General features: G+C 41.1%; 12 protein-coding genes and 1 long non-coding RNA gene across 26 annotated transcripts; 9 read left to right on the top strand and 4 right to left on the bottom strand.

Moving 5' to 3' along the window:
• The first annotated feature begins 10,865 nt into the window (after positions 1-10,865).
• gpr61 (G protein-coupled receptor 61) lies at positions 10,866-15,642 on the top strand. 3 transcript variants are annotated; one of them, XM_086141189.1, is made up of 3 exons: positions 10,866-11,269; positions 11,443-11,485; positions 13,308-15,642. In XM_086141189.1, the coding sequence occupies exon 3, from the start codon at positions 13,449-13,451 to the stop codon at positions 14,865-14,867; it is 1,419 nt and encodes a 472-aa protein (XP_085997315.1). In that variant the 5' UTR covers positions 10,866-11,269; positions 11,443-11,485; positions 13,308-13,448; the 3' UTR covers positions 14,868-15,642. The 3 variants fall into 3 exon arrangements, with proteins under 3 accessions (XP_085997315.1, XP_085997312.1, XP_085997313.1); XM_086141186.1 differs by having other exon boundaries at positions 10,866-11,485; XM_086141187.1 differs by having other exon boundaries at positions 10,866-11,485; positions 13,221-15,642.
• Positions 15,643-22,453: 6,811 nt separating this feature from the next.
• On the top strand, positions 22,454-34,550 carry gnai3 (guanine nucleotide binding protein (G protein), alpha inhibiting activity polypeptide 3). The gene is made up of 9 exons (XM_086141191.1): positions 22,454-22,725; positions 27,053-27,095; positions 27,576-27,717; positions 27,802-27,959; positions 28,572-28,700; positions 30,364-30,493; positions 30,577-30,730; positions 31,385-31,584; positions 33,553-34,550. Exons 1-8 carry the CDS (start codon positions 22,608-22,610, stop codon positions 31,573-31,575), a joined length of 1,065 nt encoding a protein of 354 aa, XP_085997317.1. The 5' UTR covers positions 22,454-22,607; the 3' UTR covers positions 31,576-31,584; positions 33,553-34,550.
• Positions 34,551-34,624: 74 nt separating this feature from the next.
• gnat2 (guanine nucleotide binding protein (G protein), alpha transducing activity polypeptide 2) lies at positions 34,625-40,512 on the bottom strand. The gene is made up of 9 exons (XM_086141190.1): positions 40,174-40,512; positions 37,601-37,643; positions 37,102-37,243; positions 36,844-37,001; positions 36,612-36,740; positions 36,390-36,519; positions 36,157-36,310; positions 35,715-35,928; positions 34,625-35,488 (listed from the first exon to the last, which is right to left on the bottom strand). The coding sequence occupies exons 1-8, from the start codon at positions 40,277-40,279 to the stop codon at positions 35,738-35,740; spliced, it is 1,053 nt and encodes a 350-aa protein (XP_085997316.1). The 5' UTR covers positions 40,280-40,512; the 3' UTR covers positions 34,625-35,488; positions 35,715-35,737.
• A 5,237-nt stretch (positions 40,513-45,749) lies between these two features.
• ampd2b (adenosine monophosphate deaminase 2b) lies at positions 45,750-63,694 on the top strand. 7 transcript variants are annotated; one of them, XM_086141878.1, is made up of 20 exons: positions 50,803-50,926; positions 51,083-51,225; positions 51,382-51,538; positions 54,552-54,676; positions 54,760-54,890; positions 54,976-55,044; positions 55,141-55,243; positions 55,351-55,576; positions 55,885-56,026; positions 56,152-56,241; positions 56,413-56,542; positions 56,629-56,823; positions 56,950-57,081; positions 57,166-57,329; positions 58,150-58,276; positions 58,367-58,530; positions 59,285-59,405; positions 59,604-59,777; positions 61,880-61,990; positions 62,097-63,694. In XM_086141878.1, exons 4-20 carry the CDS (start codon positions 54,647-54,649, stop codon positions 62,310-62,312), a joined length of 2,325 nt encoding a protein of 774 aa, XP_085998004.1. In that variant the 5' UTR covers positions 50,803-50,926; positions 51,083-51,225; positions 51,382-51,538; positions 54,552-54,646; the 3' UTR covers positions 62,313-63,694. The 7 variants fall into 7 exon arrangements, with proteins under 7 accessions (XP_085998001.1, XP_085998000.1, XP_085998005.1 ...); XM_086141879.1 differs by lacking the exons at positions 50,803-50,926; positions 51,382-51,538 and adding an exon at positions 50,747-50,761 and having other exon boundaries at positions 51,088-51,225; XM_086141876.1 differs by lacking the exon at positions 51,382-51,538.
• Positions 63,695-65,035: 1,341 nt separating this feature from the next.
• Positions 65,036-70,342, top strand: LOC147214236 (glutathione S-transferase Mu 4-like). The gene is made up of 8 exons (XM_086141671.1): positions 65,036-65,194; positions 66,907-66,982; positions 67,071-67,135; positions 67,253-67,334; positions 68,330-68,427; positions 68,513-68,608; positions 68,726-68,836; positions 69,640-70,342. The coding sequence occupies exons 1-8, from the start codon at positions 65,159-65,161 to the stop codon at positions 69,733-69,735; spliced, it is 660 nt and encodes a 219-aa protein (XP_085997797.1). The 5' UTR covers positions 65,036-65,158; the 3' UTR covers positions 69,736-70,342.
• A 149-nt stretch (positions 70,343-70,491) lies between these two features.
• On the bottom strand, positions 70,492-77,452 carry eps8l3b (EPS8 signaling adaptor L3b). Its single transcript, XM_086141670.1, has 20 exons — positions 77,303-77,452; positions 76,553-76,663; positions 76,259-76,374; positions 76,117-76,181; positions 75,872-76,030; positions 74,987-75,136; positions 74,781-74,866; positions 74,594-74,700; positions 74,383-74,504; positions 74,148-74,283; positions 73,989-74,068; positions 73,810-73,884; positions 73,577-73,722; positions 72,099-72,291; positions 71,922-71,944; positions 71,718-71,811; positions 71,230-71,373; positions 71,052-71,134; positions 70,823-70,955; positions 70,492-70,742 (listed from the first exon to the last, which is right to left on the bottom strand). Exons 2-20 carry the CDS (start codon positions 76,588-76,590, stop codon positions 70,701-70,703), a joined length of 1,992 nt encoding a protein of 663 aa, XP_085997796.1. The 5' UTR covers positions 76,591-76,663; positions 77,303-77,452; the 3' UTR covers positions 70,492-70,700.
• A 289-nt stretch (positions 77,453-77,741) lies between these two features.
• atp5pb (ATP synthase peripheral stalk-membrane subunit b) lies at positions 77,742-81,222 on the bottom strand. The gene is made up of 7 exons (XM_086141386.1): positions 81,096-81,222; positions 80,311-80,347; positions 80,044-80,189; positions 79,403-79,566; positions 79,126-79,251; positions 78,408-78,587; positions 77,742-77,986 (listed from the first exon to the last, which is right to left on the bottom strand). Exons 1-7 carry the CDS (start codon positions 81,121-81,123, stop codon positions 77,909-77,911), a joined length of 759 nt encoding a protein of 252 aa, XP_085997512.1. The 5' UTR covers positions 81,124-81,222; the 3' UTR covers positions 77,742-77,908.
• A 996-nt stretch (positions 81,223-82,218) lies between these two features.
• Positions 82,219-87,658, top strand: traf3ip3 (TRAF3 interacting protein 3). Of its 4 annotated transcripts, none has more exons than XM_086141937.1 (14): positions 82,219-82,375; positions 83,278-83,686; positions 83,764-83,896; positions 83,988-84,033; positions 84,125-84,152; positions 84,250-84,279; positions 84,683-84,778; positions 85,424-85,495; positions 85,685-85,822; positions 85,925-86,062; positions 86,139-86,313; positions 86,409-86,545; positions 86,758-86,874; positions 87,171-87,658. In XM_086141937.1, the coding sequence occupies exons 1-14, from the start codon at positions 82,368-82,370 to the stop codon at positions 87,369-87,371; spliced, it is 1,728 nt and encodes a 575-aa protein (XP_085998063.1). In that variant the 5' UTR covers positions 82,219-82,367; the 3' UTR covers positions 87,372-87,658. The 4 variants fall into 4 exon arrangements, with proteins under 4 accessions (XP_085998063.1, XP_085998065.1, XP_085998062.1 ...); XM_086141939.1 differs by having other exon boundaries at positions 85,682-85,822; positions 86,139-86,274; XM_086141936.1 differs by having other exon boundaries at positions 85,682-85,822.
• A 269-nt stretch (positions 87,659-87,927) lies between these two features.
• On the top strand, positions 87,928-91,498 carry dnase1l1l (deoxyribonuclease I-like 1-like). 2 transcript variants are annotated; one of them, XM_086141941.1, is made up of 10 exons: positions 87,928-88,026; positions 88,974-89,068; positions 89,164-89,324; positions 89,421-89,509; positions 89,591-89,677; positions 89,767-89,888; positions 90,398-90,510; positions 90,633-90,790; positions 90,971-91,067; positions 91,150-91,498. In XM_086141941.1, the coding sequence occupies exons 3-10, from the start codon at positions 89,181-89,183 to the stop codon at positions 91,228-91,230; spliced, it is 891 nt and encodes a 296-aa protein (XP_085998067.1). In that variant the 5' UTR covers positions 87,928-88,026; positions 88,974-89,068; positions 89,164-89,180; the 3' UTR covers positions 91,231-91,498. The 2 variants fall into 2 exon arrangements, with proteins under 2 accessions (XP_085998067.1, XP_085998066.1); XM_086141940.1 differs by lacking the exon at positions 87,928-88,026 and having other exon boundaries at positions 88,223-89,068.
• A 103-nt stretch (positions 91,499-91,601) lies between these two features.
• LOC147214231 (uncharacterized) lies at positions 91,602-94,891 on the top strand. Of its 2 annotated transcripts, none has more exons than XM_086141934.1 (6): positions 91,602-91,873; positions 91,955-93,655; positions 93,747-93,813; positions 93,900-93,969; positions 94,041-94,160; positions 94,238-94,891. In XM_086141934.1, the coding sequence occupies exons 1-6, from the start codon at positions 91,852-91,854 to the stop codon at positions 94,358-94,360; spliced, it is 2,103 nt and encodes a 700-aa protein (XP_085998060.1). In that variant the 5' UTR covers positions 91,602-91,851; the 3' UTR covers positions 94,361-94,891. The 2 variants fall into 2 exon arrangements, with proteins under 2 accessions (XP_085998060.1, XP_085998061.1); XM_086141935.1 differs by having other exon boundaries at positions 91,605-91,873; positions 91,991-93,655.
• A 232-nt stretch (positions 94,892-95,123) lies between these two features.
• Positions 95,124-103,309, top strand: LOC147214229 (uncharacterized). The gene is made up of 6 exons (XM_086141703.1): positions 95,124-95,308; positions 95,466-95,564; positions 101,393-101,424; positions 101,723-101,748; positions 101,849-101,899; positions 102,321-103,309. Exons 1-6 carry the CDS (start codon positions 95,227-95,229, stop codon positions 102,532-102,534), a joined length of 504 nt encoding a protein of 167 aa, XP_085997829.1. The 5' UTR covers positions 95,124-95,226; the 3' UTR covers positions 102,535-103,309.
• On the top strand, positions 95,571-101,386 carry LOC147214230 (uncharacterized). The gene is made up of 3 exons (XR_015104371.1): positions 95,571-96,570; positions 97,311-97,347; positions 99,743-101,386. It is a non-coding gene; the product is annotated as an uncharacterized LOC147214230 (long non-coding RNA).
• On the bottom strand, positions 102,532-109,396 carry LOC147214228 (uncharacterized). The gene is made up of 8 exons (XM_086141702.1): positions 109,001-109,396; positions 108,502-108,531; positions 108,099-108,404; positions 107,031-107,339; positions 104,988-105,302; positions 104,325-104,474; positions 104,115-104,185; positions 102,532-103,943 (listed from the first exon to the last, which is right to left on the bottom strand). The coding sequence occupies exons 1-7, from the start codon at positions 109,029-109,031 to the stop codon at positions 104,142-104,144; spliced, it is 1,185 nt and encodes a 394-aa protein (XP_085997828.1). The 5' UTR covers positions 109,032-109,396; the 3' UTR covers positions 102,532-103,943; positions 104,115-104,141.
• Positions 109,397-113,673: the final 4,277 nt, after the last annotated feature.

Here is a 113,673-nt window from a genome sequence, read left to right as displayed (position 1 = left end):
GAACGCGTGTGCCGTTGGATAGAAATGACAGCTGCATTTTCAGCTCACGGAGCCCTCAGTCCAGAGTACTTTATGTTTCCTTTCCGTTTCCACTCACATCCCCCAGCTCTGGAGCCAGTGTGTCACAGAGGTGTGACGGGCGAAGCAACACCGTTCTACAAAGAGGTCGCTCATCAGCAGAAAGAACTTCCCGTCTCTTGCGAACGATCTGCACAACCCACCGTTCCCTGTTATCTCCGCTGAGAGTCCATCACGCAAGAGTGGACGGCTTAAAAAACCCTGACCTTTGGGGCTTGTTTACCGAGCAGGCAGCTTTTTTAAAAACTAATTTTCCAGTTCTCAGTGGCTCGGTCTGCGACCATAAGTGGCACATTGAGCCTCGGTGAAGAGAACCTCTCTATGACTCTCCAGTCGAACGGCAATGATTGTCCTCCAGAGGGAGGCAAAAAAAAATGCATTTAGGAGTGGAGGAGTGGAATGGGACTGAGTTGAATGCAACGAATGCAGTTCCTGCTGAGGGTTATGGTGTCATCATGTTGTTCACCTTGAGAGCAAGTGTTAAGTGTATTCAATATATGTTGTGCAGATGTGACGGATTTGGATTTTTTTTTTTGCAAAATGAAGAAAAAGCCTCTCAAAAACCCCAAAGGTTTTAGTCATAAGCCTGAAACAGTAAATCTGCTTCACCTTCACATGATCACCATGTTGTTTGTAAAAAAAAAAAAAAAGTAAAAAAAGCAAGTGACTGGATCCCTTGAGGGCTGACATTTGCCAAAGCGAAGATTGTGCAGAGCGGTGAAAAAAAAAAGAAGAAGATAACAGCAGCTGTGCTGAAAGAGGAGCTCACTGATTGGAGGTGAAGGGGGAGGCTGCCGAAGTGGAAAGATGGGAACAGAAAGTACGTTTTTCTTTTCCGAGACATCATGGCACTGCATGGAAGAACCGTGGGCCTTGATTTATTCAACTTTACAGCATGAATAATACAGTAAAATGAGGAGGTAAAAAAAACAGCTGACGGCAATCACTTCTGTTTTCTATTCGATGCATGCTTATCTGTGTCGATGTGCACTTGCTGCTTAGTCAACATTAAATGTCCTCAGATGCATCTGCATGCTTCCCTTCAGAAGACTAACCCATAAATGAGATATAAGACAAGATAAGATAAGATATGATAAGATAAGATAAGATAAGATAAGATAAGATAAGATAAGATAAGATAAGATAAGATAAGATATACTCTATTTATCCTACGACGGGGAAATTCTGTTGTTACAGCAGTATCACAAGGTAGAAAATTATGCAAATAATTGTACAAATAACTGGTATGGATACATAAAAATAATGACTCTCTAGAAAACATACAATAGAATATAAATATATAAAAATATAAAAAGAAATAAAAGACATGCCTTGTGCAGGGAACAGCATCAACACAGACGCATTCAAAGAAATGATTGTGTATTTGCCGTATGGTACAGATGGAATGAAAGACCCGCAGAAGTGTTTCTTCTTGCAACATGGATGCAGCAGTCTGTTGCTCAGGGAGCTGCTTAAAGCCCCCACAGCGTCATGCAGAGGGTGAGAGGGATTGTCCACGATGGACGCCAGCTTGGCTAACATCCTCCTCGCACCACCTGTAATGAGTCCAGAGGGCAGTCCAAGAAGGAGCCGGTCCACCCGAGCAATTTATTCAGTCTTTTCCGGCCCCTTTTGAAGCTTACTTGTCATGCACATAGAAATCACTTTATCCCCCCTGTTGATTCTCTAATATTTTTGTGGAACATATGTTCACTATAACTGAAAGTATTAAATTGAAGCTATAATTACAAATGCATAAGAATAATTGTACTTACATGAGGTCTAAAGTACCAAGCAGCAATTTCTACATGTTTGGCTCAGGCCGTCACTGAGTGACTGAGCGTCATCAGACTCTGAGAGAACTGTGCAGATCTTTGACAAGACATCAAAAAAGCTTCCCTGGACTGAATATCAAATTGTCAAATCAAATTTAATCTTCAAAAATGGCCTTTCCTCCTATCATGCTCCTTCTTATTTTCTAACATCTGACACGCATTATCATGATTTTCAGCAGGCGTCTATTTGTGTATGCACATAGCAGAGAATGACGTGTACCGAAAAATAATGTCACAGCCTCGGCCAGGCAATAAATAACCCAAATAAAAACCAAAAATCAGGCAGATCGAATTAAGTAGGGCTGTTGTGAAACCCTATTTCTGATTTATTTTTCGGTCATGCTGCCTTTTACTGACGAAATCACCTGATATGGTCCTACAGAAGGAATTCAGGAGAGGTCACGCAGTCCAGCATCCCAGCTGGCGCCCCTTCACCCACATCTCTCGTGCATTGTTTGTCTCGTCTTGTCGTCTTGTTGACCCTGCTCAATCACAAGTGTGATTACTTGGTAGTGGCAGACAAATTACACCACATTTAACCGGTCACCTGTGCAAAACCCACAGTCACAAGGTAGGACTTTGCTGCATATGTAAAAAAACAATGTGTGATACATATCTGTGTTTTCTTTGTAGCCACTTGATTTATGCTTGGAGAGAAAAACTTTGTAAGGGGGTAGACACATTGATGGAAGTAGGTAAACCTCAGTATTTTGTATTTATATTTTCAGAATAAGGCTACCCTAAACAGTTATTACATTACATTACATTACATTACATTGCATTTGGCAGACGCTTTTATCCAAAGCGACTTACAATAGAGGACATAGGGACTGCAAATACACTTGCAAATACACGATGCACAGTCCCACATGTCTGATGCTAAAATTTCTCTTTCAAATCATATCAGATTAGACATTTCAGTTTGTTTTCTTCCTCTAAATTTAGTTTTATACACTTTAATTGCTTTTCCAAATACCTTGTTGGGGACTCTAGCGAGACAGAGATACACTGAAAGCCCCATATCACATACACTGACAGACAGCATAGCTAAACTCAAATTCCTAGTTTTATCCTTTAATCCTCATTTAAAACCCCTCTGGATTCACTCTGCCCCCCCAAAAGATCTACTGTAAATAACAAGACAGATTATGAAACCTGTTTCTGCAGAGGAATGAAAAAGAATGAATATTGATCTTTTCAAATGAATCATCTGTAGCTTTACATAACAACATCAGCATATTATTATATTTTGTGTTTGCCATAACTGACAAGCTATAAGAAGTGACTTTGACATTTTGCATTATGTATGAATTTCCCCTAATCTAGATATGCTGAGGGACATTCATGCTGTGGAGGAGTGAGTATTACTGTGACTATAACGAACGAATTGAAGGGATTTTTGGACATTTCTTCTTCTCTTGCGTGCGACTCTGCTGCCTTACATGCTGTGGATCTTTTTCCGAGAATCTGGCTTGAACGCAGTTTATTTAATCGAATTCCACGCTATTTCCGCTGCATGTTGCACAACTACAGTATGTACACACGAATTTCCATGATTTAATGTTTCACTAGCACACTGTACTAAAAACATGTTACTGTAAGTGTCGGCGGTAATCGCACCCGAACGTCACCCCTCCCGGAGGTCATGACACGGCATTTGTGTTGTTTTTCGAGTTTCCGACTGGCTTTCCCTCGGCTCAACTTAATTTTCTCACCCCTGTGAATGGTGACAGCTGGCTTGCATTATTAACTGTGCAGCATCTGTCTGGATTTCACAACATCGCCCCATCCTCCTCCTCCTCTTCCTCTTCCCCTCTATCGCCTGTGGGATGCAGCTCTGGCTGACTCTAATGAGGACAGAGAATATGTGCAAGATTGCAGGGTAGGGAGAAGACTTGGACGAGTGCTGAGAGCAAAGCAGCTTCTGTGTAGACGCCATTATATTTCCATCTTACTTGGGCCTGATATTGTAAGGGCTGGCTCATGTTTGACAGAACGCCAGCGGCACTTTGTGTCTAGAGCGAATGACTGCATTCAATTTGATGTGACCGAGTGAAAAGCTCACAAATTGTACTAAATGCATGCTGAGTAGTTTTGTCAGTATTACACTTTTTTGGGGAGGTTTTTCGAGGTGCTCATGAATATCCATGCCGTGACTCTCCCTGTTACCTAATGTTCATTCAAATGATTTCTCAGTGGGACAACAGGCAGTGTAACACCGAAAGCACCGTTATCACAAATGTAATATGCGGCAGTGGCACTTCTGTAGTGTAATAATATAGCGCGTGGCCACAAGAGAAGAAGAAATATGTTTAAACAGAAGGCTTAAACAAAGACTTTTGGCTCCACTATGGCATCCTCAGTACTTATGATTTGTCTGATTGTTGAGAGCATTTTTCGAAGTCGACAGCATCTGAGTGATAAAACATCGAAGTCCAAGTTTACTCGAAATTCAAGGTAATTTTTTTCTTTTTTATTTTCAGGGATTTAACAGCTAGAGCTTTTTGTTCTAAACCCATGCCAGAATCTAGGAAATTGGCGCTGAGGAGGGAAGGGCTTGATGCCTTAGTGATGCGTCCCAGTTCACCGAGGCACATTTTTACCCATCATGCAACTCACCGCCTGGCCCCATCACTGGGATCAACATGAAAAAAAAAAGTTGTGTTGACAGAGAAGTCCTATTTCCTCCCTTACTGTCAAAGAAGTCTTTCTGTCACTTTGTCAGGAGATGTTAACAAAATATCAGAAAGTGCTTTGCCTGGACCAAAACCTAAAATGTCCGACAGGAGCTGATTACGTAGGTTTGTACATGTATTTTGGACCATGTGATAAATCACCCCTCAGTATCCTGGCCTCATTGTGTGTGTTTGTGTGTGTGCGTGTGTGTGTGTGTGCGTGTGTGCGTGTGTGTGTGTGTGTGTGTGTGTATCAAAGGTCAGGCCCTGCAGCACTGCAAAGCAGCAAGCATCCGCAGGTCGTTTGCTACTCAACCAAGGACGCGTCCACACTGCATCACAGGCCTGCTGAATATTCAACACCTATGAAGAGATACAGACTCCTAAATTTTCCAGGGAGGTTTCAGTCCTTGTGCACATTAACACGTGTGTTTTCATAACTCATTCGCTACAATCTTAGTTTTAAAGGAATTAAAATAAATTAAAACCTGCATTCATCAAACCTATCTTTGGGCTCAAGGTGAAGGTTATTCTATTTTAACAGCAGGTGATTGAGCGACAGGGATATATGAAGAGCATGCAGTAGCAAGGATAAGAAATAATACCAGCAGCGATGACAGATTCTGGCAAAAGGCAATATTTAAAAAAAAAATCTACACGCTGATATTTTTGCTCGGTGTTGCGTTTTCAGACAGACAGCAGCGTGGAGTGTTGGCACTTAGAAGTGACTCAGTGGATGACGGCGCCAACATGGAGTCAACGGGGACGCTTAATCGTGTCTATTTTAGCTCCAAATGACTCTGGGGATCCAGTTACCATCCCTGGTCAGTGAAGTTTGTCGCTGCCATGTGGACAAAATTCAAATTTAAAAATCAGTCCCCCTTTGTTCAAAAGCCTGGGCTTTTTGCACAAAAAAGATGGCAAAGATTCTTTGTTCCTCTTAAAATAAAAACATTATTCCAGGCATGAGCTGATTGATAAATATATAAGAATAAGAATAAGAATAAGAATAAGAATAAGAATAAGAATAAGAATAAGAATAAGAATAAGAATAAGAATAAGAATAAGAATAAGAATAAGAATAAGAATAAGAATAAGAATAAGAATAAGAATAAGAATAAGAATAAGAATAAGAATAAGAATAAGAACAACTTTATTAATTGCGAAGGAAATTGTTGTGCCAGAGTTTCAAGTAAAGCATAACAATAATAAATAATAGTAGGAAATTGTATAAACAGTATAAAAAAATAAAATAAAAACAAGGGTGGGGGGAATAAGAAATACAAATAAAACTATAAAGTGTCTAAGTAACAAGTCAAGGCTATAAAATGTCTTAAGGTCTTATGTACAAAGATTTTGAGATTCCCTGTGGAATACATGTAGTGAAATATATGATGAAAGAAAATTAACAGTTTTGAGTTTTAACTAGGGGACCAGTAAAAATATGTTGTGTGATACACACAGGATTGTTAAACTGAAAAATATATAGAATAGAATACAATAGAACAGAATGCACTTTTAATTGTCCCACAATTGGTAAAAATTACAATCAGCACAGCAGAAAATGGACAGTGCAATAGAGGAAGTGAGGTTGATAAATATGCAAGATAAAAACAGCATATAAAGTATGAGAAATAATCAAAAAATAAAAACAATAAAATAATTCAAAAAATAAAACCTAAAATATAAAAATGTATACACTCTTGTGCAAAAAAAATGAAATCTAGCAATATAGAACAGCTGCTTATGGCAGCAACATGAGTAAAGGTATTGATGAGTAGATGCATGAATGAATGAATGCATGAAATGAAGTCTTCTGAGAGCAGAGCTGGGTGTCAAACGCTGCTTGATGGAAGGACCTGTGAAATCCCTCCTTCTCGATACAATAAATTCCATGATTTAATTGCTTTTGCAAGCCGCTTTGGTTAAAAGTGTCTGCCAAATGACTGTAATGTAAAAAAAAAATGTGATGCAATACACACTTGTCCCTTATTAAATACATGGGGGTTTAAAGATGACGCTGAGGAGCATTTTGCACTCCGGAAAGTGTGGCAATCCCCTCCCCAGCTGCCCACATCCAGCAACACCTCCTCAGGTGTGAACAACCAAGCCGGTCAACAGTTGCAGTTTATATCAGTACAACTGGAAACTATTTTCTAAAGAATGTAAACATTGAAAAATTTAACAATAGTTTGTCTGTTTAAATATTTTTCTGGGTAGGATTAATGACGTTGTAACCACTTGTTGTTGCTCAGTGAGCACAGTTGTGGTGAGAACTGAACCAAAACACACACGCAGACTTTCGTTTAGGCTGGAGACATCTTGTGTCCAAAAGGTGCACTTTTGCAGATGAGGAACTTTAATACATCCACAGATTGACTTTGAATTTATTTGACCTTTTTATTTTGTATATTCACTTATCTATGTCGGGCACCTTGTCTCCCATTCATATATGTATAATTAGATTTCAATGGTTAGACTTTTGATTTTGTGTTTTATTTTGGTGTGTATGCCTCCTCGCCATGTTATCTGCTTGGGTTAACAAGTGTTATTTTGAATAGAGCCTCTCTCTTACATGGATTATGATAATTGTGACACCGCTGTGTTATTTTATTGACTTCCTGTGTTGTGTTATTTCCCTCCATTTCATATAAGCGATCACCCGCATCTTGAATGTTGATCAGACCTCGTCCACCTCATTTTCTTTTATCACCTCCTCAACCAGCCCAGGAAAGTATAAAAAAAAAAAAAAAAAGTTGCATCGTGATCAGCAAGATTGTTGAAAAATATGAAGATGATCAATGATTTTTGGAGGCCTACTCCTCTTAGGGTGAAATACTCTTATTTTATGCTTCTGGATCACATGGCAACCCACTCTGGCTTAGATAAAAATGTTCACCTCAAAACATCAGAGTAGGGTGAAATACTCAAGATGCATGAAAAGACAGTATCTGTTTTAATTTATTTCTTTTTTGAGGGGGGCATTGAGTCTAGTATTATCTTGTATCTAATAATTTGATACCCATCCAAGAAATGCAGCTTTGACAAATATGAATAAACAAGTCAGTACTCTGTGATCTAACGCTCAAGGATTGTTCGGAACAAGTCAGCCCCGAGGCAAACACGATCTCTTGGAGCTACTATAGTGTCCCTGCATGAGTGCACAAACCTCAGCTGCATCCTTTGTCAACCGGCTGAACTCGAATGCTTGGGTAAAGGACCAAAAAATATGAATTTTTTACATAAGTACCGAATATATTAGTCTATAATGGTCTTGAAAACCAGAGGGGTCTGATTTTCCCAGACACTCGGTTATCGGGTCCCAGACATTTTGCCTGCAGTGTAAGGGGGAGGTGAAAATGTAAATATGAAATGAACATTAAGGGCTGTCACGCTGCCTCATCTGTACACCCATGTAGATAGCAGAAGCTTAGTACGAATCATGTCGATTTCTATGGGCTGATGTGTGTTGTAAGAAGGACATTATTTTATTAACTTGCGTGTTACTTGTCAAATGTAAGAGCGCCACCTACTGACGTGATCCAAGACCACAGTGGAAAACAATCAGATATGTAGTCCTAAATAAAATATATCAGTCTACCTGTGTTTGGTTATATAAGGAAAAGCACAAAGTGTAAAAAAAAAAAAACAGTCTCACATGGTTTTAAGACACACTTTCAATATTTGTGTGGGTGTATGAGTGTGTGTGTGTGTGTGTGTGTGTGTGTGAGCATGCACACACATGTATGTGCGTGCAATAATTCTGATACACTTGTGTCATTTACCTCGGGTGAATAGGAATGGTGGGGGCAGGATGGTTGGCTGAAGGCGGGGGTTGTTGTCGGAGGTGGTGCAGGGTGTATGCAAGACGGCTGAAATCAGGGTTTCCATGGAAACCATTGTATTTTCCCTCTCCTGTGATTGGTGCTGCTGGCATGTGCAAGTATCTGCTATTTTTGTCATTATTCAACACCTCAGACACGAGTGCAGTCACAGGACAACCACACACACACACACACGCACATACACGCACTGATCATACATATAAACACTCAACAAAACATTGCTATCTCGGTAGGAGCATCTTTGAGATACATTTTCAACCCAAAAATTCATCTCAGATCTCCTAATGTGAATCTAACATACCTTCAACCATAGCCTAAACCCTTTTTGAGCAAAAGTTTTGACTCTAAGCGGCCTCTTAAGGGCACAGTGGCTTAGCATTTTAAACAAACGGCATTTAGAACTTCACAAATTAAATGGGTAGATTAAAAATAGAATAGGAAAATGCAGTTAAAAGAGACCACACAAGTGCTCCTCGATGTCATGCCACATGATGTTGCACATAGTGAAAAGTGTGTATTATCCATATAATACCAGTAAACGCTTCCATCCTCCACACTTCAATGTGAGGCCTATTTTTCTTTTCCAGTCTAGCGGAGACTAGCAGCTAACGCTAGAAATGATATTAAGGTCCAGTCGACACATCGGAATGCGTACAAGCCTTGTGTGGTATTCACCTTAAATTGTGCTCTTCCTCAAAATGTGACTTTCTAAACACGCGTTCACATGCACACACACACATAGGCATACACACACATACACACACACATGTGCATACATGCACACAATTTTGCTCCGCTATCCTTATTAGGACATTGCACGGAAAGCCATTCATTAGGGACATCCAAAAGTAAACATAGCCTCAACTCCTACCTTACAGCTAAACTTAAATCAAGACCTTGGAAATGACATTTTTTCCAAATAAGGACTTGCAGATGTCCCACGAGGACCACTCACCTAGCATGGTAAGTGTTTATACGAGACACGGTCCCCGAGAAGTAACAAAAATGACGCTCCTTTTTACATCTCTGACCGTTGTTTGTTTCCATCTTTTAACATGATTTAATCCTAAAAGACGTTTTGAACAGAAAGCTTCTATCTGACAGTGTCGTCTGCCTGCAGATCACATGGTGAACAGCATCAGCAGAGACAGAACACCCAAGTAATCCAACTGTAAACCGCCGCAAGTTGCAAACAACCAATAACATGCATGACAAAGCAGGCTTATGCGAGATAACCTCTCTACAGTAAGACAATAATTGGATCGATAAATGATCATGTGTTCAATTTACCGATTGATTTTTCAGTAAAAAGCAACGACTCATGAAGTAATCGGGGTTCGTGGAGCTCGATTGTTGAGGAGCTGATGAATGAATCCCTCAGGAAATAAATCGTACAATCGCACGAAAAGAAAGACGCCACATGCTGGAGTGTGTGACAGTCCATTCCACTGAATCCTAAGGGAGGGACGCATCAATTCAAATGAGAAGGTCCAAAAATAAATAACAAAGGGGCCACACATTACAAAACCCAACATCGTATAATGAAACAAATTGACTCAACAGTCACATCAATGATTGTAAAGTTTATTTTTTGCAAATCATTTTACAATAATTATCTCCTACGTAACTGGTGCAAAATGCAAAATGTTGTGAAATAGTATATGATATAACTTTTGAACCATTTATTTGCTACAGCTTCGAAATGCTTAATATTCAAAGTGGTTGCTAAGTTTAAATGTTATAATAAAAAATTTTTCAATCTAAATATTCTTCCAATTCTTCCAATGTTACTGTTTCCCCTCCAGTGTTCTGAGTTGTAATGGTGTCTTTTGTTCTTAGCCTCGCATGACTGGAAGGACAAACTGATCTCAGTCCGAGCAAACCATTAGCTGAATATTTGAAAAGGATTCACAAATACGGTTATTGATCGTCCGAAAGTTGACAATGTATCGGAACCTTCACCTCACACACAAAGAAATGCTTTTGAGCAGGAATTATTTTACTTAGTAACATGTATGTGTATGTTGTGTGGGCCGGGCTTTTGTAAGTGTTAATCTCAGCTCATTAACATTAACCACTGGGATTCTTTTCCTTTGCAAATCAATAATCCAGCCTCGTGAGACGGCTTTTGTCGGATTGTGCATCGAGGGAGATCTTGCGAGCTCATTTAAGGAGGCAGAGAATTAGAGAAATTCTGATCCCGAGGGTAAAGGTGAATTCCTCTCCTAATTGTTGGCCACTTCTGTCAGGTCGGACCTGAGGTAACCTTGTGGCAGGACCGGTGAAGAGAAGACACCGGGCGGGTTAAAAGAGGAGTCACTGTTGTGCGAGGAGCCCCGGAGTGGTGGCACTAAGACCCAGTGGAGAGCAGTGAGGCTGGGAGCTGCCTGCCTACCCGCCGCCTGCTTGTCTGCTCTGCAGTTGCCCTGGGCGCGTGCTGAAGCTGGAGATGTGTGCATGAAACTGTGTAAGGTGGAAGTGCGTGTGCGCACACGTGTGAGTGTGTGTGTGTGTGTGTGTGTGTGTGTGTGTGTGTGTGTGTGTGTGGGTGTGTGTGTGCGCGTGCGTGCATGTGTGTGTGTGTGTGTGTGTGTGTGTCACAGGCTGGAAGACAAGACCCTTTCCCTTGTCTTTTTAGGTCCATCCTTCCCTTCTGCCTCTCCCACCTGGAGCAAAGCCTAAACTGTGGCGGGGCAGAGAGGAAGAAGATTTGCATGTGTGTGTGTGTGTGTGTGTGTGCATGTTTGTGTGTGATGGGATGGGAAGGGGAGGAGGTGGTCAGCTTGAGAACTAGGAAGGTTGGGTGGGATTGTGATGACGAGATGAAAGAGGCCAGGTGAGGAGGAGACACAGGAGCATCCCTCTTCTTTTCCCTTACTCTCCTTTTCTGTATGACGTGGCGCGTGCGTGTGTGTGTTTGTGAGTGTGTGTGTGTAAGTGTGTGTGTGGCATGTGTTTTTGCTATATGTGTGGGAGAGAGAGCGAAACGGGTCTGCTTTGCTTCAGCAGACTGTGAACCTGCACAGGACTGAGCTGCCATCTCCATACTGAGGTAAGTGACAGATTTATCACCACATCTCCTGCTCTCTAAACATAAATGTTTGGAAAGCTGTGCTTTTTGATGGCGAGGCTCAAGTTAGGATGCGAGAAAAGGTGAGACGGCAGTATGATATAGAGCTCAGTCTTATTTTAAGAAATTATATTACACATCACAGTATATGTACATGAAAAGGCGGTCATCTGGAAAGTGGTGGGTCATTTACCTTGTTTCAAATCTGAATGTCGGTCGTTGTTAACACTTTTTTTTTCCAAGCAGTCCATTTTAAGCAGAACAACAGGCCAGTTTTTCTTTCCAGTAAATACCATCTTGTGCATATTATGGGATTATATTGTTCCCAGTTGGCAGCCCGAAAGATTCAGGTGCAATCATATTAGCTGAAAGAATTTTCACATCTTCCGTGTGACCTTTGGATTTATCTTACTGTTTACATTTTTTCTTTTTTTTTTTTTTTTTTTTACAAAATTCACAATATTAAAAGGTATTTGCCAAAATTACGTTTAAACATGAAATGACAGAACGGCCACTTGATGCGATGAAAATGCGTTTGCTTTGCAACACCGACCAGGGGCAATTTTGTTGTGCGTGTGTTGCAAACAACATGCAAAATAACCAAACAAACAAGCGAACAATGAGCGCTGATAAGGAGAAAGATCTCAGCGACGCTGTCGTACAGTGTGCTACCTAAATTATAGCTGAAACTTTTTTTTTTTTTCACGGGTCACTCGATCGGGCTGAAGGTGATTGTAACCCTTTGACCTATTCAAAGCCACCGACGCGATCTCGCGCCTCCCTGCGTGGGCAGGAAGAAAACCAGAACGGACGCCTTGTGGGGATCAAGCCTGTCATGAAATGGAAAAGTTGCACATATGCTGGCAGCATATGGAAATGTACCAAAGACTTAGTGCTCGTTCCACAACTTTTACAGTGCAAGGGGTTGCGTCCAGGTGAGGTTATGACAGTAAACACAGCGCTGGGCCTCTTAATTGCTCCGCCGCTCACACAAACACCCGTGCTCTCTGTCGAGAGATGCTCGGCGTAGATATAGTTTTCATCATTTTAAGTAGATCTCACTCAGCGGTTAATAAAAATGCTAAAAAATACTCTGTTTACAATGCTGCGCAAATAAAACAATGAGGTTTGTAAGTGGAATTTGTTCTTTTCTAGAGCATTGGGCTACACAGCTCATTTCCTTATCAAGTTGCCTTCGCAGTCTTGAGGGGAGCATATGGTCCATTTTAGCTCCCCGCGGTACCGGCTGCCCTGAAAACACACATCTGAGGATGCAGATGTCAGATATGGGCTTATTTCTGAAGCGAAGCAAAACCGCCATAGGTGCAATGACCATTTTTAGCCCGCGCTAAAACGATGCAGAAATAATGCTAGAAATAATGTTGCGCTTTGGAATAATGCTGCATTGAAAGGAAATCTCATGATAGGTTTTTTAAGTGGGGAGAGAAAGTTTATCTGTCATTTTTCGCTGTCTTATACCAAAAGGGCTTTTCTGGTTTGAGGGAAAAAAAAAACAAACAGATTTCATTGGTGAGGTTTCATATTCCACGATGTCAATTTACGAAGAAATCTGACTCTTGTGAAATTCAATTCAGAACACTTATATCTGTACAATGAGCATCATAAGCATTTTATGGAGCTCGAATGAAGGCTTTCCTGTGTTCTTGTACATTGTTACCCTGTCTAACCTTTAAACTATAATATTTCTTTCTTTCAGATTTTTCCAAATTAATGTTATACTGGAGGGTCACTGAGATAAAGGTTACATCTTCAGGAGACTGATCCCTTGTTTTGTTGAGTGCAGAGCTCCGGGGTGAAATCTAATGTTCCCGCCGCCATGAAAGAGACCACCACCTGAGCTTCTCGGAGACACCCTATGACAGGGGAGGATGGGTGATGGGCCCGTGAAATTCAACGGACTCCCTCCTCCTCGTCCCATCCTCTCATGGAGCACACCGTCACGCCGAGCCCCTCCTGGAACACTCCCGTCTCTGGACTTTCGTCACTTCCGGTCTCGTCGCACCCGAATGCTTCCGACGTGAGCCCGACCGTCACCGGCAGCCACCACGGGCTGGACCTGAGCCGATCTTTAGCGCTGTGTGCGATGCTCATCATGGACATTCTGGCAGTAGTGGGTAACTTGGCCGTTATGATTGTCATAACCAAAACGCCGCAGCTTCGCAAATTTGCCTTCGTGTTTCACTTGTGTCTGGTGGACCTGCTGGCGGCCCTGGTGCTGATGCCCCTGGGGATGCTGTCAGACAGATTCCTGGTGGACGAGGCCCTGTGTCGGAGCTACCTCTGCTTGAGCGTGTGTTTAGTGAGCGCTGCCATACTCACCATATGTGCCATCAATATCGAGCGCTACTACTACATCATCCATCCCATGCGTCACGAGGTGAAGATGACAGTTGGGGTTGTGGTGATGGTGCTGGTGGGAGTCTGGGTTAAAGCCGTCGTCATGTCACTGCTGCCTCTTCTGGGGTGGCTGCTTCAAGGCAACCAGGGCCCGGAGACTCCCGTAGACATGATTCCCGGTCAAAGACTCTGTTCCCTACACTGGACAGGAGGCAGGACCACACGCCTGCTTTTCATGGTCTTCTTCACGTTCATCTATTTCCTGTGTCCCATGATGATCATTCTCGTAGTCTACTGCAACATGTTCAAGGTGGCCAGAGTAGCGGCCATGCAGCACGGTCCCCACCCCACGTGGATGGACACCCCTAGGCAACGCTCCGAGTCCGTCAGCAGTCACTCCACCATGGCGGCCAGCCTCGGCGAGACCGGCGCCCGCAACACACCTCAGAGGACCTTCAGCGGCGGGAAGGCCGCCGTGGTCTTGGTGGCAGTGGGAGGCCAGTTCTTCTGCTGTTGGCTTCCGTACTTCTCCTTCCACCTCTACTCTGCCGTGGTGTCTACCTCTCCTGCCTCATTGGCCCAGGTGGAGGACGTGGTCACGTGGATTGGATATTTCTGCTTCACCTCCAACCCTTTCTTCTACGGCTGCCTGAACCGTCAGATCCGCGAGGAGCTGGGTCGCCACCTGGCTTGCTTATTCAAGCTGGCCGGCCCAGGTGAAGGAGAGCAGCTGCCCAGCCGCGAGGCCTCGATCGAGGAGAACTTTTTGCAGTTCCTGCAGGGCACCGGATGCAATCTGGAGCCCTGCAACTCTCACAGCCGTGTGGGCGCAGAAGAGCCAGAAACTGAATGCCTTCAGGAATCAGCTGTTCAGCAGAACACGCCAGCTGACTTCCACATCCCAGGGCAAATTCTTGAGGAAACCTCAGAGTTCATACAGCGGCAACAGCTGAACAATGAGCTGCATGTCTCAGAAAACTGCTGCAAAACAGTCCCAGAGCTGTAGCTGCCTTTAATGAACTGCCTCTCGATTCATCTAATAATCTAATATGCTTAGTTCTATTTACATTTTATAAAAAAAAAAAAAAGAAGTCAAATTAATACATTTCCGGTTCACTCTACAAGCGTGCTTTAAAAAAAAAAAAACAACTACATGGAATATATTGTGTGCATATTCTCATTCAAATCCCTTACATTCATGCTGCTTCAGCATTACTACTTATGAGAGCCATGCGGTGACAGACTGTTTTCAGACCGATGTTGGCAGATGGACACTAAACCTTCGGTGTCACTCGCACTTCAGCGAAGCGACATTAATCACAACAACGTGACAAAACTATCGGAGAAAGACATGTTTCTAGTGTCTGATCATTTTGCAATCCGTCAAAGTTCTGGACAGAGGGAGTGAAATTCGAGCGAAATATTTTGATATGTATTCCTTCAACCTTGTGCAAAACAAACTGTACTGTCTTTTCAGTCTACCTACGAACATAAATTCAGTATTTTTTTGTCAACAGGGTAATTGTGCGCAAGTTTTTTTAACTGAACAGAGCCCTATGAGAAAGCGGGACGTTTGAAGCAACACGGCAACACTGAAACACTGAGAGTTGTTGTACGAGTTTAACACCGCTGAAGTGATATTTTGTAGATGAGATAAACACTATAAAAGGAGATAAAAGCAAAGGTCGTCAGTATTTGGCTGTTTACTTGGTCAAGGATCTGTGTATTTATTACACACACACACACACACACACACACACACACAAACACAGTGACACACACCTCCTCATACATCTACGAAATTAATTGAAATGTTGTTTCCCTCGGCAGAAAGAGTCATAATTCAGAGCTGTTAAAAAGAAAACAAACAAACAAAAAAAAACAGACCTTCTCTTTGAAACATTCATTGTGTTGAATGGATCATTTCACAGCTGGCAATGCTGGCGGTATTTATAATAAACAGGCTGACACACCAGTGTATTTTTAACATATTTCCAGGAACATTATTATCATGTTTATCTGTTCTATCTGTCTTGTGATTATCACCTCCTCGCCGAAATCATCTCACATTGGCCGACTCGTGATTTCACCCCTTTCCACTCAAAGACAAACATTGTGATTGGTATAATAGTATGATGGCGACGGTGTTGTGAATTTTATAATGGGACGAAATAATGCTCCACGCAGATAGGTTTGGACATCGCGACCGGTGCCATTTCCCTTGTGGTATCTGCGCTGTTGACAAGTAAACACAGGCACGGTGCGAGCGCGCTCGTGTTTGTGCTATAAACAACCAGGCTTGTTGTGGCTACACAGCACACAGGTGTGACAATGCTTACACATGGCAAGCTTTGCCTTTGGCCTCTTTTATCAACAAATGGGAGAGACTGGTGATACCCCTTCTGATCTCAGGTGGAAAACAGTTTGCACAAGTCACACGGTGACAAATGTTCCAAAGAAAAAAAAAAAAAAATTGCTGGCACAAATTTCTTACTAAACAGGTTTTTGCTTCTTTTTTATACTTGCTCTTCCTCGCTGCCTTCATCTATTTTGGACTGGACTGCTGGCATGATCACAAGACACTAAACACAAGGCAAACAGGGGATGGTTCACAATTTGCTGGAAGTCAGAACAAAAAAGGTCCCTTTGTCGGAGAGGCATAATGTTCTTAATTGTCTTGTTCCTGACTCTTTCATCTCGTCTTGATTTAAAATGGTTGTTTTGCATGAAAGAGGCCCAGATTACTGACTCAGTACAAAATCACCGCCACAGTCCCTTACAGTTTGCATGTATAACTAGCAATAGCACTAAAAAAAAAAAAAAAAAAAAAAAAAAAAGGCCATACAAATTTACGTGAAAAAATACTGCCTTTATTTCTTACACCAGCACAATTTGACATCTTCCTCATTGGGAAGAATTGATCATCTCCCCTTGCCTTAAAATTCTGTGACATTTCACAAAGTTTGGGGTCAATACAAAGACCTCTATTTTGAGAGCACATCAAACCACCATTCAGTCAGCTGGATTTCTGTTACCGTGGCAGCAAAATTGACCTGAACAATCTGATTAAATGCTTTAAGCTCAATTTCCTCCACCATCTGTTTATTGCATGGAAGAAGAAATAAGCTGTTCTGAATGTGAATGTCATTTATGTTCATGGACTTTATTTGCTGCAGGTTTGTTCACTGTAAATCCCCAATATTCTCCTTTTTTTTCTCTCTCTGTATCCCTTTTGGTCTGAAAATACTGTTCAGGTTCTTCTTTATTAGACTTGATTCCCTGTGTATCCGTTCCCCGTCCGTTGAAACGATTAAAAACTCAGCGAGAAGATAAACTCAAATGTTGTGTTTGCTGTCGCTACATACATCATTACCTATTCATCAAGTCACATTGACCTGCCAATCATTTCCCGCTATCTGCTTGTTCTTGTTTGTGTGTGACCGTAAGCGCATGTGTATGTGTGTGTGTGAGTGTGAGAGTGTGTATACACGTCACAGGTGAAATGAAGCACTAAAAACAGGATCAAAGAGGAGTGGCATTTGAAGAAAGCAGGCTGCATCGGCTTATAGATGGTGTGTGTATGTGTGTGTGTGTGTGTGTATGTTAGAGAGAGACACAAAACATATAGTTTTTTCAAATATTAAAGCCAAGACAGCAATCAAGCTGTCATATATTGTTGAAGTAATCATTAAACTAGAACATTACAGTTGATTCAGCTTTAAACGCGACACAAATCAGTACCAATCGCCATTCCATAATCCATCTTACATTCTAAATATATACATCACAATCACGGTCGAAGGGTATTTTAAGTTTTAAAGGCTAGATTCAGTGTTTTTCAACAAAACATCCTCGCGGAGGGTTCCTCCGTTTTTTTGAGTCTCCGAATTTCCTTACCCTCTCCTGTGCTGCTCCCCATCGGACGCAATGACTCACAGCTTTCATGTGGAGCCGCGGCGAGCACCTCCTGCGGCGCAGAGAGGCAGTTCAAACAGCCTGACCTTTGTGATAGGCCTAAAGGAACACGGTGCTCAAGGACCGTTCATGTTACTCTCTAAAAAGGGCCGGCGAAATAATTCGTTTGATGCGGTTGTTTTTTTCTTTTTTTTGTTTTGTTTGTTTTCGGTTACTTTTTATAAACCAAGAGTAGTGATGAAAACTTCAGGCTCCCACATAAGCTACATTTGGCACCGAAAATGAGAAGACTTTCGTCTTTTTTTCCTGTTAGCATGGAGGCGGAGGGAAAAAAAAAAAAAGGATAAATAGATTAGGAGATGAACTCAATCACATGAATTTCTCACTTACTTCGAAAACCTGACAAGGCTGTTGCCTTGGTAACCTGTGCTTGGTAACATTGCTGAGAGGTTTGGCTGATGGGAGGAGCTGTTTGGGTAAAAGAAGCAAAGTTAAAGATGGTAATCTTGCATGGAGTTTCCAGAGTTTAAGAATCAGAATCTTTAATATAAGCTCTTTCGTCACATCCTAATTACCAATATGAAGTTCCTCTCTCGACTTGGAGAAAAAAAAGTCCTGTATGAATAAATGATATGAGGGTAATTGCAGACGTTTGACAACATTTGAGTTCATTACGTTTGATCATATTTTTGTACAAGGCCTAACAGAAACAACTACTAATGTTGTTTACAAGATTGTTGAATTTTCAGTTGGACCGGAGATAGAACCTTTGACGCTGAGAATTTCCCTCAAATTTTGAAATGGAATAAATAAGCAAACAAAAAACAAATGAATAGATACATATATAAATAACTAAATCTAATTCTGCACAATGTGTCAGGTACACGCTGTTACCTGATGGTATCATTACCTGAATGCAGTCTTACAGGCTGATGACTGAAGTTTGTTTATAGTACGGTCTTGCAGGTGCGTTCTATTAAAATGAATTCAAAGGGCCACTAATGTGGAATAAATGTTAATATTGTGTTGTATAAAGATGAAATTGAATTAGAATTCCCTGTGAGTCCCGAATCGTGGCTACATGTGACTTGGATTTTGCCTTATTCTCTCATAGCAGCTCTGAGTCACTAACTTACAGGTGGTAATCTTTATTGAAATGTTGTTTTGGGTGGAAATCTTTAAAAATAAGTATATAGAAATAAAAAAAAAAGTGACTGCCATTTAATTCATACTGTCAGATACAAGTAAAGAGTTCTGTGTGTTTTTTCTTCTGAGACATATATATGAACTGAAAAAGTTCATTCTAAGAAAATAGGTATTAGTGTATTATTCATTTTATCATGATGAAAGATGCACTTTGAACAAAACAACGTTCAGTGTCTTCGTGGCTGCAGGACAGTATCCCTATTTTACATGCTATCTTTTTTTCTCTCGCGGTACCGACGTCAGAATCTGCGACATGAAAAAACTGAGAACGTCTACAAGGAAAAGCTGTTTCTCAGTGTACTTGTTCTGTCACAAAGCTCTGTCTGGTATATAAGAAGGTTGTGTTTTTACCAGCCATAATAGTCAGTTTGTCGTTGTCCACTGTCAGCAAATTCAAGTTTGCCTCTTTAGCTGCAAATGACTAAGACACCTGGAAATTGATTATACTGTCATTAATAGTTAAGACTAATCTCTGGCGGTGGTTAGACCTGGAGATTCTGTGATTTGGTCTCTTGTGTCTCAGGGGTGATGTGTTCCATGTAGCCAAAGTCTGAAAAGCACTCTGTCACCATCTATGCAAATCTACAGACAGAGGTGCCATGTGATCAACTACGTGTTACGTAAAACAATTTAAATCATTCCCATGACGTGTGTTTGAAAATGACTTCAATCACTGATGTGGCCTCATCAGATTGAGATGAGGACTGTGTGTCTTTTTGTGCAACAAAGCTTGCAGACGCCATCACTGCTTTTTAGACGCTGTGTCTGAATACATTTTAATGCATCTCTTGGAGCTGTTTCCCGACAAAACCTCAACTTCTCCCTTTGATTTGCATGAGGCGAAAAGACAGATTGAAATGTAATCGTAATAGTTGTTGTTCACATGTCCTCGGCCAGGAGCCGAAGTGTTCGGAGGCAGAGACTCTGCGAGGTCAGCCGGTGAAAATGAAGGAAAGCGGCATGACGGTAATGGGGTTTCTGCTGCGGTTTGCCTGTTCTCTAACAGGGAGTCTACTACTTTACCACACATATTGAAAATCAAACCTGTTGATCGGCTTAATTTAGCCACGTTTCAGGTTCACTTCTAGGGAGGAAAATGAGCTGCCCTACACGAGGGACTGCCGGCGTTTTGTCTGAGCGGGAAGATGATTTAAAAGGACGCGTTGTGTTCTCGTGTTGCTCGGCAGGCACCTTGTGATGCAGCTAAGTGAACGTGACCTTCACTGGTGAGGAGATGTAGTTATGGCACCATCTGCCAATATTGTGGGGATAGCAGCAGCCCATCCATGTTGAAATTTAATAGATAAACTTAGTTATATAGTTCTTTTTTGCAATTTAACAGCAGATGAAAAACATGGGAGAAATAGCTGCATATGTCTAACATCACTGTGACTCCCTCCTCAGGCTGATGGACTTTTCAATGACGGGTCAGAAGCCTTCAATGTCAATGTCCCAAAGAATAAGAATAATGTACAGTTTTTGTGTCTGTGATTGAGATTTATTGACTTAGAATGATAATTTTTCAAGGTGGGTTTGTGCTGCTTTTAACCTGTCACTCTGGAAAGTTTTTGCATTTATAAGAAATATGGTTCATCATCAGCCATGAAATTTTCATTAACCAGCTGAATTTGCAACTAAATTTAACCTGGACATAATAACCAGTTATAAGTCGTATCCCCCTCCAAGCGCTTTGTCCGGGTTGTTAACCCCCCCCCCCAAAAAAAACCCTCTTTAAAGCTATGTGTAAACATCCCACGCTTCCTTGACCTCCCATCCATGAGCCTGCGATCACAAGAGAACAGTGAAGGCATCCTATTTTCAATTCAATGAGACACATGTTTTAAGATGTGGTAATTTGATAAGACGTTATCAATGCGTCACCCGCTGAGCGACTTAAATATGTTCTGGAACACTTATATTATCCTTGCTTACTAATTATTGCTCATTTAACTGACACGTTATGAATAAGGGACAGGGATATGTTATAGCGGTCATACTGTCAAGGGAAATTATGGCAGTCATGCTATGCATCACAAACTTTTTAGTCACCTTACAACTTATGGAATTATATTTATTTAAAAAAAACAATAATGATTATCAGCATTATGTTGTCTGGAAAAATACTGGCTTATTGGAAATATATATTGCACCCACATTATCTGGAAAACTCAAAGGAATGGATAACACGTGTAATCTCTCAGTGGTGGTTTTACAAGTGTTGTTACCTGCTCATTGATAACAGCACAGCACACTGACAGCATTTTTAAAGAATGAATTCAATTATTAACGTGCAATATTCCCCCACCCACTTGGATCAATGAGGGGTCGTGACATCTAAACCAGTGGTTGTCAGGCTTCTATTACACCACCAGTATTACTGCTCTGCACTATCTCTGCAAGCTATTGAAGCGTGGGCACATGTGCGCACACAAGTGTACTAAAAGCCTTGCTGAATTTTAAAATGTATATTTTTACATCTTAATTCATTTTATATCACCCGTCCCACTGTGACCCTGAACGCAGGATAAGCGCTATCGGCAGTGAACGAAGGAATGAATGTGTGTATTTTTGAATACATGTATTTTTGAATTTTAGGTCACCTCTTGCATTAAGTTTCTTGTAGTTTTTCAATAAATTAATTTCAAAATAAACTAAAATATGATATTTTCAAATATTTAAATGTAATCATTTTGGGCTCGCCAGATCTGTGTCTTGATCAACCCCGAGTATTTCGTTGATCTGAAGCATAGAAGAATAAACAATTCCCCTCTTGGAATAGTATATTGAAAAAGGAGAGACAAGAAAGCCATATGAAATTGCTTAAGTCTTAAAGTATGATCATGAAAATAAATTAATTCTGCTTCAATGCAAGTAAAATAATCCATTTCAAATTCATCTTTACGCCCTCTCTTTGGCAAATAATTTTTCGCATTGTCTTGTACACGAAATAAATCCAAAATAAATAGTAGTTTCTGATCCAAAACAGAAGTGCGCTGAAAAATGGGAGAAAATAGAAAAACCGGTAGAAAAAATGAGCTCAGGGGAAAGGAATCAATCGAATAGGTTAAAGCTGCAATTGCGTTATTATACCGCTAGAGGGCGCCACCGCACACAAAACTACCGGAAGCTCAAAGCCCGTGGAGAGCGGTATTACACCTTTTTTTTAACTCTTAAACTCATCACATGGCGGCCTACGGAAGTGCTTTGAAATGTTTTTTCTTTTTTATTGTTCTCTTCCATCGACTGAAATCATAATGTCCGTCCGTCAAAAGTCGAGAAGAAAGAAGCGCAGCTGGATCAGCTGTCCGGCGGCAGCATGCCTCTCGGGAGAGGATGTGTTTTTTTTTTTTTTAATCACATTTTTTTAAAACTTTCATTTTAGATTTTTTTCAGAAAGTGTTTGAAAAGCCAAACTCCAGCCACGTATTTCAATCGAGTGTCCACTGGATTACTCTCCATTGTGAGTTTAGCATCAGGCCTTAGCGGGATAGGCGAACAACCCCGCCCCGGTGCCCCCTCCTCCTCCTCCCCCGCCTCCGGCGCTCTCTCCCCGGCCGGCGTCCGGGTAAGTGCGCCTCCGGAGCGGCGGAAACGTGCGGCGTTCCGGGAGCGTCGGAAATCAGAGATGGGCTGCACGATCAGCGCCGAGGACAAAGCCGCGGTGGAGAGGAGTAAGATGATTGACAGGAACCTGCGGGAGGACAGAGAGAAGTCCTCCAGGGAGGTCAAGCTGCTTCTGCTCGGTAGGGACGCCTCTTCTACCGGCCTGGTTCTGCTCCAGGAGTCCCTGATCGAGGTGTCGGTGACAGATGTGGAGGTGTGAGGGCATCTCTAGTGGAGGGTTTACCTGCTGCAAAGTCATTTCTGCACAGATAACTATTTTCTGAACTCGAAACTCGATTTATTTATCTAAAATAGAGGTAAAACTTTGTCATGGAGCTATGCATGGGAATGAGTCCTTTTGACACTTCCAAGATTTTTACAGCACGGGTCAGCACCAGTGTGAGATTGCATTTTAAACAAACAAAAAAAGGAGAAGGAAACTATTTTTTTTAACAGCAAAGAAGACAGACTGAGTAATGTTGGGGTTATATCAAAATGAAATGTGAAAATGAACTGGCGGTGGCGTGCTTTTGTAGGTCAGCGTAATCAACCGACGGTTTCTGCTCCGGTGATCTTGAAAAGGGTTTTTAAGCCGCAGCGATTAGTATTCCGGTCATTTTGCCCCAAATGTGTGAGGGTTTGTGGCATTACAGTTAATCACACGCGGTTTAGTCTCACCGAACGAAGCTCGGATCAGATGAGAGACGGTAATAGGTTTCTGAGTTTTGAAGTGCCCTCGGTGGCGGCCCCCCAAAACCCCCTCGGCCCCTCTCTCATTCCAGCACTGACCACTGACCACTATGTAAACGCTGCTCGCACATTAGATTATATTTCACTGACACTCTCGCGTATTGACCGGGCAGGCATGCCAAGGGGATTTGATGCTCGGAGTCCAGCGGCCAACATCTTTCTCTCGGAGCATTAGCGGGAACTTTACTCTGGGCGGAAATGTTCTGCGCCCCGAACCCCCAGGTTATTGGGTTTGCATTCAGAAAAAAAAAGAATGAAAATATCCAATGTGATTTTAAAGGATCCACATTATTTTTATACAAAATACACATATCCAGACACCCAAATTTGGCTTGTGAGAAGCAGTTGCCGTGCTTTCATAAACATCACAGATGAAGTTGAGAGGAATGACTAAGTGGTAAAAGAAACACGTGATGAGAAGTTTGACGGAAATATCGGACACATACGTCGCAAAACTCATCTGAGTCACTCGAGAGGCTTCAGATACTCTTTAAGGTTGCCACGGTGATGCCAACAGCTCAATTTTTACCGGACGACCGAAGGATTCATACAAGTGATTTACCAATTCACCACTACCGTAACGTGACAAATTTCCCCGTTTAAAAAAGTTCCCCTTTATTTCCAGCCACGCTGCCGAAAGAGTCAGATGTTCCTTCTTTCAATTTGATGGTCATGGTGGAAAGAAATGAAAAACTGAAAACAAAATTGCGGTCCCTGGTATCCACACATTACAAGAAATGGCATAAACTAAAGGGAACCGAGTGGTATCCCCTAAAAAAACCTTAACATAGTTCATCCGCAGCCCGGAGAACATCGTCAATACATTCATTCATGCAGGACATGATATTGATCGGGTGACATGTGATGTTTCTCCTTGTTTTTACACGGAAAATCTCCACAAGACACAGTGTTTAGTGCCCTCAGGCTCATGTTATTGTAAGAATCTTACAGACAACACAAGCGAGTCTCAAACCATTACAAGGTATTGTCAGTTTGATTATTAATCGATGAAAGTATGAACATTTCACCGCGTGTTCGCCGGAGATTATATTTTAAGAAGGGGGCCGACGAGCATGTAACATTTTGATCCATTCCAGTTCGTACAAGTTTAATGTGAAACCCGAACCCTCCGGGTTGCAAACACAGAGGAAGGAGTTTTTTTAGTGAAGCAGGAGGTTGATGTTCTATTGAAATGAACAAATTTGCATATTAATATATTCAGATTTTATTCTTGTATTAAATGATGGAGTATGGAAGTAGGTGGCCTCCTAAGAATATAAATTTGGCTATTATATTTAACTGCTATGTTTATGGATAACTCAAGTGAAGTGCGAGTGGTGAACGAATCGTTCACAACGCGAGTTCTTTTGGTGATTCATGAATCCCCGTTTATTAACTTGATCACTCACTCTAACGCCAACGCTAACTGCAAATAACAGACTGGATTTGTACGACTGGCATCCTAACTACATGTGAATAAATATATCTATTTAATCACTGTATCAGTCCTGTGGGAAGAACAACAGCACTGGTTTCTTGTTTCAACACATGCCTGGCTTTCCCTCCCTGCCGCTCTCCACACTCACGAAATGAGCGACTGATTCAGTACCTCAACGAACGAATCACTCATTAGCTCAGCGTACCCGCCCTCTCAGAAACCTGTGACTGACTCAGTGACTCAAATGACTCAAAAACCCTACTCTCTTTGGCGAGTGAATCGTATAGTTTCGAGTCAGTGAAAGATGTTGTAGATGTTGATCCTGACATATTTCTCGAGCTGAAGAACCCCCACGTTTGGGTTCCGGATCATATTCGCATTTTAGTTATTTCTGCACTTTATCTTTACCCGCACTTACTTGGGCAAGTGTACTAGTCCTCTGTGGAGTGTTGTTTATATTTTCTACGATGTCAGAGCCACCGAGGGAGAGCCGTGCAACTGCACGGTGATGCGTATTTGAGCGGTTCCACCGCACTGGTCATAGATTATGGCGTTATTGTTGCTAGGAGGACAAGCCATTGTGGGCTGCTGAGCTCTTGAGTGTGAGGACAAAAGTAAAACCTTAAATAGATATCACATGAAGTCATATAGACCTGGTTGTTGGAACAGTTTAATGTGGAGACGGACGAATCCCACCACTGGCTAGTTGATCTTTGAGGATTAACGTGGGGCTGCGGCGTGCCGGTGCAACACTACAACCCTGCAGAGAGTGGAAACTTTCATCTTCCTCTAAACCGCCGAGCAACGAGGGGAGGGCGCTTTTTTTTTTTCTCTCTTTCCAGGCAGTGCCCTGCACTCCCCGTCCGTCCAGGGTCAGGAGAGTTATGGGAAAAACAAAGAGAAACAGAGGAGTTTTCCTGCTGTTTTCAATACCTAACCGCAAATCTGGAAAGCCAATGCCCCCAACTCCCCCAACCCCCAATGAAAATGGTCTCCTGTTTGACCACAAACAGTGATTCACGTAAAATACGCATGTGAAATTCTTGTCAAATGAGGCCTGGTTTTGGAGACTCCTGTCTGGGTTTGGACAAGTCTGAGAATGCCTGCGAGAGGTTGGGTGGTGATCTGGCTCACGGCCAAGGATAATCAGGCGAAACCGGGACGAAAAGTTGCTTTAACAGACAGACGGCACCGAGGGACTTACACTCACACATCTGAAGAACCAGGGGTTTAATCCCTGTTGCAGACCGTATAACTATATTGCTCCGTTATAATCTCCTATTAAAGGAGAGCTTGGCAATATTCATCTCATATACATCTAATATCTATCAGTGCTGAGGTGATTCTGAACCAGGGAGATTCTCATGGGAGTCTTAAGTCAATCAGAATGTTTACTGAAATAACTTCCCACCGCTTAAAATGGATTCGTATAGATTAATTCAATCACACATCTCAAATAAGTTGTGTTTGAGTTAAAAAAAAAAAAAAAATGGATAGTTTAACAGAAGGACTCTCCGTAGCTTATTCGGTGTAATGAACTATGAGGAAAGAGATACAAAGTCCATTATTGCAAAAATGAGAGTGGCTCAAAAAGGAAGTCGGGAGTACTTGTGTGTTTTGTTTTCTTTTAGCATTTTCGAATCAATCAGAATCAGAATCAGAAAGTCTATATTCGCCACGTATCTTTTTTTTAAATACAAGGAATTTACTGTGGTTTGTCAGTGCTTAGTAGACAACATGGAATAAGCATTAAATAAAAATGTGAAATCAGGACAAGATTGAGACTCTTTTAACCAAACGATAGGCAGTATTTGCGCTCCCAAACATCCTGAATACTTTAATATTTGGGATTATCTCCTTTGGAAAAAAAACACTGATCCAGCCAGAAGTATGACAACTGTTTCCTGTTTGGCCGCATCATGTCGAAATCCTGTCAACATTTGTCACTGGATGTTCTCGATTTTCTCAAGGGGAGGCCTAACTCATATTTCTATTTCTGGCTATCTCTTCTTTGGCTTTAAATCTCCAAGCCGTGTAATCGGCCATTAGCGAGTCTATCAATTCAATTCATATTGGCTACTAGTTATAGTCTTCATCGTAATCATTCTCAACATGTACAACTGAGCATGCAGTAAATACACCTTGTAGTACCTATTCTCAACCTTAACATCACCAGAGAGCGTGTTTTGTTCTTTTGTGTTTCTTTTTCTAAAACGTCTGAAATGGTTCATTACTTTTTTTGGACGGATAAAAATAAAACTCCCATCCATCTCTTTCAGGTGCTGGGGAATCTGGGAAAAGCACACTAGTTAAGCAGATGAAGTAAGTCACAACATGTAACAGAATTTGCCAATCTCTTGATATGACATGTTCTCGTATCAAACCTCTTCCGTCCGACGTGAAAGATCGACACGGTGTTGCGTTATGTGAACAGAAGTCTGATCGGCTCAGTTTTTCCACGGCGGCCGGCGATGACGAACAATCATCTTTGTGGAAATGAGTATGAAAGTCATTTCATCCTCTTAGGCATTAGCAGAATAGAAAGCTCCCTTTTTGCATAATATGCTAAACAAAGACCTGGGAGGCCAGTTGTAGCATGGCTGGATCTGAATAGATTCTCCCCCCCGAGTTCCCACATTAGACATGCTGCACGCCCACCAGAGCCTGGATTTCAACATGAATGATTATCTTGCAAAATTGTCCGTTTTTAATTACGATCGATCAATTGTTCACACTGTCTTGTAGTGAATGTAAGACATACACGGACGTTTTATCGTCTTTTTGTTGTTGTTGTTGTTGCAGGATCATTCATAAAGATGGCTACTCAGAAGAGGAGTGTGGTCAGTACAAAGTGGTGGTTTACAGCAACACCATCCAATCCATCATGGCCATCATCAGGGCAATGGGTCGACTAAAGATTGATTTTGGGGACGCAGCGCGGGTGGTAAGCTGACTACACTCACGCAAGAGTACCCCCACAAAAAAAAATAAAAAAGGGATTTACACGAGGCGCTATCTCCGTCACCAGGAGGACGGCCGCCAGTTGTTTGCCCTGGCCAGCACGGCAGAGGAAGGAGTGATGTCTCCCGAACTGACGGCTGTGATTCGGAGGCTGTGGAGCGACGGCGGCGTCCAGGCCTGCTTCGATCGATCGCGAGAGTACCAGCTCAATGACTCTGCAGCATAGTGAGGAAGGACCACGTTCACCCGTCAACACGTAGATCTCCACAGAAACAAATCGCTTTCAAATTGTCACACGTTTCAATATTGTCTTGCATCACATATGAACCTCTGTGATGATTCTCCAAATTGATATGCCACCTTTTTTCTGAGACTTACCTCCAAACACAAGTTAAGTTTCCTTGTGGACATATCACTTCTCATCTCACGCCTATATTTGCAGTTATTGAAAAACCATGCATCTTATTGCAACTTACTAACTTTTTCAACGCATATTGAAAGCTCCCAATGGTCCATTCCGTTTTGTGTTGCAATGTAAAAAATGCACTGATCTTTTTTTTTATCAATCCACATTTCTGTGCAATAACAGTATCAAATACTAATAGTGCAATAACCTGGAATGATATACATATATAGTACATATAATTCTACTCATATACCTGTATATATACTTGTATATTCCTTGTATATCTATTCTTATTTTTTATTGCGTTTTGTTTTTTTTTTTTTTACATGGATTTTTATCTTTCTTATCTGTGCCCAACGAAGAGCAATTTCTGCCTCGGGGATCAATAAAGTGCTCTGATTCTGATTCAGATTCTGATTCCTGTGTCTCAGCTATCTGAACGACCTGGACAGGCTCTGCCAACCCAACTACGTCCCGACCCAGCAGGACGTGCTGCGGACACGCGTGAAGACCACTGGCATCGTGGAAACTCAGTTCACCATCAAAGATTTCTGCTTCAAGTCAGTGAGATGTAATCGCACGAGTTGGCTGTCGTGCCAAAGACGGATCTCATTCATCCTTGTTTTCACACTGTTCTGGTCAGAAATAAGATTCTCTCTTTACAGACTCTGCAAAGAGACAATGTCATCACATTCAAGTGCCTTGAACCTTTCCGTCGCTCTTATGCAACAGTCACACCACTTCCTTTAGTTTATTCTGTGGGTTCCTCGTTTGCGGTAGTTTTATCATCCCCAGGCTCTCAAGATGAAAACTGACACTGCCTTTATATGGACAGCAACAAAAATATACTCATCTGCACTTTCAGATGTACAAAGCAGACTGTTAATGCCGTTTACAACCAGATATGAATCCCATTCAACATTCCATTTCTCAGAAAGGACCACTTTCATAGCACCTGCTTATTGGATTATTGTTTTTTTTTTAATGAAATTCAAGATTCAAAGAGTTTATTTCCATGTGCAATGTCTAGAAAGTGTTTCCCTGTGCAATGAAATTCTTATTTTGCCACCCGCAGTTAAGCCAGATAGGTAGTGATAGATAAATAATAATAACATACTGTTGTAACCAGATGTAAACAGTGCAAGGAAATGTTAACACTGCACAGAAATGTGAACAGTATTAGAAATGTAAACAGTGTTAGCAACATTCTCAAGTTAAAGTCGACTGCAGCTTTGAACGTGAGAACTCCCAAAGTGCAGGCGCGGGTTTTGCAGACAGTTTAAATAAACAGCTGAGTTACGTCAACGATCGAGAACAGCAAATAACTTTTCGCAATAATTGTGCATGATGACGTACTTGGTTTAAGAAATAATATGAAATTTTCAGTTTCAGAGAGCGGATAAATATATATATTTTTTAAATCCTACGGTCTTTCCCATCAGTGTTGTTATGGTTGTTACGATAGTTCAATCCTCTGCATCTGATTCGATCTTCATGTTAATACAGCTGAAAATGGGATGTGTTTTGAAGAAGGTTGAGCCAGTGAAGGGTTGAACCTAATCATAACCTAAAGTCTACCATAGTATTTGGTTTTAAAACAAAACGCAAAAAAAAAAAATATATACATATTATGTATGTGTGTGTATATATATATATATATTTGTGTATGTGCATACGTGTGTGTGTATATATATATATACACACATATATATGCACGTACGTATCTATTTATATTTATGAGCTACTGCCCTGACGAGGACTAATGTTTTCATACTGTGATGTATTTTTCAGAATACACCAGTATTATTGACTTTATAAAGAATACACTGGAATTATTACCTTTATGATTTTAGATCCTGACATCATGTTACCCTTGTAAATTTGGCAGTATTTTTATCTATTCACTTCAAAGTTTGAATCTGAATGTCGGGGGACCCACATTAAATACACTTCGAGAGTTGGCCTATAAATGCTCAATGTTACTGTAACTGACATTTTGTGTATTAGGTGGTGTTCAAATGTGTTGATTTGACAAACTACGAATGAAAGTGTTCATTTTCTCACCTCCTGGAACCAAAAAAATAACGCAGATCGGCTTGCTATCATCGGGGTTATTTGTATTTGTATCTGTGCGTCAGATTGAGTTTGATTTGACCTTAAAAAAAACGACCATTGTGATAAATCTCAAAAATACAATAATTCAGCCACTCTTTCTGTGTCCAGACTGTTTGACGTCGGAGGTCAGCGGTCGGAGAGGAAGAAGTGGATTCACTGTTTTGAAGAAGTGACGGCCATCATCTTCTGCGTAGCGCTCAGTGACTATGACCTCATGCTGGCTGAGGATGAGGAGATGGTAAGTCATATTGACGTTTTCATAATCGCATGAGGCTAGAAGGCGATAAAAGCTGTGAGTTTATGCCGTGCCATTTCCCTCAGAACCGCATGCATGAGAGCATGAAGCTTTTTGACTCCATCTGCAACAACAAGTGGTTCAGAAACACCGCCATCATCCTATTTCTCAACAAGAAGGATTTGTTTGAGGAGAAAATCACCCGCAGTCCGATCACCATCTGCTACCCTGGATACACGGGTGAGTCCGTAACACGCTTATTGAACACGCCTGAAATGTTGTAAACACAAAAAGACTTTCCATAACGTTTTTTTTTATTCATTCTTTTTAGCCTCAGTTGTGTACTTTGATGAAAAGGAAGATTTTACCTCTTTTTGATAAGATAATAGAAGATTACAGTACATTACATTTGGCAGACGCTTTTATCCAAAGCGACTTACAATAGAGGACATAAGCACTATAACACTTGCAAATACAAGATGCACAGGAAATATACAGAACAGTAAGCTGTTTTTTTTTTTAATTTTTTTTTTTAGATAAGATAAGATAAGATAAGATACGAACAACTTTATTTATCCCGAAGGAAATTGTTGTGCCAGAGTTTCAAGCAAAACATAACAATAATAGATAATAGTAGGAAGGAGAGAGAATAAGAAATACAATAAAATATCAAGTGTTTTTAAAGTTAAGGCTATCAAGTGTTTTAAGGTCTTTGATGAGTTATACATTAGCATCTATTGGGTTTTCTTCACTTTTTCCTCAGAGAAAATCTACTGCAACTCAGCATCTCAAATATGTCGCATTTATTTATGTCATGCATGCTTGATGGACGTTCCGACCAGTTGCAGAAAACACACACGCATCAGTTTTTTGTTACCGTCCACATTACTGCAGGTGGGAGCTCATATGAGGAGACGTCGGTTTATATTCGCTGTCAGTTTGAAGACTTGAACAAACGGAAGGACATCAAGGAAATCTACACCCACTTCACTTGTGCCACCGACACAAAGAACGTGCAGTTTGTCTTCGACGCCGTCACGGACGTCATCATCAAGAGTAACCTGACAGAAATCGGGCTCTACTGAAAGCTACAGGTCAGTTCTCTGACTCAAGCCGCCCGAGGCAGCGTGGGCATTGTTCCCAGAGCGAACAGTTTAAATTTTTAGTCACTGTTAAGTTTCTCCGTGGTTTACTTCACGGGTTTAATGATGCGTTGTCTTCGGTTCAGTGTTAATGTGTCGGAAAATATTTGGATCTAGTGGGGGTTTTGCTTTTGAAGGGTGTGATAAGTAGGTTTTTAAAACAGTTTCAGAAGGAAATTCATCGTGTAACTGAAACTCTGAATAAAACATATCATCCACCTGTCCATTAGTAAAAATAGATAGTACGCTTACCAGACCTGGACACCGCCATAGGAGATAAAACTCTACTGAAAATGTATATAAAATCTAATTGCAATAAAAGTAGCATGATAGTTTATCTTATTACAAACGCTTGTGTCACAAAGCAGAATTGGTGTGTAAGGGTACTTATTTTCAAGTTTACTGCACGTTTCTGCATCGCAATGTTGGCTCACTTGGGGATATTCAGTATTAACATGGCAACTGATGCTAGAAACTAAACCTGCTCTCTAACACACACACATACACACACACAAACACACACACACACACATGCGCAGATGTAGAGAGGTCATGATGGGATACCTCAAAAATTAGGCACGGCAAGAAATGAGGTCAGCAGAGCAGAAAAGAACATGCAATACAAATAAAATATTGCTAAAAAGGGACATGTTGCACTGTTTTGTTGTTCACCTTTTTTTTTTTAACTTATCATTTTGATGCCGGTTACCATGGTTTCCTCACAGACTTACACAGGTTGATAGTTACAGAAGAGGCAATCGGGCCTTGATAAATGGCACCTAAAGGATAATAACAGCAAAGAGAGTAAGTGCAGCAGGAAAAATGACAACTTTCACATTCTGTTTCACTAATTTAAGCTCTCATTTAGTATTCAGAGTCTAACATCCGGGTCAAATACACTTCCCATGTATATACTCTGTGAAGGATGTTTACTAACACCAGACCTGTGTTAGTTTTGTGCTATATTCAGGGCGCGTGTGAACTTCAATTGGATTTCTAAGGATCGTTCAGGAGTTTATATAAGAATACTGACGTTAAACTTTTATACGCATTTTATTCCCATTTAGTCCTGGGATGCTGGTGTATTTTAATACATTAAAGGCCGTAATAAACAATGAGTGCACAACTAGTTCACGCTTGAGTCTTTTTTTATTTTCTTTCTCTCTCTCTGTCTCTCTCTCTCTGCGTTTAAAGCCTTTATCTGATGTTGAAAGTGGAGAGAGACAGGAAATGTGTGGAATGACAGAAGGGGAATGACATGCAGCAGATTAACCGGCCAGCCGGGAGCCGCACCGGGAACTTGCTGATTAGGGCAATTTCTCAAATCTCTCGGCTCCACGGTAAACTTTTACTTTGCCCTGCACGTGAACTTGGAAGTGGAACGTCACTGAATTTATGTGCGTCAGACTTGTTTGCCAGTCGGCAATTTCCCGCGTTCGCTTGTTTGAAAACTATCTTTGAAGCCGGTGAAAAACAAAGTTGTCATAGCAAAACAGTGAAAAAAAAAGGGAAAGATTTGTTTCCTATTTGCATGTTTATCAGACCACATAATTTTTTTGACAAGAAACTAATGTTTAAATATAGTTTTCTTGATCAAAAAAAATTGAGGTTTTTGAATACACTTCTTGACGTGTATTTTTTTATGAACGCATGTCCATTTGACACCCAGTTGGAGGACACCTTCACTATGATAAGACACGATGGTAGGAAAAGAACATGTTCCTACAGTATTTAATATTGTGTATTTTATTTATCTGTCTGTCTGCTCTTATAGTCTCAATGGGTTTTCCACAATGGTGACACTCTCTGGCGTGTCGAGAGCATTACAACTGACTCCATCCCAACTTTGTCCTCGGTTTTATTTCATCGCTGGATGAGTGGATCAGTGATGTGTTACAGTCACTTTCCTTTTACTTGCAGGTATCGGGAGTGAAGTCCAGACTTCTTGGCTGGTACGTTAATGTCTTCAGGTGAATTTTAAAACGCATGCGATACTCGGGCCGAACCGGTGCTTCCCACAGGACCTATGGGATCAATGTTTCGAGGACTTGCTATCTGACTTTATTCGTCTTTTTTTTTTTTTTTTGTAGTATGTTGCGATAGATATGATTGAAACAACTGTCATTATGTTTGGATCTATTTGACACTTTACAGCTGGCAAGTAAAGACCCCTGATGTAAAATAGACTAAAAGAGATTGTCAATTCTTTCTTTATTTCACAGCTCACGTTAAGTTCGCTTCAAATTTCAAGTGTTGCGTTTTGTTTTTTCTTCTAGTGAATGTCTTTTCCAACATTGCTTTTAACTCTATATGTCACTTTTCATTTCAAAATGAGTTGCAAATATATCCTTTTTCAACTTTTGAATGTAAGAATGCCATAACTTTATCGTAGAAGAGTCTTTTTGTGAGCAGTATATATGTAAGTAGCCTTAGTGTTAGATCTGGGGGGTTATTATTACATTATCAAACTAACTCAATCGCACAACATTATGCTGAACATTATATTTTGTTCACTGAATGCATCACAGGGAGCTCTGAATAGTTCCAGTATTTTTTTTTTCCATATCATTTTTCTGTCAGTTGAGCACCATGTGGAAGCCATTCTATTTTCAATGCATTTGTAAAATACGGTGGATTGAAAAGGAAAAAAAAAAACTGACAATTGAGGTACAACTTTATATACCAACACACTATTTAACTGCCGGGACTTAATCAAACAACACTATGGAACCTAATAATAGACTTCTGTATTTGTCAGGATCACGCTTCACCTACCGCCTTCTCAAAGCCCGAACTTTGCTTTTCATCGCACAAATCACCCGTGGGTCGATTAAAATAACGCTTTTCTATCAGTTTTCATCATACCTGTGTATACTGAACTTCACTATCAATAAAGAAAAAAAGGTTGAAAAACTTAATTACCCCCTTTTAATTGTTTACAAGCGTGCCGTTCTACAGCAGGGTTTTTAATTCAAGCACACAGAGTCACAAGTGAAGTTAATGCAGCTTTATTTCATGCCTCTACGTTTCATAAGAAAGGACAAAGTCAGAATTTTTCATTCCCTTTTCACAATGAACCATAATCCCTATAGTCTTTCCCTCTTTTTCATATATTCAATATCAATGTATGAATTATTTATCTTTCAAAATATAATGAATTGTCTACTCTTATGTACAAATTTCCACTACCGTGCTCGACCCTCAGAGATTTATTCATCACATTAAAATGTTAAGTGAATCGGATACATTAACGCTATTCAAATTAGATACGTGTACAATTTGGTTTGTAATCTGGATACACTGCAAGTACTGGGAATATCTGCGATATTTGCTCAGCGACTTTGCACAGTTTAAATATCAAGACCACAGAGACTACTGTACTCAAAAAACAAAACAAGAAAGCAATGATGCTATTTAAAATATTAACATTTTCTCCCAGATTTATTATTTTTCTTAGTTTTACAGGATTCTGTTTGAATAGTGATTATTACTCAGCGAACGAAGGGATCAATTTTGAATCAAAACCGGCAGCTATTTCATCTTCAAACCTTCCCATCCGCAGCTTTCCTGGCGCGATACAAATATTGTACTTGCTATGGAAGAATCGGGATCATCTGTGCATCCGTGGCGGGAAAATATCGTGAGTTGACTGTTGCGTCGATCCAAGCCAGACATCAATGTTTCTGCGGGGGTAGCGAAGTGAGAGATGGTGATGGGCAAGGAGTGAGTCTCGGAACCGGGACTTGGCATTGAAGCGATGGCGTGAACCTGACAAACCGAGGATCCTCAGTACTCCCATCAGTGCATTTCCCAGCCGATGCCAATATGTGAGGGGTTAAGGTAGGAGAAGGGATATCTGCAAAGCGGAGAGAAAATGGAAAATAAATGGGCCTCATTCAACATGAGCCGCCTGACTACTTAAAGCTTGCGACGTGCGTTTTAATCACGAATACCGAGGAATAAAAACAGTATTATCATACAAGAGCCAAAAGGCTGGCTAGACAGCCTCCACATTTAATTTATATTTATGTCACGGCGAGATGATGTAAGCGAGGCCACCCCATCGTCATCCCCGCATTTACCTCTCTTCACGGCAGAGAGCTGCTTAGAAAAGACCGCAATCTTTAAGGTTTTCTTTGATGATGATGTCCGTGACCGCGTTGAACACGATCTCGACGTTCTTTGTGTCTGTGGCACAGGTCAAATGGGAGTAGATTTCTTTCACGCCCTTCTTCATGTTGAGATCCAGGAACTGCGTCTTGATGTAGTTGCTGGCGTCGTCGTATGTGTTCGGGCCTGAGAAAGGCAAGACGGACGCAGAATTAAAAGGTTTCCCCCCGAATTCTAGAGATTTGATCCAAACCGATCTCACCTTTCATTTTTTTCTTTATTCACGATTATACATTTTGCTCGATTCTTTTTCGACCCGATGTGTTTTAATAGACAAATGCTGCCCGAAGGCGAGGAATTCAACGTTAATAACAAAGTCGGTCCAAAGGCAAAACAGTTCCCGATGGGTTTTACCGTCATAATCTGGGAAGCAGATACTCAGGTGGACTTTCTTGATCTTCTCCTCAAAGAGATCCTTCTTGTTGAGGAAGAGCACGATGGATGTCAGTGCGAAGAATCTGTGGTTGCAGATACTGTTGAATAGATGGAGGGACTCGTGCATGCGGTTCTAAAGGGGTCAAAAAGAAAAGGACTGTTAGCCGCTTGCCGACACGCCGCGTTTCAAATTGTCACGGATCCCCACTCACCACTTCATCGTCCTCTACGAGCACCATGTCATACGCGCTGAGAGCTCCGCAGAAGATGATGCAGGTCACGCCCTCGAAACAATGGATCCATTTCTTTCTCTCTGACCTCTGACCGCCGACATCGAACATCCTTTTTTTTTCACCCGCGGAGAGTGAAACAGAGTCAATCTAGAGAAAAAAATCCGAAGCCGGACGTCGCCCACAGGTTCGCGATCGACTTACCTGAAGTGCAGCTCTTTGCAGGAGAACTGTTCTTCGATGATACCGGTGGTTTTGACTCGAGATCGCAGCACGTCCTGCTCGGTGGGGAGGTACTCCGGTTTGCAAATTCTCTCCATTTCGTTGAGGTAGCTGAAGCGGAGAACAAATGAACCGGTCAGCACGTGTCAGAAATGCAACCGTCCTCCTTCCCATTCCTTATAGATGCGCATCCAGGTAATAAATATGGACTCACTAGCCAGCAGAGTCGTTCAGCTGGTACTCGGCGGCTCGATCGAACCCAGCCTGCACGCCCGAATCTTTCCACAACTTCTTGATGACGTCGGCCAGCTCAGTTGGCATCGTACCCTCCTCAATGGAATCTGACAAATTCTGCAGTTTCTGCGCGTCCTCCTGTGGTTTCACGCCAAGGAAAAATAAAAAAACATACTCGTCAGCGTCGCCATCGGGGCCGTATGACGGTGACGTGTGAAAGCGAGGCGTAACGGTCGACCTGTCCGGAGGACGAGCCAAAATCGATGCCCAGCATCTCCATGCCTCTGATGATGGCCAGGGCAGACTGCAGGATGTTCCCGTAGATGATCGCTCTGAACTCCATTTGCTCTTCTTTTGTGTAACCTCCCTGATGCAGAATCCTACAAGCGGATGAGTGAAAGTGTTTTAAGTTTTTAGAAATGGTGTGAAGGAAAAAAAAAACGATGCTACACTAGGCCAGGCAGTCATTTTCAATACTTGGATATAGAATCAATATAGGATTTTAATGAGACAATTTTAAGCCCATTCCGGTGAAACACAACAGTTTAGGTTCTCAGAAAATACACAACCGAGGTGACCATCACCGTCGGCACACAGTGCCACCCTGTGGTGTGTTTGCTTGCTCTACTAAAAGCAGATTTTTAAATAATTGACTCGAAACAGGACAATGTGGAGGCCACTTTTGCCATTGTTACATTGGACCACCTTTGGCACCCGATTCCCAAATGCAGACTTACTTCATTTGCTTTACGATGGTGCTTTTCCCCGACTCGCCAGCACCTGGGGAGAGAAGACAAGGCTCAGCATCAATACCTCTGCTTTAATTACTTAAAATATTTAAAAGTGTTAAAATATATAATATAAATAACTATAATTATATTTAAAAGTCCAAAAATTTAAAAAAAATCTGTTTTTTTTTTCAAGCCAATATGTGTTCAACTCATGTCGGAATATTCCAAGTTCGCCTCCACTTTTTAACCACTTGCATGTCAACACAAGCTCTTGACGGTCGTAAAAAGGAAAGGAAGCGGGTAAAATCCTGCAGAGGTTTGGCAGCGTCAGTCAGGAAAGCACGGCGTGGCCCGTGGCAGTGGATACGACCGATTTATAATTAGAAAAGTGTATTTTTTTTCCAAGGACCACAATTTCTGCTATTTTACCGTCAACACATATCAAGTGAAACCTCAGGATTTCAGTCTAGTTTGATCCTCTTGTTTATAGGCTCTTTAGAACATCTCATATATTGAGATCCTCTTCATGAGACTGAAGGGACTGAGGGACCGTCAGAAATGTCAACAAGCCACCAAACACAGCGGAGTTGAAAGTCTCGTTCCAAAAGAATATACATTTCTGCATCTTAGAAAAACACGCCGTCTTCACAAAAATCAGTGCATTTTTTATACGTGTATATACGTATTATAAGTGCACGCGCCTAAAAAGAGACAATCTGATGGTTCATCGAAAGGGAGAAGGACTTCAAAATCTGCTCATCCAGCAGAACAGATTGTTTGAGGAACTTCAGACTTTCGCTCTTGTAGCTTTAACTCAATCCATCCGGCAGAAACGGTCAGTGCTTAGGATTTGGCAACAGCTTTATTTTGGGTTGTTAATCGTTCACTTAAAGTTCGCCATCTACAGAGTTCAGATAAAGACGATGGGCCACCCAACGTCGTGTCGCTCACCGTCTTGTTGTAGTGTTATATCAACACTCACGCTCATTCTGAGAAGTTAGTATAGATGGTGTTTTAGCTGAGGGGACGAGAATTCGTCAAGCTGTTTTGTATTTAATAAGGAAACTGAAGGAGCCCCGTATTTACCGAAACTTATAGAGGAAGGAACTTTACAGACGCCACAATGTCTGAAATCAATGTCAACAAACACTATGAGAAATGACCTCTATGGACTTTTGGGGGGGAAGATGCACTTTTTGCTGCTTTCGTATATTTTAGTTCTCTGGAAAGATTCCTATCTGACCGTCCTGTGTCTGATTCTGGTGATTACGGCGGGGTAATCTCCACTACGTGAGGGTTTTTATTTTTTACCCATACTTTTTTTTTACCAAACATTTCATGCTGTCATTTAGAAAATACATATTTTGATTATTTTTTCCAGAGGCAGAGCAATGTAATGCATCAAATACCTGTTTTTTTTGTAATCCTCCAATGCAAGTCTTTCGTTTAACTTTGTGTTTTATTTGTTAAATATTTATCGGCGATATGATAATGGTTGTTGTGGTGATTTTCAGGGTCAGAGGAGACCTCGGCAAGTAGATCTGCGCTAAACCATTTAGCTAATCGGATTGACGTATCGCTACTGTGCTGTGATTCGTTTAGACCTGAAGGCCGTGATCTTTTAAGCACCAACGTCCTTCCGTAAGAACTGAAAAGTCATTGTTATTTTTAAGACGTGCAAAAAAACTGAACTTCCCTACACTGGAGAACAAGTCGATACTCGGATTTTCCATTAAATTGGATAATTAATCCAAAACTTTGGGGGATATAATAAAATCTTATTTACAAAATTATGACAAAACTCTCAGACACTCGTTTAACTTTCAGCTGTTTCTTGCTGCTCCGGTCTCATCTCTCACTCCCTTTCCTCCGTGCGCCGGGTTACCTTTATTTCTGGCAAACTACTGCTAGTAGTTATCCAGAAAGAAATACTCCAAACGATCACTCATTACCAGATTACACTATTAGAGCCTATTCTACTGATTATCATATTGCGGTTTAATATCTAGCCATCGTCTGTCACTTGTCCTGCACTCAGCGTCGCCAAGGATGCCGGAGCCCATCCCAGCTGCGATAGGTGAGAGGCGAGATACAGCCTGAACTGGTGGCCAGTCAATCGCAGGGCCTCGTACAAAGACAGACAACATTCACTCACTCATTCAGGGCAATTTTTACCCATTTTCTTCCAATTAACCTGCCGCGTGTTTTTGGACTCCGGGAGGAAACCGGAAACCAGGAGGAAAGTCACGCAGACACGGGGGAGAACAAACTCTTACCGACAGGTCTCCTTGTGAGTGAGTGAGGCTGAAGCTTTAACCACATTTTCAAACTAAGGAGAAAAAAAAAATTACCCCTCAGCTCCATCTGTCTCTGAAGAATCTGTTCTTCCCTGCAGAATTTATCGGCAAATGCTTCGTTCATTTTCGGAATTTAAATTTAAATTGCACGAATGAGGCTGCAGAATTTTGAGGGCATGCATGTGGACATCTTTGCAGCAACACTTGCGCATCACTATCCCTTTTGGAATTAAAAAAAAAAAAAAAAAGAAGGATGAAAAAAGTCTTCACCAGTCCACTTACCAAGCAGTAATAACTTGACTGTTTTAGAATCCTTATCGGCATCTTCCTGGAGTTGTTTTTCCAACTCCTTGGACTTTTTGTCCTCGGCGCTCGCTCCTGCACCCATGCTTTCTTCCTCCAAGTACTCAAGATCCTCAAGGATGGAAATTTTGACGGTCGTCTGTGAGCAGGTGCAGAGAATCTGGATGCAGCACTAATCGTGCTGAAAGGCGATTTCCGAGCGGAAGGGGATTGGGAGGGAGGTGCTTGAGCCTTCCTGGCTTCGTTGGCTCCCTGCGAATAGATGATCAGATGGGACCCTCTCAGGGATCAAATCAATTCACCAGCTCTGGCAGGCAGAGAGCTCCACTCTTTAATTCCCTCTTCTTAAACCCCGACCTCAGAGATGCCTCTTCCTGATTGGCCAATCAATCCAATTAGTTTAACAAGGGCGATATGAGTATGATGTCGAGAATGAGGTGGGGGAATGGGTGTGGGTGTGGTGTGTGTGTGTGTGTGTGTGAGGGGGTAAACCGAACCTGCATACTTGATGGCAGTGACAGTGTGGATGCCCACTTCAATTTAATTTGATTGAATATAAAGCAATCCTGTTAATCAATGTGATCATGCTATTGTTGTTGAGGTTATAGATAGAGGTGCTTCTGATACTTTGGCCATCATATTAAAAATTGGCTTCAATATAATGCACGGCAGTGTCTCAAAAGTACTCCACCAAAAAAGAAAAAGAAGAAAAGAAGCCCATAAAAAGCTATGAGCCTTCTGAGAACATGATATAGTTTGTCAAACATAAGGTGTCGCTATGGTCATTATAGTTTTATAAATCTGTGATGTAATATAGAGAAGATGAACAACAGTTGAGTTTTCATCAACAGTCAAGGATCGGGTTCGGTTTTTCACGCTCTTCGAGGAAATTTAGACGTAATCATTGAAAATATGTTTCCTCCATTTGTCCCCGCTACCTGTTGGGGGGGCTCTTGATTTCGGCGTCAATCACGTGGACAGGCTGGGAAGGAGGCATTAAGGACTCATAACCTTCTTATGGTTAAGACGTTTAAATCCTAGGTGATGTGGTTCCTGCCAAATAAAGCAACTGTCACTCCTCTTTGGTGTAACATGTAACGCAACCTTAATGTGATTCCCATGTTACATAATTGGTGAGAGATCAGTCAAATTCACCTGTCTAAAAAAAAAAAAAAAATCCCTCGCGTGGCACGTCAGTCAGAGAGCCGGAGGTGTGATGCTCCGCGTTGTCGTACGAGCGGAGCGGCTGATCCGAAGGGGCGGGTGCGAGTCGGAAGGCCTCATCTTTCCCCCGTTTGCCCTCCCTCCCCCCCGCTACATGATGGAAATCGGTCAAAAGACACCGATCCAAATGTGTGTGTGTGTGTTAGGAAACTGGTTGCGTCCAAAGCCCTCGCTATTTACAAACTGGCTTGACAGGTGGAATGTCTGCGGTATTCTGAATCAGCGACATAGCAATTTGACCATGGAGCTTTTAGGATAAAGCAAACAAAACCATTGATACAGTTCATGTTAAATGACAATATGGAGGTTTTCTTTTTGGAATAATAAACATTTATTTAAGTGCCTTTCTTAAAGCTGTAGGACATTTTACCATAGAGAAATTTTTATAAAAACAAAAACAGGTAAAACAGCTGTGGATAAAACAGAAAAATGAAAGCCAGAGCTGTGGCGAAAAAGTGAGCAGGCAAGTTTGAACAGGTGACGTTTGATTTGAAGCGAGTCAGCAGTAGAATTTTGTTCTTCTGCTTGGTAATTTAAATTCAAGACGAACTGACATCACCATGGCAACAACGTCAATTTATGATGACCCCTCTACTACTAATAGTACTATGTTATTTGTTGATGTCACTGATATTTCTGAGCAGATCTTTTATCTGCTATGCACACACACATGAATAGGCAGTGTCAACATGTCAATAACTTTATATTACGATCACATAAAAACACATTACAAAAGAATCTGAATTTCATTGACATGTCAAACTGAGATGAAAATCAATGGCAATAACTTTTAATTTTCTTGGTTGCTTAAATTAATGGACTAACTGGGAACCTGAGCAGTGTCTGGCAGAGGAAGAAATATAAAGAATGATATTGAATTATTGACTGCAATGAGTTATACAGCACTAGGTGACGTGATGCTGCAGATGTTCACTCTGCAGAAGGCAATGACACTCCTCAGGAGAGGTTGAAGGCGTTTGCTCCCATCTGAAAACGTCTCCAAACCACTTCAGTTTAGCCACAGACTGATGATGGCTAATGAAGCAGATCTGAATTTCCCTGCGGCTCTCTACACCTGTGGATAATTATATTTACCGCAGTACGTGTGATTTATTTATTTATTCAGTCCTCTAAAGTTTGCTTGCTCCGGAACATAAGGGGTAATTTAAATTTGAACCCGTGTTGTGTTTCAAGAGAAATGTAAAAAACGCAGAATGTATCAAAAACGTCAGGAACCAGTTATGTTGAACTTCTGTCACAACATGTGCGTCCATAACATTCAATCCACTCAGCTATCAATAGCGGTAATATGAAAAAATGCATTAAAAAAGGTTCTCTGTGCTCTTATTTAGTTGGAGCATTTTCACCGGACCAGAGTCTGCTCTTTAGCCGGCCAGACAGTCCAAGCTCCTGTTTCGTGACGTCATAGTCAAATAGGCTCAACGGGAATCTGAGGAATCCACAGACACTGGGTGTTGGAAGAAAAAAATAGAGTGTAACACCCATGGGATTATGAAAATAACCTGAAAATTCCAAGGTTTTTTTCAATAATAAAAGTCAAAGACATCAATGTTCCTGCACGATTTCTGAAAGCAAAACAATTCTCGCCATTGTGATAATACGACACGCGTTCAAATCCACCCGGCGAGCGGATCCGATCGTTCTGGTGACCGACTCGGAAAATAAGGATTCGAACGTTTCTCGCGGAAGGTAAAATGCGGTCGGTCCATCGTGAAACCGGGATCACTTTCGTCCCCGGGCCTCCTGCCCTCTGCTCCCTGTCAGAGCCAGGTTCTGGTTGGAGACGCTGAGCATTGTGCTGGCGTCACACAGCATGTAGTACTAATTGCACGGGGCAGCCTCAAAGCGGGCTAATCGCACGAGCACATCTAGTGATGGGAACCAATCCCATTAGGCTGTAGATGGCACAGCCCCACTTTGTACTCAGTCCCTGCCTCTCTGATCTGTTGACGAGATTATCCGCAGAGCCTCAGATCAACCCAGAGTAGCAAAAGACGAGTGCATCATGGTCATCTTTGCGGTTGTCTGCGCGCGACGGAGAGCTGGGGGAAATGCAGCGAGACGTTTTGAACGGTGCAGGATCAGCACACCTGCAAGGCTCAAAGTCGGTCAACCGATCATATCGCCGATGGTTCATGGCCGTTGCGCCCTCTCGTCCATCTGCCGTGTGAGGCCGATGTTGTTCCGCACATGGAGGCTCAGCGCGGTTGAACTGCGTAGCTTCTCCTGTACGACGGTTTCCATCCGTTGATGAGCTCATGTAGCTTTTCTTCTGGTTAATCTCTAAGTCTGCAAAATAAATAGGTGCGCTACCTCCGATGACGCATGTCTGCGCAGCAGCATTTACACCCTGGTAGTGGTAATAATCACCATTTAAACCTCCATCATCCAATTACCATCAATATACAGGAGTGTATATAATGTGGGAAAGTCTCAACCGTGAATGTGTTAGAATGTATTATTTTGTTATATTACATTAAATTTCTCCTAGCAATCCATTTTTTTGTTTGCAAAAACGTTGTTTTTTTGTTGCTCATTTCTTTCCATTTACTTTTAAGCGAGGAAATGTTATAATTCAAAGTTGTGATTCTATCACCCTGTAATTTCTGCTCTGTTGAAAGTAAAAGGTAATTGCTCCTGTGTTAGTTTTTGTTTGTTTGTTTTTCGTATTTTGTCCACCTTCCCAGTGGACAACAGTTGTCAGGTAGCTCTTTGAAAATAATTATGAATCAAAATTATATATGAATGAAAAATGTAAAAAATATTTTTTTTAATCAGATTTTTACAGAAAAAAAAACAGATACATTGTGCACCATTTTATTATGTATTAATATCCGCTCCATGGCTTCAGCTTTTGTTTAGTAAAATCATCTCAGATCAAATTGCATCATTATGTTTCCTGTGAAAATCTGGTGCCTCTTTCCCTGATTGGGAGCAAAGTGCATTCTGGGATGGCAGTGACAGTGAAAAGGGAGGAAGCCGTATGTCTAAGGTCAAGACATTTCCTCTGCAGCTGAACGAAGTTTAAACCCAGACAGATTAGAAGCAACAAGTGAAAAGAAGTCAAATTGGGTCGTCTGCAGCAACCCAAAGTCCCCGTCATGGAAATTAATAAATCCGCACAGCTTCTGCCAACTTGTCTTTAGATTTAGACAAATATTGTCATCTCACAAGTATCCAGTCCTCTTTAGTGCTTCATCTGATCCTTGTCTTTGTTTATTTACAGTTACTCATGTTGTTCCTACAATGTATTTCATAAACACTCGTTCTTCAGCGGATAGAACCAACAGAACAGATTTGTTTGTATTCTGGAATCGCAGGGCTTTCCAGTACTTTGTTTATTTTTCTCAGAGTAAATAATTTGGCCATATTTCAAAACATTTGCATGGCGGGTTTCGTGATGTTTCTAAAGCGGGTTTGTGTCCTTTTCACTTACTTTTTCATACACGGTAACTTCTTTCTGAAATGTTTTAGATGATCTCCTCTTCGATTGTCTGTCAACATTTCACAATAAAAGTATCGCTGAAGAGTATCTAAGTTACAGTATTTATGATGTGTAGATTTTGTATTTTATATTTTTTTATGATATTTTGAGGGTCTTTGACTGAGAGTCCTGTGGTCTATTGCAAAGTTCATGAATCCACCACAAGAGGGCGCTGGTTACATGCATGCCTGAAATCTTGCCAGAATGATTCGTCACCATATATTGTCCATCAGCTGCAAAGTTCTATAAAGTGACTGTTTAAAAAAAAAACATAATTTTTTAAATGATAAAAACCTTGAATTTCAGTTTTCAATGTGAGCCACATATATAACACATATGTATGTCTATGTGTGTGTGTGTGTGTGTGTGTGTGTGTGTGTGTGTGTGTGTGTGTGTGTGTGTGTGTGTGTGTGTGTGTGTGTGTAAAACCAGAACAAATAACAAATATGTAAATATTAAATGCAACCTTAAGCATGAAATAAACATATTCCATATTATGAACAGCAGCTGTCTCTTGAACTTTATCAAATTTACAACTTTCCTCCCAATTGATTTGTCCGCCCATGAATTGCTGTTGTCATGGTAACAGGGTAGGCTCAAGCTGTGCACTGCTGTACGCTTTATCCCCCCCCCATGCCCGTGCGTGTGTGCGTGCGCGTGCATGGATCTTTTGTATTCTCTGTGTGTTTGTGGATGGCAGTGGGGAAGCCCATCCCTCTATCACACCCCGAGCCTCTGCCACTGCTGCAGCTCCAGCGTTGAAGCCTTTTTGGGGGCGGGTCTGGTTTCACTGCAGAGATGTGCTGCAGCCCCATGCTCTGGCAACCCGTCCAGAAATCCCTGATTACAGGCACATAGCAAATATATGCACACTCACACACACACACACACACACACACACTGAGGCTGATTGGTTTGTGCCAATTTTTCCTTCCCATATCTCTCCTCCTCCTCCTCCTCCTCCTCTTTCTTCTTCTTCTTCTTCTTCTTCTTTTCCTCTCTCACACTGTAGATCATCGCCGCAGCTCTGACTCACACACTCCTCCTTTTCACTAACATACTGAAGCTGAACCGTGAGACCTGGAAACATGTCCTCTTCCGCGCACCCTGTGCCCACCTCAGGGGCAAAAAGCAAGCCCCTGTCCCCCTTCAGGAAGCGAGGAAGCCTGCAGTACAGCACAGGTGAGTAAGGCGCTTCGCAGGACAGCATGTTCCTAGTATGATGGTCCTGATGCAGACGGTTGCCTGAGACAGACTTGCTTAGTTGTGTTTCATCAACTGTGCGGTGAGATATCAGTTCACGTTCTTACTTTGAGAACTGGTGACTGAAAACAGTTGTTGCGTTTCACTTTTAGTCTGTTACGAGTTTGGGGAAATGATAACCTGTTGATTAAGGGAGGTTTGGCCGCTGCTCTCTGGAGGTTTTCAACATTCTTGCCAATATCATGCCAGCAGGATAGCTGTTCAATTCTCTATACATTCTCTTTTCGTGTCGCACGCTGTATTTTTAAAAGGGGAGAAATGAAACGTACATATAAAGGTGAAGGCAGATCTGTATTCATCATTCTTTTACAATGTCACATAATTCATTGGTATCAACTAAGAATGATTTTATAGTTCTTGCTCCTTAATGACCATCGGCCATATGACACACACTCGAAGCATGCTGACATGATGTATATGTTTGTCTGTGTGTCATTTGTGACCCAGAGAGGATATGTAGGTTGGTACCTCTGGACTTGATCCCTTACTGAATGAAGGGATTAGCGTCCACTATGATGTTTGTGAACGCTGATCAGCTTTTCATCCAGACTACAAACATTGTGGGACCATGTGAAACATTGTGGGCCCATGCGGCCATCTATCCCTCCCTGCGGTACACTCATCCGTCAATTAAACCGTGTTAGATGGGTAAAATGCTCTTTGTATTCTTTACAGCGTGTAACTGATAAGAAAATGTCTGTCTAAATGGATATCATACTCACCATCTGAGGTTCACATAATTTGTTGTGTGTGTATATATATATCTATAAACTGTAGATATATAAACAAACACAAATATACATATATATAGGATATATATATTTGTGTGTATTTGTATTCATTTCATCTATTTATTGATAAAATAATTATGATATTATTGTCAATTGTGATAAAAGAAAATCAGGGCTATCGTATGTCGATTATACTGTCATGGTAAATGTCTGCTTTGTACAAACAACACTGTGCAAAATGATCTTTTATATCTGATATAGATGAATGTTTGCAGGATCACAATCACCAGGTTCATGTTACTATTGGGCTTCCTGACTGACAGTGGCGAGCTGTGATGGCACAGTGACCGTGGAGTTAGTAAGAAACTGGTTTTCCATTCAGCTGTCTGTTAGGATGTCATCTGGGATTGCTTTCATTAAATGCTCATCACTGATGACCGCGCTTATCCGGATTGTCTTGGGGTGCAAGAAATAAGCAGTTCCTGGGAAGGAGAGTCTTCAGATTTCAGTGTTATTTATTTATTTGTTTGTTTGTTTGTTTGTTTGTTTGTTTTATTCATTCGAATTATTTCCATTTTTTTTTTAAATTTTTTTTTTTTATGTTTAAAAACAGACAGGACTGGATGGAATCATGTCTCGGTCTCATATCAATGACTGTACGCAGAGGATTTGGACTCCTTTGAACACACTGCGCTGTTGTTTAGGCACCTGTTTGAGGGCCGAGGCGTAGAATTGTCCATATTTAGCCCATTATTGCGGGGTTCGTGGAGTGAACACACAGAGCAACAGCGGGTGAATCACTTTCACTGTGAAATAAGGTTGTTCGGGGGGGTTTATACCACCTACTCACCGGTTTTGACAATTCTGCGCCTTGTTCTCTTTTCGCCTGTTGAACTGCCATCAGCACAAATGAGAGGAGCAGGGCTGAAGCGCTGCTCAACAAAGCACACTGCACAGACTGCCGGCTTTTCATGGCAATTATTAGCACTTCGCAGACATGAAACAGAGCCCATTAAATACAGGCTGCAGCGTACGTGTGTGTGTGTGTGTGTGTGTCTGTCTATGCATAATATCATCATATAAAATGCTTAGAATATAAGCAAGGAAAGGCAGAAACATTCACATTTCATTAATGAAAGAACCCGTCATGACCTTGATCCATCACATTGGTAAATATTTATTCAGTCATTTATTGCAGATGCATCAAGTCTTTTGCAATTTTATTTCGCAGGTATCAAAAGAATTTCATATACTGTTGAAATTTGAAAACTTTTCAGATAAGGCTTCCATCTGCTCTCTTCTCTGATGATACTTTGCGCACGTCACATTCACACATACCTCTTTCCATTGTATTTTTGTAATTCTATTCTCACCACGTTCCCCGTGAAAATCAGAGAGGCCCTCCTCACCCCCGCCTTCTCTGACACAATCTGTTCCAGTTATATCTTCAATTATAATCAATGATTGACCAAACAATCCCCACCCATCAGTTGCCTAACAGGCCCATTTGATAACCTTCAGTCATCTCCTCCCCATGTGTGTGGGTGTTTAGGGTGCCTGTGGTACTCATGTATGTGGCATGTGAGAGATGTGTTGGACTCCTGCCCTGTGGGCGGGATCCCCCCTTTCTGTTGCATTGAAGCTCATACCTGGTTTGGGGAAACGGTTAGTTTATTGTCTTTGTGCCTGATGCCGGTTACTGCTTGGAACGCCGAGCGCCGCAGAGCCAAAATTCCTGCCTCAGAGGTACTGTATAAGATGGCCTACACATTTTGCAATAATTCAAAAAAAATATATATATTGCTTTCAGGCCCCTTTAAATGACTTTTAGTCAATTTTATTTTTCATGCTACGAAATTTGGATTGTGGGTGTAGAAAATTCACAAATCGTACTGTATGATGGATGTTTTAGGTGACACAATATATATAAAAATATATAAAAATATATATACTAATATATATAAAAAAATATATATATATTGCTTTCAGGCCCCTTTAAATGACTTTTAGTCAATTTTATTTTTCATGCTACGAAATTTGGATTGTGGGAGTAGAAAATTCACAAATCCTACCGTATGATGGATGTTTTAGGTGATACAAACATAATCTATGACATCCTACCGAATTCACATCTGTGCATCCTGTTAAAGAAAGTACTTTTTCATAATATGAAAAATACAATATTCATATTATCAAACAATGTAGTTTCTGTTTGAATGCAAATAACAAAATGGAGCATTTGACGGGATTTTACCAACATTTCTCTTTTTATATCATTCACGCTATTTATTAAGCAAATGCAATTCTTCATCAGTTGGACAAAATTTTGAGCTCATGAACTTTTACACCGAGTATTTTTAAACTGGAGTAATTTTTTGGAAGAAAAGAATCCTGTTCTATTTCACTAAATGCAAAATGTCAGGCACATCCCTTGTTCATCTTAACAGATGAAATGGTTCTTTGATTTGCGGCCCTGTGAGTTGTTGAATTGATGGATTGTGGTGTGTGTGTGTGTGTGTGTGTGTGTGGGATGCAAGCAGAGGAAGTCTGAACTGAATAGATGAGCAAATAATTGCTCCCCTTGATGATGAGAAAAAAAATCAATTTGGACCTCTTGAATTGCAATTTTGCCTTTGACTGTCCTTCACCTCGAGTGAAATGCTGGTCGCATGTCACTCCCAAACTGACAATCAAGTAAAACATCATTTATCACAAATGTGTTGCCAGGATTTGACATAATTCTGTTTCAGCAAGTCCTTTTTGTTTGTAGCCCCAAAAATATATTCACATTTCATGAATACATATTATGTAATAGATATGCATTTGAATAATTCTCTTTTTGACTGATGAATCTATCTTTTTTAACGCTCTTATTAAAACAAATCAAAAACGGACATCGGCCAACAGTCTGACATGTTTAAAAAAAAAAAAAAAACATACATGTGCAGGGGTTTATTTTGAGTCGATCCCACACTCATCATTCTACAGCTGTAAATACTCACCGGCACACCAAATCCAAGGCTGAAAATAGTCCACAACAAATGCAGCTTAAACTCCGGCCATGTGTAATAACAGAGAACAAAGTAAACCGGGGTAAGGAAAAGGTTAAGAATTCTTATTCGCTTCTTGGTTTCAAGACAAGCTGAATTGAAATCTATTGAGCAACAGAAGATAAGATAGGTGACTGAGCCTCCTTTATTTTCTGGTCGGAAACAATGGAATCAAACCGCTGGTCACAGATTGAAACACACACATTGTGTCTGAAAAGATGTTAATTAAAGGTCAAATACAGAAGTAGGTGGACATTGTGTGGCCAGCAATGCAGCCAAGAGCAGATTTGCAGAAGAATAATTACAAAAGACACAGATTGAGGGATTTCACAAAGTTTTATTCGTCTCTCGATGACTTATTAATGTAACTGGGAAGTGTTTTTTTTTTTTTTTCTAATGTGCCCGGCAAAGAGACAGTTCTGTGTTTGCTGCAGTGGAATGTAGGTTCCACAAATCAGTGATGCAGCTGTAATGGGGACAACATGCTTCCCCTTTAATTTCATTCATGTGAGAGGGGGAAGGATGCAAGGTCTCATTTAAGTGAACAGTCATCCCTCTTCAGACTGCTGCCATTCAGCCCGCAAAGACAAGACTCCTCGCTGAGACAGCACCTTTTTATTCTCACGCATACAAACATCCTCAACACATGCCCCCCCTCAGCAAAACACAGCAAGATGGATGAAGTGGACGGGAAAGGGGGTGCTGCTGGGGAACGTCTCTGCAGGCTGCGCTGAGGAGACTCACGTCCAACGGTGATGAATGTTGTCTCCTCCCCTCCTCCTCTACCTCTTATGGTACATTCCAGATAGATGTCAGAGGCATTTAAATGAAGAAGCCCAGCTCCAGAGGCAGCTAGTGCAGCGACAGCTGGCCTGATCCAGGAGGCAGACAGAGCAGAGGGGGGTCACACACACGGGGGATGTGAGGGGGAGTTCATGGATCGGCCGGACCAGCTCTTTGTATGTATGGCAGGGACAGATTAAGGCAAAGGTGGAGATGAATGTTTGACTCAATGAGCGCGTCACCTTTTTGTCATTTGAATGAATGTTCGAAATGTTTATTGTTTTCCTCTCTCTCCTTCCCCTCCCTTCATTGTGTTTAACCCATGTTTAAAGGACAGCATACGCCTTCCTGGGCCATTCACTGTTTGGCATGCTCCATCTCCCTGCCAGGACAGCCACCCTCTACCTCTCTCTTGTCTTTCCCTCCTCTCTCGGCCCTTTCTAGCTGCCGGGTAACGCAGACTCTGAGGAGAAAGGTATGCTTCACTACTTTCATCCTGTGCAAAAGCACAAACAACTCTCCGCTTTCCCCGCTAACCCTCCCCTTCCCCCACCTTTATATTTTCATTTCCCCTCTGTCACACTCACTGTCACTCTCTTCTGCTTGTCCCTTTTACGGCTTTGTGTGATAGCCCTGAGCGGCGAAGGCTGAGGAGAATGTGTGTCGGCTGACCGACCCCCTCGGAAAGACACCGGCTCTCTTGTGTCTTTTGTGGATTTGTAAAGATACAACTTGTCCAAAAGTAGGAGAACAGGTTCAGTATTCTATGCTGAACACCTATAGCTGAGGTATTCTGATCCGAAGAGTTGTTTTTTTAATATGCTGGTGGACATATTGCTGTTTGGCTTTGGTTTTTTTTTTATAATCAGTTTCCGATTTCACCTACAATCCCGAGACGGGCCCTTCCGAAAGAAAGTTCACACAAGCGCGGAGGCTAAACTATCTATTCCGTCTATAGAAATGTCAGCTCAACAATGCGGATCAAGTGACAGATGCTGCCAGAGTGAGCATCGTTTTAGAGAAGCAGTAGTTAGATTGCTATTAGATTGTGCTGCATTGTCAAAACACGTGTTTATCTTTCAAACTGACTTATTCAGACCGCATTGTTTGCATTTTTTTGAATCATGACCTGCCACAGTGAAGGAGATGTTTTTGCTATTCATGAATCGGATAGAAGTTTCATTTGATTTTCATAACCTTTATATCGCTGCCAAATTACCAAAAGCCATTGGACCTTGATCGCAGTCAGGCGCCCCACAAAACAAATCCCGAGCGTCATTTGAAATGACCACGTCCAACCTCGATTAACTTTTTAAATGAAATGTCACCAGTGTAATACTACTTTTGTAACTGTATTAAAACTAACGCCAATGTAAAAAAAGCCTTTCCAAACCATCCTGAAACTCGTCAAAATGCACCCTAGTTCATATAGTCTCTCAGGAACTCTCAGGAACTCACACATGCAAGCTTTCAGCACCGTGAGACATTTCCCACAGAACCTGTGAAACTCTGGCATGTCTTGTTGGCCGAATACCAAACCTGCAGTGCCAATGAGAGCAGGTACGCTGCGCTCGATGATATACCGGCTCGTGCGATGGTAAGAAGCATTGCGGGAGGCAGGAGAGCTGGCATCTTTTGATGCAAATGTTAATTTTATCCAGAGAGTTGGGCCATTCCTGTGTAGAAAATCTAAAAAAGTAACAGGGATGTGTCTTGACCCTGACGCTGCTCCCTATCTTTGGTCTTTACGCTGCTGACCGTCCTTTGCTGTTTCATCCCTGTTGACTTTTTACATCGCGCCACTTTCTGAAGTCTGCCTCCAGCAAGGGCTCCCCCCTTTTCTGTTTTGCTAAAATATACATGTAGGGGAAGTACCGAGGCAAGCTGATACCAGCTGACCTCATTTTTAGTCTCGGTGGCGATACAGAGCGGTGAGCCAAGGGGGGGGATGTTCATTGTTTTAGATTCTCTTCGTCCGAGACCTAAATACCATCGGTGAATTTACCGCGCTTACTCTACGCGCTGTAGATCAATGGAAGCTGAAATCTGGCAGATCATGCAGTGCACGTGCACCGTGACTTATTTTCTGAGTGGTTTGCACTCTAACTGCAGGAGAGTGACTTGTTATGTAACCATAGATGCAACAGATCCAAATATAGCAGCCATTAGGGGATTAGCTCCGGGTCCGGTTGGCTTGGTTAGGCTCGGCTTTACCATGACCCAAGTGTCATGTCTTTGCCGCCGGTCATATGCTGCCCTCCGCGTCCACCGTGTCCACTGGTATCAAGAGTGGATTGATATACACGAGGAGAAACAATCTTAGCCAGCCATTGTGTTGTGTTACACTCACATGGCACTGTTATCGCAGAAATATCTTCCGAGGCTGGACATTGTGAGCTCGAAGGAGGGTTTATTCATACTTTACGTGTAATATAAAGGATCATAACCGTGAATAACAGTTTATTAGCAGTGGTCAGAAATCAAGGGTTAAAAAAAACAATCTGCAGATAGGGTGAAATACTAATTTGCTCTATTACAATCATGTCATTGTGCAATTACATCTCCATAAATTGTTGTCAAGGTTTGACAGTTGTCATGACATCTTTGTTTAATGTTGCCCAAATTTACTGTAACACACATAAATGCAGAGTCAAATCTTTGCATTATGTTTTATATACATTTCCAGTCTGATAAATACACAGCAACAGTTGTGTGAGTATAGTAAACACTATGATGGCTCTCTCGATGATTTTACTTTTTAAAAATGATTATATGTTTGATCTAAACTCTTTCTCGGTCAGAAGTATTGGGCGGTACGTATGCAACAATTGTGAAAGGGACGATTCCATCGGGTGATGTTTTGCCAAAGTCTTGGTCTGGCCAGAACCATCACCTTTTCTGCGCAAAGTATTTCATATTTTCTAATTTAGGGGGTTGTCTAATCCCAGAGCACTTGGTTAATTGCCTTGTCTTTTTCTTGTTGATGTAAGAGCAGGCAGGCCCGGACACGTCTGAAAAAAATACGTGTGGCACAAACACAGAGCGGGTTCAGACAGCAGGTATCGACACAGTTTATCCTCAATGCTGTTGTTAGATAGGCAGCGCAGCCTTGTAATACTAGCGCACTCCGGATGAAATATTCAGCAGGATGGTGAATATTTTATCGGCTCGTGGATAATTTGAACGGAAAGATTAATATCTTCACCCATAAACTGACAGTTTACATCGGGTTGGAATCCTGCAAAGGGTCGCCGATGATTGGTAACAGCCTCATCTCAGCGCCGTCCTAGTATTTCTCAGCAGCTTTGTTATTTTTCTTCCTCTCGCCTTTCCATGACAACCAGAGTGGTGTAAATCTTGAGTGTTTCAGTTGTAACAATGGCGCATCAGCATGCTTGAGTGCCGAGGGGCTGCAACTGAACGCTCCATTGTGCACGGAGGCACAAACACCCGCTGAGCTCAGACCTCCGCTGTTGTGCAAAGGCCCTGCATATGAAGAACAAGCTTCTGCACACTGTTAAGGTCTTTATGTCATGAATTCAGGGAATTAATCCGTACAGGAAACACACTGCGGAGAAGGTTTAGCTGAGTCACGTTTTCATCCACATTGGCACGCCGGATAAGAAAGTTTCTTTCTTCCCCGAGAGCTGACGGGGAAATCTTTAAAATGTCTTTGCAGGTTCAAACGAGGTGGTATCCGACTCAAATCCTTGAATTTCACTTGAATCCTTTGTAATTATAGTAACGCCTAAGAAGCAGAACCTCATTTCTAGCCTTCTCTCTTTCTTTTAACCTCTTTAGTTGATCTCCGAGGCGCCCGTCACCTCCTCACTTCCCAGCATTCCTTGCCTGGGATCCCCGTGGCCTTGAAACAATCCATCGACCTGCGCACATCCATGGACGGGAAGTACAAGGAAATCGCAGAGGTCAGTTTTTCCGAATTTGCCGAGGGTTGTGTTTGAAGAAGCGTAAACTTTCTCGTTGTTTACCGATGTTTACCCTCGTGAAGGAGCTTTTCTCACGGAGCTTAGCAGAGAGTGAGATGCGCAGTGCCCCCTACGAATTCCCGGAGGACAGTCCGATCGAACAGCTGGAGGAGAGACGTCATCGCCTCGAGCGACAGATCAGTCAGGATGTCAAGTAAGCGGCAGACGAGAAAGAGTAGTTCGTACGCTAAACTTTTACTCTGGTGATTCCAAAGTAAGCTGACACTCCGTCTGCTTAGGTTTGAACCTGACATCCTTCTTCGAGCCAAACAAGAGTTCATGAAGACCGACAGCGCGACAGATCTGGAGTGAGTGTTTGTTACCAAGTTTTTCCCCCTTCTGAATGATTTTATGAAACAGTCAAAATCCAAACAGCAGAACATTCTTGGCTATTCTGCTTTTAGATACATGAAGGAGCAGAGTCAAGCTCCGGAGTTGCAGGAGAGGGAGACGGTTACCGAGCGAGAGTACCAGAGAGTCACTATTTCCGGAGAGGAGAAATGCGGGGTAGGTCCCAGGGAGTCACCGCATCGAAAATGTTTCATAGTAACGCCCCTTTCTTTAGAAGATCCCTTATTTTTCATTTTGTTCCTTTTTATTGCCCTTCAATCAAGGTTCCCTTCACAGATCTGCTGGACGCTGCCAAGTGTGTGGTGAAGGCCTTGTTCATCAGACAGAAGTACATGGGTCTGTCGCTCCAGAGCTTCTGCAGAACTACTTCTCGTTACCTGCAGGAGTTGAGTGAGAGACCCCTAGACTTAGATATCTACGAAGACGAGATATCAGCGACAGCGGAGACCACGGTTACTGCCGGTACCTGCACACGCCAGCAATTTGCATGTAATACTATCCTCGCTATTTTACGCACTTGAAGATTTCGGGTTGGTAAAGAAAATGATCATTGCTGATCGTTCTGTTCTCTAGCTGCTTGCTCACAAAGATAAGACACCAGGCTGTCAGCACAGCGAGAAGATTATCATTCGCAGCACACCCACATAAAGACATAACAGGGCAGCACCCACAGATTTCACAAGCCATTTGTTACACACCCCTGAACATGCTGCCCCGTTGTAGGCTGACCTTATTGCATGCGCGTTCCGAACTTCCTGTAAACTGTTGACAGGTTACGACATTCTGTGTTCTCTCAGATGCCACGGTGCACCCACCTGTTTCTAAAACCCACCCCTATGAGAACAAGGACCCTGCCAGCATGCCGCCCGATATGGGCTACGGCTGCAAGATGGTGGATGGTGTCATGCATGTGTACACGACAAGGAACATGATGGAAAAGTGAGATGCTAAGAATGAATCACTCAGCGAAACGCATGTGGAGGCTCTGACATACTAGTGGCTTGATTTGTTCTCAGGTTTGTTTTGTTTTTCAGCAGAATCGTATGCATTCATGTCTTCAACAGGAGCACAGAGCTGGACCTGCCTTATCCAGACCTGCAGGATTACATCGCTGACATGAACGTCATGATGGCCCTCATTATCAACGGACCAGTGTATGTTATCCATTTATGAATAACACCTGTTCACGGATTTAACTTGAGCTATCATTCGCCTGTTCAGATAGCTTATATAGAAACACGACTGTCTCCAAAATAACGTCATCTCACGAGGATTGAACAGTCGCTCTTTTCCAGAAAACTCATCCCAATCTCCATTTGACACAGGAAGTCTTTCTGCTACCGACGGCTGCAGTATTTAAGCTCCAAGTTCCAAATGCACATCCTGCTGAACGAGATGAAAGAGCTGGCAGCGCAGAAGAAAGTCCCGCATAGAGATTTCTACAACATCCGCAAGGTAACCCGAGCACCGATTGTCAATCCAAACTGTTTGTCATCCTGGTTTTCTTTTCCTTTTTGTATGTTGTTTTTTTTTTTCAACAGGTGGACACACATATTCATGCCTCATCTTGTATGAACCAGAAGCACCTTCTGCGATTTATCAAAAGAGCCATGAAGAAGTATCCGAGGGAGATCGTGCACGTAGAAAGGGGCAAGGGTCAGACGCTAATGGAAGTGTTTGAGAGTATGAACCTCACCGCCTTTGACCTGAGCGTGGACACCCTGGACATGCACGCAGTGAGTCGGCCCTCATAGGGAAAATCGGCACCTGATCGCTACCGTTCTGTTAAAATGAAAAGCAACGATGCGCTCCGTGAGAGCGAGGAGGTTCAGTAAAATGGCAACTTAGAAACTCTTTTGCAGGACCGCAACACTTTCCATCGGTTTGACAAGTTCAACGCCAAGTACAATCCAATCGGCGAATCCATCCTGAGAGAGATTTTCATCAAAACGGACAATTATATCGAAGGAAAATATTTCGGGCACATCATCAAGGTGCGCTTTGCTGGCCTTTTTTTTTTTCATGCCTTCAATGGAGTTTTGCACCCTCTGCTGACTCTTTTTGTCATTGCCTCTCAGGAGGTGATGGCCGATCTGGAGGAAAGCAAGTACCAGAATGTAGAGCTGAGGCTGTCCATATACGGCCGCTCCAGAGACGAGTGGGAGAAACTGGCAAAGTGGGCCGTCAAACATCAGGTTTACTCAGACAACGTGCGCTGGCTTGTGCAAATTCCACGACTCTTGTAAGCAACCCCAGGGGGCGGAAAATATCAAATTACATAGTTTGTTTTTTTTTACCCCCTATGTCTTTTAACATATGGAACCCATGAAGCTGCATTGGTACAGGCTGTCACATGATTATATATGTTAATAGCTCAAAAATTAGCGTACTGACATTATTAATTCATTTCTATGCATTTAACCGTTATACATTTATTCAGTTGCACAGTTGTACAATATTGTGTGCAATTGTGTAATTGTGTACAATATTGTGACTTGGGCTTCAACACACTTAAAATGTAATTAGCAGAGAAAGAATGTAAACGCAATCAAAATTAATTTTGTATCCTTTTATGCATCCAATATATACGAATTCTTATCTTAATTTTTTCTTCCTCAGTTGGTAAAGCTATATTCTTTAAAATCCGAAACTATCCATTAGTGTGGACTTTGAGGTCACAACGGGTCATTTAAAAAACAGAAAGCGGCTGAGCTAGCTCGGATTCTTGATGTTAAAAATTCCATTAAACTTTACAATCACATCCTTGCATCTGTGGTCACAATTTCAACACATAATATGTTCTCTAATAGTAGATGGTTATAATTATTCACATTCAGTTTTACATCCTTCATGTTTTATGTATTCTTTAAAATGTACTCCTGAGGACCATATATATTTTTGTGAAATTATTTACACAATGCCAGGCTTTTTTTTTCTACCTATGTGCTTTTCCTACCTTTTACTTATAAAGTGAATCTTATCAGTAATATTGCAAAGCAAAATCAAATGACTTTATATGGCAATTACAAAAATATCAAGCTTATCTTTCTTCTTTTTCAAAGTGACGTCTATCATACAAAGAAACAGCTGTCCAACTTCCAAGAGATGCTGGAGAACATTTTCCTGCCCCTGTTCGAAGTCACGGTCCACCCAGGCAGCCATCCAGAATTGCATCTCTTCTTGCAGCACGTATGCAGTCTTTGCACTGCAATATTCCATGCTTTTCATTCGGCCAAACGTCGCAGTGTTCAGCAGATCTGTTCCTTCTCTCCCATGCAGGTTGTGGGCTTCGACAGCGTCGATGACGAGTCAAAACCAGAACAGCACATCTTTAATCTGGACAGTCCTCTGCCAGGCAGCTGGACGGAGGAGGACAACCCGCCCTACTCCTACTACCTCTACTATATGTATGCAAACATGACCGTTCTGAATCACCTGCGCAGGTACGTGGCAACCCTTCAGCATTTTTTTAACAGATTGCAGCAGCTCCTAGGAGTGAATTTGTCCAGATCTCCACTACACATAGAATCTGCGAGATGTCACAATTAAGCACATGAAACTTTTGTTTCTTTTTTTTAAATCTGGTCAGTTCTGTTTCAAAATGATGGAACATTTAAGTCAGTTTAATAAAAAGTTGCCCGAGGGTTCATAAAAAATATATTTAAAATAGAGATAGTATGGTAAATTGTCTAATGGTTGTTGATAACTCCTGTCACTTTAAAAATCAAAATCTTCAATATCTTCCTCAGCATAACTTGTCGTTCTTGTTCTCTGTTATAAATATTTATATTTTTTTGTACTTTTGCCCCGTGGGTCTTAGAGAACCACTATTTCAATGTTCCATATGTGTGAACATATGCCACTATTGACTTTGGCTTTGATTTTGACTAATTAACTCTGCAGTCACCAATAGTCAGTCTTGAAATTTACAAGATGTAAGATATCTTTCTTTTTTATTGTGTGTATTTTTTTTTTAAGTAAATTAGATTATGAGTCATACATTTGACTCTGGTTGTATTCCCTGAGATATTTTCTTATATGTTTGAATTCCTGTAGGAAAACTCCTTTCTCGCTCTCTCTCTCTCAATCTTTCTCCATATATATATATATGTGTGTGTAAGTGTGTGTAATGTAAATAGACACTATAGATATCATTGACTTAGACTAAAACTAAATACTTTTTAACATCCAATGCAGGCAGCGGGGATTTCACACACTAGTTCTGCGTCCTCACTGCGGGGAAGCAGGTCCGATCCACCACCTTGTCTCTGGTTTCATGCTGTCGGAGAACATTTCCCACGGGCTACTGCTCCGCAAGGTGGGACCTATTTTATAACGGCACCTGATGTTTTTGATATATCGCAACCTGTCTGTCCCTCCAAAAACCAAAGGTTGTGTGGCTGATGTGTTTTGGCGAGTGGTACAAAAGTCGTGCACAAACTGCGATCAGCAGCCATTTTAACATGCTTGTGATGCGTTACTTTAATTTGTTTTATTTATTGTATTTTCTCACCAGGCTCCCGTGCTCCAATATCTATACTACTTGGCTCAGATAGGCATCGCCATGTCTCCTCTCAGCAACAACAGCCTGTTTCTGAGCTACCATCGCAATCCTCTACCAGAGTATCTGTCCAGAGGCCTGATGGTCTCCCTGTCCACGGACGACCCCCTGCAATTTCACTTCACCAAGGTCTTTGCTTCGCACCACACACCACATTTAGTATTTTTAAGATTCATTTTTTTACTGGAAAAAAATAATATTGCATTGTCTCGAGCAGCTATATAAAACCGCAGGTATGTCATTCATTTCTTACATTTCTGCTCTGCACCTCCTGCAGTTCCAGCACCATCATTGTAATTTTTTAACCGGATTCCGAATTTAAAAGAAAATAAGTTCTAGTGGTTTCCTTTAAACAAAAAGAGTCTCAATCAGAGGGGGCCAAATATGAGAACTGACTCTAAATCCTCGGCCAACCAGGATAAATATTTATTTATGAGGAGACAGAATTTGTCTTTTTAGATGTATTGTTAAAAAGCATTCCTTCAGAAATATGAATTTAACTTTTTCCAACTCATAATAAAGAATTCAGAACCAGGCTCACAAATATTTTGTTACTTTCTATCGGAGGATTTTTGCTGACTTATTTCAAATGAAAATGTTTGTTTCTTACAAATTCAAAACTAAATAAATATTAAAAATAAAACAAATAATAAAAATTGAAATAACTATTCAAAAAGATAACTATTATATTTCTGATAATTAATCAATAACAATTATTTCTGAACTTTTAGCAGCATGTTATTACAGGAGAAAATGCATAACACATTTGAGTTTACTCCGGTCTGAAGAGTAGCCCAAGCCAGATGGCCGGCATCTTTTCTTAGCTACCAGTTCATCAATGTTTGGAGTGAAGCTTTGAGCTGTGGAAGCTCTAAACATAGCATGAAGGTGTTCATCCGTCAAACGACTCCTGTGTGATGATTTATTCATTTTCATTGCAGAGAAAAGTTGCTCACACAGGTATATGCTTCCATACATGCTGAGCATTTGAGCAGCTTTCAGGCCAGGGGGTGTGCAATTATTTTGACTGGCGAGCAGGAATATCCTCAGGCTATCGCAATGCAGTCTGGGATTTGCAGTATCAATGGGCGCATGCAAAATGCTCCCGGACCAATTCTGATAGCTTTTCAGTTGTATTTTACTGAAAATGAAATGTGATCAATTACTTTTTTTCTATTCTTCTAATACAAAGAATTAAAGGGGAGCTGCACAAACAGAACATGACCTCAAGACTCAATTGAACACAAATTTTGGTCAGAAACTTTCAGTCTGTGCTAACAGGGAATGGTTTTCACATTTTTAGAAGAATTATTTCCCATGACAAACTCCTGGACTACTCCACAAAGTGTGTGGTGAATTTATTCCATGTTTCCTATAATAGGCTAATAGAAATGAAAATAAAATAGAGGAAAACAACTAGTGTAGCCTAAATATTGAGAGATAAAGATCACCAGACAAGGATGGAGTTAAATTCATGAATTCTATTTGGATTAAATTGAACTGTCTCTCAAAATTCAACCATATTATATAAGAATATGTCCTTTAAAGGCTACTTTGCCTAAAAAGGGGCCTCATCCCTGCCAGTTACATCCCCTGTTTTAACACATCTATTTTGGCCTTGCTCTCTGCAAATGTAACACACATGATTGCATGATACAGATAAACATTAAGATTATCAAACATAGAGCACGGAGTATGTGAATATCAACCGCACCCCTGCCTGCATTAACCTCAGTGCTTTTTTTGTGTTTTCTTATTTCAGAACATTTGATAACCTTTCAGAATTTTTATTTTAATTGCTTAAATTGCGTACAAAAGTAGCACCAAACACATGCTGCAAAGTTGGACTGCAGTTAATAGGCCTGCCAACATGATTTTAGGCCTGAGAATATACGGTACTTATAAGTACCTGTTTTATAAAAACTACCTTTAATCGAAAATAGATTAGGAGTCCCACTGACTTGACATTCAACACAAAGTACTTTGGATTTATAAGTGTGAGATTCACATGTCAATACCTGGGTATGTTTTCTTTCAATTAGCTATTATAATTAATCAAAATGAATTAACACAGCATTATTGCAGGATAAGCTGGTATAGATAATAAATGAATTAATGCATAATTAATAATTCATTTAGATTCTGTCTTGTTTTGATTTCTACTGTCAGATGTTGACATTATGTATTAGAAACTGAATAATTCTGTGGTTTCTGCTCTTTGTTCCCCCCAGGAGCCCTTGATGGAGGAGTACAGCATTGCAGCTCAGGTGTGGAAGCTAAGCTCCTGTGACATGTGTGAGCTGGCCAGAAACAGTGTGCTGATGAGCGGATTCTCCAACAAGGTGTCAAATATCCTCCCTATTTGTTATCATAGCAGCACAATATACAACCTAACTGTTTATTACTCTTACTCTGTATTGAGCTTAATTTTTACGGCCCTTTTGAAAGGTGAAAAGCTACTGGCTCGGCCCGCACTACGTCAAAGAAGGGCAGGAGAGCAATGACATCCGCAGAACGAATGTCCCTGATATTCGCGTGGCGTACCGCTACGAAACCATGTGCGAGGAGCTGAATCTAATCACGCAGGCCATTCGCACAGACGAGCTGGAGACCATTGATGAGGAAGAGAGTCTTTGTATGGCGGCAGCGCACGGAGAGAAGTGAGCCAAGCACAAATGAAAAATCACTACTTTCCCTGTTGGACATTGTCCAGATGTGGTTTTCATCATATCACTGCTGTGAAAAGACACTGAGTTACAAATTGATCGTAAGAGTTACCACTGTGGCAATATGAGAGAAAGGGCCTGCAGACTGTGTACCTTGTGTTTACTTCCTTCAGTTTCTTTAAGTTATCCTTTGGTAACATGATGATTTTACATCTCTGTAAGTATTTGTTGTTATTTAAAAATGTTTTTTATGGTTTGTTTCGACACCCCGTCTCCGTCCCTGTGCAAAGTCTGTCGTTTTGGTTTTGAAACAGTGATAATGTTCGTCTTTATCTCAACTGAAAAAACATTATTCAAAAAAAAAAAACATAAAACATGACAACAATGATAAGATTAGGTTACAGCAACAACCGGTTAAAGACAGATGACAATCAGGAACAACGTTGCAAAGTAAAGAGGCTCTCAGGGAGTCTTAACAGGGAGTGGAGGCGACTGAAGGTTAAGGGCAGCTAGGTAAATATTTAAAAATAGGGAAGCTATGAATTCCCTCAAGTATTTTGACTTCAGTATGAGAATAATGTCAATTGAGTAAATAACCAGGATGTGTTCAGGGTGACGTACCAGAGCTCATCTACAGTAGAAACAGAGATTTTTGAAGATTTTTTGAAACGTCAGAAGTATTTTACCTTAGATGTTATTCTTACACTTTGGTTACTAGATACAGATGGTGGCTTGAGATGTAAGTTCTAAAAAAATTAAATCAAAAAATGATGAGAAATGGCCTGTTTCAGCAGTACTTGTTACAACTGGATGCGAAAAAAAAAAAACTGTTATTGAATTTAAAATCTAGTGAATTGGATGTGTCTGCATGCTTTAGCTACCTCTTGGCAGAGTGCAGGTTGCGAGCCTCTGGTTACTCCATTTCGGAGGTCGAGCGATGAAAAGTTAGAGATCCTTGCTGTACTTCATGGTGTCTTTGCCTGCAGTATCCCTGCAACTTGTAACAACATGTCATCCTGCAGAGCTGCATGAAGGTATGGTGCCATTTTTTTTCAAGCATGCAATAATGCTCGGTGTTTGCATTTGGTGAAATTACCTTACTTTTTGACGTTGTTTCTACTGGACGTCTGAACAGATATTTACAGTTTCTTTGTTTTGTGGCAATAAATGATGCATGTCCCTTCAATCTTTCTCTGTAAGATCAACCAATGCCAAAATGAGGAATAAACATGCAGCGCTTTTTGACAACTGAAACTTGTAAACATCCTGTCCTGTGCTGCCTTTGCATTCAAAAGCATTTTGAGCCGATGGTTAGTGAAATGTTTTTTGTTTTTTTTTAAGTTGCGTCTGTGTCCGTTAATAATAAATGTTTACACTGAGTGTTCTTGCGTCTCAATCCTGAAAAATATAAACGAAGAAGACAATGTGAATAAATGAAGATAATAGGTCCTCTCAGCTGTTGTCTAGTAGGGGTTTTGTTTGAATGTGAGCAGCATAGGAACGCGAGAAGTGAAACAAAGAGTGCATTATGCAGCAGGTTCAAATTCAGATCACTAGCCACTCATTTGGGTCAGAGTGAGATGGAATTTCTGCAAAGGTCCTCAGCGTTGCATAATTTCAAATCGCAAAACATCATTATCGAGTCACTGAGAACGTTTCGGCACAGGTTGTATGTGGGTGAGTGCTGAGGCAATGAATCTATCGTGTGTCATAAACAAAAGGTGACTGCTGAAAACAATTTGGGCCAAGAATAATTCTCATTTGATATGATAATATGGTTGTTCTTTGCCTCTGCATTGTGAAATTATGTCTCTGTTTTATTTTAAAGTGAAAAGAAGACTGGCCCCATTTTAAACGCAAGTGGAGAGAAACTAATGAAAAGGAATATAACAGCCACATCTCCCATAAAATATCATGCACTCACACACACACACACACACACACACACACACACACACACACACACACACACACACACACACACACACACACACACACACACACAAAGTAGACTTTTTTCAGCACTACTGTCAAAATAAAGGGGGACAAATCTCACCCTGCCATTAGCTGATCAAAAATCATTCATCTAAAAGACTGGCCAAAAAAAAAAAAATCTGGATTTTGAGCCAATTTATGAAGCATATAAAATCTGCGTTAAAGCCACTCATAACATTTCCCTGAATGATTGCATTCAAGGCGTGTTAATCAGTTACATATAATCATGTTTAAACCACTTCTTTCAAGGTAAACAGTCGTGTTTATTTTGAAATAAGTCAATCCATATTTGGCACATGTATAAGTTTATATCATATACAAAAAAAATATAGTGATGTGATGTGTGATGCATCTTGCTAACAGTATGCTAACAGTAACAAAGGGAATCACACTCCTCGTCAAAAACCTATTTAATTCTATGTTTCTCTTTTTTATCAAGGTGTCAAGTGTTTGACTATTAAAATAATAACTGCTCCTGAAGATCAAAATTAATAATAAAATATACAAAATTTTAAAAGACACTTTTTTATAACAACGAAAAAAGGTGCGGGCTCATGCCTCTATCCTTAGATTTGATTGGCTCAGTCGATCCAGTGAACGTTGTGATTGGTTATGATTTTAGCCGCCGTCAAAGACTAAGCCCAGTCAGTGTGTGTGTGTGACAGGCAGAAAACACAACCAATGAAACCAATGAATGACCGCACAAAAGAGTGCGGCGTGAACACCGACTTTCACTCCTCCTCCTCTTTTTCCTCCTCCTCCTCCTGACGAACCCAACTCAACTCTCCGTCTCCACTCGGTCCACTACAGGTTGTGTTGTCCGTTGAGTCACAAAAAAGAGGCTTGAAAATGACCATGAAGCTGGCGTACTGGGACATTCGCGGGGTGAGTTGTGCTTCCGGTCCCGGTAACGGTGTCCGTGCCTCCGCGTGGAGAGAAAACCTCTGTTCCCTCGATCGTGTGCCTTTGAGTCATGTGACCACGACTCAGCAAAGGTTGTGTAACTGCACATTGCACATTTGCGCTGCCAAACTACAAAAAAAAGGTTTTAAACGCTTCAGATGATCGGCACAAAACGTGATAGGATTAATTGTTTGCAAAAAAGGGAGAGTTTATTCTTCAATCTGACATGAGATGCAAGTTAAGCCAACACAGGACAAAATTCATGATTTGCTCAAAAGTGTCACAAAGGTCGCTTCGTGGTTAATTTTTTTCCTGGACAAAACATGTTCATGAAGTTGACGTGTACAAAAACATCAGAGTAGTTTTTAAAAGAAATGCAATAAAGGGTGATTTTAACAGAAATAAATTATGTTAGGATATATCTGTGCCCCCTACCATGGTAAATAATAACACCTTTTGTTTGAGGGTGCTTTTTTTCAGCAGTTGGAATCCAGATCATGGAAAATGGGCATTTTTGGAGAGATTTATTTTGATTTAAATTGGGAGAGCGTCATCTCGCTCCCCTTTATGTCAGGGGGGAGTGAGTTTTACAGACTCAATGCTCAGCATCCCACGGTACTCACGCTTGCTGAGGGAGCTCTCAGGCGATAACCTGAGAGAGTGGAAGGGAGTGGCAATATGAAGCATGTCTGATGGGTACGAAGAGGCCGACTCGTGGATGCATCTATATGTGAAAAGCAATATTTTGAGGTTTATCCTAGATTCAATGGGCAACCTAGTGGAGCTGCTGAAGAAATGGGACAACGTGTTCTCTGTACTAGGTTCGAGTTGTGATCCCTGCTGCAGAATTCCTGAGGCAGATAGTTAGAAATAAGCTGGGTGATTATTAATCTTGGAAAGGTAATGTACTATCTAGCATGACACCCAGGAGTTGACCATGCTAAAAGTAAAACTTATGAGATTTATGAATGCCAGAGGCCGTACCTACAAGGAGAACATCAGTTTTGTTGCTTCAATTTCGGGAGAAATGTGATTTGATCTCAATTTTTTCGGAATGGGAGGAAGTTGGAATTTTGTTTGGAGGTGATCTAGAGTAAGGAATTGGTAATAATTATGTGAACTCATTAGCATGAGATTTGTCAGTCTCCTCAGACATAAGAATATTTATTATTAATCATCATTATAGGTGAAACTGTGTTGTTCAGGAAGTCTGTGTCAAACAGGTAGCCTTTCTTTTTCCTAAGTACCCTTGAAATAAAGTGTCTCTCAGTCTCAGACAGGTTGGTGATCCCTGTCAGAGGTAGCCAACATGGTGGCCATGTTCTACAAATATCACTGTTCACCATGGAGCTCTGTTGTATTTAATTGCATTGCTGTATCTCTCCAATCAGTCATACTTGCATTTCGTGCAGATCTGAAAATGAGGTCAAAGTTTCAGTATCATGCAGAATACACAGTGCCATCTCTCTCTTTGCCCTCATTACCTGAAGGGAAGAAACCCAGTGCTGGAAACCAAACTTTTAAGTGGTATGATCAAATACAGTACAAGTTAACATTTGTTGGGAAGCTATTGTGAAATTCAGATTGCAATGCTTCTCAAGTAAATAAGTAGCATCTGTTTGTAACCCATGCTGTTAAAAGGAAAATACTGAAGCGCAAGACCTTTGCTGCACTTTTTTTTTCTGTTTTCACAGCTTGCCCAGCCTGTCCGTTTACTGCTGGAGTACACAGGCACAAAGTATGAGGACAAGTTTTACGTCTGTGGTGAAGGTAACTGACATGTTTTTTATGCAACAGCCTGTCAGGTTTCCACATCACAAATTATGACCCGCATCTGTTGTTTTATTATCTCCAACAGCTCCCAATTATGATAAGAGTTGCTGGTTTGATGAAAAACACAAACTTGGAATGGACTTTCCCAATGTGAGTCAGATGAACTTGCCAATAGTGATATTTCTTTTTTTTTTTTTTTTTTAACTGGGATAGAAGCAAGTTTGGCGGGAAAAAAAAACTAATCAGCATGCAATGCCCCCCCCCCAGCTGCCCTACCTGGAGGACGGTGACCGGAAGATCGTTCAGAGCAATGCTATTATGAGATACATTGCTCGGAAGCACAATCTGTGTAAGTTTCTTGTTTTATTGTTCTTTATTTTCAAGTCCAAAGGCCTTTGTTAGTGCATGGATTCATTGTGAGCTGCTGTTATGTTTCTCTCTAATACAATGAGGCAAAATCAGTTTCATTCCTTGTGTCTGAATCGCCTTAAAAAGAAAAAAACAGCAATACATCTTTCCAGATAAGGCCGGGGCATTACCAAAGATTATTTCCAGACTTCAATTTAAGAAATGTTATTGGTAATATCTCTTTTGACAGTTTGGATGTGAAACAGTACATCTAAGCCTTTTGTTGTCTTAGGAGGAACATTGCTGAGCGAGGTGGAGACACACTGATGGCCTTTGTTTGCTTTATCAAACAAAGGTCATGTTACTACGCAACAAACTTGACAGACTATAAGTCATTTAGATAGCATTTGTAATATTTCTATTTGCACAAAGTCGCAGTTTTCTCATATTGCAAATATTTGACAATTATCTATGAAAACTGACAATTATCCCGATTTACACACTTCACAATTCGATGAGTAAGAGCTCTGCAGGCAAGGGATGCCCTGTCCCTTTAATGATTTTAGGGGGTTTTAAGTAGCTTCACTTAGCTTAGCAGCTTGCTTTAGTGGACACTCACAGTCTAAGATTGCTAGGATTGACCATTTCATTGTCAAGATGTTGTGCTCCATAAATGCTGCCGTGTGTGTGTGTGTGTGTGTGTGTGTGTGTGTGTGTGTGTGTGTGTGTGTGTGTGTGTGTGTGTGTGTGTGTGTGTGTGTGTGTGTGTGTGTGTGTGTGTGTGTGTGTGTGTGTGTGTGTGTGTGTGTGTGTGTGTGTGTGTGTGTGTGTGTGTGTGTGTGTGTGTGTGTGTGTGTGTGTGTGTGTGTGTGTGTGTGTGTGTGTGTGTGTGTGTGTGTGTGTGTCAACATTTCATACACACAAGTTTTGGATCACTCAAACTGCACCACAGTGTTTAGAAGAAGAGTCACGGGTTCTTGTCAAAACCAATCAAAGGTGGAGAGACTGAGGATGAGAAGGTACGTGTGGACATCTTGGAGAACCAGGCCATGGACTTCAGGAATGGTTTTGTCAGGCTGTGCTACACTGACTTTGTGAGTCAAAACCCTATCGCTGCCATGATTTCAATCAAAAAGCTCCACATCTTGGCTAACACCGCCTTCTTCCCTGCAACATCAGGACAAGATGAAACCAGGGTACCTGGACATGCTGCCAGGTGTGCTGAAACAGTTCTCCACTTTCTTGGGAGACAGGAAGTGGTTTGCTGGCGACAAGGTATTTCACATCAAATAGATGTTCCACCTCATGGGGGCGCCAAAACAGTTTTTTTCCATTTTCATTCCATAACAATTTATTGTATTAAAATTCTACGGGTGGGTTTCTTTGCTTTAGATCACTTTCGTGGACTTCCTCATGTACGAGTTGCTGGACCAGCACAGGATGTTTCACCCCACGTGCCTGGACGACTTCAAGAACCTCAGAGATCTCCTCGATCGTTTCGAGGTAAGAACAACCAGATGTTTGTTCGTTTTTTTTCCCCCTCAGCAAACCATCTGATTGCTTCCACAGACATTGTGAAATATGTGTTGTTTTTTCAAGGTTTTGCTGTCAAAACCTTGAAAATTTGCTGCTGCTTTGGATTAGTTATGATTAAAAAGCAGCATGCTAAAAGATGACAAACTAGAATGTTTTTTTCAAACATGATAAATGTGAAAATTACCAACCACATTTTACTTACTTTTCTTTCATTAAAAAAAATCACTATTAATGTGGCCTTTTCTTAGCAAAATGCTGTGAAGGACTTACTATACATTCTTTACATCATCTGAGGCCCCGACAATCTGTGTGGGTTTGTCCATAAATCCATAAATCTGGGCATCTCGTTCACCGAAGCCCTTGCAAAGGAATCCCTGACTAACGTCTGGTTGGGGTTAATGTGGTAATTTAAGCAGGAAGTTCTTTGGCCAAACCAAAATGACTTCCTGCAGAGTGTGCCAACTTCTTTATGCTGCTCCATTGCGTTTCTTCAGTCTCAAACATCCGATCAAGAGACCTAAAGTTGTAAAGGAATTGACCATCTGGATGGAGTTGGTTCTGCCACCAGATACAGTGGAATTGTGGGATTTGGAGTCATTGTGCACTTAGGATGCATTAAAAAATTAACCATAATTAATTCATCTGGATTTGTGTGTGTCTGTGTGCGCACATATTGACATGCTTCTGTCTCAGATTTCCCACCATAGATTCAACTGACTTGAGTGATATTTTTTTTTTTTGTTTTTTTGTTTTTTTGTTTTTTGTTTCAGGCTTTGGATAAGATCGCTGCCTACATGAAGACAGACCGGTTCATGAAAACACCAGTCAACAACAAGATGGCCAAGTGGGGAAATAAGAAAGAGTAAAGAGGTTAAGCACTGACACCTTGAAGGAAGAAGCAAATAAATAGGAGAATGATCATAAGAACAATGTAGCTGAAATAGTTTTGATCCTCATTTTAGAGTGCCCTGTTTGTTATTCCTTTGTATTTGTAGTGCAGCAAAGCCTCTCTTTCTAATTTTTTTTTACCCATATCTATTGATCTAACAGGCACCTGTGTCTTCGCAGCTAGTTACCAGTGACTGGTAACCATTTTATAACTCTGAAACTAACAGTTTATTGCCGGTACTTGTGCCCTTGAATAAGTTGAATAAGAATTGTTTAAAAAAAAAAAAAAAGGTTGGTTTTCTAAAACGTTTTGTATTCAAGGAAAACTGCTTACAGTAGATTTTCATGAAAGTTGAATTGTAAAACTTTGTCCAGGACATTTACTTTCCCATTCCAAAAACAAACCATTCAATTTCAAACAGAATTGTAAAAAAAAAAAAAAAAAAAAAAAAAAAAAAAGAAGAAGAAGAAATAGACGCTTGATTTGTACTGGTGAATAACAGCAGATTCCATTTGGCTTAAAGAACTTAATTTTTTTGTCACACTTGAGACATATTTGAAGATTAAAGCAAAATGTTTTATGAATCTTTTTGTGGCATTATTTCAACACTACTATCTGTGCAATAAGTTAGATTAAAGAAATTGAAATATATGAGGGTATACATTAACTCAGCTAATGGCGTTAATACAAAGGTAGCTGATGCTTATCGGAATAGAAATCATTTTGCACATGGAAAGTCATGGAAAATAAAATGGCAGCACAAACTCGCTGTTCCTGCTTCAAAATCTTACATTTTACAAGTTTTGTTTTCCAAGTGTCGTCCCCTGAATGACAAAATGAGTTTCTGACACAGTCCATACAAGATCATTAAGGGCAGAAGTAGCGAGGCCAGAATCCTGATGATGCTGATCCACGGCTCAACATAACACATGATGTTGGCTGTTAATAGTGCCTGCCATACTGGCCTGAAGGCTCGCTGGCAAGCTGCAAAGAAAAGAATGAGCCTGTGTGTTAATGTGGCGTGTGGCTGTGTGTGTTTGCACTGTTTATCTTCTAACACTCACCGCGATGGCCGACCTAAATGGCTGAAGGTGAAAGAACACTTTGCTTCCTTCCTCTGGACACACGGCCCTCATCTCAGCCTTGGTCATCTTCAGGAGTAGCTGTCCGGACAGTACCCCAAAGGTGCTGACAGTCCTGAAAAACACACAACGTTTGACTTGAGCGCACGCCACAAACTTCTTCTTTTTAACAGAAGTAGCTGAATGGCCCCGTGAGGGCTCGGCCACCTACATTTTAGAGAAACCTTTGTACTCCAGCCAAGCCCTGACGTCTCCAGCAGAAGAGCTCATGTCGAGACCCCTTGGGCTGCGGCTCTGTTGTTTTGAGGTAGAGTGAGAGTTATTTTTAAAAATTTCACTCGGAGCTCTTTTTGACATGTCATTTAAAACGAAGGGTCAGTCGCGGTCACCATTTCCTCCATGTCAATGCCGCTCCTCAATGGCTCCAGGACCATCTGAGGAACGTATCCTTCCTCCGAACGGCTGTTTCGCACCATCCGCCATTGGTTGGAGTTCTTAAACACCTTGTCCGAAGACCCAAAGGCTTCAACCACCTAAATGTTAATAAAGAGTGTTTGGGGGCAGCTTTGACTTTCGAGCCGTGACCATCAATTTTAGGAAAACAAGTTTGGATGAAGGAGTCCTAAGATTCACATCCTGTCTGTCCAGAAGGTGATGTCCTGTTTAACAAGGCTACAATATAAACGCACCACTTGACACTGTTATAAACAGCACTGTCAGTATAAAAATGTCAAATCAGCCTTTAACAGATATTTAACATAGTAAAAGGTGGCTGCTATCGCGTTTTCGCTCTTCATTTTTTTCGGCGACTCTCAACCAAATGCTCCTCAAGACACATCTGCACACATGAACAAGGTATCTTGGGAGTTTTAATCACCTCAACCACTTCCCCCTTCATCACGGAGACCTCACGGTTGTTCCTGGCCATGAAGTCGAATTTAACGCGCATGTACGTGGGCTGCGTGCTGGAGCTGAAAGAGGTAGTAACACACTTTGTCACCACAGTAAAGTACAGTGAGTACCCAGTAGATTTACAACAAATACTGTCACAATGCCATATGTGGCGCGGTGTATTACTCACCGCATTGACAGCCTGCTGGCAGGCTGTAAAAATGATACAATTATAGAAATATTGAGTGAGACAAAATAGAACATTCAGATAAAAGATACTTCATTAAAGTTCAACTGAAATCCAAACGAAAGGACACTTTTGGATTCAAATTCAGTGCTAGTATAACTTTTTTATTTTTTTATTTACCTGGTCGGGTTGCAGCGGCATCCCTCTGGAGAAGAAGTCCTCACCTCCGTTCATGTGGCCGACACTTTGACCTGACGGCAACCGCTGGCTTTTACGCCTGCCCGTAGAGTTTGAATAAGAGATGGGAGGTGGCTGCCAGCCATCATAAAACTCCGGTATATAAGGCGGGACATCATCATATGGCCATCTGGATCTGAGATGACAAGATGAGCAAAAAAAAGAAACATACGGAGAATTGTTTGTGATGTTTTCTGTTTGGACGTTTATAAGCTTCAGTTGTCCTGCAGGATTTCTGACGGCCTGCTACCCGACCCCTTACTTTTGCTTTCTTTGGCTCACGTGAAACAAAACAATAGGCACAGTTGTTATTCAACAATATTTCCATAACAGTGTACACTGGTGGTGGAAGTGGGGATAACATATTTTGAATATGCAAAGCCAAAGAATTCCAGAGTTGAGCAGACTAGGATAGCAGGATATTACTAAGAACCATTTTGGGATTATAATAAAGATGTAAACCTGGTCTTTTTCTACTTCTCAGCCACTGAAAGACCATCCACTCTTATTTTGTTCCAGTCTGAATAGCAGGTTATCCAGTCCAGGCCTCAGCCCTGTTTTTGTTTGTCTTTATTAGGCATCATTAGATTATTTGTCAAGAAAATAGAAGGAACATGAACTAAGGGTTAATCTGCTCAGGACTACCAAGAAGGTGAAATCTAGCTCATATAATGATTAATAAATAACATGTTATTACTTTGCGCCAAAATGAACTTGCAAAGTGTCCGTTCTCAGTGGATGACACATTCACAAGATTGAAGCATATGATTTTATACCTTTTAGAGAGACTATGTGTCTATAACAAATGCTCCAGAATGACAGTAAAATTTAAAATTTAATTCAAATTGGATACATTTTGTTTAAAATTTAATTGAATTGCAAATTTTTGAGTAAAATATTGGATAATTGAAGCAATTAAAAAATATATTATTTTAATATATATAACATAATTAATTAATTCATGTAATCAATATATATTTAGTATATATATATTAAAGATATATATATATATATATATATATATATATATATATATATATATATATTTTTTTTAATGGAAAATCCCATATCAGATGCACAAATGAAATTACCAATTGTACTGTTTAATGCTCTACCAGTAGCATACAGTCAAATCCCCAAATTACAATTTGGTTATGAATAATTTTGGCCTTGACTGTATCTTTGCCCTGACAAGCAGGTGTCAATTTATTCACAGATAAGCCTTATTCTTTAACATCTACAAATAAAAAACTATGCTATTTTCAAAGTTAAATCCCAATTTGTCATCAAAGCAACAAAAGCAACTCTGGCCTTCTTCACTGATCAGCGAACAGCTTCTTGAGTACCATGTACCGGACGCTAACTAACTTCTTGAAAAGAAAATCCGACATTTTCTGATTATTTCAAAAAGTCCTCCTCACCTGGGAATGCTCCAGCAATCTCCCAGAGACTTCCAGAGTTGGCGCTCCTCCGGGCTGACAACTTCACTGAGCATCGCCAGCGCTGATTCGGTCAGAAGAGGGGAGACGACGGAGGCGGGCAGGTTCACGGGATACTGCGAAACAATCTGTTTCAAAAGAAATAGATTAATTTTAAAAAAAAAAATATTTTATTATCACCAAAAATATAAATCCTTCCCCTACGTGTAACTCACAGTTCCCAAACATTTGAAGAAAATGTGGACAAATTCAGGAGCGGTTGTGTTGACCAGTACCCCGTCCAGCTGGGCCTGTCGTGTTACGAAGAAGCTTCCAGTCAGGTCATGGGTGCAGAAACACATTCCAGCCAGTGTGTCAGTTTGATACGTTGAAGACATTCAATGCAAGTATTTACCAAAAGGTTGAATGCGTATTTCAGTTTTTGCAGGCAGGAGACACAATCTGCATGAGGGGGCAGTCCGTCTTTTTGCGCACCTAGAGAAAGGAAACCTCGTCAGATTTGTGTCTCTCACTACATCCTGACTTACAAACAGACACAGTTGACAAGAACTACCATTTTTCTTAGAGCTTTTCTTCTTCATCCCCATTTTCTTCTTGCTCTTGCTGCTGTTCCGTGGCGCGGCAGCCACCACAGTGTTCACTTTTTCCAGGAAAATCTCGATATCTTCTATGACGTGGTTCAGAATTTCCTGCGGACACGGAAACATTTTGCATTATGCTAGTTATTGCTCATCTTTAGTTGAGCTGCAGTCCTCGACATTTACGGACACTTGACTTGCAGCACCGACCGTGTTCCGCTCGGTGTCTGTCATCTCAGGAGGCAGAGGGACGTCAAAGTTACTCTCAATATCTTGCAGATCAGGGGTGGTCGCTTCTCGTTGGTTGTAAAAGGGAGGAAGACGTACGTCCTCTAATAAAGTAGGAAGATAATTTATAGTTAAGCGGGGTGATTACGAGAAAAACGTCACAATATTCGAAAGCTCACAATTCCATATGAACCTAATCTGTTAGGGCTCAAGTCTTCTGTGTTTTGATGGCCTTGAAAGGACGAAGCCCAAGCTGTACTTTGTTCCATTTTGCCCCACTCGGAGGCCGGGGACTGATTTCTGAAAAATATCAGAGGGACTTATCAGGTCAGTTTGCTCTTTTTTCCTGTTTGGGCCATTTTTGTGTCCCACCACTGTACCTGATGTAGGGCTGGGCTCTGTGCACTCCCATATTGGTGCTTCCTTTCTGAGCGATCTTGTCTAGATCGCTTTTGATGACCTCCGCCTGGTGAAAAAGAGTAGTTGATATTGTACATCAAACTTCAGTTTCATACATGATACATACAGGAACTGCAATAACATTAGTTTATAGATCAAGAGGTCAATGGGGTGAAATGCGACTCACCCCAGACTCCTCACACTGGAAAAGGAGGACCCGAGGGAAGAGTTTGCCGCGTTCCTTCACTGTCATAGCCAGCAGAGAGTTGTAGGCGCAGCTGTCCAAAACAGCTTTAGTTTCCTGGATGTAACTCAGAGGCACCACCTCCAGCTCTTCCTGCATGAACACAAATTCAGATGGGAGGTTATCAAAGTGATTATCAGATTACCACATTTGAAAGCATCGACCGCTGTTCAGGAAAATAAAAACAAAAATCCCGATTAAAGTACTGTGAAGAGGCAATGCCAGAAAGATGTTTCCAATTCAGAAGCAGGGGACAAAATATTTCTTTAATTTACAGTGTTCAATCCTCCGCAGTCTGTTAACTATTTTTTTCCTTTGTGCAATTTTGCACAATCCAACGTGTATGTACAGAGCATTGTAATCAACTGTACGCATTTTGTATTATTCACTGCATGTTTTTCATGGTTTCTAGTTCTTGTTTTTATTTTACCATTATTTATTATTTTATTATCCATCTGCTGTGCATATCTTATTGCATTATATCTATATCGCTTCTATTGGCTGTCTGCCGGGCCTCGGGAAACTGATTTTGTTTCATTCCCCCTGCGTGGAATGACATTTAAAATCCTTATATCCTGCAATCCTCTGGGATTTTCTTCTTCACGTTAATGTGAGGTAAACGGACGAAAATGTCAAAACATTGCCCTTCAGATGTTGCTTTGGTCATTTACACTTTTCGGATAATTTGGACCAAATTATTGTAATTAATCATTAAGAGTTTATCCATACATACATGTTTATTTGTTTGCATATTTGAAGGAAAAAGGGCAATTTTAAACCCATTTTTGTATTTATTTTGCATTTATTTGATTGGGCACAACTACTAACTTTGGTCTCTATCTCACAGAGCACCAGACATCCTCCTTGAATCTCAAGGATCATCTCCTGTGGCCACACGCAACCTTTGACATCTAGCCTTTTGAGCTTGGTCACGCAGTTGTCCACCGTCTTGAGCTCCTCACCATCCAGGTCCCAGGAGAACAGATGCTGCGGAGTCAAAACAGTAAGGAGCACGTTAAGTGAAAGTTTGATTTGCTGTGATCGGGGCTGATGAAGGTATCGCAGCCACCCACCTCCACTCTGTAGTGAAAGTTATCCGGTTTCTTGTTCAGCAAATCAGAATACTCCTTTCTCTGCACTGAAGAAGACCACGTCATTACAGAGTTGCCTGGCATTAATTTCCCTGAAATAATAAGCATTTATGCCTGAACATACTGTATATTGATCTGCCACTGGGCCTGGACATGCTGTCCCTCTGCGGTGAAGGCTCCCTGAGGTCATTTCGGTTGAAAGTGCGCCTCTGAAGAGGAGTATCTTCTAATGGGAAACCTCTGGAATAACAAGGAGCGACATCAAACCCGCTTGCCGTCACATGTGTGAATCAGGCATCAACATGGTCATCAATATGACCAGCTATTTCAAAACCAATACTGATGTTTATCTAGAAGGGTGTGAGCAGGTGTAAAGAGCTGGTATCAGCCTGGGGCACGAAATTCAAAGGTCACTAACCTGGGAGAGTAGGAGAAAGGGCCTGTGTTTCCAAACATTTTCCTCGCTAATCTTTTTACTTTTTTGTTTTTTGGGAAGCACAACAAAATTAGGAGCCACGACACTCCAAACCTGTGAGGAAAAATAGAAGTTGAGCAGAAAATCAAATGCATTTTTCAGTAAACAGCACAATCTATTTTGCACTTTGAAAAAAAAAAAAAAGACTATTTCGGAGAAAATATGAAGAGCGGGGAAGAAGATCAATCAGTTTGCAAAGTAAAACTTATCAAAACTGTAAAATTACATTGAAATAAATGATAAAATAGTAGATAACAGTTGATTCAAAGCGAGAGCCAATCACATAATTACATGTAACCCACAATATAGAGATATCAGATAGGAGAAGATTCAAATTCATGTTCAACCAGAATTATATTGAATTAACTTCAAGTGTTGAAAACCTTTGGAAAACCCAAATTCATGCTTTCAACAAAAAGACACTTGGTTTAACTAGGAATCTGACACATGAAATGGAATGCAAGAGTTACATACGCACATAGTAGTTTATTGTTCAATCCCTGAATGGGATATAGATTTAAGTAAAAAGAACCTAATCTTTCAGATGCCTTAAGCAAGTCAAACAGGTGTAATTTCTTTAAAAATAAATGAATAAATAAATCTTAAGCCTTTCAAGTACCTCCAAGGCTATGAGAAGTATTTGTTAAACTTGGATATGTATTATCAAGCGTAGCAAATATATCATGAACTCACCCCCTGGAATCCTTCAATTATCCGTTACCGTTGCTCCTGTGTCATTGCTTCCCTCTTTAGAATGAATTTTCTTTCAAAAAATAAGAAAACAGTCAGAGATCAACCTGCCCCTGCACTGTCAAGAGTAATTATCGGACTTCCTGCTTGGAGGCACCGCGACCAAAGTGCAAGCAAAGTGTTGGGAGTGACAGGAGGGCTGTCAGCAGATGTCATTAGCAGTATAATGGCAGGGAGCAAATCTGAGTCCAAAGGTTCACAAATATTTCACAGTATGCGCTTGAAAAGACCGAAGGTGTCCCATAAAGACTCATAACTTCTGCTTTTTATGACTTATTGGTTCTACGTGCATTCATACCTCAAGGAAAATAAACACATTAAGAAAACTACTAAGAGAAATAGCCATTTATGTATGAAGAAATCCCCCCAAAAAACAGATGAATTGGACAGCACATCCATTTATTTTATCGTTCGTTGACATGGAAACACTGTACACACTCTTTATATTGACAGAGACGAGCCAAGAGTTTATTTCATAAAGAAAAGTGGGTATCTCGTCAAAGACATTGAGTTGAGGGTTAGAAAAGTCTTCTCTGAAGACTTGACTGTTCAGACTGTGGCCTTGGCCTGAGTGGTCTTGGCCAGAGCTTTCAGGTCGGAGATGCACTTGGCAATGCTCTCTTTCTCCTGAAAAAGACACACACACACACACACACACGTGTCACCGTGGAGATGGAAAAAAATATAGATAAGGTTCAAAGATTTAAACGTTATTTACAAATGACTTCTTAATTGGTGTATCTAGTACTGTACACAATATTGCTGTTTCTTTTTTTTTTTTATGTACCCAAGTACATTTGCTCAAAAGCACTTAAATACAACATGCCTCATTTACCTTTTGGAAAGCTCTCAACAAATGTTTGATATTCAACTGACAGATATTTGAAACTGGACTAATTTTTGAACTTGATGAGCTGTAGAAAGCTCTATGGCAAAAAAAAACCACACTCAACTAATTTGTTTACAACACTATAAAAGCAAAGAGCAAAATGCAAATAAAATAAAAGCTAGAGCTATCAACAATATTACGTAAGAACAAAGAGCAGACCTGCTGAGGAGAGATACTGCTGATGACGCTCTTCTCCACCCAGTTGACCATGTGCTCCTGCGCCATGCGACGGTGGAGGTCCTGCAGGGCGATCTGATAGTCCAAGCGCCTCTTCACCTCGTTGGTCACCATGTGTAGTCTCTCTCTGTAGTTGGTCTCCAGAAGCATGGCCACATTGTTCTGAAACAAAACGGGAGTCTGGTGACTACAACCTTGTGTAAGCACGTTCTATATGGCTTCACCCCAGAGATCCTTATGGTACCCCAATATTCGTCAGTACTATTCTCATTATAGCACGTATTCTTCTGTGTTCCAATATTGAGTGGTACTTTTTTTCTCAGACTGAATTCACCATTTTATATTATTGCCAGTGTATGACTCTTGAATCAGTCTGTTTCTAAGCAAAATGTTGGCAAAAAAAGGAGCCAGGGGTTCATGTACCGCATTTAATCTGGCAAATTTAGGATTATTCAGACTTCTTATTAACAGCTTTTTCTTTTCAAAAGGTTTCTCTCAAGTTATTGCGTATAATTATTGTCTCTTCTTACATAACAGCTAAACAACTTTTCTTATACCACTTAATGGCAATTTCTTATTTTTGGCTGCTGGTTATTAGACATATAACCTCTGGTTAATAGTGAAAAATGAGTGAATGTAGCGAATTCCTCATGACCGGGGTGGTGGGGGCGCACCAAAACAGGGGGAAAAAATGCTTTACCCTTTTTGCATCAAAGAGCATTGATCTTCCCTCCACTCTCCACTGTTCTTTCTTCTCATCCTCAATAGCCTGAGCTAGACTGCTCATTGCCAGTTCCTTGACCTCTTGGGCTTTGGCAACTTTTTCCTGTAAACACACACACATACAAATTTTAAAAAGATATGCCTAATGACATGGGTGCCCCAAACAAGATCAGTCCAAAAAAGAGCTCTTGATCCCCCCTCCAATAATTTTGCATTACACTCAGAATCCATATCAAAAAGGGAAGCCAGCCTACCTCATTCAGTTTGTCGGCAAAAGCTGCAACACTTGGACCAAATTTCTTGACACCGAGGACAATGACAGTTCCAATGGAGGCGGCTGCGAAAGTCTCATGGTTGATGACATAGATTTCCTTAGAGAGCAGGTAGAGAAGGAGACCTGCGCCCAGCATGTAGGGTCCTGGGGAAACGTTGAATTGGTGTTGTAAGTGAGGTTAATGTGCATAGGGATCCAGTTTCACACAAAGCAGGTTTTTTTGACTCAAGTGAATTTTATAACAGAAAAACATTAATATTTGCAACATGGAACAAAACTTTACACTAAGTATGATGAAGTTGGCTTTCACAATGTATATTGCTAAATATCATATTCAGCTCAGGAGTGTCACAATAGAAGACATTCTTGAGCTATTTAGTGTTTTATGTAAAGACAAATTAATATCAACCAATGGTTGATAGAAATGTGACGAAACCATCAACAACTCCTAAGTTTCCATGTGGCACACTTTGTTTGGAACATGATGCTAGCTTACTTACTGTAGGATTACGGATGAGTTTATTAATTTGGAAGAATTGCAGATTTATTGAAAACAGCATGCAACGTTGGTTTCTGAAGCAAACCAAAAAATAGGCCTTGTTTCTGGTAAACACTATTTACCTGTTACTCCAGTTTTGGGATACAAGATCTGGAAAAGCTCCTCGGGGATGATGCCATGGCGGACTTTGCCTCCCTTCTCTGGCAGAGGGGGCACTGGAGCCAAACTCTGGGAGGAAGTGTGGAGGGATCGAGATGCCTGGACCAGACTGTGGGGGAGACAGTTTCAGCTTTGACAGAACCAGCTACTTTGCAATGAATTTTGAACTGAAAAGGACGACAGAGATGGAAATGGCAGATTTGTTAAATAAAGTGGTTTCAGACACATACCCGGCTCCAAGGGGGCCACTGCCTTTCAGGGCACTGGCTGCAAGGTAGAAAACAATTAATTAAGAAGTTGAAATTGATTATTCTTTCACATCTTTGAGTCTGTTATTTAAAAGCACTCCATTTGTATAACCTTCATAGAGGTAAAAATGGTTGCACAGCTGGATTACGTATAAATAACCAGAGTATACGTTCTCTAAGCGTTAGTAAAGAGAACATGATGTACTTGCTACGTATATATTTGAGGTCTTCCTCACTCAATTACAGAAATCAAATCATCGGTAAAGCTCAGTTCAATTACAGAGAACAAGATTCTGGGCTAGAGAAGATGACAGTAACAACGCATTAAAGATGTACTTTAAGTTTGAGGTCTTTAGTAAGCATCCCTTCAAAATAATAAGCTTACAAATCCAACCACTGCGAGCTGTCAAAAGAGGTGACATTAGCGATCCAAGTTAGGAGGACCGTTTGCTAATGTATGCTAACTTCAATGTTCTTCATAAGTTTAACCTTCTTATAAACAAGACCAATCACTTTCTATATAGTGGTTGAACGAACTGCAATAGCCGACGTGCACTAATACACCCGACTGTGTATTTTACAGAGCAGATGCGCTGCACAGAGCTCACAACCTGCACTTAGCTTTAGCTTAGCAGTCATTCAAAGTGCGGCCTTCGCTTTACCCTTCAGATCAGCTTAAAAAGTACACATTATCCTACTTGGCAAGTTGACAAAACCGGACCAAATTAGACTTGATTGAGAACCAAAAAAGAAAAATGAATGTGTACCTGAAACAATTACCAGCCTGGACAGCATGTTTGAAGAATCAAGTGCCAAGTTAGAGCGACGCCGGGCACCTTGTTTCGGCCTCTTCGTGCCCTTCTGCAGAGAACCACAGGAATGGCGGACACGCGATAATCGCGCAAGAAACAACGCGAGAGTTTACGAGCCCGTTCTTAAATGGTTCTCAACCAAAATGACCACTAGATGGCGCTGCACGCAAAGCTAAGACATGACAATTCATAAAGTTTCACTTGCTCCAAGATTATATTGAACATAAATTCAAAATGTTCACTGATTCAGTGTATTTAATCAATATTTATGTAACGGATTATGTATCAGTGTTTATTCGTCCCTCTGTGTACTGTGAAGCAGCTGGAGCAGTAGTTCCACTTGAGTAATAGTGGTAGTAGAAAATAGTTTGCATTAGACCATGCAGTGGTTTAATTTAATATTTGACTTTTTCTTTTTTTTTTTTTACAACTTTCCATGAAGTCTTAGTTCAGTGATAATCAAAAACAAAACCAGACCCTGGCAACTGCTGAGTGAAGCTGTGGTGAGAAAATGTGCAAAGGATTAAACAAAAAAAAGAAAAAAGAAACACAGGGTTTACCTTCCTTGTCATCTCACACATACAAAAAATAACTGTGAAGTCATACCTTTTCAAGGGAATTATATTTGTGTTATAAATTTGAATAATGTTTATTTTGTGTCTCCTTTTCCATAAATTAGGACACCCCTGTCAATTCCAGTAGAGATTATGTCCAAGATACCCAAATTGTTGATGTGGTGAATATTTGGTTATTTGTTTTCATTTATGAGTCAGTTCATTCTTTTGAGTCCTATAATTCAGAGATTTTTTTTTAACACATAGTTGTAGTTCAGCCACACCAAGAACAATGGGGTACTGGTGATCTCTGCTGTCACCTACACCTTCATCAGAATTTAAAATGCTGCTGCTGCAAAAAAAAAAAAAGTAAATTTCCAAGAGGCAACCACAAACATGCACAGCTCTCCCAAGTGGTGTGTCCCGGGCAGCGTTCAGGGGGAATCGGCCAGATCTGTGTAATCTTGAGGCCCACCCGTGTGTGGCATCAGTTTGGTGTGAGTGGCTGGTGAGATAGAGGAACATATGACGTTGTGCTTCTCTGCGCTTCCTGTAAAATTATGCTCAACAGAAAAAAGCTGCATGTGAAACAGAGTCAAACCTACACTCTGGATTCCAGAAGACAGAGAAAATGGATGGCTCCTTAATCACTTAGTGAAGACTTTTCTTTGGGATGGCGTGGTAGGTAAGCTCAGTGGTCTGTGCTTTTAAGCAGCCTTTCTTGTCTCTGTATATTTTCCCCAGTTTGATTTGCATCACAAACCGGTGTGTTCTTAAAGCTATGCTAAAGAAAAACTATAACAAGATGTAATAACAATTAAACCACACCATGATCTAACATTATTTCCCCTCTATCACTGCTGCTGAATTTTACTATCGCTCTTGCTGCTTACATAATACTAAGAGTGAAGCAGCTCTGATGTGCATGTGTATTCTGATAACTTGGTTCTATGTATTTAACAATTATGTCTTTTGATGTAAAAACAACATTCAGCAAATCATTTCTGCTTCATATTAACAGAGTCAAAGTATACACAAGAGTAATTACCAATCAGCCGAAACCCTGCATTGAATGAATGCACATGCACTAATGTGCTAATTTTATAATGTATTGTAAAAAAAAAAATCTGATTAACTTTTAAAACTTAATGTACATATATGTGATACATATTGCTCACCTATGCCTTAGTGATATTGTCTATGCAATTTAAATGCAACAGATGGGATTTTTCACTGGATTCAGTGGCTATAAAGATTCAAATTCCCGTCCCTGAGTGCTGGCCTGGCATCATTTGGGATCGTCGGGTTTCCTGATTACTCATTTTAGGCATTCCTTTTTAAACCAATGACATTTCAGTTTGACAGAAATAACTTGCAACTACGTGTGAAGCTGTTTACCGAACATTTACAGTTTGTTGTCGGTAGATATGAATCATTCATTTGTTCAGGTATTGCACTTGCAACAAACCTGATTTTCAGTCTTTTGATTCCATCCTCGCAGCACTTCTTTTTACAAGGGCTAATCCATCCTTGTAGTTTGTTTATGATGTATCAAACTATCTTGTAAAACTCTGTCCTCACAGGCTTGAGGCAAATACGACTAACATGGACACATTTTCTATACATGGAATACAACATGTGAGGGCCTTTGATCAAAAAGCGCAACTCAGAGCGGAGAAACATGAACACCTCCGAGAACGCAACAATGTGACTTCATGCCGAAGCCCGACAAGAGAATTTGTGACAAAAATCCTGAAGAATGAACTGAAGGAAAAGAGGCATCTAGAATTTCTGAGAAGGAGATCGGTGAGCCCAGAGCGGTGTTGTGAAAAGTCGACGCGGCAAAGAAAATCTGCGTTGTATTTCACTTCAAACAGAAAGACGGTGAAGTTCAGTAGTAAAGCTCAAGATTCCTTCATTTCCAATGGACAAGGAGATAGGATTTCAACAGTAGACAGCACTACAAGTGATCGTCCAGGCACAGTTCAATTGGTAAATATTCAACATTTTTACCTTTTCTCTGTATTTACAGAAATAAACCCGCAAATTTTTCTCTGTCGTGTCCTCAGGAGTCATTATGGTCAGAGCAGCTAACACTGATGAGACAAAGAGGCCAAGTGAAGAAACAAGCTACCTCCATACATGTAGTAAGGGAGATGAACAGGACCAATGCGACAAGTAAAACAGAGAATCACATCAAGGGTAAAAGTCTTTGTAGCTACACATAGTATTGAAAACAAAATTATATTTTATAGTTCATATTAAAACTTCTGTTTCTGTTTTGATTCCAAAGATATCCTCCAAAATAAGATCCTGCGGGATGCCAATGTTCAGACAGAGTGAGTTGGACTTGTATGCTTACGAACCTTCTCCCTAATTTTACAAAGCACCAGCACAGGCCTCTGTTTCTGAACATGTTCTTCCTCACAGGTCTGGGTTTGTCGTTGTCAAGGAATCGGTGAGTTACGTTTTCACTGGTGGTATATACGCTGCACAAACTTCAGATCCGATTTTATCAGTTAATTCTTTATCTTTTTGTTGCTCCCAAATGACAGGATATTCAGCAGTTAGCAGAGTACTTGCAGGTAAGCAACTATCAGAGTTCATCATTTGCTGAGTGTTTTGTTCATCTTCAAAAGCAAAAGATATAACTATAGATAAAATGACTCTTCCTATAAGTTAAACTGTGAATTTTATCCACAACTTTATTCATGTGATCATTATAAATATATGTTAAAGTAGATTATATTGATATGTCCAAATTTCATCCCCAGATTACTCTATCATGACCACATTTACTTTTTATTGTTACATAATATTTGTTCCACAGTGTCTGTCAGAAGTATAAAATTGTAGTGTTTTAATCTACTTAAAGCCCAGTTGAACACCGCTTTTTTTTTTGTGGTTCAATCAGTTAGTAAATTGAGAATATATATAAATAGCATAACGTGGGCATAATGACAAAGGATTGTGGATGTCTCTTTTCAGGATGCCTTATGGAGGGAGGAGGTTGTCAGGAAAAAGCTGCTGGCGCTGCAGGAGAGCACATCGATCATTATGACCTCCTCTAATCAAATATGGACGGTGAGACACTTTGCTTTCCTGAGTATCGTAATGGTCGATGGTGTTGAAATGGCACTCGTCTTTTGTGTGGTTTCTGATCTGAAGATTTAGATATGTGACAGAAAATGTCACAGTTGCGTTCACTGAAGATGAGGGCTGCTGCAACCTCAGGAAGGCCTATTATATTGTGGTTTGAAGGCTGCGACTTCTGCCTGAAGCTGCATAGGATGAGCAATAGTTTTCAGTCTTATACAGGAAGGGTGTTGACAGTGAGTAACTATTATGGTTGCTCTATAGCTCTCTTTAAGCTACCCTGTATTACTTGAAAGGTAATACTGTCGTTTCCGTTTCTTGCAATTTGCCATTTAAGAGCTGAGGAATTAGAATTTTATCGTGGTGAAATTAATCTTTTTTTTTTTAATTCATTAAAAATAATTTTTTGTAGCGGGCATATCATCTTGTCAGTTTTCAGCTTACTCGCACCAGTGCAGTGTTCAGCACATATCGACAATTTTCCCCAAGGCTCCCTGATACTGCAAGTTCCTCTAATGTGCCAGCGAGTGCAGTCACAGAGGCTGCACACACAAATTTTGATATATGACCCATTCATTTTCCATTTGCAGGTTACAGCGTGACAGTCAGTCATTTCCTTTCTAACCCACACAGGCTCAGTGCAGTCAAGACCTGCTGCAAAACAAGATAAAGGCCTTGGAGGCACAGCTGCAAGTCTGCCTGCAGGTAAGAACGGCAAAGAAGCAACCAAAGTGGTTTGTATAAGAAGCCGCGTTGTCTCTGCTTGCAGTGTAGAGTCTTCCCTGACTCTGTCAGTCCGCTGCACAGCGATTCCCGCAGTGTCTTCACAGTGTTGGTTTACATTTCACCCCGTAAGCATTTGTGGGTTTAACTCAGCGGCGTTTCTCGCAGAAGTTTCCGAAGGATGGTGTGAAGAGACTGGCGCTCCATATGGAGAAGCAGAAAATGATCTACGAGGAGAAGGCGCTGTCTGCCCTGCAGAGGGCCACACAGGAGAAAACGGAGGCGCTCATTAAGGCCGAGACATTGCAGGTCAACATCCTTTTCACCTGCCATACTGAGTATTCACGATTTTTGGGGGCTGTGGTCATGTTCATAACTTAAGGTTTTGTGTTTTATTTTTATAACCATTAGGAAGCACTCACTACAACAAAAGCAGAATCTCAGAAGTGGCAGAGGCTTTATGAGGAGCTGAAGCTGAGCTCTGCACAGCTCAGGGAGCGACAGCCCCTCAGCGATGAACAGCTGCAACAGCTCCTCTGCCAAATTGAGGTGTAGTAGAATTTTTTGTTAGCGTGGCTGAACGGGATTTTGAGCGGCAGCTGAAGAGAAAGTTTGCCTTTTGCAGCTGTCCAGGACCACAGAAGCCAAGCTGAGGGAAGAGTTGCTGTCAATGAGACAAGAGGGGCAGGAGCTGCGGTACAACATCGCCCTGCTGCAAGAAGACAAGCAGATTTTGAGGAAGGAAATCCAGGACCTAAGAGGTACTGGATTTTTTTTTTTTGCTAAGGGCGCTTACATAGGTAAATAAAAGCTCCTCATATGCTAGGTATCAATGTACTTTTGGAGATATTGGCAAAGAAAACATGAATCACTTGTGTGAAATCCGTTTTCATAGAAGGCGGCAATGACAATGAAGACTTCATGATGCTGAATGCAGAGGAAGTGAAGCCACAACTCACGATTAAAAGAGACTCTCAGGTGGAGGAGCAGCTTTTTTACACTCAGGAGATGCTTAAAGTCAAAGAAAAGGAGGTGAAGATTTTGCACAAACACACACGTACTGTACATATACACATATATATATATACGTATATGTATAGTTATACAGTACATAATACTGTTTTAATACTGCAGATGAATCCACACAAAACACAAAAGAAATTGTGAAATGTATACTATAATCATTATGTGTGTGTGTGTGTGTGTGTGTGTGTGTGTGTGTGTGTGTGTGTGCGCGCACGCAGTGTGAGGAACTGCAGACAGAGCTGCATGCCATGGAGCAGGAGTGTCAGTCCAGCCAGACCCGACTGTCGCAGTGCAGGGACGAACTCCGACAACTCCGCCATCACCACAGAAGACCGGTTAGCACTTTGTGTGTGTGTGTGTGTGTGTTTGTGTGAGTGAGTGTGTGTGTGTGTGTGTGTTGGGAACTGTAAGATTCTGTTAAGGTGAGATTCAAGGTCCTTGCTGAAACTGAAACACTCTCCCCATGTGGTTTAAGCCAAATGTGTGTTTCACTTTCTGTAGCACTTTCTGTGACATTATGGTGAAACATCTGCTGCAATGACCAGCTGATTCGGTTACAACACAGCTTCAACCAAACAATCTTCAGCATTAATATATTCTTTATTAACTTCCTTTTTTCCTTTGTGTTTAGACCCCGTTTGTCTCCTGGTGGAGGGTGTGCGTGTTCTTCCTTCTATTCCTGTTTGTAGCAGGGGTTGCCACACTGTGGCTCTGGCATCCACCTTTCAGAGAGCAAGTGGAAGACCTTTACTCGGACATAGAGACACGTATTGAAGACTATCTCATGGAAATGGCCTCTCCTCGACAGTCAGGCTGTTTTAGACCAATATGACCCACCTCAGCACTATTCAATTAATTGTTGATTTTGTTTTTTAAAATATAACATTTTTTAGGGAGCACTTTGTTACCATTTTTTCTATTTCAAATTGAAGTCATTGAAGTTTCTATGTTGTGAGATGTGAGACGGATGGATTTTACACTTTTGAATTAAACAAATTTAACATGTTTAGGCTGGTCAATGCAAACAACTTGATGTTTATGACATCATAAGCTGAAGTGGATATCCCTGATGTGATTAAAGGAATGGGAAACATTTACTTACTTAGTGTACAGCTGTAAACATTCATTCATTCATCATATATATATATATATATATATATATATATATATATATATATATACACACACACATATATAGGGGAGGGTGCACCCTGGACTCGCCAGTCAAAAACATGGCCACACATAGAGACACACAACTATTCACTCAGTCAAATCATGCATATAGAGACATATGACCATTCAATCCCTCATTCACATACATATAGAATATAGTACAATTCACTCTCTCATTCGCAATTTGCAATTCAGGGTCTCCGATGAACCTGCTGCATGTTTTTGTACTGCGAGAGGAAACCGAAGAACGCAGTGGAAGCCAACAGAGACAGGGCAGTGAACATGCTAGCTCCATGTACAACTTCAAGCAGAAAGTATTGGTCAAACTTTGAAAATTGTTTTTTTTTTATATAATGGAGCCTTTTAATAGCTCCGGCTGTAACTCCACACACACACACACACACACACACACACACACACACACACACACACACAAACACACGTCTTCATTTGTAAAGTCATTGTGCAATGGTAAACAAACAAATCCACTAATTTTTACACTTGTTAATGAATAACTCATTTAATTTTATTGTGTGATTGCTATTCATATTTCAGTCATGACTGACATCAATCCCACAGTATAAGAAATTTGGGAATTTTAATTATTTTATTTTTTTTGTATTTTTGATTTTTTTTTTTTGATCTGCAATAATACTAATGAGGATAGTCCCTGTCTGGATCATAGGAATGGGGGATACCAACATACGAGGTGTAAACAAAAAAAATTTAAATGATCTTGGGCAAATTTGGGTATGAACAAAAATGATTTTTATACAGGCGAGCCATCTCCCTCTACAGGCAACGTGCTGCTCTTTATCAGTGATGCGCTGTGGGCGAACAGCCCTCTGTTCTTGTCCGTGCCAAATGCAGGACGATAAGTGGTAAATTCCAGAGGTAGTGAGTTGATGTAATACAATGACTAACAGTTCATTGTATTTTGTGCAAATATGAAGCACGGATGTCTGTGTCTTTGTTTACATTACATAATTAATATGATCTGTTTTGTGATGAACCCCGTGATTTGCAACCCCAGCAATTTCTACGCAAACCTTCATGAAACTGACAGACATGACACACGGCTTCATCTATTGTCTAATCACACGCAAACTTGGGAGACAAAACACACTCTCTGAGTGGGATGGCAGCCATTGTTTTTTTGTATTCAGGGGGTTTTAACCGTTCCAGATAAAGCTCTATTCTCAACTGCCACTGACACAGCACATCCATCGCACACATCTGCAAGCCCCTGTCTTTCACCCAGGTTTACGTGCATGTTCCCCAAAGAGACCGCAACTCATTGAAGAGATGGGTCCTTGCCGGCTCGAGGTCAGTCTCCTGGTGAAACTGACACCGAAGGTAAGAGGCCGAAAATAAATTGTGGGGCAATAACGTGCCTTTTTGTTTCCCAACAACCATGAGGGGATCTTGCTAAACTCTTATCTAACTCGCAGAGGTAATTGTGGAGAAGATGAGGACTGCAGAGCTGCTGCTGCTGGTTGCTGGGCTGTGTACACTCGGTCTTGCGATTTCTGTGAAAATATGCGCATTCAATGTTCAAAGTTTTGGTGAATCAAAGGCAAACAACAAGAGGGTAATGGGGATACTACTAAAGGTATTTTGTTTTACATTTAACCGATGAAGTAAAACTTCACAAAACAGCAAACAAAACAAGGTGACTGATCATTTGCTGTGACGTTTCTCTCCCGAGATTCTCTCGCGGTGTGACTTGTGTCTCGTTCAGGAGGTTCGAGACTCCAAAGGTGAAGCAATACAAGCCTTGGTGAAGGATCTCAACAGGTAAACATAAGGAAAAATGAAAAAAAAATACAGCAAAGGATTAACCAACCCACTATTTCGATACTGTTAAATGTGCATTAGGTTTGACAAATCCAATTCGTATTCCTATCTGGAAAGCAAGAGACTGGGAAGGAAAAGCTACAAAGAGCAGTATGTCTACATTTACAGGTAGTACTCATCCGAAATCATTTTTTTTCCACTAACAGTTGGCTCCATATCATTCTTAGTCTCTTTTTTTAATGTCTCACCCTCTCCAGAAACAACGTGCTGAAAGTCAAAGAGCATTATCAGTATCTCAAATTGGAGGCGGAGGGTATCAATGACACGGATGTCTTCTCCAGAGAGCCCTTCATTGTTCGCTTCCACTCACCCACGACATGTAAATGGCTGAAAGCTTCTGCAAAGCTTTTGCATATGATCAAAAACGCGATACTTTATGACTAAATCAGTCATAGGGAGAGTCAAGGGAGGCGGAAAATATATATTCAGATGTTAATGGAATCTTAATATATGTTGGGAATCCCTGGAAAAATTAAGATTTTTTTTGCCAGTTCTCTGATCCTTTCTTTTTTTACACCTACTCACAAGCTACTTACCAATACTTAACAGTTTTATGTTGATTTTAAGCGCTGTAGCTGGCGCCTCCACCCCACCGCAAGAAGGTCCCTAGTTGGGATTTATAGAGAAAAGAAAAAGCATTGTCATATAAACAAGACATTTTTTGGTGTCTGAAAGTCAGCTGTGAAATTCTGCGTCACATATTTTAATTTGATACATTATTTGGGTTTCTTTTGTCAAAGCCATACTTTGATTTTATAGTTATACAATATCAGTTTGCAAAACTGAATCTAATGTTCCATAAATGACTGTCTATGGTTTATTTTTCAGTGGTGAAGGATCTAGTCCTCATTGGCCAGCACACCTGTCCAAAAACTGCCATGAAGGAGATGGATGAACTGTACACGGTCGTCAGAGAAATTCACAAGAAGTGGAAGACAGATGTATGTGTTGTTGTTTTTTTAACTCAATTCAGTTTTGAAATAGTGACTGCAGATCTGCTGATCACACATGATTGATTCTCAGCAAAGTGAATTTCCCATTCTCCTTCCTTCCGTTCACCCAGAATGTGATGATCTTAGGGGACCTCAATGCCGGATGCAGCTATGTCACCATCAAGGGGTGGCGAACCGTTCGCTTGAGAAGCGACCCGAAATTTCACTGGTTAATCGGAGATGAGCAGGACACGACTGTTCGCGAGAAGACGCACTGCGCTTATGACAGGTTAGTGGTTCGGTGCAAGACAATGCACAGAGATTCATACAGGACACAAAAATACTAAGCAAATCTACATCATCATCAATTCCCATTTAGTTCTCATCCTTGTGTTTACCCCCCATTGCACCACATTCATTTGACAATTAATTTCAGAGGGATATTTTGAATTTTTTCACCTTAAAACAGGATCATTGTGCACGGACGTGAGATTATCTCCACCATAGTGCCGGGTTCAGCTCGGCCGTTCAACTTTAAAGAAAATTTCCATCTCACCGAGGAGGAGGTACACGCGTCACAAATGGACGTTTCTCCATGCCTAAAACGAGTTCCTTTCACTCATAGAATTAAAATGTGATGCATTTCAGGCTCTGGAAGTGAGTGATCATTTTCCTGTAGAGGTCGACCTGAAGCCCAACCATCGCTACCTGCTCCGCCACGAGCTGTAGAACCATCGATACCCATCAGGACTGTTTAGATGTATTTGAATTCAAACATGCTTTTAGCTCCTCACAGACGTCAAGTAATAAAAAAAGGCCATTTCTTTTATGTATTTATCAATTTTTTTATTTTTTTTTATCAAATCTAACTTGTTGTTTTATTAGCACCACTCTCATTTTCTTATTTAATGAACCAATAAAAAAGTCAGTTTAAGTAAGTTCATTTTTAGTTGGTATTCAGTATTTTAAAACAAATTTACATCAAAACCGTTGATATTCTCGCGAGCTTGTGACGGTAAGTCCCTGCAGACACATCAAAACTTTACATGGTTGTGCATTAGAAAAAAATACAAAAAAAATGCTAAATCTTTCACAGATCTTTTGACTGGTTCTTTGCTCGGATTCCTTGAGGCGGACGTTAGAAGCCACTAGATCGACAAAACTTTCTTACACTCACATTGTGTTGTGTGCGACAGGAAACCACATCTGGTAACAACAGATGAGCCTGTCATTCTGTCGCTCGCTCTCGTCCTTTCTGAGCAAAGAGATTATCTCTGTCAGCGGGTTAATGTTTGCATTGACGTTACTTTAAATATTTCTCGGATAACCCTGAAGAGATGGAATACAGTTATGCTCAGTGACGTAGGCTCAGGTAAGAATGCTATTTATACCTTTTTTTCTATTCAAATCGCAGTAGTTTCTTTAAAATATTGTTATATTTGTTTTGAAACAGTTCATCACAGTTTTGCTGTAAACCCACCCTTTCCAGATTTTGACTTTGAGGATTTAGATTTTGATGAGAAATTCAAAGGGGAAAAGGCTGCCGTTGCTCAAGAAACCCGAACAAAACAACATGAAGCTGCTCAACAGGAAGACGGTGAGACGGAAACATATGTGACAGAAAGTGTCAACATTGAGCGGCCTGATGATGAAAACCGTAAGAATGATTTTGTGAGAGTCTCCAACGCGGTCGTGACACCAGAGGAGGACAACGCAAGCTTGGATGGTGATTTCGGACAAAACAAAGAGGATGAAGAGATGTTCGAGGGAGCATGGGATTTGTCAGTTCACTGCGAGTTCTACGGTGATAATAAAGAGGACGGTATCTTTAGTGAGGGGCGACCTTTGGCACTGGAGGGAACGGAAAACCCTCAAGTGAGAAGAAAGGAGCAAGGTGTCATGAAGAGAGACGAGGACTTGTCCTATTTTGTAAATGTCGCTGGATGTGGCAGTAAGACGGTAATGAGCGGCGATGGGACCAAAGCGGAAAAGCGCCAGATAAAAAAGGGGCAAGAAGACGCGGCTGACTCTGAGAGTGAGTACGTGAAAACCAAGCAAAACAAAAGTGTTCGCACCAAATGTTCTCAAACGGAACGGCCTCTAAATCCCAACAAAGATGGGCTGGGGAAAACCATTTTGGAGTTTCCGGAGATATCGGGAGAAAGTCTGCAGGATCTAAATGCTGAGGTCGACGTTGAAGATGATGTGGAGAGGGTGAATGAATTCTCTGGTGAGGAGCACCAAGAAGCAGGGGAGAGCTTTGCAAGCTATTCCTCTGACTTTTCATCCTTTGAATATTTAGAAAATGAAGGGACACATCAGGAAAGTTATTTTCAACTGAACTTTTTTCCGAAAGTATATGATATTGGTTCAGATTCAAAGCTTAACAGCGGCCCGCAGAGACCTGTGATTGCTATGGGATGGACAGGAGGATCTGAGGACATTGGCGGGGAGGTAGATGGTTACCAGGAAGTCACAAAATTAGGTATGGATGAAGGGAGGGTCATAGACATGAGTTTGGCAACCGCAGGGAGACAAGGGGGGAACCCTGAGATTGTCGAGTGTCTCACAATGACAAGATGTACTGATGAAGGTGAGCCGAGAGAAGATGAGGGCAAAAGGGAAAAGGGAATCTATCGAGACTTATTAGATCTTAGGACGCTAGAAGATGCCCAGAGCAAAAATACATCGGAGGACACACAGTTCCACATTGGGAGTGAGTCGTCCTCTGGGTGGAGCATTTCTACAGGCCATCACACCACAGATTGCTACAGCAGACCACAAACAGCATCTTTCAGCTTTACGAGTGATCCGACGACTGATTCCCTGCTTTCAGAAGGTCTGGTAACCCCCGAAGACAAAGAGGAAGCAGCGACTTTGTCCTCAGATGAATCTCCAAGCCCTGCAGAAGACAACAACGGCGACACAATGGTCCCGCCAAAAGATGGAAAGATTGCAAACCTGTCTAACCAAGGATTCCTGAACGATGGTTTCTTCAACACTTTACAAGAAAACCAGGATGTGACACAGTTGGGACAGCTGGGGAATGATGAGGACGAATATGAAGAGGAGAGGAACTGGGAAAAAGAGCAGGAGCGAATCAAGGCTTTTTACAAGTTTTACGATGACAGTGAATTGGAGAAAAGAGACAACGGTGAGTTTCTTAGAGGTGGTCTCATTGACCTCCGGCAATAATTATCATTCTTGTCATATGCATGAATTAATTTCTCAAAATCTATCTTTAGAGAGAAAAATAAAAGTTCAGTTTTGCACCAATCTGCTGTCCCAAGTCATTAATTTTGAAACTGACAGGTGAGTATGTATTGTTTTCCTCAAGAAGCAAACAAGATCAAGTGTGACAGATTGAACTACAAATTGTCTGCTTCCTGCCTCCCCAGCAGCGACGCAGAGTCATTCAGCAGCTCCATGTGCAGGGATGAGGACCTGAGTCCTGCAGAAATATTTGAGGTAGTAATAGGAGGGTTTTCTTTTTAATGAATCAGAAAAGTGGACACTGACGCCCCTTTACCTTCTCTAAGGAAATAATGGAGGCTGATGATATCCAAAAAAAGAATCTTATGTGCGATATCCAAAACACCCAGCCGATGACCCAAGAGTCAGATCACACAGACACACAAATCAGCCCCCGAAAAAATAAGGTTTGTGACCTTTTTTTCCGAACCCTCAACCCCTCCCCCATTGTTTTTTATAATCACCGCTGTCTTCTGTTCCACAGTGTCTTACCTTGGTGAACCTTGCAGGGAAGATGGGTTTGGCGTTTTTTTTGGGGGTGCTGTTACTTTGGTTTGCCTCAGAACAAGTTGACTGGTTAAACCTATTTCACATCTATTCAGACTAAATCAATTGATTGGCAAGCAAAACTTTTTATTTGTAGACCTGTATATTAAAAGTTTTTAACCATTCTCTGTAATATATCATTTGTACAGAATAAGGAACTTTCTCAAATAGATATTTCCTTTTTCTTTTTTTTTTTCAAAAAAGTTTTAATGATGGCTTGACAAGTTGTAAGATATGTGGTATGTGTAATTTCACCAAATTAATCATTCAGCCTGATCTGTAATTCATCAAAAACCACATTGAGCATATGAATTTCTTCATTTTCATACCACAAAAAATATCAAATGTTCGACTTTTGTACCAGTTCACCTTGCCAATATACATTATTTTGGGCAAGTCAGCTGAACCATGCATAAATTGTATTATTTGCTTTTTTTCATCATTTCTATATGAAATGCATTTACATTTGTTTGTGTTAATTATACTTTGTTTTTTATTCCTCTTTCTTGTTTAACATGATTTGTATTTGCCATTGTGGTCAATGAAGTCATAAACTCGCAGATTAACATGGAGATTTACTATTTTAATAAACACTGCTAACAATAACCAGCTGGTGTCGCTGTGTGGAAAAAATAAACTATTATTTAAAAAAAAGAGTCTATAAGAAGAAGTTTCGGGATGCGGAAGTGAATATGGTGGATGCTTCATACATATGTGTGGGACTAAAAAGAAGGGCGGGATTTAAGTGCCTCCGTTGTCACAGACTAAAATCCCCTACAGGCTGGCACAGACGTCGACCGATCCTCACATAAAACGAGCGCTTCTTATTGTGAATGGGCGGGCTCTAGGTTGTTTTTGGCAACTGAGCTCTGTTTGAACAAGAAGAGGCCACGCACAAACTAGAACACGTAGTCAAACGAATAAACTATGGCTGAGCTGAGCAGTAAATCTGAGGAAGAGATCGGCTTTCTGCTCGACCATTACGGCATCAAACACGGACCTGTGGTCGGTGAGTAGCGAAGCTGCGGGCGCGTTCTTCGAATTAGCATTCATGCTAGCGATGCTAATGCTAACGAGACTTTCACTTACATTTCGGTGGAATTAGTAGGCCTCTTCTTTCTGTTGTCCTTTCCCCTTGTGATAAGTTTCTCTTCCTTCTCCCTAAGCCTCCACCAGACGTTTATATGAGAAGAAGCTGAGTGAAGCCATGGCCAAAGGGAAAAAGGCAAACGTATCATCAGACAAAACCTACTACAGAGAAGAGGGTAACGGCTAACAGCTCCCACGCATATGTCAAAACAGTGTGAATATGCTGTTACTGTCATCAATATTCTTACTATTTTCCCCTGGATGAGCGTAAAGGTTATGCACAGATGTTTTGCTTGAGTCTGGCAGGCAGAAAGAGTTGATGCGTCTTTTATTTTCATTGCTGGGTGTTTTGAAAACAAATCTAACGAGGTTCTTCAATGCACACCACAAAGATATTCATTCTTCAAGGGGGGAGCAATAAAGCCATGAGACATATTTATAGGTTTTATAGCGTAAAACTTTGTGCCCATTTGACTTCTCAAAGTTTTGATTGTAGTGGTCTTTTATTTTAAACGATTAACGTACAGGTAGGTAAGAAAGATCAGACTTTGATCTGACAAATTTTTGGTGAAAAAAATTTCCTTTGCCATAATGAGAACAAGCACCTTGCCATGGTCAAATCTACTTCCTATCAGACGTCATAATTCAGTTATTACAGTTCAAACAAAGTGCTGTTCTATGCAATAGAAATGCCACTGTTCTGGTTAATCGGCAAGTTGTACAGCATTCCTGTTCCTGACACATTTCTATCACGAAGGCAGTCTTTTCAACACTGATGGACGCCGGATTCAATTAATTCCTCACCATTGTTGTCGCCAGATGTTTTTTGTCATTTCTGAAAAATGTTTGTAGTTCTGCAATATCTTAAAATGGATATGTCACTAAACTCTGGGTCTTCTATTTGGATGTTTAAGTAGATCTCCATTTTAGAATACTGAGCAAGTGCGTCCCATGCATGGTCGGCCTTTACATAGCAACTGGATGACTAACCACATCTTTTACGTCCGGGTCGACCGCAACCAGTAGATGGTATCAGTGGGCACTGTCCCACACAAGCCCTGGCCTTGTTGTTTTTGACACGTGCAGACAAAGTCTGTAAAAGTTATATCCTGAAGGCGGCAGAAGACTTGTACAGTTCCAGACATCAGAATGACATTGGGCAATCTGGCATGGATCTTTCAGGTACAGTATTTGTTATTTTCCTCAAACAGTAATGCTATTTCTTCACTTTATTATTGAAACTAGTACAGAAAATGAAGAATTGTAGCTAGTTAACATACATGGCCTGCTTCTTTTGCTTTCTGCTTTTAAATGTGGCTTTTTGTTTTCGCTTTTTAAGGTGGACAAAATCAGTTGAGTTAGAATTTTTAATTTGAAAAGGCTTTCCTGTCATTATTAATTTTCTATTGAAAGCCAGAGCTCACAAATGAGAACACCAAACTTTTTGATATCTAGTTATTTCCATTATTACTCAGTAAAATGTGTTCAACTAAAAGGGCCTTAATTGCTCTGTCATCGTGCTGAGAACACACAGTTTTCTGAAGATCATTTAGACCTGTATTTTAACAATTTAGGTTGAAAAAATAGATTTTTTTCTTTTATTGTAGTTTTAGCACTTTCATTGTATTTGTATTTCTTACTAGTAATGAGTTATGAGTTTAGATAAAAAAAAGGTCCATTGCTGGTTTGAAGATGAAGACATTTACATTTTTTACATCTGCCATTTTTACTTTCTGTCTCCATGTAAGTGCTGTACAGTTTTTAGTATTAATGAAGTTTACTGTCACAAACAAATCACCATAAATACACTTTCATCTTTGTTCACTGGGGTTCAGTCATCTAGTTTCTTTTAAAATTCTGCACAGTGCCTATCTGAGTAGCATTATTTTGATTCTCATTTTTTTTTTTTTTTTTTTTTGCAGATCCAGCCACAGACCATCTTCAGAGAGAGTACTCAAGGTAAACCGACAGTTTGATGATACATGGATTTCCTTTTCTGGGAGAGCATAGTTAAAAATCTGTTTGTCAAATGAGAATGCAGATGCTGCCGCTTCCTAGCCAATTGTCATGAAATTTAAATTACACTTCCTTGCTGCTGCTGTTAGTAGAGATCATTTGTGTCCGTCCCTCCCAAACTTAAGACCACCCCTGTTTCATCACACTCGTGTTTTCAATCTCTGTCCTTCTCTTTCACTTGCTCTCATTCTGTCCCAACTTGTCGAGACAGAACGTTGCCCGCATTGAGCTTGGATCTGACTACGGTCTCTAACGCGCAGTGTTTTTTCACCACTGTCCCAGAGTGCCTGCTCATGGGGCAACGTTCACTGTCTGCAAAAGAGTTTAAAGAGCGTGTTCTACAACCAAACCTGTTCTACATGTTAATTGGCATTGGACAACTCTGTTGTGATTCCACGCCTAATAAATAAAGTTAAACTTGACTTGACTTGCTCCCCTGATAATAAATCAGATGACCTTTCTCTGAACAGTAGACTCTCTCACCACTTGTATTCCTCTAAAATGCGCCATTGAATCATTTAAACCCACAGGACTATGTGAGCGCAAGCTGTCTTGCCAAATTACAGCAGATTCAATTCACATTGACAACAACAGACAGCACTGGGAATTATATAGGCCTGTGTAATTACTACTTAGCGCTGACTTTTTTGTCATTTTACTGAAGTTGTTTTCACCTTTAAGTGAATTCATCAAGTACATTTCAGTACTTTTGTTTCATCCAAGTTATAATCCTTTTTTTATGCAATATTTGTATGTCTGTGTGTGATTTGGGCGCCTTCTCTTTGTGGCCCTCTAAGGCCTGTCATCATGGCTCATCTGAGTGATGGAGAGGTCAACCTACTCCACCAAACGATAACACTAACGATACTGTTATCGCTAAATTTACCGAGGACTAGACCATCAGTTCCGTTGCGGCCACGGTGAAGTCAGCTCTGGGCTCAGTCAGCTCTGGGCTCAGTCGTGGATATAATCTTTGTAGATGACAGAGGGCAATGCATCCTCTGTTCCCTCCAAGACATCATGTTTTTGTTGTTAGTGTCACTGTCCTGAGGAAAAATAACTATTGGTTGAGAGACCTGCAAACAGACACCATAACTAAAATACGCCATGTGAATTCTTATGCAGTGGCTTAAAATGTTAATTCAGGGATTAGTTCAAATTTATTCAGTGAAGAATCAAGATGCTTTTTCTCAGCAGGTTTTGTACCAGACAAAGAGTCTCACCTGTTTATGCATCGGTTGGAGTGGGAAAAACCACCTAGAATAGTGGTGAAGGAGTGCACAGACATTAGTGGCCTTTGACCTTTTTGAAAAGCTCTACAATAACAAAAGAAAAAAGTAAATGCAATAAAATACTTACCCTTTACTGATGTTGGTTCCAGCGACTGAGTAAAAGCTCCTGCTATTGCTTGAGAAGAGACGAGGGGGAAAGCACATGAGAAATGGGCTCACCAGCCTGCAGCTGGATATGCTGAAAGGCTTTCTAGTTTGTCATGTGTCTATGTGATTAAGATATTAAAGCAAAAAGCACTTCAGTGCATTTTTGGGAAGAAAAAATAAATTCCCTGTGAGAGATCATTCCGATTGATCTAATCTCCTGTCCTATTAATACGCAAGATGTCGACAAGACCAAACCAAGCCTGCCTACAGCAATTGTATTAATTTCACGGACAAATTAATATCGCGATTATGTACCTAGACAGTTGGACTGACTTTCTGTAGGATCTGCGTCAGCATCCATTATTTACGTAGCTTCATTTGTTTCACATCCTCATTTGAAAAAGGTTTATTGAAAACGTTTAGCTAAAAATGTGATGAGACATTCTGTGTTTATTACATTTGGAAGAGCCGCTGTGTAATTACTGAAACCTTCAAATACCACTTTGTGATCTCCAGTCACCCCTTAAATGAGTTACATTTGTACTGCAACTTCTTTATATAAAGCCTAATCCACAACATCAATTAGGAAATACTCCTGTATTTATACTTGCATGATACTAATACCGTTCACTGCATTTATTTATCATAATCATATCGTTTATCATTGTTTGTTTTTTTTAAGTTATGATCTAAATGTTAAACCTTTTGACTTCATATGTTGTTGTTTATTGTAGTATATAGCAAAAGGCCTACATATCGCCACCAGATATATACTTTTTTGTATTGAATGTCCTCTATAGTTGCATTTCTGTCTTCACTTATAATGAAGATAATACTTGACAAAAACAGAGGACAGTGATACATAAGGTTAATAATATTTCACGAAGACCTCAAGTTAGTGAGTGTGATCTCGCTCTATTTTCAAAGCATTATGTAATCTCTGTTGCTTCTCCTTCCAGGTGAATTGAACGGCCCAGTGTTGGAGCTGCAGTGCCGCAGCTTAATGGGACATGAATAGTGTTTCTCCACCCTACTGGGCGAACGTGAAAGCCGGCCAAAGTGCCGGATTCCAATCGTCTCAAGGCCTGTCTCAGCCCATTAGATATCTTGAGCTGCCATAGATGTATCGCGTCTCATTATTAAAACCTTTACATTGAAAACCAGAACCAGACTCCAATCTGTTTGTTACCTCAAATTTATCGGTCAACTTAAAAAATATGTATTATATGAAAGTTCTTTGACAAGTCAAATGGGCAAAATCAGGACTTTTTGGGTGTAAAACAAGTTAAAAAAGGCCTTTTTTTATCACAAAACAAAATAGGAGGGAAGTTTATTTGTCTCATGCAATTGTTGTTTACAAGAATTTTGGTCTCAGCACATACAGTGAATCTGCTTGGCCTGATTGGAATAATTAGAATGTGTTTTTACCAGATAAAACAATTTCTGCTTACCAGTCAACTCACCGGTCGTAACACTATATTTAGCTTAAACTCCCTTTCAGGTAGAGCAGATTTTCTGTGTGTACAAGGGATGGGGATTGGGGGGAGGGGAAACTCGGAAATGATGGTGCGGACTGCAGCAGATGTTGTTAATTCCTTCCTGACGTATGATACATCTAACAGCCTTGTTAGAAATCCATTCCATTGTGGCTCAGTTAAAATGGTCAATAACGGGAAGCTGACTATTTCAAAGATGCTTTCATACCAAATCTTTGCTTTCACCTACAGCCCCTCTAGGTAAACCCATGATAATATCATGTATGCAATGGATTAGAAGTGCTTTAAAATGACAGGTCCCTGCATAGGATGATACATTTAGAGCACTACAGGCTAGTAAACCTTTCGGCATGATTGTACTGTTTTTTGTTGGGGATTTGTTAGTTGCTACAATGCTGAATTCTAATTTCCAGTACAAACCTTTCACATAATAGCAGAACTCACAACATGTAGGATGTTGAAAGGCTCGATACTTGAAATGGTTTGAATTGATATTTCTTCCTTTGCCTTGACAAAAGATGTTGTGCACTTGTTGGGTTTGAAACAACAAACTGCTTTCAAATGACAAAACCATCTGTAGCATTTCCAAAAACTACAGTCTAATCTGCCAATCAAAGCCATTCATTTCTGTATTCAAATTTTTCATTCTTGAATTCAGAATATTTTCAGTATTCTTTGTTGAGCTGATTCCATCCCCCTACATTGACTACTGCAACAAACGCATCTCAGTCTGTGCAGCTTTTACTTTAAAGAGGTGTGACCCAAGCGGTCGTGTAAGTTGCGTAAGCGAATGAACAAGCTGAGCTTATTACACATTTTGTATTAGCGCAAGTAGGACAGTGAAGTCCCGTTGCGCCCAATTCCACTCTAACCTGGATGATCTCTGAAAGCCTCCTATGGGCTGATGAGATTAATGGGATCCTTCACGGGTAGACTTGAACCGTCACTGACAAGTGAGAACAGCTTTGACTCTTCGATCGTGCATATTGACCCATATAAAAACATGTATTGACTGCGAGCCAGCAGGTTCCAATAAAACAAGTCAAAAACGAAAACACCAAGTCAAAACTATTCCTTGCCTTGATCCTAATAATGCTTTTGTTTTTGTTCCAGAGGAGGAAGTCACATATGTCCACAGGACACCTGTAAGTATGATATATCATTTTTCATCTTGATATGAATATAACTATAGCAGAGGTGGCAAAACAAACATAGCAGACCAAGCAGCCTACTGCTGACCCTGTGTTATGACATGTACATATTTTGGCCTCACCACGTACTGCAGAATGATCTGAGCGCAAAGTAAATCACCAGACAGCAGCTGTGAATTCTCGTGTCACTGCGGCTCTTATTACATTTGTTTGTCTTCTATATGGTTTCACTTGCTTTTATTCACATTTCTTTTGAAGGTTTGGTGCTAATTTTCTTTCTCTCACTCTTTAGATCAGGAGCGATGGATCAGAAAACAGGTTAATATCATTACAATCCCATTTAATTTTTTTTTCTCATATCTGAGATAATAATATGTATGTTTTGAAAAAATCATTAATCCTTTTACCTATCTACCAGGCCTTACATGAGGTCCAGACCAGATCTGACGGATAGACGATTTAACCAAGAGTAAGTAGTAATTCATTTTACTCTGTTTACAACCAAATTGATATGCCGTCACCTTTTTTTTTTTTTTTGCATCTGTTTATGCCAATCTAACTATTTCAATTTGCAACCAAGAAATTCATTCATAATCATCTACCACTGTCAGAAAGTGATAAATGCTTGGTATTTTTTTGGATTATAATGTAATATTTACATTCAAAATTCGTGTTTCATTTTAAAACTTCATAACTTTGTAACTCTGGTCAGATGTGATACTCTACAGAGAGCAACTTTCTGGATTCATGATAAAGTTTCAGGGTTTGAGAGCATAATTTTGATTCTCAAATTGATCTGCAATGTGGAAGCCATCAACTCCCTGCAATTGAGCATTTCAATACTTTTAATGTTACATCATGTCATAATTCTCCTTCCAATACCTTTCCAGGTCCTACATGTACGACAGGCCCTCCATGTACACAAGTTCCTATCTTAATTCCGAAGAATTGAAATCCCCTCCTCAAGATCCTCCCAAGGCACCCAAGTCATCTCGCTTCGTCCCCCTCTGGGTTCAATTTGTGTTTTTTCTGGCCGTGGTGGGTTTCTTCTACCTTGTTTTCACCAATATGGAGCCAAATGAATACAGCAAAAGACTAGAGTGACTGTTTTTTTAAAAGAATATCCACTTTATTGGGACATTTTATATTGCTTACACATTTTATCTCATGGGGTGCATGTTGGCCCTTGTTTTAGACATTACAGAAACCATTGTGGAATATTTGTGTCATGATTAAGGTACATTGGTAATTTTCACAAACGCATCAGGACAAAAGTACTTCAATAGTGTGATTTGTTAATGTCTGGTAAAGAAAAGAAAATCCATTTGAAAAGCAAAGTCCATCTCATTCTGAGTAATTAGGGTCAGTGGATGAATACACACACACACACACACACACAATCTTTAATCAAATAATGAACCTGAATTTGAGGGTAAGACTTTAACAAACCTGATACTTGCTTACCCTAAAATGTATGCTTCTGTGGTCTCTGTTGATCAAACTTTTGATTAAGTTCAAGGTTTGTTATTAGCAGAGTGCAGCAATGCTTCCTCTGTACAAATGTTAATTCTCATTTCAGACCAGCCGTAACACAAGTGCCTAAAAGACCTGATATTTTGAAGGAATATTGTTAATCTAATGAGGGAGTCACTTTGTGTGTGATGAAGTCCACTGTTAATCACGGCTGTTGTTCTAAGCTCATGCTGTGTAACAGAAAAGTAAAATCAAAGGATTAGACATTTGTATATAATGGAACCTTTTCATGACATTTTTTTTTCCCCATTCATACTGTTGTGTCATGATAAAACAAGTGTGCTTGTTTATAAAAAGCTGACGTTCAAATAATTGAGGGTGCAATAATAAAAGAACCCTTTTTTTGCATTGTGTTAAGGCTTTTTGTATATTGTTTCTTTTGCAACAAAATGTCAATAGTCAAAATATGTTTCTGACACAAAACTAGTTTAGCCCAAAAGCTCCATCAACACCAGCATTACAGTCAAGACATTACCTGTATACACACTAACTTGCAGAAATGTCAATAATACAAATGGCATAAGATGCATAGTAGTGTTAGAATGAGAGTGCAAAAACACCCTTTGGTTATTGATCTGTGGATGCAAGTACACATTAAGCTGGTGGAGGCTGTCAGTTTTACCAGCTAATAAACTTAACAAAAAAAAATAGCACAAAGACCTGAGGAACCCGTATCACAGTTTCCCAGTTTGGCTTTTAGTCATGGTTCTCTACATTACCTGGGTCCAGGGCAGCTGAGGCTTTCAGCCTGTTAGATCTAGTTTTAACGTACACATTTTGGGGAGTGGCGTGTACTTCCTGTCCTGTGAGCCCCTTGCCTTACATCTCCCACAAGAAACTGCCAATTACAATAATACATACAGAAAGCGGTCTGTCACTGGTCTGTTAGTGTCCATTTAGCCAGCACTCAAATCAATCCAGGCCAAACTTTTTCAAAACATCTGGGTCGTTGGCCGAGCTTTTTGTTGGTATGATCCTCCCTTAAAAACAAGCACATTATCCTCCATTACACTAAGCACCCATCAATGTCAGTCAAATGCAGAATTTGAGCACAGATAATAAGAATATAGCACTTATTACACTGGCTGTGAAAAGTATTAACCTCCCTTCAAAATGTTCTTGCAATAGAACATTACGTTTTAATCACATACCTTTAGTCTTTGGTGCCTGCACCCCTGTCAAAGCTTGTTAATTGATAAGGCAACATACGTATTTTCCACACCTGTGGATGGAAGTAGCTTTAATATTGGTCCTTTCTTTCTCAGAGAAAACACATACATATATATATGAACTGAAATAACGAACTGATATAAAAAAATTAAGTCGGAGGGTCCTGAGCAAAGGAACAGATTGACACTCACAGGTCCTGGTCTCTCGCTCAAGCTCGGAGGGCTTCTTCTCCTTGTTACACAGCACTTTGGCCACAACAAGGATAATGATGACGGCGACAACAAATGTCAGACCTGACACAAGCCAGCTGATGACCACTGGACTCAGGATTGGATCCGGGTCTGCAGATGAGACAAGTTTTATTCAGTTGCATACAATTAACTGTTCACACATGGTGTCTAATCTGCTGCTTTTCCCTGATGGTTTCTCCTGAATGTAGTGAGAAAGCTAGTATTTAATACCATCTATATTATAAGGTAGAAACTAGCATATAGCAAAGATTGGTAGTAAATTAGAATAAGGCTTTGAGAGATAAAAACTTTAATTTCCAGTGAATAGAATTGCCTCCAGAATCGTGTCTTTTAAAGGCCACAGTCTAGGCCTTTGCCCGTTGAATTGACCTTGAGAGCAAATAAATTATTATATTACTGTATTATTAATAAATGTGAGACATCATTCAGGCAATAACATCATGCCAGCTAGCAGACCTTATATGAATGCCTTACTATCACAGATGTGACTCTACTCAGCATGTGTCTGCGCTCAGGTGTGGTCACACATGACATCTAGTCTAGCCCTCCTTTGAGTCCACCCTTTAGGTCTAAAAGTCTATCTGAGAGACATCTCAGGTTCACCTCTGACAGATATTGGTAGCGCCTGGCTTTCTCTGGAGACAAACGTGCGTCCTCCCATCTGGACCCGATACAAACAGTAGTAGTAGCCCTCATTTGAGCTCTGGGCGCTGGAGAAGGTGAAAGTGACGGACGAGGTGAGTGCGGGCAGAGACTGCCGCACTGTTCCATTGGGGCGGATTAGTCGTAGCTGAAAGGAGCCTCCAGGGTAATGTTGTGGACTAGAGCAAGTGATGTTGAAGCTGTGACCTTTCAAAACGGAACCAGCCGGGGCCTCGGTTGAGGTGTTGTACCAGTGTTGGGGGGTCAGGAGTTCCACTGCGATCAACCAAAGCAGAGTGTTACAGGTCATTTGGGATTTTTTTTTTTTAATTTCTCTTTGTCATTACAAAAACACCACTGTATTGCCCTTTCACAGTAAGACCATAGAACAGCCCCCGGGCCTAATACAGCCCGTTGGGCTTTTTAAATCTGGCTTGCTTAACTTGAAATTTTGTTATAATTAAACCTCACTATTTACCTTTTCCCTACAATAACTGGATTCCCCCCCAAAATCTAGGGCTCCTCATACACAGACCTTTATTGGTGGGTGGTGTATCACTCTCTATGTTTCTAGTCGGACCCTTCTGTAAAAATGAGTGCATCAAGGAGAAGTGGACAGTGGGTGCCAAGTGTTTAATAAGGAGTGGACAACAAAAGAGTTTTTCACTGCAGTCCGATCAACGGCTGTATGCGTGATATGCTGATAAACCGTTGCGATTTTCAAAGGATCAGCCATCACTTTGCCACAAAGCATGTTAGGTATACGAGTAAGCACTCACCACAAGAACTGCTCAGAGGCTGACGGCTAATTTACTGACTCAGCAACATTTTTTTCCCCATCAAACCGTGATTCAAGAGTCGAGTATCAATGTGATGGGTGGGGTATGGACCCAATTCTACACCATGACTCCACACCAACAGAGAAATTGTTCAAAGACTTTGCTGAGGCTCTGGCAACAGGTGAACGTTTTTTAATAGCAGAACGCAGATGAAGCAGGGAGATCGGACGCAGGCAAGGTCGGTACCATGAAGACAGGCAAGAAAGCGCTGAGACAATACAGGGTCGGTTCAGGGAGGGCTCCCACAACAAACAACGCAACCTGTCCACAGGCAATGGGAAGAAGACAACATGGCAATAAGTTGAACTGGAAGCGAAACTTTTAAGTCTGCACTGAGTGCCTGCTATGGGCGGCAGCTGTGCGTCCAGGTGGAGCTACCTGAAAACGCACTGAGAACCATAACAACCAAGGAAGGTTTTATGCTGGCATTCAAATTAACGATTCGCCATGTTTCCGGACTTCCAAGGGACCTCCGGATGTTCTTTGTTGACGACATATGTGAGCAGACATTCAGCATCATGAGCACCAACAAAGCACGTCACAGATCCAAGTTAACTGGTCAACACCTCGAATCCATCCTGAGAACTGCCACAACAAAACTAACTCCAGACTTTTGGCAAAAGTGCGTTTCTCTTCTGTGTTATTAAATCAATGCATTTAGAAAATGTGTTCAATGAGCTTTGTATATTCATGCTTTGCTATAAGGCCAAATACTTTCATATAATGGCTTTTACATATACTTCTATTTTATCTATGTCATTTATATTAGTTCACACTAACACTCCATCCATCTGTTCCTAGCTTAGCCCGTCTGTCAAATTTTAAGAGCCCATTCTGGCCTGTGAGTCAAAAAGTTTGCCCACCCCTGCCATAGAAGCTCGGACTCCCCTGTGTGGCATCACCCCTGCGAGGGGGAGGTTAGAAGCCATGTCCATCTGCGCTGTACATCGACCCACACAGCAATTTGAATTTATATTTATTTGCATCCGTGAGGACCACAGAGACTTTCAGGTTTGTGTCACTCTTGCAATCTCTGGATGCAAAATAAAAAAAAAATATCCTTCAGGTCTAAGTGAGAGAGAGAGAGAGAGAGAGAGAGAGAGAGAGAGAGAGAGAGAGACAGACTGACTCCAACTTGCATTGCAACAATGTGGTTTGGACTCACCCACGGTGATGGTGACGGTGTTGCTTGGTGGAGAGCTAAGCAGCTGAGAGGACGGGCTTCCCTTGACACTGTATCGACAGCTGTAACTTCCTTGGTGAAAAGTCTGTAAGTCAGTCAGCATCAACTCCACCCTGTTCTGGCTCTGGTCCACCCTCTGTGTAACCAAGGGCTTGGCCATTTCATGCTTGTACAGGCGGAATTCACTGAGGTAGTGGCCCCGCAGAACACTGCAGTTGAAGCGAACATACTCCCCAGGAGTGAACACGCTGTAAGGTGACAGCAGCGACAGGGTGGGCCTTAACAGGGCACCTGTGAACAAAGGCAGGTTCCAGTGTAACAATTATATACAATTTTTTAGAACCTTCTTTTTATATGTAAACTATTACTACTTGGTAGCCAAATTCTCAGCTCATAAGGTAAAAGGATCGCTCAACTAAGCAACTTTTTTTTCCACCTTTTTTGGGAGCTGTCATGTCCTGAATCTTAAGAGGTTTGGGCGTACAGATATGGAAATTCATTAATATTGTGATATTCAGAAACCTGGTTTTATACAGCATATATATAATTACATCAGAGAGCTACATAAAATGCCCTTTAAATAGCATATTGTAGCGTTTTTAGTCAGGGAAACATCTGGGTGATGGGAAAACGTCTGTTTAATGAGCAATAGCTGTTGTGGGCCACAGCCACGTCACACGAGCCTGCAATACAACTAACTGATCTCACTCACTTGCAGGTAAAAATAAAAAATGAAATTCACTGCACCCCAAACCATACCCACATAATTCCCAGGAACCCCAGAATCACACAGAAAACTAGCATCAACATGAACTCCAACATTCGTGACTTGCTACAATATTAATAATTGTGTGATTTTTGGGTTTATAGGTATTTCTTAACGGATGTTTAGATAATGTCTTTCATTTAATGGAGTGGTTTCTCATTGCACAGTGAGCCATTTCAATCATTTTGTGATCCCTGTCCGGCACATGTGGCAATTCAAGATTGTCTATTTTAACTAGATCTAGTCTTGAATCTTGAAAAACCCTGGCTGGAAATAGGTCTCACCCGAGCACTCCACCCCTGCATCATTCTCATGAGTGCACTGGCAGTGGCCAGGAAGAACAACAGCACACTGGGTCAGACTGGTCTCGTGTCCTGAGCACTGGACATGGTGCAGCCAGATCTTTCCGCTGCCGGCACCAAATTCTGCACCAAGATGGGCATACTCAGCCAGGCCACAGCCCAGCTCCAGGCAAACCACATTGGCGTCTCGCATGTCCCAGCCATGGTCACAAACCGTCCCCCACTGGCTGTGCTGGAGAATCTCCACCCTGCCAGAGCATTTGTCCCCATTCACAAGTCTAATCCGTTCTGTGGGGAACAAACAGGACTTCTGAAGGTGCAGCATATGCGGGGGCTGCAGGTTATGCAGATGCAATCAACTTTATGTTAATAATCCCAGACTTACCAAAAGCGGTGACTCTAACCCGCAAAATACCTGGAGGATCCAAGAGAAATGAACAATGTCAATCAACAGATTAAAACCTCTGCTGATGTTCACAGAGGACAGTCATTGATTTTTTTTCTGTTTTGATGAACATGAATGCAAACGCTCAATGGTAATATTTCCTCGGTTTTTTATTTACAACTGCTTTAAAATACAATGGAGGTAAAAGTCCGTGATTCAAGAAAATATTACAATTGCTCACGTTGAGAGAGTGCAAGAATTCAATTGAAAACAATCCAAAAAATTCGTATTCATAGAATTTAAGCGAGGCCTTTGTGTTGATTCACTTCAGTGAATGCAATATCATAAATCGATGCCTTAATGACAGGTGAATAATCAATCTCCGATTAATCAATCACGGAACGGAGGGAGACTAACGTCGTTAGTGGCGTTCCACAGCTAGCTGGCAAGAAAGCTTTCTCTTAGCTAAACTTAGCCGGTATAGTCTTTATGAGCTTACCTATTAGAAGAATACAGAGGAAAGTCAGCATCGTTCCCCCCACCCTTCCATCAAACCGCCGGGGGTGAAGGGTTCCCGTTGTCGCGGTGATGATGCTGGCAGCCGCTTAAAGCTCTGACCGCACAAGACATGAGCTAGCCCGGCGTGCTAACGGAGCTATCTGGCTGAACGGGGAGCTAACGGCTAGCTAGCTTTAGCCAACTAGCCCTTGTGTCTCCTGGAAAGACATAACCGAGATTTAACACGGTTGTGTGTATGAATAGGACAAAACTCGTCAAGTGTCCGGGTCAGACGGGGATAGTGCTGGCGCGTCCAGGTGTCTGTCACAACACTCTGTCAACTGTGTCGTAATAACGTAATGACGCTCTGTCCGCGCTGACAGGGGACGGGGTGCCTCGCCGGCTCTCGGCCGAGATGGGCTGTTCTTCCAGAGGCAGGCAGAGGTCAGCATAAGCCGCCACATCGACTCCTGCCTTTGTCTCTCTATATAAATATATGTATACGTCTCTATCGATAGATAAATATATATAAAATTGTAAAAAAAAAAAATGATTTTTTTTTAATTTTTACAAAAATTAAATTACATTTTTACCAAAAAAAAAAAGAAGTAAAAATTCACATCACCAAAGTAACTGAACCCCTTGTTGATCCTCTCCAATTTGACTATAGGGCTCAGGGTGAACGATGCCAAGAGCTCCCTCGCTGATTCTATTCACAGCCAGGCTCCTATTTGCCGACTTCTCTGCTTTTAACACCCTGCAACCTTACATACTGACAGAGAAGCTGATAACCCGTTTCCACCTCAACCACCGCCTCATCAGCTTCTTCACCAACAGACCACAGAAGGTTCTGGCAAACAACGTCCCCTCAGACACTCTCTTCGCCTCTACTGGCTCACCCAAAGGCTGCATCCTGTCTCCCCTGCGCGGCGTCCTCTACACTGACAACTGCAGGTCCACCCAAAAGGACTGTCACCTGGTGAAGTACGCCGATGACACTGTCCTCCTGTCCCAACTGTCCGGTCCCGCACTCCACAACGGCTCCGCCCAACAGGACTCTGCGCTCTGGTATGAATCCTCCTGCATGGAGCTGAATGTGAGCAAGAAGAAGGACATGGTCGTCACGCTCTCCAGAGGAAATTACCACCGCCGTACAGGGGGAGCCAGTGGAAACAGTGAGGAAGTATGGATATCTAGGCACTGAGTTCAACAACCTCCTGAAGTTCTCCTCGACACTGAGGAAATCATCAGGAAATGTCACCAATGGCAGAACCTGCTCAGGATGCTGAGGTCATATGGGGTTAATAGCACAATCTTATCCACATTCTCTTGTGCCTTCATTTAAAACGTCATGACCTCCTCCTTCACCAACGGGTTCCACTCCATCATGACAGGAATCACGTGGAGCGCACCACCTTGATCTGCACCAAAATAATCTGCCAACTCCCCAGACCTCTCTCCCACTTCAATGACAGTCAAATATTAAAAAAAAAAAAAAAAAAACAGTCAAAAAGATCCTTGCAGATCAGTCCCACATCTAGTGGCTCTCCTCTGGTTGCAGACTCCGCTGCCCTGGCTGCAAAACCCAGAGGTAAAGGGCAACATTCATCCCCAGCTGTCCAACTCCTCAATTCCCGGCAACCCTGCAAAACCCTCATCACCACACCAGAGAAGGAGAAGTACTGGAATGAGTTAGATGAAGTGATGCAGAATATTCCCAGAAATGAGAGTGGTAATTGGTGCAGACTTCAATGGACATGTTGGTGAAGGTATTAGAGGGGATGAAGAAGTGATGGGCAGATTTGGTATGCAGGATAGGAATGCAGAGGGGCAGATGGTGGTAGATTTTGCAAAAAGGACGGAAATGGCTGTAGTGAGCACTTTTTTTCAGAAAAAACAGGAACATGGGGTAACTTATAAGAGCGGAGGTAGGAGCACGCAGGCAGACTACGTCTTTTATAGACGAGGTAACGTGAAAGAGCTCAGTGACCGCAAAGTAGTTTAGGTGAGAGTGGAGCCAGACAGCATAGGATGGTGGTTTGTAGGATGACTGTGGTGACAAGGAAGATGAAGAGGACAAAGGCAGAGCAGAGGACAAAGTGGTGGAAGCTGAAAAGGGAGGAGTGTTGACTGGTTTTCAGGGAGGAGTTGGGAAAGGGTCTGGGTGGTCAAGGTGAGCTTCCAGATGTTTCGACAACAACATCTAGAGTTATCATCAGTGAGACAGGTAGAAGAATGCTTTGTGTTTCATCTGGAAGGAAAGTAGATAAAGAGACTTGGTGGTGGAATGAGGAAGTGCAGGAGTATATACAGAGAAAGTGGTTAGCAAAGAAGAAGTGGGATACTGAGAGGACTGAAGAGAACAGACAGGAGTACAGGGTGATACACCGTAAGGTAAAGATAGAGGCAGCAAAGGCAAAACAAAGGGCGTACAATGACCTGTATGCTTGGTTAGATAGGGTGAGAATGATCTATACAGGTTGGCGAAACAGAGAGATAAAGATGGAAAGGATGTACAACAGGTCTGGGTGATTAAGGATAGAGAGGGAAATGTATTGACAGATGCTAGAAGAGTGATGGGAAGATGGAAATAGTACTTTGAAGAGCTGATGAATGTGGAAAATGAAAGAGGCAAGGGTAGAAAAGGTGACTATTGTAGACCACAAAGTAGCACAGATTAGTAAAAGTGAAGTGAGGAAGGCATTGGAGAGGGTGAAGAGTGGAAAGGCAGTTGGTACTGATGTTATACCCATGGAGGTGTGAAAGTGTCTAAGAGAGGCAGCGGTGGATTTTCTGACTTGAATATTCTACAGGATCTTAAGAGAGTGAAACAATGACTAAAGGATGGAGAAGAAGTGTGATGGTGCCTATTTTTAAGAATAAAGGGGATGTGCAGAATTGTGGAAACTAGCGGGATAAAGTTGATGAGCCATACAATGAAGTTATGGGAAAGAGAAGTGGAAACCAGACTAAGAGCAGAAGTCAGCATTTGTGAACAGCAGTATGGCTTCATGTCTAGAAAGAGTACTACAGATGCAGTATTTGCTTTGAGAAGGCTAATAGAGAAGTACAGAGAAGGCCAGAGGGAGATGCATTATGTTTAGAAAAGCATATGACAGGGTGCCAAGAGAGGTCCTCTGGTATTGTATGAGGAAGTCTGGAGTGGCAGAGAAGTATGTTAAACTGGTGCAGGATATGTCTGCTCGCTGTGAGACAGTGGTATGGTGTGCTGTAGGGGTAACAGAGAAGTTCAAGGTGGAGGTGGGACTCCATCAGGGATTAGTTCTGAGACCCATCTTGTTCACAATGGTGATGGACAGGCTGACAGATGAGGTTAGACAGGAATCTCTATGGACCATGATGTTTGCAGATAACATTGTGATCTGTAGTGAAAGCAGAAAACAGGTAGAGGAAAATCTAGAGAGGTGGAGGTATGCAGGTATGCTCTAGAAAGGAGAGGAATGAAAGTTAGTCGCACCAAGACAGAATACAGTATATGTGTGTGCATGAGAGGAACTTGGGTGGAACAGTGAGGCTACAGGAGTGAAGATCAAGGAAGCTGGAGGATTTCAGGTACTTGGGGTCAACAGTCCAGAGAATGGAGACTGTGGAAAAGAGGTGAAGAGATGGGTCCACGCAGGTTGGAATGGGTGGACAAAAGTTTCAGGGATACTATGTGATAGAAGACTATCGGCCAGAATAAAAGGCAAGGTGTACAAAACCGTGGTGAGACCAGTGATGCTGTATGGCCTGGAAACTGTTACAATGCCGAAAAGACAGGAGGCAGAACTAGAGGTTGCAGAGATGAAGATGTAGAGGTTCTCTTTGGGAGTGACCAGGATGGATAGAATCAGGAATGAGTCCATCAGAAGAACAGCACATGTTAGACGTTTTGGAGAGAAGGTAAGAGAAGCCAGACTGAGATTGTTAGGTCATGTACAAAGGAGGAATAGAGAATATATGAGTAGATGGATGCTGGAATTGGAGCTTCCGGGCAGGAGGTCTCAAGGAAGACCAAATATAAGATTTAAAGCCGTAGTGAGAGAGGATATGAAGGTAGTTGGTGTGAGAGGAAGGTATAGAGAATAGGGTTAGACGGAGAAAGTTGATTCGCTGTGGCTACCTCTGAAGGGAAAAGCCGAAAGAAGAAAAAAAAAATACACACACACACACACACCGATACTCTGTGTATATATAGTGTATATCAGCAGAGTTGTTCTTCCAGAGGCAGGCAGAGGTCACCATAAACCACCTTGTGTGTGAGGCGTTTGCATGTTCTCCCTGTGTCTGCATAGGGTTTCTCAGGTTTCTTCCCACAGAATGTCTGTCTGGATATGTGGCCCTGCGATTGACTGGTGACCAGTCCTGGGTGTCCCCTGCCTCTCGCCTGATGACAGCTGCGGTAGACTTCAGCATTCCCCACAGCCCTTAGTGCAAGATAAGTGGCAGAAGATGAATGGATGGATGGATATACACTGCTCAAAAAAATAAAGGGAACACTTAAAAAACACATCCTAGATCTAAATGAATGAAATATTCTTATGAAATACTTTGCTTTTTACACAGTTGAATGTGCTGACAACAAAATCACACAAAAATGATCAATGGAAATCAATTGTATCAACCCATGGAGGTCTGGATTAGGAATCACACTCAAAATTAAAGTGTAAAAAC

The sequence above is a fragment of the Fistularia commersonii genome, chromosome 34 (genome assembly GCF_037954325.1).
Source record: "Fistularia commersonii isolate RoL2024-O1a breed Wild chromosome 34, RoL_Fcom_v1.0, whole genome shotgun sequence".
NCBI lineage: Eukaryota > Metazoa > Chordata > Actinopteri > Syngnathiformes > Fistulariidae > Fistularia > Fistularia commersonii.
The sequence above is the reverse complement of the archived record's forward strand: the minus strand, read 5'-3'. Positions and strand labels throughout refer to the sequence as shown.

What these genes read in the sequence shown, in the direction of transcription:
- LOC147214228 (XM_086141702.1), bottom strand. Translation starts at nt 109,031, where the DNA reads ATGCTGACTTTCCTCTGTATTCTTCTAATAG. An exon ending in GGTTAGAGTCACCGCTTTTG is followed by an intron (nt 108,405 to 108,501) that starts GTAAGTCTGGGA and finishes TGTTCCCCACAG; the next exon opens with AACGGATTAGACTTGTGAAT. An exon ending in TGCAGGGGTGGAGTGCTCGG is followed by an intron (nt 107,340 to 108,098) that starts GTGAGACCTATT and finishes CTTTGTTCACAG; the next exon opens with GTGCCCTGTTAAGGCCCACC.
- LOC147214229 (XM_086141703.1), top strand. Translation starts at nt 95,227, where the DNA reads ATGGCTGAGCTGAGCAGTAAATCTGAGGAAGAGATCGGCTTTCTGCTC. An exon ending in CAAACACGGACCTGTGGTCG is followed by an intron (nt 95,309 to 95,465) that starts GTGAGTAGCGAA and finishes CTTCTCCCTAAG; the next exon opens with CCTCCACCAGACGTTTATAT. An exon ending in AACCTACTACAGAGAAGAGG is followed by an intron (nt 95,565 to 101,392) that starts GTAACGGCTAAC and finishes TTTTTGTTCCAG; the next exon opens with AGGAGGAAGTCACATATGTC.
- eps8l3b (XM_086141670.1), bottom strand. Translation starts at nt 76,590, where the DNA reads ATGTTTGGAAACACAGGCCCTTTCTCCTACTCTCCCAG. An exon ending in AGAGCCCAGCCCTACATCAG is followed by an intron (nt 74,701 to 74,780) that starts GTACAGTGGTGG and finishes GATATTTTTCAG; the next exon opens with AAATCAGTCCCCGGCCTCCG. An exon ending in TGCCGCTGCAACCCGACCAG is followed by an intron (nt 71,945 to 72,098) that starts GTAAATAAAAAA and finishes TCATTTTTACAG; the next exon opens with CCTGCCAGCAGGCTGTCAAT.
- dnase1l1l (XM_086141941.1), top strand. Translation starts at nt 89,181, where the DNA reads ATGAGGACTGCAGAGCTGCTGCTGCTGGTTGCTGGGCTGTGTACACTC. An exon ending in TAATGGGGATACTACTAAAG is followed by an intron (nt 89,325 to 89,420) that starts GTATTTTGTTTT and finishes TTCTCTCCCGAG; the next exon opens with ATTCTCTCGCGGTGTGACTT. An exon ending in TTGGTGAAGGATCTCAACAG is followed by an intron (nt 89,510 to 89,590) that starts GTAAACATAAGG and finishes AATGTGCATTAG; the next exon opens with GTTTGACAAATCCAATTCGT.
- gpr61 (XM_086141189.1), top strand. Translation starts at nt 13,449, where the DNA reads ATGGAGCACACCGTCACGCCGAGCCCCTCCTGGAACACTCCCGTCTCT.
- ampd2b (XM_086141874.1), top strand. Translation starts at nt 46,012, where the DNA reads ATGTCCTCTTCCGCGCACCCTGTGCCCACCTCAGGGGCAAAAAGCAAG. An exon ending in CTCATTATCAACGGACCAGT is followed by an intron (nt 56,242 to 56,412) that starts GTATGTTATCCA and finishes CATTTGACACAG; the next exon opens with GAAGTCTTTCTGCTACCGAC. An exon ending in TGCAATTTCACTTCACCAAG is followed by an intron (nt 59,778 to 61,879) that starts GTCTTTGCTTCG and finishes TGTTCCCCCCAG; the next exon opens with GAGCCCTTGATGGAGGAGTA.
- traf3ip3 (XM_086141936.1), top strand. An exon ending in TTGTCGTTGTCAAGGAATCG is followed by an intron (nt 84,153 to 84,249) that starts GTGAGTTACGTT and finishes CCCAAATGACAG; the next exon opens with GATATTCAGCAGTTAGCAGA. An exon ending in AGCTCCTCTGCCAAATTGAG is followed by an intron (nt 86,063 to 86,138) that starts GTGTAGTAGAAT and finishes TGCCTTTTGCAG; the next exon opens with CTGTCCAGGACCACAGAAGC.
- LOC147214236 (XM_086141671.1), top strand. Translation starts at nt 65,159, where the DNA reads ATGACCATGAAGCTGGCGTACTGGGACATTCGCGGG. An exon ending in CGTACTGGGACATTCGCGGG is followed by an intron (nt 65,195 to 66,906) that starts GTGAGTTGTGCT and finishes CTGTTTTCACAG; the next exon opens with CTTGCCCAGCCTGTCCGTTT. An exon ending in TGCTCGGAAGCACAATCTGT is followed by an intron (nt 67,335 to 68,329) that starts GTAAGTTTCTTG and finishes AACCAATCAAAG; the next exon opens with GTGGAGAGACTGAGGATGAG.
- gnat2 (XM_086141190.1), bottom strand. Translation starts at nt 40,279, where the DNA reads ATGGGTGCAGGAGCGAGCGCCGAGGACAAAAAGTCCAAGGAGTTGGAA. An exon ending in AGTCAAGTTATTACTGCTTG is followed by an intron (nt 37,644 to 40,173) that starts GTAAGTGGACTG and finishes TTCTCTCCCCAG; the next exon opens with GTGCTGGCGAGTCGGGGAAA. An exon ending in CTGAACGACTCTGCTGGCTA is followed by an intron (nt 36,741 to 36,843) that starts GTGAGTCCATAT and finishes TCTCCGCTTCAG; the next exon opens with CTACCTCAACGAAATGGAGA.
- atp5pb (XM_086141386.1), bottom strand. Translation starts at nt 81,123, where the DNA reads ATGCTGTCCAGGCTGGTAATTGTTTCAG. An exon ending in AGTGGCCCCCTTGGAGCCGG is followed by an intron (nt 80,190 to 80,310) that starts GTATGTGTCTGA and finishes TCTCCCCCACAG; the next exon opens with TCTGGTCCAGGCATCTCGAT. An exon ending in TGCTCTTTGATGCAAAAAGG is followed by an intron (nt 78,588 to 79,125) that starts GTAAAGCATTTT and finishes GTTTTGTTTCAG; the next exon opens with AACAATGTGGCCATGCTTCT.
- gnai3 (XM_086141191.1), top strand. Translation starts at nt 22,608, where the DNA reads ATGGGCTGCACGATCAGCGCCGAGGACAAAGCCGCGGTGGAGAGGAGT. An exon ending in TGGCTGAGGATGAGGAGATG is followed by an intron (nt 30,494 to 30,576) that starts GTAAGTCATATT and finishes CATTTCCCTCAG; the next exon opens with AACCGCATGCATGAGAGCAT. An exon ending in CTGCTACCCTGGATACACGG is followed by an intron (nt 30,731 to 31,384) that starts GTGAGTCCGTAA and finishes ACATTACTGCAG; the next exon opens with GTGGGAGCTCATATGAGGAG.
- LOC147214231 (XM_086141934.1), top strand. Translation starts at nt 91,852, where the DNA reads ATGCTCAGTGACGTAGGCTCAG. An exon ending in GCTCAGTGACGTAGGCTCAG is followed by an intron (nt 91,874 to 91,954) that starts GTAAGAATGCTA and finishes GTTTTGAAACAG; the next exon opens with TTCATCACAGTTTTGCTGTA. An exon ending in GTCCTGCAGAAATATTTGAG is followed by an intron (nt 93,970 to 94,040) that starts GTAGTAATAGGA and finishes ACCTTCTCTAAG; the next exon opens with GAAATAATGGAGGCTGATGA.